Consider the following 144,179-nt stretch of genomic DNA (forward strand, 5'->3'; position numbering starts at 1 on the left):
CACCAGAAAAACAGGGATGGTGCTGTGGCTCAAGCAGTAGGGCGGTAGCCTCGAGCTAAAGAGCTCAAGTACAGTGTCAAGGACCAGAGTTCAAGTCCTATGACCAACAAAAAAAAAAAGTTCATGTGGTATTTTTGGCTAAATGCAGAAACAAATCCACAAAATATGACATCTGGCACCCAGTGTGAAAGGGATCTTTTGAGGATTAAACCATCCTGTGTATCAAGATATATATTATATTCATAAACTGCTTTGTACAACTATTTAAAAATAACAATCATTTTTAAAAGAAAGAAAATAAGTAATCCTGTGTGTGAAGCACATGCTCCTGAGTCATTATAAAAAGATAATTTTACATGGAAGCTGTTATTCTTGTTTGTTAGTATTTTGATTTTTATTATTATTAGTTCTGTAGCCACTAAAGTGTACGCTCCATATGTGCAGGGACCATGTCTGACTTGTTTGCTCCACTGTCTGGAACAGTGCTGAATACACAGTAGCCATCCATACCTCTATATTTGTTAAGTGAATGAGTCTGTAAATGTTAGCTGACCAGGCCTGTGTGTGTTAGGGGTAAAATAGACAGGGTTAAGCCACACTAGCAGAGGTTCCCTTAGAATCCTTTCTGGCAAGTCTGATCACCCATGACTTCTTTCAGACTTTGCTTTGACCACCTGCTGATGAATGACCCATAGGTGAAAAGTCTGCTTCAGTTCCTTCCTGTGCCAAGGATGTCTCTATCTGCCAGTGGGCGGGGCCAGCCTATACTTCCAGGTGCTACACCTGCATTTGGGCTGGTCTGACTCAGCACAGGACTCTCTCTCCTTCCCAGAGAATGCAGACAGTGTGCAGCCCAAATAAAAGACCCATCCTTGAGTATGCCCACTTGCAACAGGAGGGAAACTGAGGCCTGGGAGGTGACACTACGTGCCTGAAGTGACCTAAATAGACTTCAAATGCTCCTATTGCCTATTGTATACAGACCACAGACAGCTCTTATGCACTCTGTAAGATAGTTATTAATGCTATCACATACTGCCAAAGGACTAAGGCTCAGGGAGGGTTAGTATCTCACCTGAAGCCACACAGCTAGTACAGTCATCTTATATTGTATGTGGCTATTGAATTCTGAAATTGCTGCCTCAGACAAAAATTCGTAGAGTTCAAGTTAAATCTACTACCCTTAAATTGAATATCTCATTTTCTTATGCTTCCCAACAAGTTATTTTTGTCTAATGCAGGTCTGGAGGGAAGTGCAGAAGATGAAACTGTTGAGCCCTTTAGCCCCATAGGAGCTAAGTTCCCACCCACCCCCCAACCCCATGTCCCTGGGCCCAAATGAGGCAGGTCTACTGACTTACAATTTTTTGATAGTGCTTTCTGGTCTTACCATAGGTGAGTAGATTCATGAATGAGTAACATATTTAAAAGCACCTGCACAGTGATTGGCATACAATAGGAGCTAAATATATGTGTGCTATATTTGAACCTAAATGAACTAATCTACTCCTTAAATAGATATTGCATTGCCATGAGGTATAGGCCATGCCAGGCATCAGAGCAGAGAGGCTCCCAGACCTGTGACCTCAGCAGCCAGCATTCTGGTCACTGATCAAGGAGACACTCAACAAACGGGTAAGCAAATGGGTATATAAGAGTCAGGTAGTGCTAAGGCATGGGATTAAAAGTTCCAGAGAATCAGAGTGGGGAGGGGAAGGGCTTTTAAATAGGGCAAGGAAGGTCTCTCTCGGAGGAGGAGGAGGAGGCATTTTAGCAAAGAATGAGTCCACACACTAATGCCACCCCACCCATGGGGGCTGCTGATATCACTGCTCAGGCTAAATTTGGGGGTCTCTACTGTGAACACTGATTCAGGCTGAGACTTCAGCCCCCTGGATGTTTAGGCCCGTGATCTATGTGTCTCAACATGGCTCCTGGGCTAGGAAAAGAAGTAAATACATAGCTAAAGAGACAAAATACAGCCATGACTTGAACCAGAACACTCCATTCTCGAAGCTTCTTAACACTTCTGTGATACCAAGCTTCTGGAGCCAGGAAAGGTCTTCAAACACACCCAAGACTTCATATTCACCAAGTGAGATCATGAGACCCCCCCTCCCCGCCCGAGACCACAGGTTACCAGCAGTGTGTGAGATTAGAACTCACTTCTCCTGATTCTCCTGGTCTAATGCCCTTCCTACAAAACCTGCCTTGTAATTTGGGGCTACTCCAAAGCTTTGCTTTGGTCAGGGATCACCTGAAGAGCACATGAACTTGGCTCTGTGCTGGGTCTGGCTGTCTGGGGACTGCCATGGAGACTCAGGAGAGGATAAGGATGGTCAGGTGCTGGGGGCTGACCTGGGCTTGAGTGCTAGGGAGGGGTCTAGAGGGGAGGAGCTTCTTGTACAGCAAAGCTGGGCAAGATCTCAAGGCCTCTCTTATCTTCACCTAGCTTTGCATTTACTTCATGTTCTTCTGGGACCTGAGTTTTTCCCCATCCTTATCCCCAGCTCTGAAACTACCTAGGGAGGCAGGAGTGGGTACCTTTCATCTCTACATATGTCCTGTGCTGGGCATTCCTGGCCTCATGTCAGTGTCTTCATGTGTCTCCTATGTGGCCAGTGGCCAGTGAGTGCCAGGCCGGGCCATGTGGGTTGCTTGGACTGATGGCCAGTTCCCCACATCTCGTAAACCCCCTCCCACCTGCCTGGGTCCACCCTTTGGAGGCAGCCGGGAGTGAGTCTGGGCACTAATTTACACTTGTTTAAGTACAGCTGCCGCCCACCCGCCATGTGTCTATCCACCATTTATTGCGCTTTCCAAAGCCCTGCCCGGCACTCAGGGGCATTTCCTGCCTCCGCTAATGGAGGAGAATAGACGCATTATATGTGAATAATGGATTATGATGATACAATTTGGGTCTCTTAGCTCTCACCGAGCCTAGGCTGGCCTTGCATTATTGATAACTTACACACACCTTCCCAAGCGTGTTTATGTAAATATTTAATAGGGAAAGCAAGTTAACCCATTGGTTTCAGCCTTTTCCAGAGCACTGGAAGTAAAGGCTATAAGAGGTGATTGGGAGACCCCCTACCTCAGCCACCGGGCGAGGTTTAGTGATAAGTCAGCTTCCTCTAGATAAACTGGAAAGTTCCCATGATGTTCATATAGCTCCAAACAGGACTTTGTGGCCTGAAGATTCATAGCTTTCCAAGAACTAAGAGCAAAGGGCAATGCCTTAGAGACCACCCAGGCTCCATCACTTTTCTGATGGTTGGCAAGCGACGTTATCTCTCTGTACACTGGCTGTCTAAAATGGGGGACTGATGCATGCTGCTGGGTGCAAAGATTCTGTGAGGGCATGCAATCTAGGTTCACGAGATTTGTGGAGTGCCCAGCCCGTGGCCAGGGCTCAGGGATTCCCATGATTACATAGCAGCAGTGGTAAGGTGCCCGTATTTTCCCACGGTCTTCATGAAAACATTAACTGGCAGTGCTTCTTAGTAGTATGGAAAATTGTTGTGCCTCCTAGGCCGGATGAAAACCTTGTTATTTTCCTTATATTGTGTTCCTGGTAATGAAGCTACTTTGTCCACTTCAGGGAAGTCACAGGGTGGCCACGTACCCTATGTGTTTATGCTGAAGATGGAGGACCAGGGAAAACTGAGTGATCTGAAGTAGCGTCCCCGCCCTCCCCACCACTCACACCACCATCCGGGCACCTGTCTCGTCTCTGGTTTATGCAGTCCATGCCCCATCTCCTAGGCTGCTACTGACCACCTGCTCCTCTCAGAACACACATCTTCAAGCCACCAAGCCTTCTCGTCTGTGGGCTCCTCCACCCGAATGTCCTTCTCCCCCTCGTCTTCCTGGAAACTCTGACTGTTTCTGGATAGGGCTCTGTCATCTCCTCCCCCAAGCCCTCCCTGCCTCTCTCAGGTGATCTCATTTTTCAAATTGAAATGGTCCACTTGTTTTTCTGCCTGCCACCAGACCTCTGGGTCCACGGTCTCAGAGGCTGGCACTGTGTATGATGGACTTGCTGTCTACCCAGCCCTCCCCACCCTCGAATAGGCCCTGGGTAGGGTGCTGTGGGAAAACTGTAGCACACAAGGGCACAGTGACTTGTGTTTAGAAGGAATCACTCTGGTGAACACGGACTCCAGGAGGCAAGAGCAGAGATGCCAGTGAGGAGGCTGCCTCGAGAGCCCAGGTAGGATATGACCGTGGTGGTGTCTTGTCCTGGGTGTCAGTGAAAAGGTCAGGGGGAGGTGGTCAGGGAGGAAGTGGAAGATGGTCAGGTGAGGTGTGGAAGGTAGACAGAGGAGGTGGCTAGACATGCAGTTCTAGCAGGGCTTGAGGGTGGAACTGATCAGATTTCCTGGACCTTTAGGTATTTCCTGTAAACCAAAAGCAACTTCTAGGACACATCAGTCCTCCTTGAGTGTGGGCATGGAGTTGCCACTACCCACAGTGAGGAGGACTGGGGAGGAGAGGACGTGTAGGGGGAAGATGAGAGTCCTGTTTGGGTGTCGTATTGAATGGACATTCTGAGGCTTGTACTGGACACCCAGGGAGAAGATTTGAATGAGCAACTGCACCTAGGAATCGTGAGACACCGACACTGGTTATGAATGTGGTATCATCAGCACATAGATAGGAGAGATCCTAGGGGAGAGTGAGGCAGAAAGCGACAAGTATTTTGGCCATTCAATGTGGGAAGGGAGAGCAGCAAAGGATGCTGGGATGAGGTGACCAGTAGGATCAAAGGAAGACTTACTGGTTGTACTTCAGTGGTACAATAAGCAATTGTTGTAAGTATAATAGTTGTAATTAAATAGCTTCCTTAAGTATTTTGTTAGTTTGGATCCTGGGGTTTAGGTACTCTTCTTCCCATTGTACAGATAAGGAGACTAAGGCTCTGAAAGGTCACACTGTAGACCAGTGTCTCATGGTGAGTGAATCATTGCACAGTGGCAATGAGTCAAGCGTCAAATCCACCTGGGCAAGCCACTTAGTGAGGCACTAAGAGAACCCAGTTCTCCACAGAGGGGCAACCCTTGAAAGACACTGACTTCTGCTCCCAACACCCTTGCAGAAGAAATACCATTTCACAGAAGAGGAAACTGAGGCTCAGAATCTCATCCAGTGAGCTCTCAAAGTTGCCCAGACAGGGATTTGAATTCTTATCTCCTGCTTTCTTCTAGGCACTTGGGATTCTCCCAAGCGGGCACATGGAGGAGGGAAGAGGGTTGAGATTAACTGTGGCTTCTCAATTTGAAATTCTGGGTCTCTTCCAGATGCCACACGTCAGCGTGGCATCACACAACCCTCCACTCTCTTAGGCTGGGAACACGGAAGGAGAGGAGCCGCCCCCCCATACCAAAGCCAGGCTGGGTGCTCCCAGGGAGTCCCTTTCCTCCTGCCTGCCCGGCATCTGCCCTGCACCAGCTCCTGCCTGCCTGCCAGATGTGCCAGCTGCGGCTCCTCTCCACAGAGAGCTTCATTTATTAATTAACGTGGACGCCGAGGGGGCAACTTCTCACACCCAGCCTCAGAGCAGATCTTGGCACATTTTTCAGACTTTGTTTAATAATTTATCATCTTTTAATCATAAAAATAATTAGCACAAGAGCGATAATCTGTGGTCTGCCGAGAGCAGACCAGTGGAGGAGTTTTCAGACAGTGCCAGAGCCCAGAGAGTTTCATGTTGGCAGAGAAGAGAGAGAAGGCTGGCTGGAAGCCAGGTGTCCTCTCCGGGCTGGCTCAGTGAGTCAGGACTGTGAAGCATGCTGCCTGGCCCTGGAAGGGATTCTGAGGGGAACCTGAGGACCTACCACTTTCTTAGGAGTTGGAGGCTCCTGCTCTTTCTTGCCTGGCCTACCTCACTGGCTATCCTTCAGGAAGTTTCTTCCTTTAATATTCCCATCTGTCAAATGGGAGTTGTCATGATCAGAGAATGCCTGGAGACACTTGTGATCATGATGCCATGATCCAACAAGCTGACAAACACAGAAGCAGTGAGTGGAAGCAGGAGTATCCCCAAGATCTGAGAAAACTACCATGCCCCCCAAGACACCCCTTCTACCCACAGCCAACAAGGGCCTGCACTTCCTCCTGAGGATTCCCAGCTGCTCCTTACAGGACCCTGGGACAAGACAGTATGCCCCAAGCTGTATGGCTCAAAGCAAGTCTCTCTCCTTTCTGTGAGTCTCAGTTTACCCAGCCAGAGAGAGAGAAAGGAGAGAGAGAGGGGGGGGGGGAGAGAGATCATTGAAAGCTTGCAGGTCTCCATAGAAGCTCCAAGGGCTAGGATGCCAAGTTGAACCCTAGGAGACACTGATCCCACTCTGGCCTGGATTTAACTGTTACTTCCTGAGTAACAGCAAGGCAGGGATCGCAGCACGCTCCATGCTTATGTAGAGAAAGAAAGGCTAAAAAATCATATAGTTCTAAGGCTTCAGTCTAGAGGATGTCCAACCTCTACGAGCACATCAGGGGCTCTGGATAAGGCCACAGCAGTTAAGGATACGCTCGTGACCCTTCTTGAGGGGCCTCAATCTCTTCATGTGGATTTGAGGATAGCTGTCTGAGCTTGGAGACTTCCAGAAGCAGAGCTAAGACAAGCATTTGAGAATTAAATAGTTGTGACAGACACCATATGGCCATCAAAGCCAAAAATATTTACTATCTGGCTCTTTGTAGGAGAATGTTGGCTGGCCCCTGGTCTAGGACGTACAATAATACCCGCTCACAGTGGTCCTTCTGAAAGACAGGTTGCTGTGCTCTAGCTATAGCTCCCATCTACCATTGGCTACTTCCAGGTGCCAATTATCACACACGCACAGCACCAGGTTGGCATAGTCCAGTGACCAAAGGACCCACAATATAGCCTGACACAAGAACTCAGAAACCAGGATACTTAGGGTCTTTGCTCTGAGCAGCTCTAGATATATGCTGGTACAAGGACTTGAACTCGTACATCATGCTCTTATCCCCCCCCCACTCTTTCTCTCTTCTGGCATTCTACCACTTGAGCCACATCACCAACTACCATTTTGCAAGGCGATTGGAAACAGAGTCTCTTAGATTTTTCTGCTGAGACTGACTTTTGGAATGTGAACCTCCAGGTCTCGGCCTTTGCTGAAATTAGAAGCTTGAACCACCAGCACCCCATTAGTTCTTAAAGAACTCAGAATATGGGGTGCCTACCAATACTCAGCAGGGTCTCTGTGAGCCCCTCAACAAAGTTAATTTGGACTCATTCTGCGCTGCACCATCCTGGCCTCCTTGATCTCAGTCCACCTGTCTTTCTTGGAGTTTACTTATTACCAAGCCCCTAAGCAGTCTGTCATGGGAGGAAGCTTTCCTTCCCAGTCCAGCCCAATCTGCCTGGTCAAAACTGAAGTAGCATCAGCCTCTTGCTCGCTGCCTTTCCTGTGTTTTCTTTCCCAAGTGCTTTCTGCCAGGGCTCCCTTCCAGGCTCTGTCCTCAGGTTACCACCAAGGCAGGCAGCAATTCTCTCCACCGGTTGCTTATGCCATCCTTGACCCCCACGACTCCTGACTATTGTCATCTTGCTCTCCCATACCATCCACAGGCTGTCAGCGTGGCTGGCCCTCGCCATCACTTTTCACCCTCTGGGAGAATGGTCTGGAAGCTGGTTCGGGCTCTTTTCAGAGAGACATACATGAGGAGATTTGACTAGAAAGCATATTCCATATTCTGAGTTCTTCAAGAACTACTGGGGTGCTGGTGGTTCAAGCTTATAATCTCAGCAAAGGCTGAGTCCTGCAGGATCACAATCTAAAAGTCAGTCTCAGCAGAAAAGTCTAAGAGACTCTGTTTCCAATCAACTCGCAAAATGCTGGGCCAGTGATGTGATTCCAGTCGAGAGAGAGAGAGAGAGAGAGAGAGAGAGAGAGAGAGAGAGAGAGAGAGAGAGAGAAAATAAAAAGCAGAATAAGAACAAGATGCTCTGAGTCCAAGTCCTTATACAAGCATATATCTCAAGCTGCTCAGAGCTGCTCAGACCTCAGATTAGAGTCAGGTCACTCTAAGGCCAGAGTCAGGATGCTAGACTGGTAAGGCCAGAGTCAGGATGCTAGTCTGGGTTCCAGCCAGCTCAGGAGTCAGTCTGAGGCTAGATCTAGACAAAGCCTGAGGTCAAGGTCAAGGCTGTACTTTTCCAAGGTCAACTAATGGCCAATGCAACCCCAGGAACCTAATACAACCAATAGCTTGTCAAACAACTCAGCCCACACCACGGTGCCCCGATCCTCAGCCAGTCTGGGTTCCTGGCACCCCTGGGAACCTCCAGCCGGTCCTTTCCCATGGGGGCGCCTGCATTTTCATTCACGTGTACAACACCCTCCTGGCCAGGCGGCTCGCATTCCCAGGTCCATCTGTCTGCTGAGCTGTCGTGGGAACCGAGCTCCGAGAATGGGCCCAAGCCGGCTCCCTCCGGAGCCTGTCTCCAGACTGTTGGCGTTCACGGCTCTGCCTCGAGCTGGGCTCGAGCTGCTGAGCCCAAACACCGTCCACTGCTCAGTTCCAGCCAGCACCAAGCACTCCCCAGATGGGCAGGGATCGCGCTGAGCCTGCCTGCCTCCTGCCTCAGGCATTGCTCGCTCCCTGCCAGAGGCCCAGGGGGGTGCCCAGTCCTCAGGCTCACAGCCCAAGGACCAGGCAGGGCTGGGAGAGGGCAGAGAACTCATAATCACCAGCCCTAGGGGCAAGAGCATTCTCTAACCAGTAAATCCCAGCATCGGCCCCAGACCTGGCCTGAGGGAGGCCGACTCTCTCTCAACAGGTGTTTGTCACCCACTGCCCCCGACCAGCTACAGAACTACTCAAGAGAAAATGGGTGGGTTCTTGTCACTGTGATTCCCCTAGGACAACTGGCTGGAAAGCTCTGGGTAGCATTGAATTCTAAATGAGACAGCCCTGGATCTGAATCCCACCCATGCCACCTGGAGTTGTATGACCTACTACCAATTACTCCTGCCTCAGTTTCCTCATTTGTAAATGGGTCTAATCACCTGTAGCTTCTTGCTTGCAGAGAGAGTTAAATAAGTGGTGTAAAGCCCCCTTGCTGAGCATGCGTCTGTTGGAGTGTCTGCCCAGACGCAGCTCCCCCTGGCCCCCGCCCCCACGGTACTGCCTTCCTATGCCGTTCTGGCCCTGGAGCCACTGCACAGCACCAGTTGATCCTGGGACTTGGTCTCTGCGGCCATGGAGTGGGCACAAACTGCCTCACAGATGGGAGTTTCAGAACAGATCGAGGAAGAGAGAAGGCATGCAAACAAGCCTGGGGGACATGACTGAGAATCCCTGGAAGCAGACACCACTCGGAACATTCTAGACACTGAGCCAACACCTCCCTTTGAGCTGAAGCTATTGGGCATGGGCTTCTGTTTTGACCAGCTTCAGAAACAGAGTGACAGTGCATGCCGTGGGTGAGACCCATGGGTAGACCCCAAGCCCAGCTGATGGGGTCACAGCCCAGCTCTGCCACCTATTTAGCAGTGTCGCCTTCAGCAAGTGTCAGTTTCCCCGTCTGTAAAACGGGAACGACACTGGCACCCACCTCCTCTCCAGCGCGATGATGAGGATTTAGCTAATTAACTCAGCTAATTAGGATAATACTTGGCATACAACAACCCCTAATTAAGTATTTGCTAATACTTTTTACTGCTTCTTTTAAAAAATAATTTATCATCCCCTGTTCAGCAACTCACGGCTCCCATCTAGAAGACAGAATCAGTTACTCTATAGGTATTAATGGTCCCCACCTGGGGCCCTGCTCAGTGAAAGGCTGAGGTGGTTCTGTCACCTAGGGCCTCACTTCCAATGAGGAGATGGGGCCAGAGCCTGCTGCTCCAGGACAACTGAGGTAGAGCAGACGCATGGCAGCTAAAGTGAGGCTGAGGCATGGCAAACTGGCCTTGGCACCTCTCAGTGCCCACAGCAGGGTAAGCCTGCCCCAGAACCCTTTAGGTAACTGGGGTTTGAGGCAGGGCTCCAACAATAGTTGGATGTCTGATGCTGAAGAATGCAACCCACTCCACCCCCACAAGTTGTGGGAGGCTGGGAGCGTGAGAAGCCCACTTATGCTCTCCCACAGGCCCCAGAAGCCCTCCCTGCTCTCACACAGGCCCCAGAAGGTGTTCATGAACCTTAAAAGAAGGCACTGCAGATATCTGGGGAAGATTTAAAAGTGGTTGCAAGAAGCAGAGTGCAGTGACTCACGCCTGTAATCCTAGCTACTCAGGAGGCTGAGATCTGAAGATCATGGTTCAATACCACCTGGGACACTAAAGCCTGTGGGACTCTTATTTTCAATTAACCATTAGAAAACTGGAAGTGGCACATGGCTCAAGTGGTAGGGCAGTAGCCTTGGGCTGAAGAGCGCAGGGACAGCTTACAGGCCCAGAGTTCAAACCCCATGACTGGAAAAAAAAAGAAAAGAAAAGTAGTCGCAAGAGTCTTGCAAGGACACCAAATGAGCAAAAATAAATAAATAAATAAATAAATTGACCTTATAATCAAGATAGGAACAGGAAAAGGGAGGGGAACAGAAAGAAACCAAGTAAGGTTGTTTTTTATTTTGTTTTTTGTTTTATGGCATTAGGGTTTGAACTCAAGACCTTGAGCAAGCCAGCCAGGCCCTCCCCTAGCCGGTCTTTCTAATTCTTCTATATGCAGCTTCCCACTAAGCTGGGATCACAGACAGCTTAAATGAGTCACTGAGGTGAGGTCTTATTTTTTTTTTTTAATCAGTCTTCCTGATTTCTGTTTCCTGAGTAGCTGGCATTTAAAAAAAAAAAATAGGTGTGAGCTACAGTACAAGAACCCCAGCCCTGGCAACATTCAGGGGGAATGTTGTGCTCCAGTAGAGACAGGCAACATGAGCAGAAGACACAGGTCTGACAGCCAGTGGCTTCCTGGGGAGTGAGACACTCCCGCCTAAGCCATCAGGAGGCAAAAGGAGCCAAGCCAGCCAACAGTAGAAGCAGGCTGCGGAAGTGTCAAGGTTCTTCTGCCACTGACAACTGAGTATGGCACCAGGCCCAATCCAGGGTTAGCCAAACTTTGCAATGTAATTTTTGCAAAATTATATGATGATTTTATGAGCACAGTTACTAGTAGCTAGTGTGTGTGCACGCACACACATGTACACACACACATGCACAAGCATGCAATGCCCAACAGTTTCAGGGCTTAAGCTCAGGGTCTTGCAGTCTCACTTGGCTTTCTTGCTCATGGCTAGTGCTCTACTGCTTGAGCCATGCCTACAGTCTGTCATTTTGCTGGAGATGAAGTCTCTCACAAACTTTTCTGCCTGAGCTGGCTTTGAACCACAATCTCCCAGGTCTCAGCCTCCAGAGTAAGTAGGATTCCAGGATAAAGCCTTCAGCATTAATGTTTACATGTTACATAGCTCATATTTACAGCATAGTGAGAGAACACATGGCACCCACAATCAAGGCAAAAGATGTAGGGTTCAGACTGCTTGTGTCCAACTTACCTTGAATGAAGTATTTTGCCTCTCTGAACACGTTTCCTCATCTATAAATGGAATACTGGAACCCAGCTCACACAACACACAGAGATGTTAAGAGGAAAGTTTAGAAGAGCACTTAGCACCCAGGAAATTCTCAGTGAATATATGACACGCTGTTGAGCCTTACTGTGTATCAGGCACTGTGCAAGGCACGTTAGACACCATGCCACAGTCTTCACACATTCTTTGCATAGCCCCCATTTTCTTTTTTCTTTTGCTTTATTCTTTTGAAACAGAGCCTCACTGTATAACCCAGGCTGGCTTGCACGTGTTCCCCTCCTGACCCCATTGCTGAGATTACAGAGGTGAAACCACAATACTTAGCTTATAACCCTCATCTCCCTGATGAAAAAACCATGCCTCAGAATCAAGGATTTGTCAGAATCCTATAGTTCTTAAATGGCTGGGCTGAAGTTCAGGTTCGGGATTGTCTAACTCCAGAGTTCAAATCCCTAATCAGGTTCAAAACTACAAAGGGGGCCCACAGAGAACAAAGGATAGGGTGGACGTATACGGTGAGACAGAACTCCTTCCTGTCCTCTTCCTGTTTTACCACACTCCACACTGGCATTTTCCTATTGTACACACTCTTCCTTCCCCCCTCTTAGAGGAATTCTTCCTCACTCCCTTTCAAGGACATGGGTTTGAGTGACATTGCAGTTGACTCTTGGCTCTGCATGAGCCAATGTTGCTGTGGTGTGGCACAAGACTCCAAATCTCTGTGCTAAAGGCCTGATCCCCAGGGAGGCACTAGGGAGATGATAGGGCCTAGTGAAATCCTTAGGTCATTGCAGCTGGGTCCTGAACCCTTCAGTGGGATCCTACACTCCCCTCCCCACCCCACTGTACTGGGGCTCATACTAGGGCTTGAATTGGGTACGATCCCTTAGCTTTTATGCTCAAGGCTGGCACCACTCTACCAACTGAGCCACAGCTCCACTTCTGGCTTCTTGCTTGAGCCAGATAGCTTGGTTCTGTGATCTTCAGATCTCCGCTTCCTGAGTAACAAGGATGAAAGGTGTGAGTAGCCAGCCACATCCCACTGTCCTCTTTCTCATTTGCTTCCCAGCCATGAGGTGAGCAGTTTGCTCTGCTTACACCCTCTGGACTATTACCATCTGACAATGCCTACCAGAAACCCAAAGCAATTGATCTGCCCAGCTCTGGACTAAAACCTCCAAAACTGTGAGCCACAGTCACAGTGATCTGTCTTTCCTCCCCCTCCCTCTCCTCCTCTTTCCCCTTCTTTGCAAGTAAATTATCTCAAGGATTTTGTAATAGTAATGGAAATCTAGCCAACACTTCTCCAGTTATCTCCACCTGATGGCTGTCCTTAATCTCAGCTCAATATCTTACTCAATAATTGCACTTAGATTTCCCAACTGCCCTTGAAATTCAATACAACCATTCTTCCTTCCATCCCTACTCTCCCACCAAACAAAACTGGTACTCTCTCAGATCTGATGATCAGATGTCCCCAAATCTAGGAGCCATTCTTCTTCCCTCCCACTTCTTTGTCCCCTTCCATCATTCCTCGAGTGGATATTCCCTTCCAAACAGCCCTGGCCACCTCCACAGCCTCCACTCTAATCTAAGCCACTTTCCCGTGTGGTTCTCCATACTGGCCCCTTTTCTGATTCCAGCTTCTACCCCACACCCAAACTAATTTTTTCAAAAGGCAAGTCTAGTCTAGGCATCCGTGTAGGCGGTAGCAATCTGGCTACCACAGCCAGCTCCTAGTCTCACATCCTGTTCCTTCAAGTCTAAGTGCCTCTTGCAGAATTCACAGTGAAGTTCTATAGCCTGTCAGGAGTTCTGACCACACCACGTGCCTTCCCTCACACCAACCATGGTGGCCAAGGGAATGTGGAAATGTGAGTGGTTTAGCCTGGCTCTTGAGCTCACTTGTGGAGTTGAAGAAGAGTCTTGTGTCTGCCTGATTCCCATGGCTGTAACAAAATAGCTGACGGGTAATTTGTAAAGAGAGGTTGATTTAGCTCACATGTTCAGAGGCTAAAGCACCTGGCGCTGGGCTCCTCTGGCTCCATCCCAGCACCACTGGGAGCATCATGGTTGCACACGGAAAGGACGGTCATGGAGGCAATGGAAGCAAGAAGACTTTTTATAACAACCCCTCTCACAAGAGCTGCGTAGTGTCTCACCAGGACTACGTTATTCCTCCTGATAGTGCACTCTCAGGGATGATCCAGCCACTACCACTGGGCCCTGCACCTCAACCCTGTCCACTAGACACCAAGCTTCCAACAATGGAACCAATACCCAAACCACATCCAGACCACAACAATTTCCGGCTAAAACACAAGGAATGAAAAATCAAGAGCCTGTGGGCCTCTGAACGCATTTCCTGGGAAGAGAACAAAGCTACGGAGCCACACCAAAACACAGATGGCATCCACCGTGGCCTCTGGGGTGGGCATTGGTTGTAAATCAGCGCTTTCCTGTGTGTGTGCAGCTGAATGCCAAGCATGCAGAATCCTCCACGGTGAGAGAGAGGAGGAGAAGAGAAAGAAAACATTCATCAGTAAATAAGGTTGGGGAAAATTAAATTTTTTATTTCCTTGTCCTTAGAGAGTCACTGAAATGGACCACTGAAATGTGCAGCCGAGAACCTTGTCTGGCTGTCCTTACCCCAGTCTTTCTTACATCTATTTAACTGCACGCTCCTTCTCCATATTCCCTTGTAAAACTCTCCTGACTCGAGTTCATTCTGTCTTCCTTCCCTCTCGCCTGGGATTCCTGCTGCTCCCCTCTTGTGACAACTAGAAGCCACTTTCCACCTCTTTTATTTCTCCTCCTTCTATGTTTTGGGGCAGAGTTTCATGATATAATCCCAGGCTGGTCTTGAACGCACAGCCTCCTCAGTGTTGGGTTCGCTGACATGGACAACCAGGCCTGGATTCTTTTTCCTTCATTTAAATCCTCAGTAGGCCAGAAAAACCACCAAAGTGATTTGTAAAGTAGGAGAAAGGGGTCTGAGTGCGGTGCGTATGCGTCCTCCTGGGCAGATCCTGTGGTGCTGGGTTTCAGTGGTGCTGTGTCTCTATGGTGCACAGTACCTTGGTCTTGATCCTTGGTTGGAGAGGTGGAGGCTGTCAGAGAGCCAGTTCTAAATACAATGATGTGCTATTCTACACCAAGCCTTCTCTGTAACACAGTTCACAATTCCAGACAGCAGGAGGGTTCCGCAGGACAGGGACGGCAGGGCTTGTCTGTGTATCTCCAGGTGGTCCCTGCCACAGAACAGCCAGGTGGCCACCAGAAGGGTCCCAGCATAGCCTGGCAGACTGAGATTTAAGCATGGCAACGCATTTCCATATGAAGATCTCATCACTGCAGGACAAGTTTAATTGGAAGGGAACAGAGTCTCCAAACCTAAGAACAGAGCAGAATCGAGGAGAGAGTTCTAGAGGGATGTGTGTGTGCACGTGTGTGTGTATTTGTCTGTCTGTTTGCACGAACCTACAACACACTTATGTGAGTAAACAGAGCTGTAAGGGCGTCTTAAGGGAGGGTGGGGTTGTGTAGTGAGATAGCCAGGGCAGCCTGTTTGTATAAGAAAAAGGGGAAGAGACTGCGATCTGAGTGAGGAAAGGTGCTTAGGTAAGCTGAGGGATAGGCCTATTGTGAAGGCTTAATGAAGAGCTGTGGACATCGCTGTGGTCTGCTATGTGGGCTTCTTCCCTGTGCAGGACCTGATACATAATCTCACTCATGGACAAGCTTGTGGTCTGACCTGTGGTTTGCCCACACAATCTGTAACAGTTCCAGGAGAAGATCGGATGTCCGAAACCAGGCCAGGCACAGGCCAGGCAGGTTGCCTGGGTGGGGATGCAGAGCCCTTCTTGAGCCCCTTGGGGCGGGGGGGGGGCACGGAAGAGGAAGGCGTTGGCAGTCCCCGTGAGTTATGACTTTTATTATGCAGAAAACAGGCACATTAACTTCAGGTCCTTTGAAAAATGTGGTCCTGTAATCAGAGTCTGTGTCTGTCCTGATGCACGGTGGCACCAGGCCAGGGAAATGCAGGGATGAAATAAACATTTAGAAAGACAACTACATTTGCAGATCTAAGAATTGAGTTATATTCATTTCTGACAGCTTCCTGAATCACAGCCCACGTCTCCGCCCGGGCAAAACTGGGACCTGGCCCTTTAACTAGACTCCATTTCACATAATTAAAGACTCACAAAATTAAATGGCCTGCATGGAAAGTGGCTTTCAGTGGACTAAATGCCGGGAGCAATCTCCTCGCCAGAGTGGAGAAGTGACACTAGCTTGCAGATCAATATCATCTCTGTTATTAATATCAAAAGCACATTACTTTGTTTTTGCCTGGCTCCCCTCCAAGCCTCCGGCCCTGCCGTTGAGCAGCCATTTGCTGGGGCCATAATTTACTTTGGTGAGTTTTTAAGGTATTGTTTTGTCAGGACCAATCACCGTGACGTTATAAATGACTTGGGAGGACTTGCACTCTCCCTCACTGGCATATGCAGCGAAATTAATTTTTAAAAGTTTCACGTCAATTACTCCTGTCCTTGAGTTACGCAAAGGGACAAAGGAGCAGAGACGTAAGGACGTGAGTGATCTCAAACAGATGAGGTAACGACACCCAGAAATGGGAGCTGCAGACCAGAGCAGACATTACACTACCTTTAATTGATGCATTGAATTAAACAACGCTAAAGCCAAATAAATATTGACCACTTAGCCAAAGGACCATTGATTTTTATGATAGACAACAATGCCATCCTGCACTTGGCTGGTGACGGGTGAAGGAGGTGCTAAGCTAGAGCCCGGTGGGTTCTAGAACAGTCCTAGCGTTTTTATGAGACTTGAAAATGTAGTAGTAAATGTAGCTGGGCACTGGTAGCTCACACCTGTAATCCTAGCTACTTAGGAGATGAGATCTATGGATCACAGTTCAAAACCAGCTTGAGCAGGAAAGTCCATGGCACTCTTTTCTCCAATTAACCAGCTAAAGGTAGAGGTGTGACTCAAATGGTAGAGCACTAGCCTTGAGAGAGAGAGAGAGGGGCGGGGCGGGGGGGACCACATCCAGGCCTTGAGTTTAAGCCCCAGTACTGGTGAAAGAAAAGAAAAGGAGGAAGGAAGGAGAGGGGAGGGGAGGAAAAAGAGGGGAGGGGGAAAAGGGAAGAGTGATGCATGGAGAGGAGAGAGGGAGGGAGGGAGAAAGGAGGGAGGGAGGAAGAAAACATTTTGTCTCCCTGTCAGGCCTCATTATATTTAAGTCCACCTTCGGCTGGGCACGGATTTCCTATACGTCAGTAAGGGAGCCCTGAGCACCCTCCTGTGGGGCTCTCTTGTCTTCCTCCTACCCTTCCTCCCCCAGCAGGCTCTCCCCAAACCCAAAGAAAGTGGCTGACCTCATCCCCAGAGAACAGAAGGCAGTTCTCACTTTCTGTTCTTATCTGAAAACCATGGCAGAGAGGGAACACAAAAAGATCTGTGTCTAGAGAGAGAACAGACGATCCCAGACTTCTGAGCACCTAGCAACATGGGATATGATGTGAACATGGTCTCTGCTAATGCTTCTAGAAAATCCAAAGGCACACATGGCAGAGTCAGACTTCTAGACGGATGTGCACTTCTAAGAGACAGCATCTAGAGATTGCAGCCCTCAGGGTGGAGGTTGCCAGGCCTTGTAGCCCTCACCCAATCTATGCCACACATACTAGCTTGGATGTTAATGAGGCCAGATCACAGCACCATGCTCAAGGTAGGTAGTTATGAGCTGGTCACCGCCTCCAGAGCAGTCAGCAGGCCTCAGCTCAGACCAGTTTCTCTCATGGTGGGAACAGCAGCAGCTGAGTTAGGAGAGAAGTTCTGGTCTACACATGCAAAAGATTCACCTATTCCTCCATCACCAATCATTTGCTGGCACTTGTTCCACTGCAGGCAAAGGACCTGCAAGGAACACCTCAGAAGTAGGTCTCCCAAGCTGTGAGAGGACAGGGGGAAAGCTGTCTCTGACCACACTGCCCTGAACAGGAGAATGAACAGGCACATCGCTTCAAAAGTCTTTCATTTTTATTTACCTAAGTCTCCAGCAAAGGAAACCATCTTTAAACACATTTCTAGCCTAACAATATTTTTTTAAGATGCACAGTTCTTCTACATCGAAAGATTAATTAGAGGGGAAAAAAATCAGCCAGAATCCCATGATACACACACATACACACACACACACACACACACACACACACACACACACACAGGTTTACAGTTGTAAGCAAACAAACATGAGTATTTACATGAATCCAAGAAGTATTCTAACAAATGTATTCTTTTTCAACACTCACCGTCTCAAGGTAACACGGGAACAGCGTTGAGAGACAACTATTCAAATGTTGACTCTCCTAGGCAATTGCTTTCAGCAAGCACTAAGAAGCTCAACCCCCAGATGTCGAGGGCCTTCGTCAGGATGGGTTGAATGTGGCTGTTCCAGTGAGTAACACGTTCCCAGGCTTCTGATCTTGCTGTTTGCTTAAACAGAGGATGGCGTTCCTGTCAGTGTCTGAATTCTAGTGAAGAATTCATGCCAACCCTGAACACATTTGTCAGGCACCATCCCAGCTGGGCTGGGGAAGGCCTGGGCTCTCAGTGCCTTTGCACATCTTCAACACTGGATGTGGGCTATTGTCCTTCAGCTTCTCCTTCGACTGCCCCTTCTCATTTAAATCTCGGTTTAAGTGCCCCCTCTCTGGAGTGGTTTTCCGAAGCAGCGTCTCTCACATTGTCAGTCGCTCCCCATCATGCTAACTTGTTTGACTGACCTGGAGCTACACATCACTCTGCAACATTATCTTGTGTATCCATTTGATCACAGTGACCTCCGTCTGGAGACCAGCCTGCTCAGCGGTGGCCACGGCTGTGCTCTCAGCCCTGAAAACAGTGTCCTGAACATATCAGATACTCAGAAAATATTTATTCAATGAATAAATGAATGAATGAAGAGCCTGGAGAAGTTTGGAGCCTCTACCAAGCATTGGAAAGGGATGGAGGGAACCGAGCATTGTTGGAAAACAGTAGATGAAGCCCATCGAGGCTAATTCCTTCTTCCCAGGCCAGCAGCAGGCTGCTCTTTACTTCCTCACAATGGCAGCAAGCCCATGAGTCTGACACTTGGAGAAGGAGAAGGGAGCATGGGTACAGCTCGAGATCCCTGGCCTATCAGGCCTTCCCACCTTGAGCATCTTCTGAACCTCAGAGGCTGGAGGTCAAGACAAAGGCCAGAGGAGATCTGGGACTACCTTTGGCCAGGCTGAAGTGTTCATGGCCACTTAGAAGCCTGGCTCTTGCTTATCCCAAAATAAGATGCAGCTCAGTCAATTGATTGCTCTGCCATCTCTTTGAGCCTCAATTTCCACATGTGTAAAATGGGAGGAATAATTTATACCTTACAAGCAGATAGTGAGAATTGTCTCTTTTTCTCTAGCTGGGGAGTCACAGGTATGTAATAAATATTGGAGGTCATATGATGAACAAGAAAATTTCCACCTAACAGGTGGTCAGATAGGCTTTGTCAGGGAACAAAACAAAAACCAAACCAGGAAGGAGAATAGAAACTTCTGGCTCTCTCACCTGGCAGACATGTTTGCATTCAGCCATACCTACCCAGAGCCCCCTGTGTGCCAGCCTGAGAGAAAACCAGGTCAGACTCCTGCCCTAATCACCTCCCTAAGAGTAACTAATGTTCATGGACCATTTACGGCATAGCTTGGGTTTTAATTCTTTCAACCACCCCAAACACAAATATAGAAAACAGCCACCTCACGGGGTGGCAGCCAAGAGTCTATGAATTAATTCCCATGAACATGGACCAGAGGTTCTGGCACCTCCTAAGTGCTCAATAAATGAAAGCGCTGATTCTATTTATTAGCTTGCTAGGTAGCAGTCGTGTTTAGAGCTTTACGTGTTTTATCTCGTTTAATCATTTAATCCAGGGTGACAAGTACTAAGATACTACACATGAAATCACCTATAAACTTAAAAGCTTTGCACTCATGAGGGTGGGCCAAGAACCCAAGACGATGCCGGCATGGACAAGATCGACCAGAAAAGCATCTAGAAGTTGAGCCTGAGGTGGGGCAGGGAGCGGAAAGAGCAGCCTGTCTGCTAACCAGGGCTATTTCTGCTACCGCAGAAGGGCAGATTCAAACAGGGCAATTTAAAAACATGTAAAAGGCATAAAGCGAGAGCAGCTGCACACAGCTGCTGCCAGCCGCTCCATCGCGGGCTCACTGTGGACTCTAAATGACAATAAACCTTCCACCCCTTATAAATTAAGCAGACTTTCAAAAAAAAAAAAAAAACCATATCTCCTCCTGCAACTTTTTATGGCTGTTTGGCAACTTTAATCATTTTGCAAAATGCAATTCCTGGCCATAAATTCTCTCCCAAGTACAGATTTAGGGAGATCTAGAGGACTGCGGCGGGTTGATAGGTAAGTTTTAATCTGACAAGGCCAAAAAGTCTATTAGATTTATAGGGAGGCAGCAGATACCCTGTAATTACACCAGGCTCGACCTCCCCAGGAATCTCGAATATAGGGGAGGGGGAGGGGAGAGAGCGGGAAGGAAGAGTCAGGAGGGGGCAGCAGGGAGAAGAGGCCAGACCCCACCTTCTGTCAACCCCCCCCCCCACCTGGCCTTCTGGTCACAGGTCATGGTGACTTCCTGCACAAGTTCACACCTTGGGTTTCAGGTCACTGAAACCCGTGATGGATGCAGATTCTCATCCACCACACCTGTGGCTGGAGATGCTGCACTCTCGGAAGGAGGCCACGTTTTCCTGAGCAGGGCAAAAAGAAGGCATGGGATCTCACTCAATTACACAGTCAACAAACATCTCATCCACCACTGTGCTTTCTATCACACCAGAACAGAACCACAGACATTTCCAGGGTCATTTTCCTGCTCAGAGTATCTGGCTAAGGGGTACTGAACACCCCCCCCACACACACACACACATGCTTATCTGCGTCCCAGCTCCAGCTGCTTCCACCCACACGAGGAAGACCTAGACCTCTTCTTGCCCTGGGTGCCTGGCAGCTCGTCCCTGACTGTCCAATGTTAAGGTGCTCATCTCTCTGAATCTCCAGCTTTGAGTCCCAGGGTGCTCCAGGTGAGGGGAGCCCCAGGAGTAAACTGATAATCTGCAGGCCAGCACTGGGGTTTAATCATTAACCCTTTCCTTTCCACGTGCTACTATTTTAATAAATTTACATCCACTCCTGGAAGAAGGGCTAAGGGTAGCGAAGAGACAGGTAAGTGCCTCTGGACTCTAGGCACAGCATCCAGCCCAGACACTCTGTACAAGTGTGGTGGATGGAAAGATAGACTGTGAGATGTGCTGATATTAGGGTCAGAACTCGGGGCCTACCTACTGTTCCTCAACTTTTTCACTCAGGGCTGATGCTCTACCATTTGAGCCATACCTCCATGTCTGACATTTTGCTGGTTTTTTGGAGACTTGCCTACTGGAGCTGGCTTTGAACCATAGTCATTACCTTCCCAATTAGCTAGGATTACAGGCATGGGCCACTGACATGAGCTTGGCTTCAGTTTCCTAAGCAGCCAAGTTTAAAGCAGGGAGGTTATCCTGCATTTTCTGGGTGGGTCCAGTATCATCCCAAGGACTCTTAAAGTGGAATTAGAAGGCAGGACAGTGAGGGTCAGAGTGATGCCATGTGAGAAGGGCTGGACCAGCCAGCCATGGCAGACTCTGGAGATGGAGGAAGGGGTCAGAAGCCAAGGAATATGGCAAGAGAAAAAGATGTTTCCCTTTGACCTTCGAGAAGGAAATATAGCCCTAAATGTACCTTAATTCTAGCCCAGTGAGACTTACCTCTGACTTTTGACCCTCAGGACTAAAAGACAATGAATTTCTGTGGCTCAAAGCCACAAAGTGTGATGACATGTCACAACATCAATGGCCACTTGAGCTGAGTCCTGAGGGATCAGTAGATTTGGATCTGGGAAGTGTTGAGGGTGGAAATTATAGCAGATGTGATAGCATTTCTTCATGGCCCTCATCCTGCTCTTCAGAGCGATGGAGCTGGAGTGTGACTATCCTGCCACTGGATACAGACAGAGGCCACCAAAGATCTCATCCCACACAGGCCGACATTTATTAGACATCTTCCAGGACTTGAGGCCTCAGCTCCTATCATACCAAGAAGATGAAATCTGCTAAATCTCTGAGTGACCTTGAAATCAACACCTGCTCAGTCAGTCTTCCAAAGGGCTTACAACGCATATAGGTTCATACTGATTAGTTAGACTTCGGACAGAAATGGGCACTGAATACATCACTTAAGTACTATGATTTCTTTCTCCTTTTTGGGGGGGAAGGGTTGATTGTGGGGCTTGAACTCAGGACCTACGTGCTGTCCTTGAACGCTTTAGCTCAAGGCTAGTACTCTAACACTTTGAGCCACAGGGCTACTTCTGGTTTTCTGGTGGTTAATGAGTCCCATTAACTTTTCCTGCCCGGGCTGGCTCTGAATTGTGATCCTCATATCTCTGTCTCCTGAGTAGCTAGGGTTACAGGCATGAGCCATCAGCATCTGGCTCTTTCTCCTATTTTATATTTTATAGAAAACTGAGGGTTGGAAAAGGTAGATTCCCTATCCCAGGCTGCAAAGTCAATCAGAGGCAGAGTTAGAAACTGAGCCTTGGGCGGTCTGATTCCAGAACCTTCTCTCGTAACACCTTCTTTTGTTCATGCCTGACAGAAACAAGTAAGAGACACAGCTTTGGCCTACCTAGCTGGGACCTTGATACCCACATCCCTGTCCTCAGCAGAAAGTTTGAGTAGTTCTCTCTTGACACGCTGCCAGCTCTCCTGTGGCAGGGCTACAAGACTCAGGGCTAGCCCATCCTGAGCTGTGCCAGGTGTTCAGATGGCAGAACAGATAAGATGCGCTAACCCTGGCTACTCCAGCCCATCTTGCAGGCTCCTGGCCCCACCTCCCTTCCCATGAAAGAAAAAGGAGCTTCTTTAGAGATGGAACTGAATAAAATATAGATTAGCATTAGTCAAATGAAATTAATGCTTCCAATATTGTTTTAGGCTAGCTCGTATGCTTCAAGAGTCTATGAAGTTGTCGTTTATCACGTGGGGATATTGCACTTATATATTAGCTGACTGTCTGGTGGACACTCCAACAGCTCTCTCTGGACCCCAGGTCACCTTTCACAGACAAAGTCAGCCTGGCAGATATCCATCTCTTTCCTCCGCTGACTACATGTCCCCAGATGCTAATAAAAGGCCTTGCCCCAACAACATATGAATATTTAAATGACAGTTAATTATTCAGCGTATAATGCTATTATTAGCATCTACTTTATTGCTGGCTGTGGGCCCAACCAAGTCTTGCCCCGCACAGAAGGGTGCTGAGGAAATGCCAAAAACCAGGCAAGCCTGGTATTCCTTGCATCTCCCTGCCTGCTCTGTGTCATGCCAGGTGTGGGGTCTGCAGGACAGATTTGGCCAGTTTAGCCCCTGCTAAGAGGCTCCCAGAGGGGTCATAGTGGCAAGAGCTCACATCCACCCTGCCAAGCACTTTGTGGGAGCCTCGTTTAACTCTCCAAACAACCTCAAAAAATCAGAGCAATTATGATCCCCTTTTCTCAAAAAGTGAGGAAAAAATGAAGCAATACAGTAGAGATATGACATGTTCAAGGCCATATATTAGATGAGGCTTGGATTAGAACCCAGGCAACCTGACTCCAGAGCAATTACTCTACCAGCTCAGGGCAACACGTGTGTCCCAGAGAGCAGGAAGAAACTCTGTGACAGAGATGCCAGCCAAGACTCTATGACCTGGCAGTGAGCCGGGGTTTAGATGGAGCCAGGGGTCAAGCAGCTTCGCGGGACCCTGAAGGGGAGGACATTGGGACAAAAGTTTGAGGGAAGAAAGGAGCCTTGAAAAGAGTGAGACTACATAATAATTGCAGCACAGTACTGCATGGGGTACACAATGGGTAGGTGGCTTGGGGACAGATGGCAGAGGGCCTTGGTGAGAGCAGGCTAGAGTTAGGATTTTTACCTTGAGCATTCTGAGAAATCTTGGAAAGCTGTGATAAACCGCAAATTGAAGAGAAATTTCTGCTTTCCATAAAGACATGGAATTTTTCCGACTCCATTCTCCATACAACATCTAGTGTTGATCATGTGACTTGTTATAGCCAATGGGCTATTAGTAAATGATTTGAAAAGTGTTTATATATGGGTTTTGGGTTCTTGCTCTTTTCAGAGCCCAGAGCCCATGGAGGCTACAGGAAGACAATATTATCCCAACTGAGCTCAGCCTGAATTTTTGACAGCCTGCCAGCATTTACAAAGTCATCCTGCATCATCCAGCCACCAGTGGACCTGCCAGCAGACCCAAAAGAGATTGGCAGAGGGTGGTAAGCTGGCCAATAGAATCTAAAGCAGATAAAATCTTGGTTATTTTAAACTACTCCCTTGTTGAGTGTTTTGTTATGCATCAGCCACTGACCATTATACAGGCTTAAGGACTGACAGCCTGGCCAAGGTGTTTGACAAAGACCACTCTAACAAGTTAGTTTAGAAGTTAGTGAGGTGGACAGCTGAAAAGCCAAGGGGAGGCAGAGTCCCAAAGGGGTGGGGGAATGATAAAGAGCTAACCAAAGCAGCAAGGATGGATGGAATTAGAGTTCTCCTGTGCCTCCCTGAGAAGCCCTGTGGCACTGAGGCTAAATCTACAGCTACATATACTTTGCACTCCACACCTTGGCTACCTTGGGAAAGCATCCTGGGAGAGTCAGCATCTTCATGCATCTTCCCTTCTGCCCCTCCCTGCATCCATCCACATGCCTGACTCTTCCTGTCCTATCCCAGCCCTTCTCCACTCTGAGGTTTGCAAACAGACAGAGCCCCCTCCCCCCCAAAAAAATGGAAACTAGGAAGAATATGTAGAGTCCAGACTCTCAGCTGCATTCTGCCTCCAAGCTCTGTCTCCAAGTGACCGTGTGACTGCCCTTCTTCTGGCTTCACTTTTCCCAAATGTCTTTTGCTTCATGCCAGATATAGGCTGCAACCTTTTGGGTTCGCAACACTGGGAGGTTCTGTGGGCTCACTCACTGCTGCACCTATTCCACCTGCCTTGAATTCCACTCCACTTCCACCCCCCCACCACACACACACACACACACACACACACACCCCTACTTAGCCTGATGTCAGGGAAAGACAGAGATATATCCATTGACTGAAACCATCTGCCCCAAAGACCCATCAAGGCCCTCAGAGCTTCCATTCCAGACCTGAGTGCATGGAGCCCGCCCAACCCCATAGAGTGACTCCAGGCCTTTGACTCAGTGATGGGTGGAATCCGAGATGCACAAGATGGATGCTGGGGGGTCGGAGGGAGGAAACGCAGTGAACTCAGGTATAAAGAACTCAGGCCTGAGAGTGAACAGATCTAAGTGTGGAGTTGGCTCAGTCTCTCAACAGACTTAGGGACCTCAGGTCACTCATCTTGCTGGAATGCACCCCCAGTGAGAGGTCATCACAGCATGGAAGGAGTCCTTCCCAAGAGTTACTCCAAACTATTCGATTCTCTCACAACCTCTGGCACCTCTGAGGGGCAGCTCTTCATCTGGGAGACTGGCATGTCAGCATCCTCCCCAGTTGTGCTTTATGAATCCAGATAAAGAGTTCTATAAGGTCAGGAACCAGTAGCTTATGTCTATCACCCTAGCTACTTAGGTCACTGAGATCTAAGGATCACATTTCAAAGCCAGCATGGGCAGAAAGTCTGTGAGACTGTTCTCTCTAATTAACCACCAAAAAGCCAGGCATAGAGCTGTGGCTCAAGTAGTAGAGCACTGAATTCCAGCAAAAATGCAAAGAAACAGTGTCTAGGCCCTGAGTTCAAGCCCCAGTACACACACACACACACACACACACACACACACACACACACACACACACACATGATGTTCTGGAATCACTGTTAAGTTTCTTACCTGCAAGAATGGCATGCGGGATAAGAAGAATGTAACTAGTCCTGAGAGAAGCATTTGTAGAATTCACAAATTATGATCTAAAATTCATCTTCAAACACTATACTAGAGAGAAAGAGAAGCCACAAATGTGGAAAAATGTTTATAAATGTAGAAACCAGATGCAAGGTTTATGGGTAATAACTGGACAATTCTTACAACTTGTCTATAAATCTGAAAACCTCCAAAATTAAAAGTTTTGAGGATTGGAGTGGAAAAAAATAAATCAGGATCCCCAGTGGTGGAAGCAAACTTATCCAGCTGCAGAGGCCCCAGGCGGCCAGCCCAGCTGGACTGTCCAAGAACAAGTATTGAATCACCATTGGAAGTGGTCCTTCCGGAGTTGGCTCCAAGCTAGGGAGGGCAGGGGGTCGGGGGCCCAGCTGCAGCCCCACCTCCTTTCCAATCCCCTCTTAGAAAGGTCAGCTCCCTGGACCTCAAGGCGAGCCCTGTCCCTGGGGTGGCTGAGCAAGAAGGGTTCTATGGATATCACTGCTCCTTGGCCAGGAGATGACCATGTGGGCACTGGCCCCTTAGGACAAAAACACTTTTGTTTTTGCTTTGGGTCCCTGGTGCAAGAACTCTTACTATTTGATTCCATTTCCAAAGGCTCCCTGCAAACCTCTGCTGGACACTAGGACAACAGCTGCCTTGGCTGTGTGGAGCGCAGACCACGGGGACTTTCATGCTACATGGGCCAGGCTAAGTAGAGCTAACAATCTAGGGACTCAGCAGGAAAGGGATCCCCAGAAAATATAACTGGAGAATGGCTCAGCTTTCCCAGAGAGAAGACAATCTCTGAATAATCTTTATAGGATTTTTATCCCAGCCAAGAGGCCCTAGAGGAGGGCTCTTTCCCATAGGCTGGGGCCACCAGGCATTAGCCAGATCTCAGAATGCTTCAGTCACCACCATTCAGTTATGACTGACCATGCTAGTTGGTCTGGGCATTTGTCCTTGCCATCTTTCTCCTTCTCCTCCGTTCTCTTCTCCTTGTTCATCATCTCCTCTTCTTTCTTCTTTGTAGGACCACCAGGACTTTACACATATCAGGCAAATGCTCTACAGATTGAGCCATGCCTCCAGCCCTTCTGTTTATATTTTATTGTTTGAGATAGGGTCTGATCACCACCTTTTCCTACACTGACCTTGTACCTCCAATCCTCCTGCCTCCACCTCCCTAATAACTGAGACTACAGACATGTGACACTTCACCCAACCTAGGCTTGTTCTTGAATTCTATCAGTGGGTGTAAAACCAGCTTTCTCTTTCTATACTAGGTATAGACAAACCTTAGGGAGATAAGAAATGTATTCACCCATGGGGATGGTCACTCCTGTCCACCCAGAGGACATTATTTTTCTCTGAAAACAACTCTAGTCTCAACTCAGCACATAGTCAGTAAGCCATTAAAATCCCAAGTGTAAGGCATAAAGAAACATGTTCAGGGTAAGTCTTGCTAGACATGTTACCTGTGAAATATTCCAGGAGATTCTCACAGCGCATGAGCTAGGAACTAGCTAAGAATACAAAGGCCATTTGCACCTAGAGGCATCTGGGCATTCTGGAGCCCAGGAGGTTTTCGTACTGTCACCCCCTTCTTCTCAAGATGACTTGCCCCCAGCCTCTCTTCCTTACACAGTGCTTCTTAACAGCCCCAGCCACAGTGTGAGCGCACCTATAGCGAGTTCTGCTAGAGAGCTGTCCTTTTGCTGATGGAACAAAGATTCCCAGAAGACATAGAAAGGAAAAAGTCCTTCTGTCACTGGCTCCTGAGATGGCCAGAGAGGAGCTAAAGAGGACGGTCTGGGATGACTGTCAGTTCCGCAGGATTAGTCAATCACAACACCAATTGTTCTAGGGACAGAACTCAACAGATTGCCTTCTCCCTTTTAAAACTGAACTCCAAGTTAACTGGAACAACAGAAATTTCAGAGTCTAACCCAGGGGGGGAAAAAGAAAAGAAAACAAAACAAAACACACTGTGAATTTATAACAGACATCATTTAATGAAGGAATGGGTTACATAGCTGGTAATAAGTATGAAGTCCAAGCAGATGACAGTAAGGACCTGAAGGGAGCAGGACGCCCTTGTCACCGTAGGTTGGAGAGAAAAAGGCAGAGTGTCCCTAGAGCCCATGGGCTAGGGACCTGTAACAGAAGGAACCACAGAACACGAGAGAGTTGGGAGCACAGAGGGAATGCAGTCTCTGCAGGAGAAGCCATCAGTGAGAAAGAGAGGACGTGTCCTGGATCCTCCCTCTTCCTCCATCACCCAGGACTGCACCAATGCACTCCTTCCTGGCTAAGCCCAGACAGACAGAGCAGCCTGGAAACACAGTCTGAGGAGCCAGCTCCCCACACAGAGCCGGCATACATGGCCCTAAAGGATCTGTGGGCAAATAGTCTCAGGGTGGACACGGTTTTCATCGCCATTATAACTTACATTCTGCATAGGTGCTTGAGTTTATCACATAGGACACTGTCATTCTTCCTCCAGAGCAATCGCGCCGGTCTCTGAGTAGTCCTTGTACACAGGAGATGCTTCCTTTCCCACATTATTTATGGTCTCTGGCGTCGAGTGGGAAGAGTCATTAAAAGCCCTGATCAGGAACAGGACCTGAGCCAGGGCACCTCCTGTCCCATGGTCCTCTTCATTATTCCTGCTGGGAGATGTGCGTGGATTTGGACAGAGGCATGCCTACAGGCCTGTAAGAGACACGGAAGACAGTGTGAAGTCTTTACATGCCTCACTGCCGGTACCTGTGTGCATACATGTCATCATGCCATGCCCTAGCACATACCTAGCCCTAGCGAAGATATGGATGTTTCTTGTTCTTCAAGGAGGGGGTGAAGGGGAGCCCCTCATTTCCCTGGGTTGGCAGTTTCGTGGCTCGATGCCTCTGGGAGTCAGGCTCTCACTGCACGTCCTGCTCCTTACAGCCGTTTTGCCTGCAGCAGTCACACAGTTGAAAAATCTGGGTCCTGTGACTGCTCTGAGACTCTGCGAAGGCAAACAAGTAGGACTCGTGGCCATTTTGCAATTCCTGCTCATTAGACATGTCTGGGGCCTTGCGAGTGAGCTCTGAGGATAAATAAGTATAAATATTATATTTGCCTCCAGGTTATCTTTAAAAATGTATTTCCCTCTCCCTCTACCTGCTCTCCCCCCAGCCCCACCAGCAGCTGTCACAGCTTCCTGAAAACTCCTGGGTATAAGAAGCACAATCCAGAGAGTCCAGGGTCCTTAGCAAGTGGCCTCCTTCCCCTGGGCTGGCCCCGTGGACTAGTCCATGGGTAGCCAGGAACAGCAGGGTGTCCCCCAGGAGGTAGAGAGAAGGGACACAAATGCCCCCTAGTGCTGAGAGTCTAGTGCCAAGCAACGCCACCCACAGGAGACAAGGGACTTTGTCTTGTCCAGATGGGCTAGAGAGGCTTTAAGAGTCAAAGGCTAAGCTCACCCTCAGCTAGCATGCTGCCACCATGAAAAAGAAACCCAGGTCCCCACAACAGGGCAGAAGAGGTCTGGACCATCTAAGAGTTTTCAGCCATTTTCTTTCTAAGAAAGTAAAATGGAGTCCAAACTGAGTAGTCCATGAGGAAGTGGGCTTGGTTGGAAGTGAGCTCCTGGGCATGCCTTGGAAGGTCTGTCTCCATCCTGCCCCTCCTGTCTCTTTCTCTCTGCTTCCTGGCTGTCATGGGGTGGGCAGCTTTGCTCTGCCATGCCCTTCCACCATGATTTTACCGCCCCAGAAATGATGGAACCTGCCAGCCACCCATGGGCAGAAACCTCTGAAACCAGGAGCCAGAATAAAGCCTTTTCATTTTTCATCCTTAAGTTCTCTCCAGCATCTGCTCATCATTACCTCCAATGCGAAGCTACCCAGCCAGTCTTGCTACCAAGAGCATTCCTTAAGGGCCACACCTTCAAGGCCGCTATTCCTGACTACATTCATAAATGGGAAAAGGAAGGCTCTGGCTTAGCTGTTAGCCAAAGTTGGCTGTGCTTGGCTGAGTAATATCCCCAAAGATATTCATATTCCAGTCTCTGTGTCCTCCCAAAAAAGTATATATTAAGAACTCGCCCCTTAGTGCCATGATACTGGAAGACAGTATCACCTGGTGGCAGGTAATCAGACTGTGTGGGAACTGCATTCATAGACAACTATTGTCATCCTTGAGGGACAGGGTGTGTTTGGAAAGGGCCAGTTCAGCCTCCTCTTCTCTTGCTCTCTGTAGCCCTCTCTGCCTTTGTGCTACAGGCTGACGTAACAAGGGCGACCTTGAAGAATGCAGTCCCTTCCATCCTGGACTGGTCAGCTTCCAACACCATGAAGCTAGCCAGGAACGGGCTGTTTACACTTACAATCCTAGTTACTCAGGAAGCTGAGGTCGGAGGCCTGACAGAAAATTCTGTGAAACTCTTTTTTTTTTTTTTTGCCAGTCCTGTGCTTGAGCTCAGGGTCTGAGCAGTGTCCTTGGACTTTCTCAAGGCTAGAGCTCTACCACTTGAGCCTCAGCACCACTTCCGGCTTTTTTCTATGTATGTGGTACCGAGGAATCGAACCCGGGTCTTCATGCATGCTAGGCAAGCACTTTAACCCCTAGGCCAAACGCCCGGCCCCATCTGTGAAACTCTTATCTCCAATTAACCACCAGAAAACTGGGAGTAATGCTGTGGATCCAATGGGCAGAGCACCAGCCTTAAGCTGAAGAGCTCAGGGACAGCGTCAAGGTCCCAGGTTCATGCTGCATGACCAAAAAATTAAAAAAAAAAAAAAAAAGGCTAAATGAGAGTGCAAAGCTCTCCTTGAGTTCAAGTCACAGCACTAGCAAAAGAAAAATGAAAGCAAAACCAGACACATGAACAAGTGAATTTCTGCTGATGATGAGAGAAGGAAAAAAAGAAAGAAAGTAAAATCTACACCAAGGAAAAGAAAAAGAAATGTGGGATCTATGTACTCTCTCCCCAACCAACTTGGCAGCGGTTTCCTGGGAGGGATTGGGGAATTGGTCTTTTTAGACAGCTGCCCTGACCTTCTCGTGAGAGGAGTACAGTGAGTCACAGAACTGTGGGTGCTTCATGGCTCTGTGATGCCTCTGTGAGTCTCCCTCTCTTCTCTCCAGGACCCCCACAAAGCAGCCTTCTGTGATCCACCGGAAAATAAGGTTCCCTGCCCCATCTTGTCCAGATTGGCCTGGATTCCCTCACTGGACCCGGCTCCCAGCACTGGCCTTCCAACAACCCCCACCTGCTACCATCGTTTAAATTATGACACACAGTAGAATTGAGCGAGTCCAGCCAAAATTGCAGGTCATAGGCTGCCCCCGTCATCGTAAGAGACACTGTCTTCCCTCTCTCTAGCCTATGCTGGACTCTGGCCAAGAGACCCTCTGAGAGTTTCTATAGAAGAGAAGAGATTCCACAGCAACAAGAATCAAATCCCCTAACAGTAACAGCTACCATTGTTTCAGGGTTCCTGTGTTGATTGCTTGCCACCCATAATATTAAGGAAAAAAGCATCCCCATATTACAGATGAGGAAGTTGAGGTCCAAGGAGCCTGAATAACCTTCCTAAAGTCTGAAGCAGCTATAGGCCTTGATGCCTTATCACATCTCCGACTAATGATAGTCAACAGCAATGACATCTCTCAAAATCCACAGCATCCAATCAGGTTCCGCCTGAGATGAGATGGGTCTGAGTCCCATCTTCCCTTAGCCTGGCTATTTCCCCTTCCCTCAGCATCCGATTTCTGTTCACTTTTCTATCTAGAACCACCCTCCAGGAGGCCAAAGGAAAGGCTGGCCTCCATGGACTGGTAACTACAGTTGTGTAACATGATTAGACATTTTTAGCCTGAGGATGACCCTGTGTTGTTGATTTTTCTGTCTTTTTTTTTTCTTTTTATGTTTCCAGAGAGAAGCAGCCACTTTGGAGGGGGTAAGGAGAAAGGAGCTTCCAAAACCCCGAATTCCAAGCTCTGCCTCACAGTCATTCATCAGGGGCTGATATGCCTGGCTCAAGGCCAGGGGAGTGAGTGGCTTATTTCTGTTGCATTATAGCTTAAGTCCATATGCAAACCAGAGGACTGTGTCTATAAATAAGATATTATAGTTAAATCAATATTGATTATTAGGAGTTACTGTTCTATTTAAAACCATAAAAACTGAGTAAATATTATGGTGAAAGAGTCCTAAATCTCTGGGGCACAATCACTGTTGCAAGATCAAGACACAGGCCTTAGATTGATGGAGTTGGGACTCTTACGTTCCACCCACTAAGAGGACTTGTCGGGCAGATGTCTGTCACCAGTAGGGACAAAAAGAGGGAATGATAACTTGAGGACCATATAGATGTTCATCAACCCATTTCTCAGCCACATTCTTGGTTTTGTTCCAGTCTAATATTACTCATAGCTCAGAAAGGTTTTTCTAAGTAGTCATGATTTTCCTGGCTACTATTAAAATCTAGTTTATTCAGATGGTAATGACAAGAGTAATCACCAAATTCATTTTTCCAATACTATTTTGCTTTTTTTTAAAAAAAATAACAGTTTATATTGGCAGAAACCTCAAAAGATAAGAGAAGAAAATTCACACAGAATCCTTTACAGAATCCTGATAACCATAGCCTTTTGTTGATAATTATATTTGTCAGGGTCACAGAGAGTCTATCTTCTGTCATCTGCAAGTGGAAAATCCAGAAAACCTGGAGGTAAAAATTCCAGTCTGGGTCCCAAGGCCTGAGAACCAGGTGCTTGGACACAAGACCCAGGACAAGCACTGCTCAGAGACCAAGCAGTCGCTCAGACAGCCAGCTCCTCTTTCCTCCACAACAGATTCTCTGAGGCCCCACCTACATGGGGAAGGGCCCTCTGCTCTGCTTAGTCCAACAACAGAAATGCTAGTCTCCTCCAGAAAGTCTCTCACTGACATTCCCAAAGCAATGTTCAACCAGAAATCTGGGTATCCTGTAGCCAAATTGGCCACATTACCAATATTATGCTGTTACTTCACTACTTGTAGACAAGAGTCCTAATTGATGTTTACTTCCTCCCCGCTCCATTCATGCAATGTTCAAGGCTCAGGTAAAATGTCACCTCTCCTCTGAAGCCTTCTGCAGAGATAATTGATACCATGTTCCATCTCACTTTTATACCCTTTGCTTATTCACTCTTACAGCACTTATCTTAATCCTCTCTGGTATGACAAGTAATGTCTAAGGATAACACAAAATCAAAATTGTGATTTAGCCTATAAACGTAAGAGTTTGTTGGTGAGTGAATAAATGAACACGCATACACATGGCAAGAGGTATAACATACTTCTTTGTTCCACCATTATTTGATTAGTCAGTGTTAACTGGGGCATGGGATCTTGTTCAGTGTCTAGAGTAGAAATGAAAAGATACAAACACCTGTATCTTCTACAGGGGTGAATGAGGAATTCTGGGTCGGAGCAGTGAGAGCATTCACTAGATGTTTTTTTAGGTCTTTCTATTGGCATTCCACCTTGGTGAGTGCGCCTGGCTATTGTTAGATCCCAACTATTCTGGGGTCCCTCTATGATTCTATATCAGGCACCACACTAGCCACCCTCGGGCCAAATGAATCCTACAGCTTTGTTTAGCTTACACTGGTATTTTTGTTTTAATTGACTTTAGTTGCCAACATGCAAAATTCAGGAGATATCACATAAAAAAATCCACATTTCAGGCTTCTCTTGGAAATTCAGAAGATCTGGCAACACCATGCTTAATTTCTTACAGGTTAACCACAGATAGAGCTGAAAAGTGGCTACACACACACACACACACACATACACACACACACACACACACACACACACACACACACACACACTCCCTTCATTTGGAGCGTGGGTATGGGACCCCAGGAGGCTCATTACCTGGTCCCTAAGAACATCATTTCCTCTGGTCTACACTAAGGTTGGTCATTAGGGTGGAAGGGTGGCTGCATAGGAACGAGGAGATAATGTATTATTGTTGGGCCATAGGTTTCCAGAATATCTTAGTTGGGAAAAGACATATGAATACAGACAAGCACCCTTCTCACTCCACTCCCACCTTCCCCATGGAGACTCACCTGTTTCTGCAATGTTGAAACCAAGTTCCTTTTCTGCCCTTTGACCTCCAAAAGCTCACTTCCATCCTTCCTAACAGACTCAAAGCGGAGATTCTGACACCAAAGTTGGAGCCAGGAGTCAAGGACAGACCTCTCTGTCCTTCCCTGTTGTGATGGAATGCACAGTTCAGCAGGATGGAACTCATTTGCCTCCATTTACAATGAAGAAGTGAAGGCCCCAAAAGGTAACATGAGTTATCCAGGGTCCCACAGCTTAAAATAGCCCATATACGAGTCATGCCCAGAGGATTTGCATCCAAGCCCATCGTCCAAGCCACATCAGTGACATCTGATGCTGGGCTACACAGGTAGCTTTACAGGCTACCTGCCTGACCAAGAAGGGTCAACAGGGGTGAGAGGAGGGCTTTCAGTGGTTGAGAATAGAAAGCTGATTCAGTCTCTCTCAGATGGCCTAGTTCACAGGGGGCCACCTAGAGGCTTGTTCCAGGCCTGCCTCTTAAAGAGCTTAGCCTCCCCCCACCCGGCCCACCTCCACCTCTGTGTCATGCTGTCCGAGAAGGTGGGAATGAGATGGAGTTCTTCCACTTAGGAAGACCCTGGGAGAAAGGAGGGGGGAAGTCTTAATGGGACCTCCTTGTTCCCCCCTTTCTTCCCTCTCACCCAAGTCAGTACCTGTTCAACTCATCAGCACACCTGATGGCTCAGCCTCACCACACCCCTTCCTGTTTCTACTGCCTTCGTTCAAGTCACAGCCTCCCCATCTCTGCATGTCATCGCCTGCCTCTCCATCTCGACACCACAGCCACAGTGAACGTTCTAGACTACACACCAGAACTCATCTGTCTTGAGCTATCCCAAAGGGCCTCTTGTCACGCTTAGAACAAAATCTGAATGCTCTCCCCTTGCCTAGAAGATCTAGCACACCGCAGCCAACAATAACTCTTGAAATGTACTGTTTCTCCATCTCCTCCTATGTAACCTAGGAATCTGAGACCAAGCTTGTTCACTCCCCATTAGTGAGTCCTTGACTAATGAAAAACTCCTCTTTAGTTGATCCCTCTGCCTGGAACATCAAGCCGCTGGAAGTAGCCTGCTTCTATGAATGCTCCTGTCATCTGGTCCCAGCTCCAATGTCACCTCCCCAGAGCCCTTTCTGTCTCTGGGCTGTTTCACTCGTATCATCTTGTTCTATTTTCCTCATAGAATTAAAATGATCTTTTTTTTTTTGCCAGTCCTGGCCTTTAGCTCAGGGCCTGAGTTTTGTCCTTGGACTTTCCTCAAGGCTAGAGCTCTACCACTTGAGCCTCAGCACCACTTCTGGCTTTTTTCAATGTATGTGGTACTAAGGAATCGAACCCAGGTCTTTGTGCATGCTAGGCAAGCACTCTACCACTAGGCCAAATTCCTGGCCCATGATCTGCTTTCTTATCTGCTAGAGGTCTCCCCTAACCAAAAAACCTGAGCATATGAAGGCTGAGAGTCTTGTCTTGTTCAACATTGTTTTCCCCAGTGAGTAGTTCATAGTAATAGGCAATAAATAGCTGTTAAATTAATTAACTGATTAACTACCCAAGTGAGAGATCGCAGGGATATATACTAAGGCATTTGCATCAACAGTGAAATGGATAGAATAAATGTGAGAGGGATTTAAGGACTAGATCAGTGGGGCAACTGTAAAGAGAAGAGTTCGCAGTGGAAGTGTGGGGTTTGAACGGCTCAGTGGCAGTGAAGTTATCATGGGAACTGGTGGGGAGAGAACACTAATGAGTGTGATTTTGCCCTGCTGATTGAATTTCCAGAAAGACTTTCAGACGCCATCCCAGTGGAGTTCAGGAGGGAGACTTGGCTGGTAGAGACTTGGGGAAATGATGGGGAAACAAAACCAGGGGCATTTGAAGATGGAGGCTTCCACTGAGTGTTATAAAAGGAAGGCCTAGGATGTCATCCCCAGGTTTACCTGCCCAGACAAGGCCGACACAGAAAAGGATCCTGGGGAGACATGTCTGGAGAGATGAGAGTTACTGGGGAGACCCATTTCAAGAAGAAGGCAGTGATGGACAGTTTCAAAGGCCGGTGAGATCAGGAGGTAGACTTGAAGGTATGTCTCTTGCAACGTGCTGGTCACCAGGAGCCTCTTACGAGCAATCTTGCAGTGAGTTCTGTATGGACACCAGATCAGAGTGGACTGATGAGTGAACAAGAGGGGAAAATATAAGGCTGGGCTCAGTGGCTCATGCCTATAATCTAGCTACCCTGGAGGCTGAGATCTGAGGATCTCCCATCAAAGCCAGGCCCAGGCACTAAAGTCCGTGAGACTCCAATTAACCACTAGAAAGCCACTAGAGTGGCGCTATGACTCAAGGGATAGGGTGGTAGCCTTGAAGGGAAGAGGTCAGGGGCAGTACACGTGAAGAAACAGGGATGGAGAATTTCATGCACTCAGTCTGGCAGTGATGGAAGGTGGACAATACAGTTCATAAACAGAAAGAAAAGACAAGGGGATCAAAGGATGATCTTTTTTTTTTTTAAACTTGGCAAAGACAGGCATTCTGTAAGCCAGTCTAGAACATGGTTTTTAGGTTCTTTCCCAAGGGAAAACATGTTAATAACAATGCAAACCACCAAAGGCAATTCATTCTAGGTGCTGAGCCACATTCACAGCAGGAAGGAATGTAGAAACGAGCCAAGAAAGAAGCCCTGAGCCACGTTCCAATTTTCTCCACAGGCTGGGGAGAGTAAAAGTGCGAAGAAGAGGAAGAATGGCACAGATGATGGCAGAACTCTCAAAGTCTCGTCAGAATGAGGAAAGAGTGGTATAGGACTCTAGTAGTCTCTAAATCCCACTGCCTGGCTCCAATAGAGAGATGAGTAGAACAATGTAACAATAATGGAAGAAAGACACAGCTGGAACTGGTATCTTAACTCTACTTCCAGCTTTACCACCAACTCTTGTCATGGCTCAGACTCCCCATATTCTTTGGATACATTGATCTAGACCTTTTCCGAGAACCCACCATCTGCAACAATATCTCCAAAGCTTCTTCCTGAATTTCTACCCTATCTCAGCTCTCTCCACATCATCAACCCCTCTCCTCATCTCCTCCCTTCTCTCCCTCCCCCTTCCTTCTTCTTTTTTTTCCTCCTCCTCACCCTTCTTCTTTCTTCTTAAAGTACTAAGGTTTTGAACTCAGAGCCTCATGCTTGATAAATACATGCTCTATCACTTGAGGCACATCTCCAGCTTTTCTTGCATTAGTTATTTTTCCAATTGGGACTTATGTTTTTGCCTAGGTTTAACTCGGACCACAACCTACTTTACCTCCACTTTCTTTATAATTGGGTGATTTTGAGGTAGAGTCTCACTGACTTCCTTTGTCCAGGCTGACCTTGAACCACTGTTCCCTTATCACTACCTCTCAAATAACAGATTGCAGGTATGAGCCACTGTGCCTGGCCCAGCTCTACTTTTCTTCTACCTGCATGACCTTGGGTGAGTTACTTTTCTGTGTCTCAGTTTCCTTTTTTGCCAACCCTAAGGCTTGAAAATGAGAGCCGTGGCACTGTCCCTGAGCTTTCTTTTGCTTGTGGGTTGTGAGTACCTTGTCACCTGAGCACAGCTCCACTTCCAGCTTTTTCTGGTGATTAATTGGAGATAAGAGTCTCATGGTCTTACCTTCTTGGTCTGACTTCAAACTGCAGTCTTCAGATCTCAGCTTCCTGAGTAGCTAGGATTCTAAACATGAGCCACCAGCAGCTGGCTAGTTTTCTTATTTTTAAAATAGTACTAATCTCGCCTACTTCAGATTTGTTCTAAACATGAAATAATAAATACATATAAAAATATATACACCTATGTATATATACATATAGGCATATGTGTAATACATACATATATATATATACATACATATGTGGCATCTCGTGAATTGTGCCAGGTACCTAGAAGCATTAAACAGATATAACTTGAATGATTATTATGATGGCCACTTGGTCCTAGTAGAGCCCCAGGTGACACATACTGGCTTCATTTAGAAGAGCAAGACAGGAAACTCCAAAACAGTTTTTCCACAAAGGACCAGATAGGAGATGTTTTGTATTTTGCAGGCCATATGGTTTCTGTTTCAGTTACTCACCTCTGCCAATGTCGTAGAACGTAGTCACAGACATATAAAACAAATGTACATGGCTGTGTGTCAATAAAACTTTATTTTCAAAAACAGGCAGTGGGCCAGATTTAGCAAAGATCTCTGGGAAAAGAGATGAGAGTTGTTCCTCTTGACAGGTAAGAAAGGACAGATCCATGCTTCCGGATCCAGTCCAGAGGCCTGACCACTGTGGCTGCAAATTCACTAAAACAGGAAAGCTTCCAACTCATAGAACAAGCAAATAATAAACGAGTTTTTAAAAAATAATTAAAATTGAAAATTGATTGTCTGGGCCAGAGCAGATTTATGCAAAGGGCTCCTGCTCCACTGGGAGTGGAAGAAGGGTTTCTAAGCTCTATGTTGAACAAGCTAAGCATTTTTTCAGATTATTCCCAGTATAATATGCCAAAGGGAATAGGCTCCATTTATTATTTCCTTAAAAAAATCAATGAGCTGAAACATTCCCTCTAGACCTATAATATTTATTTCAATGTTCTGTCAATAAATATAACAAGGTTAGCTTTCTATCAGTTTAGTTGGAAGAATCATTTGAGGGAAGTTCTATTTGTTAAGCTCGATTACAGAAAGCAATCAATAAGGGAAAATTCCCTGGTCACTATAGGAAAGAAATATAGAGCTCAGAGGAGCCATCCAGGAAGGAAATTGATATTGTTGCCCTCTAATCCTCCCCACCTTCCCCCCAAAGATAGGAGATGTGGGTGCAATCTTGAGTCGTGACGTGTCAGGCCAGAGTACTCCCCATCTGATGTGACAAGGAAATGAAGAATGAGAGAGAAGGAAAGAGAGAGAGAGAGAGAGAGACAGACAGACAGACAGACAGACAGACAGACAGACAGACAGAGACAGAGAGACAGAGACAGAGAAACAGAACTAAACTCTGAAACCAAAACTATTCTGTTCTAAGATTTTTGTCCAGATCTTGATCTGTTCTGTTGACTCAGGTTGGAAAGTGGACTACAAGGACTCAGAAGAAAAGGAATGTTCGAATTTTATGCATTGGTTTATTTTTTTCACTCTCAGTTGAGTTTAGCGTTTTAAAAGTTGGATCGAGGAAGGCTGGCCTAAAAAGGGCATTGACATGACATGGGAAAATATGTCCTGTGTGAGTTGGATGTTCCTGGATCCTTGGAGATTTAAGAAAGATAATTCACAATTTTCCCCTTACCCTCCAACCCTCATATACACACACTGCCCATGGCTGAGGTGGCAGAAATGCCTTCTTTCCTAGAACTTGAGTCTCACTTTTGGCATTGCTCCTACCCTGGACTAGATGAACTCACTCAACTATCCCTGAGCCTTTCATGATATGAGTCATAGGAAATACAAGATTTAGAGTGAGAAGATTGGACCAGTTGGCTCAGTTCCACCATCTACTTGGCTGGATAAAGTAATTCTCACCTCTCCGAGCTTTGTTTTTCCCATCTATAAAATAGTAATTAATAATGGTACCTTATTCATAGGCAAATGAATATTAAAAATGTATGGTTTATTGGGAAGATTAAAAATAATTACTAGTCTTATTGATTGAATTACCATTACTAATGATGTTTATGGACTTTTTCGTATCGTCAAACATTGAAGTAAGCCTGTTTCATGTTTTGTCATACTTAATTCTCACAACAACACACAGGTAGTAGATGAAATAAACATCCCTATCTTTCAAATATTAAAAATAAAGCTTAGAAATAAGAAACTTGCCCAAAAGCACAACACTAGAAATGGTAAAGATTTGAACTCAAGTTATCAAACTCCAAAACTTGTCCTTACAATCTGTATAGTCAGAAAAATCCAATAGCATCCTGATCTGAAATTGGCAAAGCGGGGGCCAGCATGGAGGGATGTCTTCCTCACCCACACCCCATCACCCAATTACCACCTCACTCAGAAAATTAGGGTCCCAGTGCATTTGGGAGCCCTCCCCTCCCACCACAGAGTCCTTGATGGTCCTGAATCCAAAACAGTCTTCAATGAGTCAAGTGCTTTTTGGAGACTTTCCAAAGACATGCTTCATCAGTAAGAGGGCTTAAGCGTTAGCTAACTTAATCCCTCACCTAGAGACTAAATTATTCCAAATAGAATACAGCAATAACTCTCCCAAGCTGTCACTGAGGTTGGGTATGGCTAGAAGAATTTGGAGAATGAGTTTAACTAATATAGTTGAACAATTATTTACTGAGCCTACCATGACGGGGATTATTCAGATACTGTAAATATATTCAACAGCCTCTGCTCACTACTCCCTCAGTGTCTCCAACTATAACAATACAAAACCAACACCCCCACCAGCCACTCACACAAACCAGAGTCCTGGGAATCAATAGGCTCAGCCCTCCTCTCACGTGGTCCAAGACCCCTATACTGAGTGCCTACTAAGGCCCAAGTCATACACCACTAGTCATGCACCAGGTTATTCTGAAACACCACTGTTGCCATCTCTAAACATCATCACAGTTTGTAGGGCCACGGCAAACTCGAGCTATAGGGAAAATGTCTAGGTAGTCAACAAGAAGATCATAATCCAAATATACTGGGCCTGATCATTTCTCACATTACTTTGATAACTTGGAGCCCTTAGGAGACAACAGAAAATCCAATCTTCATTCATTTGTGGTGGAGATCAAACCTAGGGTCTCATGCTGTGCTAGGCTATATCCAGTCATGAAAGTCCAGTTTTGAAGAGTTATCTTCTACTGTACTTTCCTTTATCCCACTACCATGTTTCCACAAAAAAAAAAAAAACTAGCCCAGACCCAGCTCAGCTTATTACAGTGACATCCACTACAGTGTTGGGACCTATGAGTTTGTAGAGGTGTTGTTTTGAGTGGTTCAAACAGAACTTGAGGTCAGTGTCTTTGCTCTACTGAATAAAGTCTTTCTCTATACAGGCTAGAGACATCTTCACACAGGGGTCTTCATCATTAGCTGGCTTCACTATTCAGTGATACTCAAAGCACTTTGAGTCACACATATAGAAGACAGGAGGAGGTGGTGGTGATGTAGCTGGTGGTGGTAGGGACAGAGAGAAGCAGATGGACTGGAGATATTTAGGGAATAGACTCAGTAAGACAAGAGTTCCCTTTATCAACTCCAGATCTATTTGTCCAGAAATTTTCCTGGTGCCTGAACACATGTTTCTGTATGCACTCATTGTCTTCTCTAAGGCTGCCTCCTAACTAGACTTCCAAAATCTATTCTGGCCTTTCCAGTGACACCAGACTCAGTTATTGAAAATGAAGATGTGGATGGATCACTCCCTCTCTGAAAAACCCTCCAATGGTTCCACTGCACAGAACCGGACAGAATTCAGAGTCCCATTGCCTCACTGTATTCTCTTAAAAGCAATTCCAGAGCCAAGTACAGGAGAATACAACTGGAATCCCAATGCGTGGGAGGCTGAGGCAGGAGAATTGTCAGTTCAAGTCCAGCCTGGGCTACCTAATGAGACTCTGCATTCAAAAAATGTAAAGATAAAGCAAGCCTTAAGCCATGGAAGTGGACGCAAGAAAGAGTCCCAACGAGCACATGGAAAGTAGACAATCCAAACAAGTCACAGGAAAGGTAAAAATAAGTTCTTGGACATGTTCCTCATTGCCACATTGGGTAGCAGCATGCTTCCCTCTTCTCTGGGCATGCTGGTCTACCAACACAAGAAACTCAAAACAAATGAGTGGAAATCTTGAAGGTTCAATGGAATGCTTATGATTTCCCTTGGTGGTTGGACCTTGTGGGGCTCTCACCCCCCAAAGCCTTACAATCCTGGACAGGAAGCTTCCCCCAATTTGTCCCCGTGGAAGGGATGGTAAAGGAGCTGATCCCACTTTTACCCATTGTTCCCACATATGTGTATTCTCACTGTTGTGACACAACACTACTTAATGGCCATTAGCGTAATGTATGTACTACATCTTGGAGCAGAGAGTACCAGCTCTTGCCAGGTACCATTCTTCAAGCTACCACTTTAATCAGATAAAGGATCTTAACTCAGTTAAGGGGCCATTACAGCATTCTACCCAGCCAGCAGCTTCAAGATAAAATGGCACATAACAGGACCGGTGAATCCCACTGCCAGGTGTCCGTTGTTGAGACTATATACTCTGTATTCTATAAACCCTTGGACAGTGGTCCTGACATAGGCACTATGCGCAGGAAAGACAAATGTATTCAGTAATTTGTCGATCTCAGTAAGAATGAATTGCTGCCCCTGGGTGCAGTTGCCACCAAATGGCTTGGTCATCTTCTACAAGCATTGATATCATACTAATGGGTTCAGTGCTGGTCCCTGCTGCTGACAGATCATACATTTAACATCTATTCTAGCTAGATGGCCTTGGTGAGAGGGAATACAGGTTGTTGGGCCTGTAGAAGACTTCTTCCTCTATCATTATTATGTATTCCTTACACGAGCCATTATGCCTGCTTAGGATGGCTAAGGATAGAGGCCCAAGGATATGCACTGTCCATTTCTGAGCCCTAGTTGCTTAAAGTCTTTTCTATACTGGATATTCTCTTGATCATTAAAGTGACATGAAAAAAGTGTGAAAACTTTGTGATCATTTCCATAGGTCCCACACCCTCTGTTACCAGTCTTCCTGTCTCTAATCATTCAGTCTTGTTCTTTCCAGACTCCTGACCCATTACCAAAGCAATTCACCTCTGCCCAATGATCTGTGTAGAAATTCATCCCTAAAAGGTTGGCCACAGAACTGTACAACTTGAAGTTCTACCTAGTCAAAGACTTTCTTTCAATATCCGTTCCCTGCCATCACCAATAAATTAAACTGACCCATCTATGAACCAGTTACCATCTGGCCATGAGAATCTCCTAGCAAAGAAACCAAACTGCTTCATCCTCCCTGTTGATTAGCAACAGTGTGCAGTCAGCCAACGAAGAAACTGACAGGAACTGAGAGAGAAAGGTGTTGGCTTCAACAAGCAAAATGTGTGCCTGTGTGTGCATTCCCTTGAGTCTCTGACTCCAGTGTGCCATTCCCACCACATGGTGGATTAATCATGCATCCACCCAACCTTATGATATAGGTATGATGATACTTTAGCTCTTATAAGAAGTTCTGACCACACAGTCTTTTGGTAATCCATGATGTGGTGCTCAGATGTGCTAGGGCCCAGTGACACTCTAAGAACTGGCTTTTGGCACTAAGTGGTTCTCTACTACCAGAGGCACTCCATAATTCTAGGTGTCTTTCCATTTCCCTGTGATTGTCCTAAGAGAGCTTAACCGACTCTCTCATCGCTACCTCCAACACTTATCAGGTCACATGGCAAGTCAGGCAACTCAGACCTACAACTGTACCCTCTTCTAACCTATAACCCACTCAAAGCTGACAACTTCCTTCAGTACATGGGGTAAATATTCCCAAGGGGGTATCCATTGCTTCAAAACTCAGGTCACTATTTGTCTTCCTCGGTGGATGGAGTGTCAGGAGAAGAATCTCTAAAAGCTTCACCCAATGTGTCGAATGCTCCTCATCTTTGCAGGTTTTTTTTCTACCTTTTGACTTACCTGTCACATACTAGAGTATCCAAGTATTTGCCAATTCCTGTTCCTTAGGTTCAAGGAGAATGATGTCATCCATATAGGAGAACAATCTAATATTTTGGAATGTCAAGGCAATCAAAGACCCTTTAGACTAGATTATGACAGAAAGGGAGGGGGAAAAAAAAACACTTGCCTGAGGGCAAGACAGTGAATTATATTGCTGTCTTTCCCGTGCGAATACAAACTGCTTCTAATCCTTTTTCTTGATGTGAATTGAAAAGATCAAATGCTTCCTATTGAGTGCTAGAGGCTATGTTGACTCACTCTAGTTAAGATACCATATCCAGTGACGTACAGTAGCTGCCAATGGGCTCACCACTGGGTAGTTTACCCTCATTACCTAGGAATAATTTGGATTTTCAGGAGTCTAACTGATGACTTGCATGGAAGTGTGATGGGGAAATAACTCTACAACCTTTGTATTTGCATGGTGTCACTAATTTCTACACTGTAACTTAAGACATGGAACTGGATTTAATATTTTAATCAAGCAGATAAAACTCTTAAAGGCCTCAACTTGGGCTTCTTACCATAATGCTCAAGGAATTTGTGTAAAAGTTTTGATATCTACCAAGTATTATATTCATTTTGATTATATACTCAGAAACCAGGACATAGATCACAAGTTAGTGGGTGGATTCACTGGACAGTAATAATCTAAGCTGTCAGATCAACTAATTTTAATAGGTCCTATTTCTAATATGGGAATTATTGTGGCATCTGAGTTCCATTCAGCCTATGTCCAACAGCTCTCCAAGTTCTTATACTTCTTTTTCCTTAATGTACTATTACTCTGATAAATAATGATAGGCACTTTTGGAGGAAGATTGGAGAAATAATTATTTTATCTACTGAAATGGCACTGCCAAGTCTTTCCTTGAGGAAACTTGACTCCCTCAGTCAATAAACAGACTCAGTCTTGAAAGTAGGTACAGGTTTGTCATGTCCAATCACACAGGCTGCCATAAGCCTCCATCTTTTTGTCACCTGTTGGTGATCTTTTTGGCTATGGAAGTTAAGCAACATTCTTGTTGACTGTCCCATTTATCAACACAGGACCCTTTGGACAAAGTTCCCTAGCTGCCACTTGGCGCTACTATTTGACGTGGTTAAGAAAACAAGTTCACCTTTCCTCTTCCAGTTGCCTGCTAGCACCTGGCCTCTGCTCTCCTGAACTCTCATCAGTGCACCACTGTCATTGTCCTCAGGGTTCCCTGGTGGCCTCTTCTTAATCAGTTCTTGTTTACAGAAGACAGTCACTCTTGAGCTCACTGGTACTGAATACCCTTGACTGGTGTTGCTTTAGTTGTGAAAATGTCCTCTAGAGCCTTCTAGAAAACATAAAGAGTTGGTGTCATAGTCTCATGCCACAGCCCTAAATCCTCTGATCCCTTCCTCAATATTCTCCCTAGGCAGTTCGAGCCTGGTCCCCTAATTTACTGCAGGCCAAAGCTCCCTACAGACAGCCCAGCAGCATATCAGCATGACCCCCAAGCGCCCCTGCCAGACTTTAAATTTAGACTCCTAGGAAAGTATTCTTGGATCAGTCGAGACTTATGTTCCCACTGTCACCCCCAAACCTAAAACCTTCAGGACTGACCCAATTCTAACTTCTGCATATTGGAAATACACAAAGATCTTTTAGTGAATAAGGTATTTCTTCCTGTTGTAAGAAGTAGGCTGCCCTGCTCACACTAGCTACTCTGCTAACTCTTCCTATATACTATCTACACTGGAGGCCTCAAGGGACATCTGAGTTGACACTTGATCCAACGTGGATTCTCCATTTCTATGACCTAAAAAGAAATCACATGTTAGCTGGATGTAGTGGTACACACCTGTAATTCCTGCACTTTGAAGTCTGGGGCAAGAGAATCTTGAGTTTAAAGCTAGCCTGATCTATACTGTGAGACCCTCTGACAAAAGGAGCTCAGATCCCTAATTGTCACTTAGAAGACAGCCACCGCTGTATTTATTTTGGAAGCAAGAAATAAATTTTTGTTCTGTTATACTATAATACTGACTTCTTTTTGTTAATGCAGCTTAGCTAATGTTATGTTCTAGTTACCTTCATGTCTTAAAATCTAGAACTAAAATCTAAAGCTAAATTCTACATTACACCTCTTGATTTTCTGGTCCAGGATGAACCTCCCCCTAGGATGATGGAAAGTGGGAGACCTGTTCATTTCTATGTAACATCTCACCCCTAACCACAGAGGGATGATCAGACTTTAAAGCTATAGCAAGACATACAATCGTGTGATCCTGATACATGTTCCCCAGTCTGATTCCTTCACCCACTCTACAAACTGAGTTAAGCTATATAGGGGCCAGTTTCTTTTCATCCTCTCAGCAAGATTTCCCCAGTAAAATGTGACTTAAAAAAAAATAGGGTTCTTTTCATCCAGAAAAAGGAAAAGGAAAAGAAAGCTAAAAATGAAGAATAAGGACGAGAGCTAAAGGGCTGTCTATGGAAAATGGCACCATCCATCTTCCCAGAAATTATCTATACTGGAGACCCTGGCATTATCGCTATATCAGGGGCCCAGGCCAGAAGTAGCATGGTGACCAAGAAAGAACCCTGCACCTAGAACCTGGCAAACAGGCTCTGGACCAGACTCAACCACTCACTGGCCCTGAATCTTGTCCACTCCCTGGGTCATGGTTTAAACACTTGGAGATAGCTCCAAGTCAATCCCAGTCTTCAGAAGCCCCAGGTAAGAATGATAATAAACAACAAATAGCTCCAAAGAGACAAAAGTAAATTTACCATGGCTGATCTCAGTAGTGTATCACTACCACCACCTCCACCAAGCCACTGACTGATAAAATAAGGCTGCTGCTAAGATAAGAATCACAAGGAAGTCCAGCCCCTGCTCTACTAGAGCTTACAATCTAATGGGGGCAGGGAGAGGCAGAGAGGAGTATTCATCAGATACACAAATGAGTGTATAATTACAAACTGGCATCAATATTCTGAAAGAAAGCAACAGTTCTCTAAGAGCTGGCTTCCAAGCTTTTCTGAAGACTTAATGTTGGAACTGCCATCTAAAGCATGGGTAGGAGTTAACCAGGCACAAAGGGGAGTGGGGGAAGAGTGCTTGCTCCTGGCAGATGGTATAACAAGTGCAGGGGCTAGTAATGAGGGAGAGGGCATGAACAAAGTGGTGATGTGGTGTGGGGGACCACACAGACCACAGGGGCCAAGGAGATTCCACTGTGCTCTTATGGGATTTCTTTTCCGTTTTGTTTTGGTTTGGGGGATTCGAACTCTTATGCCTTCACTCATTAGCTAGCAGTCTACCAGTTGAGCTACTCCATTCCTCTGACAACACCCTTCCCTCTCCCAGTCCTATATTTTTATTTTATTTTTTTGCCAGTCCTGGGCTTGAGCTCAGGGCCTGAGCACTGTCCTTGGACTTTCTCAAGGCTAGAACCCTACCACTTGAGCCTCAGCACCACTTCCAGCTTTTTTCTATGTATGCGGTACTGAGGAATTGAACCCGGGTCTTCCTGCATGCTAGGCAAGTACTCTACCACTAAGCCAAACTCCCGGCCCCCAGTCCTGTATTTTTTATTTGTTTGTTTTGTCAGTCCTGGGGCTTGAACTCAGGGGCTGGGCACTGTCCTTGCACACTTTTTGTTCAAGGCTAGCGCTCTGCCACTTGAACCACAGCACCACTTCTGGCTTTTTCTATGTATGTGGTACCTAGGAATCAAACCCATCTTCAGGTCTTCGTGCATGCTAGGCAAGCACTCTACCACTAGGCTACGCTCCCAGCCCCAGTCCTGTGTTCTTTTTTTTTTTTTGCCAGTCCTGGGCTTGAGCTCAGGGCCTGAGCACTGTCCTTGGACTTTCTCAAGGCTAGAGCTCTACCACTTGAGCCTCAGCACCACTTCCGGCTTTTTTCTATGTATGTGATACCAAGGAATTGAACCCGGGTCTTCGTGCATGCTAGGCAAGCACTTTAACCACTAGGCCAAACTCCCGGCCCCAGTCCTGTGTTCTTAAAGACACAATATTCAAGATGCTCATCCTCCCTCTGAGAGCCAGTGAAGAGATTTACACAGGGAAAGCAATGTGACCAAATTGGTCTGTTTGGAGCTACTTTGCTTTGTGGACAGTGGATTGGAGAGAGTGAAAATAGAGGCAAATAAACTGGGCATTGGTAGTTAACACTTGTAATCCTTGCTGCTCCTGAGCCTGAGCTCTGAGGATTGTATTACAAAGCCAGCCCAGAAAGGAAAGTCCAAGAGATTCTCATCTCCACTTAACCACCAAAGTCAGAAGTGGAGCTGTGTGGCTCAATGATACAGCCTTGATCAACAATGCTAAGAGACAGTACATATGCCTTGCATTCAAGCCCCAGCACTGCACCAGGGAGAGGAAGAGGGAAAGGGGAGAGGGAGAGGGGGAAGGAGAGGGGGGGAGGAGAGACAGACACAGAGAGAGAGAGACAGAGACAGAGAGAAGAAAACAGAGGTAAGTTGATACCTTCAGAGCCCTTCACAGGAATCCAAGATGATGATGGAGGCTTAGATGGTAGATGTAAAATCAACAGGACCTGGGTGACAGTTAGATAATGGGCTAAGAGCAGCTGTTGCTGACACTTTGTGCTCTCTGAATCTCATGAAAAAATTGCAAGGTTCTTTTAGTTTTGAACAATGGAATCTCTTCTTATGCAGGGGTTAGATTTGGAAATCTGTGCATACGACAAGAATTGCACATAGTCAAAAGGACCCTTGAAAAACTCTTTAAACCACTCTTCAAGTACAGTATGCATGGATTTGTTTATACAGCCATCAACAGAAATTTTTAGGCACACTAAAGTTAGAGAGCCACTGAACTAGAATAAAGAAAGCAACAGAAGGAAAGCCCATATGCAAATGTCTGGGCATTTAAATCATATGCCTTTAAGACAAGGACTCAGATTCCTACAAGTGAATGGGGAAATTTTCAGGAAGAGACAATGTACACAGAGGAGGAAGGGGTGAAATTTTTCCTGACGTTTCCATTTTCCTTGATATTTATTCCCTTCAATTTTGATAACTCAGCTTTTATAACTCCAAAACCTATTGGTTCTCTAATGGATTGCATTAGATGGCCTAGGGGTAGGATTTTCACCTTGGCCTCTACTCCATCCAGCTTCTAGTCCTTCTCCAAAACCCCATGCCCACCTCAGCCCAGAACTACCTGAATACTATGATGAGCTCAGCATAGGTCAAGCCAGGATCACTGTATCAGACAGGAAAGGCAAGGTCATGCTACAGTAATTAGTTGCCCATTAATCTCTGTGGCTTAAAATAACAAAGAGCAACCCTACCTATATCACTGAACATCATGGGTTGGACAGGACGCTGATTCTTATGTCCTGAATGAGCTGATGGGGCACACGGCATCTCAAACATCAGAAGCACCAAAGCAAAGCGAAAGAGAGAGGCTTCACAACGTGATTAAATGCCCCTGCATGGCACAAGCCGTCACTTCCATTCACAACTCATTGGCCAGCATTCATCACAAGGCTTCACCCAACCACAAGAGGGCCAAGAAGTGCAATCCCTCCATGTGTTCAGCAGGTGCACAGCCAGAAATATTTGACAAACAACACTAATGACTTCCACATGCTCTAAATGTACAATGACAAGAGAGAGAAGAGACGAGCTTTAATTATTAAATCTGTGTTTGATCCAGGGCTCTGGGTAACCATGTGGCTGAATAAAATGTGCCCATTCATGCCCCAGGGGGCATAGACTGTGCCCAGAAAAAAAAACCCTCCCAGACAGCATTTGGATGTACTATCTGGGAATTAGAGAAAGAGGTACCAACAGAGGCAGATGACAGCCTGGCTCTACCCTCTCCCAGCCCAATATTCCAGCATGAGGAATAGAGCAACATACTCTGTCATTAGAAATATCTGACTGCTCCTGGCAGTGCCCTGCTGGGGACAAGGCTTTGCCCTCTATGAACTCCCAGCATCATGACCACCCTAGGCCATGTAAGACCAGTCGCAGAGGGCATCAGCCTCTCCCTCTCGCCAGTGATGTTCCTCCTCTTATCGGCAGGTGGGGTCCAGTCCCCTCCTCTTGAATCAGCCTGTGATTTGCTTGGGCCAAAAGTTAAAGCCATAAGAAAGATGTCCACATTCACTTCATTCATTTTTAAGGCTTGCTGCTGCAGCACAAGGAAGCCAAAGCTTCTGATTCTGAGCCATATGGAGGGTAGAGGACCAAGCTCAAGCATCCTGGTGGCAGGGAGCTCCCAAGGTGTAGTCACACGAGTCACCTAAACTCTTCTGGAGGGTACAGAACTATCCAGCAGAGGCCAATCAGCCTGTAAAAGACAGAGGGGATGGGGGAAGGAAAACAATTGTTATTGTAAATCACTGTGCTCAGGGACTGTTGGTTACACAACAACAGATAACAGACAGTACATTGCTGGTTCTAAAGAAGCCTAAGGAGAGAACGTTTTCCAAGATGTTTTGGGATCGACTTTGAAATAAAGTTGCATGAAGTTTATTGAGGACAGAAGAGGTGCTCTCAAGAAATAGAATTAAAGAAGTGCTGGATGCTGGAGGCTTAATCTGTCATGCTAGGTATTCAGGAGCCTAAGATCTGAAAGATCACAATTCAATGCCAGCCTAGAAGGAAATGTCCTAGAGATTCCATATCCAAAATAACTATCAAAAAGCAAGGCTGCAGGTATAGCTCAGTGTCAGATCACCTGTGGAGTACGAAAGCCAAGCAAACACACTGCTCAGAATTCCAACCCCAGTACCAGAAACAAGAAGGAGGAGGAGGAGGAGAAGGAGGAAGAGGGGGAATGAAGAACTAAAAGCCTTTATCTGGATGTAGAGCATTGATATAGAAGGTTGAGAAAAGCAGAGAGGAGAGAGAAGAGAGGGAGGATGGATGATGGGTAGCAAAACACAGCTAGCTAGAAAGAATGTGTTCTACAGTTCCTTACAGCACAGTGGGGGAGATTTTGTGAAGAACTGATAGGATGGAGCTTAAAGCCTCCTAACATAATGAAAGAAGGACAGGGAAATTCTAATTACCTTAATTTGATCAGTACACATTACATAAGGAAGCAAAACGTCATACAGAACCCCCAAAATATATACAACTATTAACTTAATCAAAATACCCATGGACTGATTTCTTTCTTTCTTCTTTCTTCCTTTTTTTTCCTTTTTTTTTTTTTTTTGCCAGTTGTGGGGCTTGAACTCAGGGCCTGAGCACTGTCCTTGAGCTTTCTTAAGGCTAGCACTCTACCACTTGTACCAAAGCAACATTTCCAGCCTTTTCTGTGTATATGGTACCAAGGAATTGAATCTGGAGCTTTATACATGCTAGGCAAGCACTCTACTGATAGGCCACACTCCCAGCCCTGCAGTGATTGCTTTTTTTTTTTTTAATTTTATTTTTTATTATCAAGGTAATGTATAGAGGGGTTACAGTTAAATTCACCAGATAGTGGGTGCATTACTTCTCACACATTGATACCCATTCTTAAGTTTTTGTCCCCATTTCCCTCCCCCCACTCCCTACCAATCATCTTGTTTTCTCCCCTTCCCTTTTCAATTTCAAATAAACAAATAAATGTATATACAATATACCAGGTAACAAAGTCAGATCCTGCTCTGATTTCTTATCAATCTTATCCTAGCTGCAGCCTCAGAAAGCTGAGATCTGAGGATCATTCAAGGCAGGAAAGTCCATGAGACTATTAGCTCCAATGAACTTCCAAAAAAAAAAAATACAGTTCGGAGACAGTATCTAGGCTCTGAATTCAAGCCCTAGAACCAGCACAAAAATAAATAAGTAAATAAAAATGAAAGAATTGACGGATCTCAAATTGGCCCATCAATATAGCCACTGCTAGGGCCCAACGATAACCCTTTGAGAAGCGGTGCACCTGGGAAGGAAATCCAAGGTTGTCCCAAACTGAGCCACAAGAGTCCCTGAATCCTGTCCTTAGCTAGCATTTAGTGTATACTGTCCCAGTGAGGGAGTGACGGCAGGGAAGGCAGCTTCCTGTGGCTACAGACAATCTGTGGAGGGATGCGACTCTGAGTGGCCCAGGGCATAAGTGCTGGCCCTGCAGAGAATAAGCAGGAGAACAAGATGGGATCCCAGGTCAGAGGTGGCCTCCCCTCCCCCAGCACTTGAACTGGCATAGAGAAGTTCCCGGAAAAGTGAGAAACTGAAGAGAGCTTCCAGACAAAGAAAGCAGCAAAGGCAAAGGCACGGAGTTGAGAACAAGCCCAGCAAGTAGCAGAAAGAATACACAGAGATGAAGCAACACTTGTCAAAGAAATGTAGTTTTCTCTGAGACAACAGGAGCTACAAGAGAGCTCTGAGCAGGGCAGAGATTGGTGCAATACGACTTTGAAAAGATTGCTCTGACAGCAACAAGGAAGGTGGGCCAGAAAAATAAGATGAGAGGCAGAGTCTGCCAGTGATGCAAGGGAGAACTTAACTCCCAGCTCCTGATGGTGCATGGCTCAGCCCTAGGGCAACTTCCTCCCTGGGCAGTATATTATGTTGCAACTGAGCCCAAGCCCCATTGGCCTGGTGGCTGGAGAAGGAGGTGGGTGTGTCGTAGGAGGGTACAAGGGTGCCTGGTATCTTGCAAAGCAAACAATCTCTGTCAGCTTTGAGCATGAGGAAGGCAGAGGATACTTTGCTACCTCAGAGGTCATGGAGATATAGCATTGACTGCAAGATATTCAAGGGATTCGATCTAGATGTATGTGTCTACGTCTACGTATCAGGGCACCAACCAACCTCTGACCAATTGAAACCTAACTGACTTGCTATGTTGAGAAGTCAATTCTCTTTGGACATCAGCTAGCCTTTTCTTTCCTTCCTGGGCTAAATCTCTGGGGGGTTTTGTGTTCTGCCCTCCCGCTGCAGGCAGTGGTCTTCATTCCATGGCAAAGAGACCATCCAGCATCCACACTGCACTCTGCATTGCTGAACAGTTGCTCTCTGTCTTTCAAAGTCCTTTCCCAATGCATTGATTGCACCTAGCAACAAGAAAATAATTCCATTGGCTTTATAATTACTATTTCCTCTGAGCCTCTCAACAATCTGGGAAATTGCACCCACTGGAACACTTCCTTCTACCAGTACCCCATGTCACTTTACTATTACTAAACGTTGGAACCATTTCAATGCTAGAGCAAATCCGCAGCCATTAGTACCTCTACCCAGCACCATTGACAGGCTCTTATTACCAACAGACCGGTGCATAGTCCAGCTCCACATTCCCATTTTAGAGTCTGTTTCCTAGGAACCACTTCCACCAACTGCAGTAGTAGGTCAGGTTCCCTAGAAATAGATCAAAGATAGCGATTTGCATGCAGATGACTTATTGGAGAATAAGCTTGGGAACAGTCATGAAAGAGAAAGGAAGCAGGTCTGGGCAGAGGATCAGCTGAGGCCTTGATCCCATGGAAAGCTCTAGAGCACATATGGTCCTTTAGAGATGTCTCAAAACGAGGCAGGAATGATCACTTAAGTCAATGAGTTAGAACTGCTACCAAGGAGGGGTGAAAAAAATCTAGGAAGGGCCCTTGGCAATTAATTGCCTTTAGCAATTCTTTGGGAGGCACTCTGCAGAATGTTGAGAGCAATGATCTCATTGAGAATCTCTGGGAGAATGAAATGCTGCAATGAGTTCTATTGCAGGGAATCCAGAGACGCAACAACAGCACCCCTGAGCTCCAATATTAGAGAGTTCAGGATGGAGAATGGTGGTCAATATCACTGGATCTGACCACAAGGAAGACACTAGAGATTGGGGCGGGAGTAAGTTCATTCCAGGAGAGCAATGAGGGAGAAGCTCCTACAGGCAGCAGAAAAGAAACAGAAGGAGGAAAGGAAGATGACCCTCTTGACCTCTTTGGGCCTCTCTAGGCTTCCTAGGTAGACATAATGCCTAAGGCAAGCTGCCCTATACAGATATACAGCATTTGGCGTAGCTTGCATTTTCTCAGTGCAACCATGCATACAGACTTGTACACACATGTTTAGTTGCCCCACAGCAAGAAGTCTACATGAACACAGGCTGGTGTTCATTAGCTAGCAATTGACCCTCTGCACACCTAGAAGGTTAACAGACTCCAGCTGGAGTCTTGACTTTGTCTTTAAGTCTGCTCAAAACCCTGCGAGCAATCTTAAACAAGGGAGGCCCAAGACAGCAATGACACTGCCACACATCTAGTCTTCACTGAGTTCCAGATTTGTTTCAGGCACCTACTATGAGCTTTGTGAGTGCTGGCTTATTTCATCTTCCCCAAGCCCTGTGAGTCGGGGCCTCTATTACCCCATTTGTAGATGAAGCAGCAGAAGTCCCAACGTGCCCCAGGTTGTACAACTGGTTGGTGGCAGAACTTGGCCCAAGGTTAATGACAGAGACAATCAAGACATTGAGAAATGGACTGGCTTACTCATTTCATCCAGACATTTATGGGCCATCTACTGTTCCAGGCACTTGGGAAACTTCAGGGAGCCGTATCCTCAGAGGTACCCTTCCTTCACGGTCCTCCATGTCCAACAGAAGAGATGAATAACAAGCTGTAGACAGAACACATTGACAGGACTTCTTTTTGTATACTTAAGGCTGTGGTCACTGTTGTGATATGCCACCCAGTTCCTCACTCCTGAATGGCACCAACTCCCTGCCCACTGGAAATACTGATGATCAGGTCACCCAGCCAAGTCCCTCTCCAGCTCTGTACTTGGAGAAATCAGGCTGCCTCCTCTAAGGTCACCCTCCTTTCCCCAGGAGCAGCTCATAGCCAAAGTCAAGTCAGAAAGGCCTCAGCCCCCTCGCTTAATGCAGAGCAGCTCTGGAAGTCTTCCCAACTCACACAGCCCGCAGCTCCCCTTAGAGTGGAATGAACTATACTTCAACTCACAACATTTTTTTTTTCGGTTGTGGAGTTTGAACTCACAGCCCAGGTGCTGTCCCTGAGCCTATTTGTGCACAAAGCTAACACTCTACCACTTAAGCTGTAGCATCTCTTTTTGTTCTTGAGTGGCTAATAGGAGATACAAGTCAAAATAGGAGATACAAGTCACATGGGGACTTTTCCCTTGGCTGGCTTTGAACCTCGATCCTCAGATCTCAGCCTCCTGAGTACCTAGGATTACAGGCGTGAGCCACGAGCACCTAGCTCACAACAAATTTTGTGGTGACTGAACCACACTCCAAATCCTTTCATCTGCTCCATTCGGCTTCCTCCACTCCCTTCCTTCCCCCCTCCCTCTTCTCTACCCCCAAGACTTGACCTAAAAGCCTTCTGGATAAACTCCCCGCAGAATCACAGTCTGTTTCCCAACATACCCAACTGGTGATGGAAAGCAAATATCCACAGAGGAAGGGGAGCCAAAGGAAAAAAGAGTAAAAAGAGCTCGACAGAGTTGGGCCTGAAAAGGTTTCTAGAAGGTTATGGAATCAGACAGAATATTTATGCTGATCTCATTAAGAAGTGAAAGAAAAAGCCTTAAAGGAAAAGGTGAGAGATATCCAAGGACAATCTGGTGGACCGCATCTCAGCAGGAGGAACAACATGGAAGCCAGTGTGGCTGAAATGGGGATGCAGGGGAGGAGAAATTAGCAGTGTGATGGGGTAAAAGGATATGGATCTTGTGGAGAACTTGCAGGGAAGCTGGGCACCAGTGGCTCATGCCTGTAATCCTAGATACGCAGGAGGCTGAGATCTGAGGATCAAGGTTCAAGGCCATCAACCACTCAAAAACTGAAAGGAGAGCTGTGGCTCAAAGTGGTAGAGTTCTAGCCTTGAACAAAAGAGTTCAGGGACAGTACTCAGCCCTGAGTTCAAGCCCCATACCAGGAAGGAAGGAAGGAAGAAAGGAAGGAAGGAAGGAAGGAAGGAAGGAAGGAAGGAAGGAAGGAAGGAATTCAGTTGTAAACTACCATGAGATTCCCAACTTTCTCTGAAAGGGGAAAAGGACATGACTTTAAACCCCTTCTTGATGCTGTGCTGATGGGAAGGACAGATTGAGGGTACCTATTTGGAGGTCCGTACAGTAAGCCAGGTAGAGATCATCAGTGAGGTCAACCATGATGGTGGCCACTAGGAGGTAAGAGGTGATTAGATGAATGACATGGGGTTTTTTGTTTTGTGTGTGTGTGTTTTGTTTTGTTTTGATTTTTTTGCCAGTCCTGGGCTTGAGCTCAGGGCCTGAGCACTGTCCTTGGACTTTCTCAAGGCTAGAGCTCTACCACTTTGAACCACAGTACACTTCCAGCTTTTACTATGTATGTGGTACCAAGGAATCAAACCCGGGTCTTCCTGCATGCTAGGCAAGCACTCTACCACTAGGCCAAACTCTCAGCCCATGTGTTTTCTTAAGTATGACTGACTGATGGACTGAACAAGAGAATAAAGCCAAAAGCTGGTGCCTCATGCCTGTAATCCTAGCTATTCTGGAGACTGAAATCTGAGGATAGCCAGCCCACACAGAGAAATTCTGTGAGACTCTTATCTCTAATTAACCAACAAATATCCAGAACTGGGGCTATGGTTCAGGTGGGGTAGAGTGCCAGTCTTGAGTGAAAGAAAGCTAGGGGAGTGCGGCTAGGTCCTGAGTTCAAGCTACAGTACTGGCACACAGAAAAGGGAAAGAAAAGAACTGAGGGGGCTGGGCGCAGTGGCTCACACTTGTAATCCTAGCTACTCAAAAGGCTGAGATCTGAGGATCGAGGTTCAAAGACACTAAAAGCCATCAGACTCTTCTCTCCAATTAACCTCTAGAAAACAGGAAGTGGGGCTGTGGCTCAAAGGTAGGGAGGGTGGTAGCCTTGAGCTGAAGAGCTCAGAGACAATGCCCAGGCCCAGAGTTCAAGCCCAATGACCCTCAAAAAAAAGAAAAGAAAAGAAAAAAGAACAGGGGGGGGGGCAGAGTTTGAGCTAGTGGTAGAATGCTTGCCTAACATGTACAAAGACCAGGGTTTAATTTCTCGGTACCAAATGCATGGAAAAAGGGCCAGAAGTGGTGGTATGGCTCAAGTGGTAGAGCTCTAGCCTTGAGGAAAGCCCAAGGACAGTGCTCAGGCCCTGAGTTCAAGCCCCAGGACTGGCAAAAAAAAAAAAAGAATGGGGGGGAAAGACTGGGAAAGAGAGAGAACCAAGAAGATCTCAAGATCTTTTGTCCTGAGGACTCTAAGACTTGAGGCAGGAGAGACTGCAGGTGAATGAGGTTGAGAAGGACCTGCTTTGGACACATGCTTGAGACTTAACAATGAATGACTAACATTCACAGGACTGAATAATCTGCCTGGTTTTGTGCCGAGTGTAGGCAAATGCTGGTTGGGAGATGTCCAGAAGTGTGTGTCTGTGTATGTGTGTTCCTACAAGGTGAGCAAGGAAACAATGCCAGCCCAAGGCCTGGCACATAGTAGCCTCCCACAGTTGTAGAGTGTGGGTAAAATAAAGATCAGTGTTTGAAGCCAAGCCCCTGAGTCTCCTACAGGGTAGAAGTAGAATGACCTCTTCACCGCCCAGCACCCCCTCAATGCTTAGCACAAACAACTCCAGGACATGAAGGTCCCTGCAGCTGCCCCTGGCCATGCCCTCCTGCCCCCATCCCTGGCCTGCTTTCTGGCCACTCTGGGAAATCTGCAAGCACAGCTCTGGCAGGAGGAGGAGGAGGAGGGAAAGGAGAGTTAACTCTCCCTTTGCCATTAAACATCATCAGGGAGGGAGAAGTGTGTGTGGAGCATACTGCTCTGACCGATAAGTGATTCCCTAGAACAACAGATAAAAGCCCGGCACTAAAGTGCAGCCAGAAACGATGTGTAATTGGGATGAAAGAATCCTTAAGTCTGCACGCTGCTTTTAACTTGGGAGGCTTAAATTACAATTAATAGTTCTCTTGAAGAAAGCAGAGGGAATAGAGGGATTCCAAGGCCTTGAGCTCAGAGCCCTGGGCTCCATCTCAGCTCTTCAGTATTATGGAGTAGAAGAGCTGAGGAGCACACAAGAAAGAGAAAACTGGGGGTGAGAACTTCTCAGGGTCTCAGGTGCCAGGTTGGGGTGCATTCATAATAAGCTCCAACTCCACTGGCTTCTAAATATGCCCCTGGGTACTCCTGGACTTTTTTGCTGCAGCATCTCTGGCAGGTTGCCAACAGTCAGAAACCATCACTCCCATTCTGCAGATAGGGAAACTGAGGCACACCTGCCTGGACCCTAACATGGCTGTAACCAGCCCATCTCTAGTTCCAAACCTAGAAGAGGACTGAATGCTAGTCCCTCCTGGTGATTCACTGGGGCTAAGAGACCAGAGATAGCAGAGTGTCCCATCCAACTTTACACAAAGGCAACAGTACAGACTCACAGGCCAGGCTTCCCCCTGCCCTTCCCTTTGGAGGATTGGCCAATGAGCAGATTTCTCCAGTGTGAGTCATGAGATCCCTTTCTTTCCTCCCCACCCTACTCCCAGAGGCCTAACTGCATCTCCCCCCACACCCCACCCCAGGGGAAGTGTCTCAGTCCTGCCCTCTTAGCCTGGATATGCCCCCCCATCTTTGTTTAGCTCTGCTGGGTACCCCTCTCCAGTGAGCCTCTTCCCCCACTCTCTTCTTCACCACATCACCACATAGACCACAAGACCCAAGACCTGCTTCCTGCCCTAAGGTCCTGCCCTAAGGACAAAACCATTGGTCCCAGAATCATGCAGCCACCTGGTGGCTGTCTATCCTCCAGTGACAAAGCATCTGCCCCTCAGATGACACCAACAGAGAGCCATCAGGAACCTGGGGAGCAGCCTCCACTTCCCCAGGACTGGCAGAGGGGCTGCCCCAGCCACCCTGGCCACCCCATCCAGTGCTCAGACTCCTATGCTGGCGGGAATTCTGAAGCTCCCCAACTATGAGCTCATGGGTGGCTGTGAACCCAGTCCTTCAGCTCATGGCTTTGGAATGTGTTCTCTGGGCTGCTGGCTTCACTCCCCCATCTCCCCCATCACAGCCAGTGCTGCTGTCTGTCCTCAGCCTTTCAAAGCCAGGCAAATTCCAGAAGGGCCTTTTCCCTTCACTGCCAAAATTGTGTGTGTGTGTGTGTGTGTGTGTCTGTGTGTCTGTGTGTGTTTGTGTGTCTCTGTGTGCAAGCACTGTGTATACACGCACCCTGTGTGCATGGGTGAGCTGGCGCGCACCTGTCTCTAGGCATGCGTGGGCATATGTGTGCATATTTGTGTGTATTTGTGTATGTTGTGCATGTGGATTCTGTGCGTGAGTAGTTTTAAAAGAACGCAGTGGGATCCGCTCGGGGCCCTGTGTAGCTGAACCTTATTTATAGCTCTCCTCTGTCTGGTTCGTTTCCTCTAACTTCCCTGCAGAATGATATGAATGAAAATGACACTATTGACTATCTTGGTAACCATAAAAGACCTTATAGAAATAAGATTTTTATAGTTTGTGGACTGGGAGAATCAAAAGACTAAGAGTTATGGACTCGGAGGATAGGAGAGAATCAAGCCAAGGCAGTCAGAGAGGTCCCTGGGTGGGTCGTCTGTGGGTTCTTTTTTAAAACAAACTCATATAAATAAAGTGATTGTCTTGAAAGAGTTATGAGAGGCCTGAAGCTGGTGGGCAATATCTTTGTGGCCTCTGCAAAGGCAGAGGGCGGGGGTGCTCCCTGCCTGAGAGAGGAAGCCTTGGCTTTGTCTGAGTCCCTGCTCCCAGCCTCCCAAGAGAGGCTGAAGAGACAGCCGCAGGACAGCCTCTGTTCTTTTGTCTCCTGGAGATCTACAACATTTGGTACCTCGGAGCAGAGCCCCCCACCCCCACCCCCACACCACATCCCTACCCTCCACCCCCTGCCTGCCAGCTTGCATACTGGAGATCTGTTCACCATACATTGCATGTCAGACCTCAAGTGGAGCCTGCAGATTCCAGTCCTATTCCATAAAGCGGGACATAGGGATCCTTACTAAGAAGCTACAAGAACCATGCAGACAGGGCCCCTGTGGCTCCAGACTGAGCATGCTCAGTCCACTATGGCAAAATCCAAACTCATTTCCACTGACCTTAAGCAGCACCCAATTTGCATTTGTACTTCCAAACAGGAAGCAGAGTCTGTCCTGCACTCCAGCAGCTCCCTATCTGGTGAGTTTGGGGAGGAGAAGGGGAAATGTGGGCAGGCACATGGAAACCAAGGGACATGCTCCCACTCAGGGAAGCACCTACAGACAGAAAGTTGAAACTTGGTGATGAAACTTCAAGTCTTTTTGATCCAAGCAAGGTGTTGGGTCCTGGATGCAGGTACCTGATTCAGCTCAGTCTCAGCCTTAGAGATAAAACATCTGCCCAGAGAGAAGGACACTGGCATACATCTGCACAATACAGGATTTTAGTGATTGGATAGTGTGATGACTCAAAGAACACAGAAAAGCTCCTTGGGCAAGAAGACCTTTTTGCTGGGCCTTGAAGTACAGGTAGGAGCTCACTAGCACAATGTGAAGGAAGAAGCATGGCTTGGCCGAGAGAATGGCAAACCCAGATGCATGGGGGAGGCGGAGGGAGACACACACTATATGCTTGGGAAATTGCTTGGGTACCCAGTGGCTTTCTGGCTGGAAAGAAAAAATATATTTTGAAAGGAATATTGAGTCAAGCTGACCCTGAGTTAGAGAAGAGAAATGGTCTGAACCAAGATTCCCAGCAGTAGTAGTGATGTTGAGCAGAAAGGCACATAAGAAGCAAGAAACCGAGGAAAGAGAGACAGGTCCCTTCCTAACTTCGCCTCTAAAGATGGTTTTAGCCCCACTGATGGCTCTCCAGACAAAGAACAAGAATAATGACAAACATGGCAAAGCAGCCGGCAGCCAGCTTCCCTGGTGCTTCACCCTCCCCTCTCCTCCTAGTCTCCCCTACTTCCCAGCCTGTCTTCACCCTCTTCCACTTCGACAGAGACAATTCTGAAAACCAGAGAGAAGTCATCCATCTGGTTGGGCAGCGCAGTAGAAATAACCAATAACCTGGAAAGGCCATGCTGACTCCTCTCTCCTCTCCCTGGAGACCTGGGGACATGCAATGGGGAGCCAAGAGGTGCCATGGCACGTGTCAATGCCCTGTCTCCTTGTCTCTGTAAGCATCGATTTCTCTCCTTCTGACCTTTTCGAAGAAGCGTCCTGAATTCCATCCCAGGTCATTATGGAGCTGGTGGTGGAGACACCAGGAGACTCAGCCCCCACCCCCTGCTCCAGCCCCTTCCAGTGCATTCCTGATCACAGTCCATGCACTTGCTGTTAGCTGGCCGGCCAGCATACAGTGTGCCTGAATTGAGGCCGGCTGAGTAGGGCTCAATTCACACCGACTCTGCAGCAAGGAGAGTTTATGGTTCTTGATTACACCCAGCAGGGAGGCCTTCTTAGTGATGAGAGAGAAAATATTCAACAACCTGTCTTTGCAATGTGCTGATCTCTTAGGGGGGGAGGGGGACTGAGAGAGTGATTTATGATTTATGAGCAAAAGAAAGGAGACTTTTCTTTCCAAGGCTTCCCCAAAGTGTCTCAATGTGTCCTCTTTCCCATTTATTTTTGCTTTAGTCTACACTGGAGGCAAATGCTCCCAAGCCTGTGACCTCTACAAGTGATGGCATCAAAGGGACACAGACTTGGAAGTGAGCAATTGTAGCTATCAAGATTGGCTCAGAGCTGGGCAATGTAGGGACCTAGGCACTGTCCCTGGGCCTCTCTGTGCCCAAGGCTAGCACTCTACCACTTGAGCCTCTGCACCACTTCTGGCGTTTTCTGTTTATGTGGTGCTGAGGAATCGAACCCAGGGATTCCTGCATGCTATACAAGCACTCTACCACTAAGCCATACTCCCAGCCCTTATATACTCTTTTCATGTTCAGCTTTATATTCAAATTGAATCTGCTCACATTGAATGCTAAACACTGTGCTTGGCCCATAGCGCTAATAAATAAACCAATGGGTGGATGTGGTGGTACCTTTTCTGTTCCCTAGGTGGGACCTCTCTGTGACTTCCACAGCCCAGTAGCTTGCACAAGGTTGGCACTGAGGATCTTTTTAGCCAACCAAGTGAGAGTTGCTCATCTCACATTGCACATCCTGCAAATTTGTTTCTGAAGGTCATTCTAGTTTGAAAGGAGACATTGTATGCTCACCAGAAATTGGATGCTAGAAAAGAGGGGTATCTTTGAAGGTGACACTTTCAGTTGCTTCTTAAAATTGAAGAAAATTGTAAATCCAGAGATCTGAAAGCACCCAAGTGAATGATCATTGTGTACAGGGGGAAGCCAGGAAAGAGGGGTCCCAAGTTCCTGCAAAAACCCTGAGAATTCTGCAAAAATCTCTCCTAAGCATCAGGAATTATTTAGGGGAACCAGGAACCTGTGGCTTGCATCCTACTACTCAGGAAAAAGGTAAGGTACAATACCCAGGCTCTGAGTTCAAACCCCAGCACAGGCGTGTCTGTGTGTGCACATGCACACACACACACACACACACACACACACACACACACACACACACACACACGACATTTTTCCTCTCTCTCCCTTCCTCTCTCCTCAATTCCCCCAGGGCTCTTCCATAACGAAACCAAGTCTCATCATTCCCTCCTGCCTCAGTCTCCCCCTCTTAGGGATGGAGAGAGGCTCCTTAAGAAGAAGACAGCCTTGTTTTTATATAAAAAGAATACCAACCTCCAGGATGTGTTCTGGGTTCTGTCTCTGTGTGCCATCGACCATTTCCTCCCCCCCACCACCGAGTATCCACCTCACCACGCCCTTTCTACCCCCAACCCCCTCATGACTACAAGATTTTTCAAAGCCAGTAAGCTCAAGATCTAGCTGGTGACCAGAGGCTCATCTTGAGGCAGGCTAAGTCAGCAAGCTAGGTATCTCTCCAAGTTGCCAGAGGCCAGTGGGGGGGGGGTGGCCGGCATGCCCTGCACCCCTGCACCCCTGCACCCCACCCCCACCCCCAGGTGTCTGAAAAGCCCTGCCAGCCATCTCTACTTGCCTCTCGGTCTGTTCTGCTTCATACACACACACACACACACACACACACACACACACACACACACACACACACACACGGAGTAGGGCCCCAGGGACACTGCCCAGATCTGAAACTTTACACTGAAAAGTTAATCCACTGAAACATAAGCCCAAAAATAAGCGCACTGCCTAATGTGCCGGGAACTGGCGGTCGCAAGGCCAGACTGCGAGCGGATGTCTGCGCATCCCAGCCCGCCCTCCCGAAGCCTGCATTTAGCGCCAGCGAGGGAGTCTGGGCTGGAGCGCTGCTTTCACACCGACTCGAGCCGCGAGTTTATGGATCTTGATTGCACCCAGCAGGGAATCCTTTTTAGTGATGAGAGAAAAAATATTCAACAACCTGTCTTTGCATTGGGTGTGTTGGACACACTTCCCTGCTTCGGAATCAGACATATGTGAGTTGTGGGAGTAGAGCTGCTGTCAGCAGGCCAGAACGCTCCTCTCCTCTCCTCTCCTCTCCTCTCCACTCCTCTCCTCTCCTTCTCTCCTTTCCTCTCCTCTTTTCTCTCCTCTCCTCTCCCCTTCCCCCCTCCCCTCCCCTCCCCTCCCCTCCTCTCCTGTCCTCTCCTCTAGTGTCCCCATGCAGGGGGCGGGAATCGAGTGCTCCCCCTCCCCGGCATTAGGGAAAGGACATCCCACTGTCCCCCAACTCATCGAGGCCAGGGTCCCACCCCATCCTCTGACTCTGCTGCAGGCCCCGGCCTCTGCCTCTCTGCCTCCCGGCTGCGCCTGTGGTGCACACAGCTGGGCGTCCCTTGGGGAGCCGGCGCCCGCGTGGGGCCCGCTGACAGTGCGCCCAGTAGAATATTGTATTAGTTGGTTGTGAGCTGTGTTCTCGTCAGGGTATCTGAGTTTCACAGAACAGACGGGGTGAGAGTTTTTGTGCTATATCCAGATTGGCTTAAAATAATGTCGGTTTTGTAGCTTATTAAACCACAGAAACTACACCAAAGTCATCTAAGCTGCTGCCAGCAAACTCTCTTGAGTTGAGGTTGGGGTAAGCTCCAGCTTAGCCCAAGGGTCAGGCCCTTTCCACCTGAGAGTCAGAAGAGAGATGGACATACACACACACTCCCCCCACAGGAGGAGGCCTGAGCCACAACACTGGGCCCCACTCTGGCCCCAGAACCCCAACCAGGACATGGTAGAGCTCCAGGAGTCTCTGCCCTGGGTTGAGATGGGGCAGTTTGTGGAGCTGAGGCTGTCCTGCAGCCAGAGGCAGAGATGGGCATGGCCTGTGGGAGGAGAAGCAGGCTGAGAAACAGCAGGTCCAGAACCCCAGCTAGAGGAGGCCCCAGTCTGGGGTCTCATCCTCTGAGGATGAGAACTTTGCTGTCTGCTCCAGGACTTCATGTCTGACAGCCCCAGACTCAAGGAATAGCTGTGCTCCCTGCCTGCAGAGAAGCAGCAAGTGTCCCCCAAGAGGGACAAGGAGACACTTCTCCCTGTCATCCTGCACTGATTTGAACAGCATCACCAGAGCTGCCCTGTAGAGGCTGACCTATCTATATACTTCACAAACTTTGGAGGTATGTGTTAGACTGATCCCTAATTGTCAGCTGAGGAAACTAAAGCTCAAAGAGGTGGCATAATGTACCTGAGAAGGCAAGCCACAAAGTGGCTATGTGGGAATTTGAACCCCTGCTAGAGCTAGCTGCTGTGCCCCAGGGCCTCTCTCCGCACAGCAGAATGAAGAATGAGCCATAGGTTTATGGCTCAGATTCTCTTGCAAACCTGAGTCTTTGAGAAATGAGGGAGCCTAAGGGGGGGGAAAAAAAACTGAAAGGAAATCTGTCTCCTACCCTTGTGCACTGGCTTGACCAGTGCTGTACCTCCAGCCTTCTTTCTCCCCACCTCAGTGTCTATCAGGAAAGAATTTCTTCAGACCCAATCCTAGCCTATTCAGGGCCACAGGCAATTCCCTGGCCTACTAGAAAATGGCCTCATCACTTCTGGGCCCTTCTGAAAAAAACCATCAAGACTGCAAATTTCCTTGCTCTCTGAAAAACCCACAGGTACAGCAGACTGTCTCCATTACTCTCATCCACTCAGGTACCCCAAAAGCCTAGGGATCATCTTTAGTGGCTCCTTCCTCCCCACCTCACCACACCCCCCCACCCCCCGCAACCCATCAAGTACATTCTGTCACTGAATACTGAAGCTCTTGCCTCTCAAACTACATCCTGCTCTCAACCCCTAGCGGCCTAGCACAGCTGTGTCAGCTTTTGGGTCTTTCTGCTCACTGGTTTGCTGGCCTCCAGCCTTCTCTTCCAACCCATGGGCAGCCAGAGGGACTCTGGTAGGATCATGCCACACTCCTGAGGAAGAGCCCTTTCTGGGGCTCTGCACTGTGCTACAAGACAGAGGCACCATCACTTAGCCTGACCTATAAAGTTCCTTCACATGCCACCCCTGCATATCACTCTGCCTCACCCTCTGTGAACCCCTCATACCAACTACCAGTAAAACCAGTCTCCTCTGAACCCCCAAATTCTTTCAGCTTCTTCTTGGCTTTGACTTACGTCAGACTACCTGTTTGACACATAGGTTTTGGGGAATCCATTTCATATCCCAACAAACACTACAAAGAGCAGGAGATAGGTAGCAGGCATCAAAGTTGGGGGACCAGTCGTCTCCCAGCCTGAGTCAGAGACCAGGACAACACCTCTCCAGGTCTAAAAGACAACACCTCTCAGTGGTTAAGATTTGGAGCTTGCCCCCAAACCTATCTCCAGTGTTTGGACTTGTCCCTAAGCCTCTCTGGGCCTCAATTTCCTCATTTATAAAATAAGGTCATAATAATCTGGCTGCTACTTTGGGGACATGGATTGAGCTAGTTTATATGTATATAAACATATATTTCAGAACAGGCTTGGGATATAGTGCTATATAAATGTTAGTTGCATTTGTTATCATTGTTATCATAAATTTGCATAACCCATCAAAGCTCCACCTCCATTGACTTTGACCTTTCAGTCCCTGATAACCCTAACAGTCCTTTCCTCTTTGACATATTCATACACAGACAGACAGACAGACAGACAGACAGACACACACACACACACACACACACACACACACATGCACAAACTCATCCATTCAGGTGGACACATATTCACATGTTCCCACACCTCCCTCTATCCTTAGGACTCTCCTCCTTGCATTCTGGTCCTTGCACTGCAGCTTTTAGACCTTGAGTCTCTAACTCTCTAAACCTTTGTCAGATCAGCAATCAAAGGCAGGAGCTCCCCCAGAACCCCTCAGCCAGCCAGACTATACTGCCCACTTAGGCAGATGGGAGCTGATTCTTGCTGGAGAGAGGAAGACTGGAGCAGGGTCACCCTCACGCACATGGGCAAATGGAGGTGGGAGGAAACAATCCTTCCAGAATGACCCCAATCCCCCATGATGCCCTCTCTTCAGACCCTGCTCCAGCAGCTGCCCAGCCTTCCCTCCACAGCAGGCCCAAGCCCAGTACAGGTGGTCCCACCAGAATTAGTAGGTTTGCCACCTGGGGAAGTTGGCTATGCTCTGCTTGATGAAGTGGGGAGGGCATCCAAATAGGAGAAACACACAGGCTTCTTCACAGCCTCACAGAAGCTTCCAGACAGGGCCCAGACACAGCAGGAATCTTTAACACACAGCTCAGGACAGCATTTTTTATCATCCGAGACTTTATTTCAGAAGGAAAGGGTCAAGAATTGGAGGTGAAACTGAATGGTATTGAAATCTGTCACCTCCTCGCTGTGTGATTTCAAGGATATCACTTGGCCTCTCTGAGCTTGCTTCTTCCTGAAATAAAGCCCACACTGGGCAGGGGACGGAGGGACACAGGGTGTTGTAGGAATGGCCAGGTTAATGAAGGAGAATGAGACAGATATATCACCTTGAGTCATTCAGGCTGTTCTACACTTCTGCACTTGTTCTTTTTTTTTTTTTTTTGCCAGTCCTGGGCTTGAGCTCAGGGCCTGAGCACTGTCCTTGGACTTTCTCAAGGCTAGAGCTCTACCACTTGAGCCTCGGCACCACTTCTGGCTTTTTTCTGTGTATGTGGTACGGAGGAATCGAACTCAGGTCTTCATGCATGCTAGGCATGCACTTTAACCACTAGGCCAAACTCCCGGCCCCAAACTTCTGCACTTGTTCTATCCCCACATTCCTTCTCTTCCCTGTTCTGTGTTCCCCAGTCCCACCAGGAGCTTTAGAAAGTCTGTCTCCCAGGCCGCACTGCTCACTATCTTCTAGCCCAGACCTCAATGAGCAATAGCAGCCAGAGATGGAGAGCAGGAAGAGAGAGAGGGGTTGGGGATGCAGGCTCCACTGCCTCTGATTTACAGCATCTAACACAGGCTGTGCAGTTTACAGCTCCATCCAGCAGCTCCTCCTCTGTTCTTCTTTCCTTTGACCTTTCAGACCCCAAGGTAGTCTATGTGCTATATCCAAATGCCCCACACATCCTTCCTTGTTCTCTGAACCCTTCATCATCCTCTCCATAGTCTTCACATAAAGCTTTTCCAATGTGCCAACTTCCCTGAGCTCATCCCAGTATAGACGCTAATCCGACCCTAGCATCTCCCCTCCAGATCTCCCTGGTTAGCCCATGTCTTAAAGATGCCCTTGCCTCTCAGCTCTGCCTGCTCTGCTCACTACAACTGTATGGATTTGGGTCACCAGCAGGATGGCATGAAAAAGATGGGCATGATTCTAGGATGGTTGCCTGACCAAGGGGCTCCCATCCCATGCCCTCTTGCTGCCAACATCCCTGCAGGCAGAACAGCAGCCTGTCCAGTAGAAATGGAGGGAGCCACTAGAAGGCTCAGACCAGGATTGGCCTTTGCTCCCCACACCTGGAGTTCAGAGACTGCCTTGCCCGCGAGGGGGAAGCTCTGGTTTAATTAAGGATCCTAGGAGAGAATTCTCTCTTGTTATTTTCTGAATAAATTAAGGAAGTAACTTTGATGCAATATCATTTTCATCTAATCAGGAACATTCTGAAATTACCATATTGTTTTCCATTAGAAACCCCATCAGCCCCCAAATCAGATAACTGGGGGCTGGAGGCTGCCAAGGAGGCCCCTCTGTCCTGGGGCTAGTACGTCCTGTGGGGACATAAAGGGACTCACTGCTCCTGCCACGAGGCCTTGTTGAGTTCCCCAGATTGTTTGTGGCTGTGAGCAGGGCTCTCTGCCTTATCTAGAATGTGCTGAGGTCACCCAGGCAAGGGGAAAAGGAGGAGCCCAAGTACACGCACAGGTAAGGTTGGATTGGATCAGAACCTGAGGCATTTTCACTGAGCAGGAAGAGTTAGAAGGGTCTTCATTTGGAGGCCCCACTTGCACCCCCACCTATGCAGCCTACAAAGATCATCAGGTCCCTAGCTAGCATGGGGAGAGGAGGGGGGGTGGCAAAGGAAGCCCAGGGAACTAGCATTTGAGAAGAGCCTGAAGGCCACCCACACAAGGTAGGGACAGAAATTGCCAAAAATAAAGCTGGTTTGCCATTCCTTACAAAGTTCCCTGGAGGATGGAGTGGAAGGGCTGTCAAGCCTGTACCAAGTCTGGGGCCTAGGGAGGGGAAGATGGGAGAATCCCAAAGCTAGAATGCCCTCAAAGAAACATCACTACCACTGCCCAAGGTTACCTTGAAGGCCACTCCAGCCCTTAACTGCAGTAGAGAGATGCTGAGGCCAGCTCAAGCGTCCAGGGCACATCCAGGACCCTTGTGAGACCCATTCCATTCTAGGGCTGGTGACATATGTGTTATGCCATGCACTAATTAGACCTACAGCGTGTTTAAGAAAAGACCTGGTTCAGAAGTACCAGGTGGGACTGGGAATGTGGCTTAGTGGTAGAGTGCTTGCCTAGCATGCATGAAGCCCTGGGTTCGATTCCTCGGTACCACATACACAGAAAAAGCCAGAAGTGGTGCTGTGGCTCAAGTAGTAGAGCACTAGTGTTGAGCACAGAGAGGCTCAGAGACAGAGCCCAAGCCCTGAGTTCAAGCCCTAGGATTAGCCTGGTGATCAATTCAGGATCAGTTGGTCTGTCATCCCTTTCCACAGGGACATGTCCTAAAACCCCCAGAGGATACTTGAAATCCAAACAGCAGCCTCCTGCTCCAATGTTAAATGACAATGGGAGGGTGGCTTATACATTTTGTATGCTCTGAACAAAGGGGTAACTGACCAACCCGGAGAGATGCAGTCAGATAGTTTGAGACTTCACCACACTACTCAGAATGGCATGTGATTTAAAACTTAGGAATGGTTCATCTGGGGAACTCTCCAGTTAACATTTTGGAACCATGTTTTACCAAGGGTAAATGAAACAGAAGAGAGTAAAATGGAGCACACGTGAGAACTACTGTCCTGTGAGTCTCTGTGACTGTAACTCATTTTTATCCTCCAGGCTCTCCTTTCTTATTCCACTTGCCTCTCCCTCCACCTCTTCTCACTTGCTCGCTCTCCATTTCCCATCATGCCTCAGGACATCAAGAAGCCAGAACCCAGTGGGTGCTACCCACATTCACACACAGGTTCCACCTAGCTCTGCTTCTCCCAGTGCCAACGTAGGCAACAGAGTGTGAGCTGCCAGGGAGCATTCTGAGATTCTCACCAATGCTCCTGATGCTGCTGCAGAACCAAGAGGACGTGACCAGGAGCTGGCATCCACCCAAAGCCAGTGTGAAGAAAAAAAAATGGAGGGGTGGGAGAGTAGAAGAACATGACAAAGAGACAGAGACATGTCATATGACAGAAAAAACTGTGTAAGAGGGGGACACAGGTGTGAACAAGTAGAAAAGGGCCTCAGGACACTGTGACAGCCTGGAGTCTAAACCCCAGAGTCCCTGGTACTCCGTCAAAGTGTAAGTCTTCTTTGTCCTGAGCCCCAGAGTTCAGCAGAAAGCTAGGCACACAGAAAGCCCAGGGGCATTCACTGGACTGAGTGAATGACATAGGGAGTAATGCAGAGATAGAGCTAGGGTCTGGGTAAACAGCCACCAGGAGCTTGGGTTTGTGGCCTTTGACCCTATGGGAAATGCTGTCTAGCCCTACTCGCTGCTTGGGTTTGGGAGCAGAGCCAGAAGCAAGGCCTGAAAAGACCATTGACTCGCAAGGTGGACCCACTTATTCACCATGCAAAGCTTCTGAGCAAGGTCTGCTCTGCCCACTGTCTATGGGTGCGGGTGTGGGGTGTGCATGGGTGGGGTACAGACATGCTAGAGGACAGGTAGACACAATTGTGGGGTGAGTGGGATGGGCGCAGGTGGGAGTGTGTGAGAAGAACCTGAGTGCCTTTGCTGAAGGTAAACAGGAACAGTGGTAACTCTTACCAGGGAAGTATTTATCACGCCTAGCATATAACACCTCTTGGTAAACAAGTTTCTGATTGATCCAGAGCTTTCCATGGGGACCACTTCCAGGATCTACCACCATGGAAAGCTCTGGATCAATCAGCAAAGTGCTAAGCGTGATTAATACTTCCCACAGTCTCTTCTGGCTTTTCTGGCTATGATGTCCAACTTGGCATCTTGCTACCATGCTTCCACAGGCCCAAAAGGGCTTCTTCTGACCAGTGCAGCTGGACCTACTTGGCATTTTTACCTCCTGTCCCACACTAAGACCAACTTCCAAGTTCCCTTGGTTGTTTGAAAGAATACCGACTTCTGTTTTCTGAACCATCAGAACGTCACTCCTAAATTGTCCTTCCTAGCCCCAGCACTACCTCCTTGCTGCTCCCCCAAATCCCAGCACCCAGCTACCCAAAAAGGGGTCTGAATCCCCCATAGGAATCCCAGGTTTTGCTGGAAGTATCCAGTTCCTCCCTGGGCCTAGCTGGGACCCAGCCAGCGCGTTGGGACGCCCCTGCCATGGCTGGCAGAAGCTTGTTGTCTAACCCGGCCTGAGGGTGCCTGGGAGCGGGCAGGGAGGGTGGCCTGGCAGGGCTCAGAGAGCAGGCACACCCTGGGTGAGGTCATGCCTGCCTCACACCTCTGGTATTCCGGCTGATCACTATCTGCTCCTCAGCCCTCGGGTTCTGCAGGCGGAGATGTAGGCAAAGGAGATGCTGATACTGCAGTCTGGCCTCAGGCAGGACGGGGGCTGTGGCTGGGCTTTGGCTGAGCCCTGGCCTGCCTGTCTGCTGCTCCCATCACTCCCTACCTCTCCACCAGATGGACAGACAGACAGATAGACAGACAGGGCTGGCTATCCGATGGGAGAGATGTCTGTTCTCAATGTGCTCTCCCCTCACCAGGTGGTTTCACAGCTGGGTGTCCTGCTAAGCATACTCCTGAAGCCAGGTTGGGAAGGGAGGGGGGAGTTACAGGACAGGGTCCCAGTGGACTTGCCCTAAGGTACACACTGTATTTGTCCTGTGCACCCACCCTCTTGGCCTCCTCCCCTCCACTTCTACTGAACTTTGATCATACTGGCAACCATACCCAGGAAAGCCTGAGATTGCCTGCAAGCTTTGGAGAATGAAAGGATGACCCTCTTCAACTGGGGCTCCAGCTATGCCAGTGGCTCTCCTGGTATTATTCACCAGGAAACTAACTCACTGGCTAGACTAGCAAGGTTTTGTGAGCTTTCCCAGATTTCCGGGATCAGAGGCTGCAGAGGCACACCCCAAAGTGTGCCAGTGATATTGTATGCACTGAGAAGCCCAGCTTCACTCGTCTCAAACTGAAATGGTCAAACACACACGAGGGAGCGCAAAATCAAGGAGTGATTTGAGGATGAGGAGGTTCAACCCCAGGGCTGATAGTCCATATTTCTTAGCTCTAAGGTAAGGCTAGTCCTACTATGTCCTTGGATCTCATTTGGAATAAATAGCAAGGTTCAGTACATCTTTGTTTCTTTACCCTGGCTGCCCTTTTGAATCACCCAGGGAGTCTTAAAAAAAAAAAAAAAAAAACTTAAAACACTAGTGCCTGAGTTCTGACTCCAGAGATCCAGATTCATTGATCAGAGGTGAACTGGAGCATGGCTGTGTTTTACAATCTCCCCAGGCAAGTCTCAAACACACCATTTTCAGTCATGGGTGAAGTGGGGGCATGCTTGATACACACACCCACCTACCCGCTCATCCTCTGGCATCCTTCTCTCTTCAGTCCTTCCGAACACAGTCATGCGCACAAGGTCATGGACAGAGGATCTAGGGACAGACAGACGTACCAAGCTGCAGGCAAGCAGTGTACACATAGGTCAAGCCAGATATGGACAGACTCATTTGTAGACATGTTGAGAATTCTACCAGCCATGGAGAGACGGGGAAGCACACACAAGCCAAACACAGAGAACACGCAGAGCACATGTCTGCCATGGAGGAGTCAGAGCCCCCTTCCATGGGCCCCCAGTGCTGTGTCTCTCATCATACCAAACCATGAGGCCCAGAGCCCCAGAAGTCTGGCCCTGGCATCAGCCTCCCTGCCAGGACAAGTCTGCCAGCCCTCCTCCATCAGAAAGACTGAGCACAGGTCTCTTCTGTCCTTCAGAATCACCAAGGTCCTGTAAGCTGGACACTGACCTTCTCAAGGGGGGTGTGAGTGCCCAGTGACCTCAAGATCATGGGGTGGGAGTCGGGGGAGAGGCCAGGCACTGGTGGCTCACACCTGCAATCCTAGCTACTCAGAAGGCTGAGAACTGAGGATCACACTTTGAAGCCAGCCTGGGCAGGAAGTCAGGGAGACTTATGTGCAATTAACCACAAGAAAACCAAAAGTGGGGCTGTAGCTCAAAGTGGTAGAGAGACTTAAGCGAAAGGGCTCAGGGACAGCAACCAGGCCCTAGAGTTCAACCCCACACCTGACAAGAGAGAGAGACAGAGACAGACAGACAGAGATAGAGAGACAGAGAGACAGAGTGGGGGCTCTGGGGGATCTCAGACTCCATGCTTTCCCCTTATGCCCAGGTGGGCCATGGAGAATTACTGCCCTTAGTAGGGCATCTAGTTCCTCAGCATATCACAGTCCTGCTGTGTTGGGGCTTGCTTTGAGTTTAAATTCCTGCGCCCCTCACCCCGTGAGCTGGGACCCTCTGCAGACATGCCTGATTGATGACTCGGGGGGGACGGTGGCTGCCACAGGCCTATTTTATGATGTCATTAGACAGCTCTGGCAGCAGGAAGGAATCCCTCCTGACATCATAAAGGACTTGATATTTCGCTAATGTTATCTTGGCGGCGTGTCGCCCTGACATTTTCTCTCCGCTGTGTTCCCCCCCAGGACCAGGAGTTGTCTAACTACAGCCTGGAAAAAATGCAAAACAGACAAATGCACCCTCGGGGGACAGCAGGAAAAAGCTAATAGACCAGTCCCTGGCTCCCCACCCACAGAGGTGGTTTAGGTGGAAAGCATGATATGTTTGTCAAAGGGGACCCAAAGCTGCCGGCTCTTCTTCTTTCCTTACCAAAGAAAGAAAGCTTGTTCTAGGAGCCAGATAAAAATCATGTCCAGCCATGACTGGTTCTGGTTTAGGGGGATTGTCCTAGCCTAGATGCATCTCCGATCCTTGGAAGAAGTGACTTCAAAGATTAGAAGCGGCAGCCAGGTGCCAGTGGCTCGTGCCTGTAATGCTGGCAACTCAGGAGGCTGAGATCTGAGGATTGTGGTTTGAAGCCAGCCCAGGGAAGGAAAGTCCATGTGATTCTTATCTCCAAAAAAACACTCAAAAAAAGCTGTGAGTGGGAAGCTAGTGGCTCAAGGGATAGAGCACTAGACATGCAAAAGAAGCTCAGGGACAGTGGCCAGATCCTGAGTTCAAGACCCAGGACTGAGGGGTGGGGTGGGGGGAGGAAAATAACATTAATACTAGTCATTGTGGAGGACTCTTGCAGACTTTTCCTGCCCGAGCTGGCTTTGAACTGCCATCCTCTGGATCTCAGTCTCTTGGGTAGCTAGGATTCTAGGTGCAAGCCGCACCAGCACCCGACTCCCTACCACTGGTTCAGAGGTGGGTTTAGGAGACACCCAGGGCCACAAGGATCCTTCTCCTCTATCCAGCCTTGAGTCATTCAAGTCACCAGGGGATGAGAAATGACCACTCCCTGCTAGCTATGTCTGTACAAAGAACCTGTACCAATGCACCCCTGCCACTCTAATCCCTGCTCCGAGGCCCAGCCTGAGCCACTATGTTTCTTCTTCAGTGGGGCAGATCCCCTACTTTGATTCCAGGTGTTGGTAGACCTACTGAGAACCAGGCCCTGTTTGGAGCACTAGCAGGGCAGGAAAAGGTTGACCAGCCCAGCCCTAGCTAGAATACAAGTGTGGTAGCCAGGCTACACCCTGTGGCTTGTCCTTTCCTCACACCTGATGTGTGGGTCTGTAATCCTGTTCCCCTTCCTTCTGGAGAAAGTTCCCTGCCTCACCTCTCTGAATTCTGACCTCGGTCTGGATCTGTTCCGGATTCTTCCGTCAACAGGCCTGGCACCTGTTTGCCCTTGGAGGCACAGGCAGGAGTTAAGAGAAGCTTCCAGAGTATGCAGTCCTGAGCCCTAACTGGCCTGGGAATGCAGTATTGACCCTAGGCTGGGTCTGGAGTCCGCATGTGGGGTACTTCCTCTGGAGCCGGCTCAGGAGTTCGGGGTCACCCCAAACACCCTGCTGCTGACCTGACCCCCTTTGGAGATGCAGGACAACAACTCAGGAGAACCATTACCGCTGACTACCCAAGGTGGGAGGCAATCAGTCCCGGGCACTGATCCCTTCTGAAATGATGAGCAAATCATTCATTCAGTGAGATGTTCACCATTTGCCAGGCACTGAACCAGATACAAAGACAAAAATCCCTGCCCTCAAGGAGCTTCCATTTGCTAAAGTACAAATACGCAACAGAGAAAATAAGTCAAATGTAGGGTGGGCTAGAGGATGATCAGTGCTAGAGATACATAGATGATAAACCAGAGAGGAAGACTGCCTTATGTAAAGACTTGAAAGGATTTTGTGATAGATCCATGATATTATCTAAGGGAAGAGCATTCCAGCAAAGAGTACCACACATGCAAAAGTACTGGGGTAGAAATATGTCTGGCATATGAAAGTGTGCTTGAAGGGAAATGAGACAGGGGAGAACAACAGAGACAGTGACACATGGAAGGGTCTTGGGGTCACTGTGATGACCTTGGCTTTTACTCCAGAGGAGGCAACTCATTAGAGGGTTTTCAACAGACACGTGTTATGATCTGATTCCCAGGTTAAAAGGGCCATGTTCAGAGAACAGACCCTTGGGAGTAGGGAAAAGATGGTAATATTGGTTTGCTGTCAAGGGAATGGAAGTGGAGGGGAGGGGTACGTTCTGGGTCTATCCCCCTCCCCCCCCAAGCAGTACCCTGGCTCTGCACACCATCCTAGGAGGCAGAGCATCTTTGCCCATTCATTGTACAGTAGATAAAACTCAGAAAGCTTACATACACGAAGGATTCAACACAGGCTGGTCCAAGCCAAAGCCCACGTTCTTCATCCTCTGCTTCATTTCCTACTGGCCAGGATTCCTGCAAGGGGACTTCCAGTGACTGGCAGTGTGCAGAACAGGACCATGGCCCTTAACAGCCAGAAACCCGATACCAACTTGGAACTGTCCAGAAAATGCCATCTGAACATGCTGGTTTTCTTTCTATGAAAGCTCAGATATTTATTGCTAGTAAGCTTTTCCTCCTTTACTTCTCTACTTCCCAACTTTTAACCAATGCATTTAATTCCTCCAAAATGGTCAGTGGAAGGAGAATACTACTAAGAGAAGGGGAGATGAGAGAGGTTTTGCTTAGCAATCTATGAGCTCGGGCCCTCACTTTCTCACCAGAATCCCCCTGACAGCACTCTTGCTCCACATGATACAGTGATGCTGTGAGCCAGGCCTGGGCTAGGGAGCTGTGGGATGGATGAGTGAGCCTGACGTGGTCCCTTCCCAGAAGATCACTCCGTGGTGAAAGCAGATGAGACCTTTAGAGGCAGGACTCAAGGGACAGATCTGAACAGAGAGACCCTACCAGGACCAGCATCTGGACCTGGGACATGGGTCCCGAGAAAAGCCCAGAAATAAGTGACAGTAGAATCTGGGGGCTGAAAGACCAAGCAGTGGAAGTGGGAACAGAGGAGCTCGGATCCAATTGGTTGATCTTCTGACAGGTGTGGAGTTACCAGAAATCTGCCAGCCCTGTGGGAAGGAAGTCTGGCAAAATATCCTCCCCAAGAAGGGAAGTCAGGGGTCTCAGCCTGAGCTACCACTGAGGACCATCATTAAAATTATTCAGCACAGAGCTAGGTGCTGCTGGCTCACACCTATAATCCTATTTACTCAGAAGGCTGAAATCTGATGATCGTGGCTTGAGGCCAGCCCAGGCAATTAACCAGCAAAAAGTCAGAAGTGGAGGCATGGTTCAAGTGGTAGAGTGCTAGCCTTGAGCAAAAAGAAAAAAAAATAAAAATCTCTGGAACCCAGTCCCTGAATTCAAGTCCCAGGACCAGCACAAAATATTAATAAAACAAATAATAATAATAGCAATAACTCAGCACAGCAAAAAAGATCCCAGGTCTCTGGCCTCAACGCAGGGCAAAGACAGGGCTGGGAGTTTGGCCTACTGGTAGAGTGCTTGCCTAGCATGCATGAAGCCTGGGTTCAATTCCTTGGTACCACATACACAGAAAAAGTCGGAAGTCATGCTGTGGCTCAAGTGCTAGAGCTAGTCTTGAGAAAACCCAAGGACAGTCCCCAAGCCCTGAGTTCAAGCCCCAGAACTGGTAAAAAGGAAAAAAAAGCAATTCAAAGATAGAATCAGTCCTTGCAATGGCCACAGAAGCATAGAATAGTCCATCCCATGAGCCCTGATACACTTGCCCTAGCCTGGCACACACGCAGAAATGCAGCAGACACAGAGACACTGACTGATACACAGAGGGGCAGATTGCAGACCCAGATGAGATAGAGACCCAGAACACAGTAACTAACACACATATACCTGCCAACCAAATAGCATGCGCCCGTGTCCACAGACACCAACAGAGATGTCTATGGGGCAGCCATGTGGACAAACACACACGCACAGACATATGCACACAAGTAATGCGCAGGTTCACACTGACACACAGACACACCTTGATAGAACTGCTGCGTGCCCACATCGTAAGAACACATGTACCCTGACATGTCCTCCAACACACACACACACACACACACACACACACACACACACACACACACAGGCATGTTCAGAGGCACTGCCAGCAGTCAGGCAGACACAGCTGCTGCTAGACTCTGTTCTGGGGTTCAGCTCTGGCTCTCAGAATCCCTTCACAGATTGTCCTCAAGCCAGGTCCTCTCCTGCCCCTCTTCTGCCAACTGCTAGCTTTGGCCAGCTCTCTGGTGCTCAGCCCGCCCACCAGTCCTTCATCTGCCCACTGGCCCTGGCCCAGGCCCCGGGCTCCAGGAGAGCAATTGCTCCATTCTCCCAGGTGCCAACTCAGCCAAATTTCACACCCAGAAGTGGAGCAAGGCCAGCAGGGCCTGTTGTAGCGCGCTAGGGGCATCGGCGCGGGGGTGGCAAGAGGGAGCCAGGATCCTGTAGCGGCAGACAGGCCACTGTGCAGGCCTGCCTGAAAGGCCTGCTGCTCCTTCTCCCAGCCCTCCACCCTCTCCAGGCCTCAGGCTCTTCGACTCTGAAATGGGACAACGTGCTAGCTCCGGATGTGCCAATCACATGGACATGTGATGACAAAGAGACTTTACCTAACATCCTCAGTGATGGCTCTACAATAAACCTGAGCCACAGGTTTCCATTTCCCTGCTTACTCTTACGAAAAAAGGTAAGGGGCAGGCAGGACTAGAACCAGGTTCTCACTCCACATTTTCTCTCTCTGTCAATAAATATGTAGCTCAAGGCCTACCAGAGTCCAGACACATGGGCGAAACCAGCACAAACTCTTGTTTGTTAAGTCCAGATTTGGCCTTAGAATCTTTCCCAGCACAACAGTCCAGTCAGCCATTCATGATTGGCTAAAGTAGCAAAGTAAAGTTAGTGTCAGAGACATGTAAGTATAGCTTTCAATCCTGAGTGCATGCAAGTCCTCCCCAGCTTCCCAGGAGACTGAGACAAGACCCTCACATCCTCACTCCATTCACAGATGGAGAGAGAGCCTGAGCCTCAGCCGGTGAAGGAGTCCCTAGCCACACGGCTAAGAATTAAGATGGAACCAAGATCCAGAAGCCAGTGCCTCACACCTGCAATACTTGCTACTCAGGAAGCTGAGATCTGAGGATCCCCGTTCTAATCCAGCCCAAATAGAAAAGAACATAGAGATTCATATCTCCAATTAGCTACCTAAAAGCCAGAAGTAGAGCTGTGGCTCAAGTGGTAGAACACCAGCCTTGAGCCAAAAAAATGAAGTGACGGCCCTGGCCCTGAATTCAATCTCCCAGATCCAGCACAAAAGGAACGAAGATGGGGCTGGGACCCCAGCAACAATTTCATTTCAGTCTCTTTTGCCTCTATGAACCTAAGCCCAACAAGCCAGGCCCTAGTGAGTAGGCTTATGGGATTCAGGCCTGGGCCAGGAGCAGGAAGGCCCATATCCTCCCAACAGAAACCCTACAACTAATTGGTTCAGAGTGCTTCTTTTGACCCTAATTAGCTATTTGTCATGTCTCCATTTGCATAGCAGAAAAGAGGCAAATTTGCATATTTGTAAATGAGACGGGGCCTGGATGTGGATTCTGGAAGAGCCTGGCAGTTGCTGGCAGGCAGGGAGGCAGCTGGCTCTTGCCACTGAAGCCTGGGCCGCTATGGAAAGAGATTTGGAAGACAGCTCCTTGGCTCAGGGCTATAAGGTGCTTTCAAAGGAGGTCAGAAGAGGCAGCCGCCTGGCTCCCCCGCCACCCCCCGCACAGGGGCTGAGGGGTGGGCAGGGAGAAGGGGTGCGTCTCGTTCTGCTATTTTGATTAGCTGAACCAAGCGGGGAGGGGGGATAGAAAGTAATTTCAGGACGCTCTGTGCTAAGAAACCTTCTGTTCAAGTCCTTGGATAGAATCTGTACCACTTGCAAAGTGGGGGAGACATCCCCTCCCCCAGCCCCCTCTGTGGAGAGCAAAAGGGTTGGGAAGGGATGGAGGTTGTAGGAGCACCCCCTAAACCCCCTCCTCACTCCTCTCTCTCTCTCTCTTTCTCTCTTTCCTCCTCTCACACACACACCTATGTACACACGCATACACATGCATGTCCACATGAACATACGCGCATGCATGTGCACATCTTCCCCCGAGCATCCTTGCACACGACGCCTCCAGGCCCATAGAGGTACATGCGCGCCTGTAACTGGAGAGGCACATTCGCACATGCAAACATTCCCAGACTTTCCTCGACATCCACATTCACGCCCTTACACATACAGACACACACTCAAACACTTGAACATAGATGTAGGCATACAGACTCACTTAAGCTGTGCGTAAATATTTACACACAAGACCTACTCACACGAGCACATCCTTGCTAAGACCAAATTTCCCAGCAATCTCAGCAAATTCTGACCCCTCTGCCAAAGTGTCTGGTGCCTCTGTGGGCATCAGACACAAAGGAAGCTATGGAACTGTCCTGAGGATGGCAAATAGTATGTCCCCACAAGATACAGAACCCCTTCCTTCCAACTAGCAAATGCTCTGATGCCTTCTGAGCTTTGACCTAGGGCTTGGAGTAGGGTGGGGGAGGTGTCAGAGAAGCTGGGGAACCAGGATGGAAAGCCAAACATCCTAGAATTTCCATGTTGACTTCAGAAGCCAATGGGAACTGGGTGACACAAACTGCCACACCTTCAGGCACAAGGACGTTGAGACACGCAGCTCTAAAGAAGCCCGGACCCGTTGCTTCCCAGGCTCTGGGCCCAGGTGCTGGACACTGGAGCCTGGAGATGCAGGGTCAACCGCAGCCACTGTCCCTCCCTTCCCCACCCCGCCCCCGCCCTCCAGCATCTCCTCCCAGCATCTCAAAAGGCAAGCTAAATAGTTCTGTATTTGTAAATTAAATATAGCTGCACTTCATCTTTCCAAAGAGCTGGGAAGGAGAGAAGGAGAAAGAGAAAGAGAGAGAGGAAGAGACGGAAAGCTGCCGCCCTCAGGAAAGTCTGGCCGGTACAGATTGCCTGAGTCATGAATATTCATCTGGCGAATGAGGAGAGCGGGAGTTTGCATAACAGCTCCACCCACCCAACTGAAAGAAATGTCACCGCCTTTGCCAATAAAGTGCCAAAGGAAGCCGGTAGAGGCTGCCAGCCAGACGGTGCCAAACTGCTGACTTCCACTCTAAGGCGTGGAGAAAGCACATTGTTTCCGGCCCAAGGAGCCGCCACTTGGGGCTCGGGGAATGGAGCTGGCTGCTGGAGAAGAAGCAGGAAGTAAAGTTTCACTTGCCACCCACGGGAAGCCCAGTGGGCACAGGGCCTGGGCTGTAACCCCACCCCACCCTCCAGCCTCTCAAAAGAGAGGCCGATACCCACCTGCCCCAGGCACTACCAAGACCTAAAGCACACATCCCACCCGAGATGGTAGCCCTGTGCTTGGAACTGCCTCATACCAACTTCCGGAGGGTCCTCATGAGTCCCCTCCACAGTGAACAGAGAGACCAGATTGCACAGGGACAAGCCAGGTATCTCTCTGAGACCTACAAGTCTATAGAAAACTTGTAGTTACTGTGTCCCCAATTACAGGTCCTTCTCTGGTCACTGCCACTTCCAGGGATTAATGCCACTGCCTCTCATTCTAACAAGTCTCCTCTTACTCCTGTCCCCAACTCGGTCTGCTGTTGGCAATACTCCATCTAGAAAGGTAACTGGACCCGGTGTGTGTGCGTTTTTGAGGGTCAGGCGTGGGGGTCACTGGCTCAGTGACAGAAGAGACATCTCCAACCAACTGAACTGTGTCATTTCTTCTGCCCATTCCAGACCCACCATGCACCGAGCCTTGGGTTTCACCTACTGCTCTGACTGGCACTTGTCGAGTCCTTGGGTGAAGGAGTGTCAGTCTTGAACTCATTGGCATCAGAAATAGAGGGGCTGGTATCTAGTCACAGGGCCCTCTCTGAGCAGGACAGAAGACTAGTTCCCACTCTGCTAGGTGTCCAGCCTCTGGTGATACCCATTAGATGGTGTCACAAACACACTACCTGCCAGCCACTCAACTGATAATTGCCTAAGTGAATGGGAGAAGCAGAGCCAGTGAGAGGCACAGAAAAGCAATTCGGACTGTGGGCATCTCCAGCTGCTGCTCCTGCGCTGGACTTTGGGAGTTAATGAGGATATTGAGGTTTACACATCTCATCTTCGTAGACTGTTCATTTCAAGCATGGAGCACTTCTGGGCAGAGCACATGGCAGGACAAGAGAAACTGCAGGGTCTGAAGGAATAGTGTCACGTCTAGACAGCCAGAGAGCCCCCACCCAGGACTTACAAAACCCCAGCCTCTATGATGACGGCCACCTACCACCTCGCCCACTCTCCCAGGCAGCGTCCCTAAGGGAACCCACATTCTGCCTGACACCCAGGAGCTAAGATTTCCTTTGCTGTCTCTGTCTCCATCCAGACTCACACCTGAAGTTCTTCCTAAAGCTGACCAGGATCTGCTATTTGTCCACATGATCCCAGGCCCCATCCCTTGAATCACACGGGATGTGTTTTGTTCTCGGTCCCCTCCCTGGTCAGCCACTCTTCCTGCAGGAAGGAACTGGGTGTTAAATTGAGAAGGAAGATTCTATATTGAACAAGTTTCCTTGCCTCAGGACTTCTCAGGGACTTCACTGTGCTCACATGCACTGAGCTACAGGTGCTACAGTGGATGCATGTATGTGCTCACAGAAGCCTCTTCTGTGGAGCAAGTTCAAGAAACGAAGGTGCCGGAGTTTTGGGAAATACTGCTTTGTCACACTCAACACGAACACAGAAATCCTTGCCCCGGATTTCTTAAACATTTGCAAATGGGGTCTCCCCAACCTGGTCCTTTTCTGACGCTGAGCTCTGCTCATGTATCTAACTCCATTCCTCCCCTGCACCAGACGAGCTCCGACCCCTGACAGTCCAAACCAGCCTCTACCTCCTCTTGTCCACGCCCTCACTGGTGCAACCAAAATGCCGTCCTCAGCACAGCACCCGATTCCGTTTTCCCTAAAAGTCTCCCCAAAAAGTCTTTGAGCTCCTTGTAATGCTGTCAGGTCCAACTTCCGGGACCCCACGCTACCCCCACCTCCACCCCTGACAGATGTCTGTTGCAGACAGTGAGATGCCTTCCCTGGGCTGCCGGATAGTGGGGACACCATGAACCCCCAAATATGTATCTGCACACTGACTGGTTGTTCACACACAGCCAGGGTTGTTCACAGCCGGTTCCAAACGCATAAGCTTGTTCTAGCATCAAGTCAGTTCACATTCAAGTCAGTGCTCCTCCCCATCTTCCAGCTGCCCCCATTCCCAGCTGCACTGTCACCCCAGTTGAGCCTGTAGTTCACGCCTGCCGTCCATGCCCACATGGACCTGAGAAAGGCTCCACGGGTCTTCTTTGTCCTGCTGCTCTGATTGCTCCTTCCGGGCACCACACCTGGTCACCATCAGGGATGTGTCAAGCTCTGGCACCGAAATAAGGTTCATCTGACCTCCCTGGAAAGTTCACTGATGGGTAGGTAGTGACCCTCAGGACTAGCTGTTGGGCTAAGCAGTAGAACAATTAGTGAAGCCTGCCAGAGTTGGCCAGGGAGCATTCATGCAAGATCCTGCCTGCTCTGCTCCCACAAGCTGAACCCTCTTCTCTTACTCCACAAACTCCATTCTCCTGCCCATGATAGTAGAAAGAGCTACTCCTCCACCACCAGTTGCTCAAAGAGCCCCTGTGTCCTCTGCCAGGTCTTGGTGGCTTTGCATTATTAGATATAGCTGACTTTTCTCAGGAAATTCACCCCCATGCCGGTGGACCTCTGTGTACGCCCTTGGGGGCCTCACTCTTCTGACCAAGGCAACTTGTCACATGGCTGTTTCCAGCCCTGGCCTGCTCCCCACCACCTCCTTCTTTCTTCCCTCCTTCTCTCCCTCCCTCAGAGGTCTCCTGTGCAGCTTTGTCCCTGAGGAAGGGTCCAAGGACAAAGTGGCTGTCCCATGGCTGGCCAGCCAAAACTCAGACAGCCCAACCCATCTCATGCCTGTTGCATAATGCAGAATCCTTTAGGCACCACAGCTCAGATCCTTGGCTTCCAGCTCCTTATCTACATCCATTAAAGGACCACGTGCTCATGCCCCTCTATTTAATATTTATCATGGCTCCTGAATGAAAATCACTTTATTATTTGTCCTTACTGAAAAACAGGATCTGTCCTCATTATAAAAACAAAAATCAAACCAATACTTAAAAGTAGAAAAAAGAAAGAAAAAAAATCCCTACAACGCTGATATAACTTCTTGTAGCATTTTGGTGAACAGCCTTCCAGACATATCTCTATGCATATATACACATGGAGCCCCATGTATATAATTTTATAGACGAAGACTTGTATTATACATACTGTTCTCGCTGACACCTGCTTTTCTCACTCAACAATATGTCACAGACATCTTTCTATGTCAATAAATAGAGCTCTGCAAATTTATTTTAATTACTTCATAGTATTCCATTGTATGTATGTATCATCGTTTTATGTTACTGGGTCTCCAGTGATGATCATTTAGGATGTTGTTAAGCTCTTGCTCTCATAAACAATGTAGTGATAAATATCCTGATGCCTATCTCTTTGCTCATTTTTGGTAGTTACTTATCGCTTCTTAGAATTAAAAAAAAACTGAGGCTGCTGTGATAAAAGGTATACGATTGCTAACTGGCCACACTACCCTCCAGAAAGCACATACCAATGCCTGGGACAGTAATGCCTGCCTGTTGGTGCCATACCCTTGGCCAGTCCCAGATTTTCCTCATCTCCATGTCTAACCAAAGGGACAAAGGCCAAGGGCAGTGAGTGGGCTTTTCTGGGTGCTGCTAAGATTACCTATGAGGATGGATTGTGCTTCTAATGGAAGATTTCTCTTTGTCTTAATGATTTGTAAAAGTTCTTTGTATATTAGAGGTAAGATTAAATTTGGGTGGAGCTGGGAGCATGGCCTAGTGGTAGAGTGCTTGCCTAGCATGGGTTCAATTCCTTGGTACTACATACATAGAAAAAAAAAGATTAAATTTTGTTCTATTATATATCTTTACATTCTGTGTGTGCACACACGTGCACACAGTACTAGAAACTGAACTTGGAACCGCATGCTATTGCTTAGCTTTTTCACCCAAAGCTGGCACTCCACAACCTGAGTCACAGCCCTACTTTCAGCATTTTTCCTGTTAACTGGAGATAAGAATCTCTTGGACTTGTCTACCTGGGATGGCTTCAAACCTCAATCCTCAGATCTCAAGTCTCATGAGTAGCTAGGATTACAGTTTTTGAGCCACTTGGTACCCAGCGCTCTCTTTCTGATAATGTTTTTTGTTTGTTTGGGGGTGGTATTGAGGTTTGAACTTAGGGCCTTGCAATTACTAAGCACTCTATCACTTGAGCTATCCCCTTTCCAACCTTTTAGCTTTAGTTTGTGTTTCAGGTAGGGTCTTACTTTTTCCCCGGCTATCCTTGGGTCATAATTTCTCCTGTCTTTGTCTCCCACATACCTGTAATTACAGGCATACACCACCACACCAAGCTGCTGGTTCTTTAATGTATTTAGGTTTTAGTTTTTTGTACACTCCAATTTTTTTTGTGTGTCATTTCTAGATATCATGACAATAGATAAGTACCTTCCCTGCCCTAAGATGAGCAAGACATTCACACAGAAGTCTTCATGGCTTAATATCACTGGAATAAAGAGGAAAAGAAGCTTGTGTTATAATGACTTGCCCTAATCCCAGCTCGATTGTTATATACAGAATAGTCCATACTTTCCCAAATCATTTGAAATGTCATTTGCTCCTGTAAAAAAATTCCCTTAAATACTTGGATCCATTTCTGGACTCTCTATTCTGTCCCAATGACAGAATGTGTCTATTCTTAACATAAGAATTTTAATTATTGTCCCTCATAAACATGTTAATATCTGATAAATATTCATCATTTTTCTTTTTTGGAATTTTTCTGACTACTCATTTTTTTCTCCTTTCCAGATTCACTTATAATTATTTTTTCCAATTAAAAAAAGTGTTGGAATCTTGATTGAATTATCTTAATTTTGTACATTCAATTAAGAATTGGCGTCCTTATAGTATTATGTCTTTCTACCCAAGAACTACGTAGGCATTATATTTATTCCTCTTTCATGTTCTCCTTTATATTCTGATTTTCTTCATGTAATGAGACACACTTCTTGTGAAGTTTATTTCCAGGTATTTCGTGGCATTTGTTGTCTTCTTTGTACCATAGAGGACAACCTCTTAAGACTGTTGTTTTATAAAGTGAAAAGCTACTAAGCTATTCTGAATATATCGAGTACATCATTTCATTACTGACCATATTACTAAGCTCCACTCTTTCTGATCACCTCATCTTTAATCTGTGATTATTTGCCCCTCCCTACTCCAGTATTTTATACTTTCTACTTAATTGTCTTGTCTAATTGCAATGTCTAGCACTTTTGGACGTGTCTTCAATAATACTGATAAGGAGACTGGTGGCACAGCTCAAGTAGTCTCAAGAGAATGGACAGATCTGACTCCTTCCACTATTCATTTCCAAACCTGTCTCATTTCCTGTAGTCCCCATTCACCCCACCCCCACCCCGATCCCTATGACACACTCCCATCATGCTTTACTCCACCCTGGATATTCACCCTCTCTACCAGTACCCAGTACCAAGCAAGTTCTGTCCTCCCCACAAAGTTCCTTCCATCAGCTTCCATGTCTGCTTTGGGGTTTTTTTGTTGTTTTTTTTTTTTTTTTTTTTTGGCCAGTGCTAGGCTTTGAACTCAGGGCCTGGGCACTGTCCTTGGGCTTTCTCAAGGACTTGAGCCACAGCACCACTTCCAGCTTTTTTTCTATGTATGTGGTACCCAGGAATTAAACCCGGTTCTTTGTGTATGCTAGGCAAGCGCTCTACCACCAGGCCAAACTCCCAGCCCCCCACATCTGTTTTTATGCTTTAAAAAAAAAAAAAAGCTAACCAGGTTAAACAAAGCACATTTAATAGTTCACTTACTAAGTACTTTAGATAGTACAGGTTTCAGCTTGATCAAGCTAGGACTTCATTTTCCTGTCATCTTCTGGGCTCTTCATACCTCTATATATTGGGTTATATTTTCAGATCAATATCTCTAGTCAGCAGATGCCTATCAGAAATTAGAGACACATTTCCTCTTTCAAATCCAGTTAGAAAGAGATTGGATATGTTTCCTCAGCCATCAAACAAAAATCCCCAGATTCTGATTGGGCACCAATCCCTATGACCAGAGGACTGTGCCTATGATTGGTTTAGAAACAACTGAGGTGAGGTAAGCATTCTCCTCATTGGCTGAACTCAGCAGGACCCACCTCTGGAGCTGCACATGCTATTCAAGATGGGCTTGTACCAACACAGCCTCTTCTACTTCAGCAGACCCTTGGTGGTGCATTTCTTCCTTTTACTCCAAAGCTACCACTTTGCTCAACTCAGCCTAAACACAGCTTGTTTATTTTTCTTGTATTTTGATATTTTTGTGGGTCATGGGGCTTGAACTCAGGGCCTTGGCACTCTTTCTGAGCATTTCTGCTCAAAGCTAGCACTCTACCACTTTGAGCCACAGCACTACTTCCAGTTTGCTGGAGATTTACCGGAGTCTCACAGAATTTCTTATCTAGGTTGGCTTCAAACCACAATCCTCAGATCTCAGCCTCCTGAATAGCTAGGATTATAGGTGTGAGGCACCAGCACCAGCTCATGTTATTTATTGATACGGTTGTTCAACCCATCTTCCAAGTGAATAATCAGAACTGACAGAAGTCTACAGGGCAGTTTATATAAACCAGTCTCACAATCCTGTGAAACTCAAAGAAGTTCAGTGACCTGCCCCATGTCACACAGCCAAAACCAACATTGCCTCAGAGGCTGGCAGTCTGTCTCTTTCTCTGTCTCTTTCTGTCTCTGTTTTTCTGTCTCCCTATGTGTCTCTGTCTCTGTCTCTATGACTCTCTCTCAGTCTCTTTCTGTCTGTCTCAGTCCGTCTGTCTTTCTCTCTCTCTGTCTATCTCTCTCTGTCTCTGTCTCTCCCTCTCCTTCTCTCTCTCATTCACACACAACAAACACATATATCACCCTGGCCTTACCTGGAGATACACACATCCCTGGAAACCACCTCCTTTTTCCTATTTCACCTCAATTTCTAGAGCTCTTAGTCTTCCTCCAAAAAGTACAGAGAAAGTTTTCTTGCCAGACAGCAGTTTTTAAGATTTGTGTGACAAGGCTGGGTAAAATTCAAATGACTCTGGGTGATTTAATCTGCTTGGGGCTGGGGTGGTAAATCAGGGCGGCCCAGGCTGCGGCAGCCGCCCCAGAAACCCACAAGGCAGGCGGGCGGGCGGGCAGGCAGGCAGGCAGGCAGGCAGGCACTTATCAGCAAATCTGCAGGTGAGAGCCTGGAAGCATGAACTGTGGCTAGGAGAGTTCCCCTCCGTTGCACTCAGAATCCATTTGGAGGGTCCCACAGCCCACGGTGCTCCTGACCTACATGTTCCACCACGACCCTTCCTTGCCAGGCTGCAGCGCCCCACCTCTCGCTCCTGTCCCAGTCCCCAGCCATGCTGGACCCTCCTGGAAGCCCAAGCCAGCCTGGTCAGCCTCCACATAGAAACTGTACCACCACCCATGACCTCATTTTATCTTCACAACAACTTCATGAGCAAGACACAGCCATCCCCAGCTTACAGATGGCTTAACTGAGGCCTGCAGAACAATTAAATAACTGGCCCAGGGTCCTTCCACAGCTAGGAAGAGGCAGAGCCAAGATTCAAACTTAAGGCACACCAGGCCAAGGGAAAAAGAGAAGGCTGCTGTGGATCACATGACCTGTCATGGATCACACGAGCTAACGTGAACTGAAGGGAAGCTGCTACTCTGAGCAAATGAAACAATCCTTTCCCTCACAAAGGAAAAGTCAGCAGAGACAGCATCACACTTTCTAAGTACCTACTGTACGCCAAGCATGTGTGTACGTTTTTGTTTTTGTTTTTGTCAGTTGTGGGGCTTGGACTCTGGGCCTGGGTGCTGTCCCTGAGCGCCTCAGCTCAAGGCTAGCACTCCACCACTTGCGCCACAGCGCCACTTCTATGTGTGTACTTTTGATACATCTTGCCCCCCGTCCATGGCGTGATCCATCATCCTGACCATACTCTATAAGCACTAACCAATGCTTGTGCAATCAGAAACAACAAAGAGCCCCTATCTGTAGCAACGACCAACAGCTGTGGTATAAATACTCCCTGGACTGTCCATCTCAAGGGAACATCACTGAACGCAATTGGGAACAGACGTTCCTGGCCCTACCCCAGCACCCCACAGCCTGGGAGAAGTTTTGTTAAGCCCACTTCACACATGAGATCACACACACACTCACACACACTCACACACACGTGCATTCTTTCTTGACAGTTTTCTAATGTCCACATTCTCTCCCCAGCTCTGTGTCCCCCGGGGGCATAGAGGAAGCTGGTAGCCATAGTCACAGATTGTGTGTCCCTGGAGGGGGAAGATGTTGAAAGGTGGAAGATAAGAACGTTCTGAACACCCTTCTAGGCTGACAGCTACCGGAAAAGGTAGCCACATCCCCAGCAAATGCTCCTGATGGAGCAAGTGGACATGCCAATGAGCTGGCACACACGTGGTCCACGGATGCCACGGCCTCCCCAACACACTGCCCTCTCCTCCCGTTGTTTCCTGACTCTTCCCTCCTCCCCCTCCCCACCCTCCACCAACCAACAGACCCCAGCCATTCCACACACTACACACCTGAAGGCCAGGTGCTGTCTCATAACCATGAGCACATGTGCAAGCAGAGTTCAGCCTTGGCTTTCTCTCATTGTGCAGCCCCTGCTTCCAACTCTTACCCTCAGCTCATAGCTACTCCAAGCCCCTGTGAAACCTTATCAACAAAGTGCCTTGGTCCTCTGAGATCTGGCCCTATCTTTCTCTCCAGCTTGATCACTGTCCTCCCCCTCTTCCTCCTCCACCTTCTCTTTCTCCACCACTATCACCACCATGCTAGTCTTTGTTCTTCAACAGTACTAACCTGTCCAGTAACATGCATATAAATGCATACACACACACACACACGTACTCCTACCTCTTGCCTCCATCCAAGCCTTTGGTCACACTGAGCCAGGTACCAGGGTACACTTTTCCATTGCTTCCATGGCTCCTCTTCATCCTTTAAGATACAAATAAGAGAACTGAAAGATTCATTCTGACTCCTTGGCATTCTATGGATAGCAATGTCCCTCCTGATTCCAGAGTCACTTTCTTTAGGAGGCCCTGAAAGGGTCCTTATGGGTCCTTTGGTCCAGTTGTACCATTTTACAGAGGGGAGATTTTAGGCCCAGAGGAGATTCAGCTTAGATCACACAGCAAGCCAATGGCAGGGCCAGGGCAAGAGCCCCTTGGCTTGCTTCCTAGCCCAGGGCTCTTGCTTTGCCTTACACTCTCCAAGCCAATTCTCCATGCAGGACCCATCCCCTTCCCCTCTGCTTCTCTCCTCTATTCCTTTCCCTCCATTGGCTTCCACTTCCAGGGCCTTAAGAATCCAGGAAACCTATCTCGGTTATCAAGCCAAACCCATCCACACCCTCCACCGCACCCACTCCCACACCCACACCCTTCCCTAAGCCAGCCGTCTCACAAAGAACCCAGCACCCAGGCCTTGACTCACTCACATGGGTGGAAGTCTCAAGTAGTGTTCACTCCCACTAGGCAGGATACCCCCTCTTCAATATTTCCTCATCTTCCTCCTCTTCATTCCCCTCCTCCTGCCCCTACTTCTCTTCCTCCTCTTCCACCCCTTCCTCCTTGTCTTCCTCGTCCTTCTATATCCCCTAGCTCAAAACACAAGGTAGAGCCCAAACAGAAAAAGTCAGATAGAAAAATGCAAACCCGAGCTCTGTATAAGCCTGAGGCTGGACTTGAACCACCAAGAGCCTTGACTTTCCCAATCTGTACAGTAGGTCCGCCCACCTAGGGCAGTTACCAGGACTGTCTGAGCATATCCATGGGTACAGGCCTAGCACTTAGTAGGCTCTTTAAAAATGACAGGCCCATTTCCTATGGCCTTTCCCAGAGAATACCAAGACATTGGAGCAGCAGGCTCCCAGGGGTGGGGGGTGGCAGGCTCTGCATCCCTCCCCTGCCTCTGTCCTCAACAGGCTTGAGCAGCCTGTGTGCAGAAACATGGGGCGTCTCCAAACCCCCTTCCCCACCCCCAACAATCTGCTTGAACCTTCCCATCACAAATGCCTTGTTTATCTCAGTATCATCCGTTTTACTTTTCCGTTCTTGAACCAAAAAAAAAAAAAAAAAGGCACAAAAACAGATTTAAGAGAAAAAGAAGTATTTAATGAGTAAAGCTGCCTGCAGCCCTGTTTCTTTCTCGGGAAAAAGTGGCTGTGATCCTGGCAGGAGAGAGGGAAGCTCAACAGCTTCACTGGGGTGCAGCTGCCAGGAGAAGTACATTCCAGAGCGGAGCACAGCCTCCAAATTCAACAGCGCGTCTCCCCGCCAGGCGCTTCCTGTGCCCAACTCAACTTGGCAGGTGACACAAGCTCAAGTTGGAGATACAGGGCCCCCACATGATTAAAGTCAAACTTCCTGCTCCTGCTTGGTGGCCTCCAGTAGATCAGAGCCAGCCTGACCACTTGGGATGGCTGAAAAGGGGGCAGACAAGCTTGGCCAGGGACTGAGAGGACCAGGATCCATCCCAGTGTTAGAACTTCCAGAAACCAGCATTTTCCCCTCCCTCAAATGAAGAGCTGCGTTAAACCCAGAAGGCCAGTGACTCAAGACTGTAATCCTAGCTACTCAAGAGTAAAGAGCACGAGGATCGTAATTCAAAGCCAGCACTGGCAATCAATCAATCAATAAAGAGAACCTGTCTCAATCAATGAGCTGGGCCTGGTGGCATGAAACTATAATCCCAGCCATACAGGAAGCTGTAGATGGAGGACTGAACTCTAAGCCTGCCACCAGACAAAAATATGAGACCCTACTTGAAAAATAAAGCCTAAAAAGTCTAGGGGCATGGCTTGAGGGGTAGAGCATCTAGATTCCTAGCAAGTTCAAGGCTCTGAGTTTAATAAAAAAAAAAAAAAAAAAAAAGATCAAACCCAAGAATTGCTGCTCAAACAAAAGCTCCATAAATCTCTTCTTTCTCCAGCTTTAAAGGTATCATTTGGTGGCCGATCTGTGTAGAATCCAAAGATCAGACTCCAGAAAGGTTCTGTCTCGCCTAAGAACCCACAAAAAAGAGAAGGAACTTGGAAAATAGAAAACAGCAATTGACCTGAAAATATGCTCAAAGAAACTACAGCAAGGCAGAGCTCAGGCTGAGGCAGGATGACGGTCCCCTCCTCTCCTCTCCCCTCCCCTCCTCTCCCCCCTCCACTCCCCCCTCCCCTCCTCTCGCCCAAACCTCACACCTCTATCAGTGTAGCCTACTGACCCACACTGAATCCACTGATCTTCAGCTCCCAAGTCCCTTCCTTTCTCACGGGCTGTCGTCACCTCTGCAATGTTTCCCCTATAGTCAGGATGGACCCCAACATTTATTCCCATGATACTTTATCATGCCAAGTTCACCTTGCCCATCCTCCCTTGGCTTACGGGGCTCTTTCTATCAGGTTATATGCGACTTTCTACCACCTTCTCTGGTTAAAGCTCTGCCCCTGGCATCTTCTTGCTGGTCCCAGCCTAGACTGGTGAGAACCCACAACCATCTCTGAAGATGGACCAGGCCCTACCACACAAGCATCCAGCAGCTGTCACTCAGCCACATGGCAGCCCTCACAGCCTCTTGTCCTCACTGCACAGTCCTGCTGTCCAATGTCTCCAGCGCCATGTAGCAGAGCAGGACAGCTCAGATAGAGCCCGGTTTGAATCCCAACACCACTGGCCTTGGTCAGGTCACTCCCCTTCCCAGAGACAGGGGTGAAGTACATAGGCACAAAAGTGTGTGAGCATCTGGTACAACCTGGCATAGGGCTTGAACTCAAGCCCTGGGCATTGTCCCCTAAGTTTTTCTGCTCAAAGCTAACATTCTACCACTTTGAGCCCTGGCTCCACGTTTGGGTTTCTGGTGATTAAGTGGAGATAAGAGTCTTACAGACTTTCCTGCTTGGGCTGGCTTTGAACCACCATCCTCAGATCTCAGCCTCCTGAGTAGCTAGGATTACAGGCATAAGCCACCAGCACCAGCTCACCATCTCCTTTCTTCACCCACCACTCACAAGGCTTAAACAGTCTTTGTGAAGCCAGGCTGAGCCCAGAGACCACTGTCTTCTTTCCCAAGGATCACAGACACCACTGTCCATGCCTTACCCTCACGCTGGTCTTCTGGTCTTCTGTTACTAATGTCCTAACAAATCTGTCTTCCCTTCCTAGATCTTGGCAGTTTGGGGTTGTTCAGTTTTTTTTTTTTAATAAAAATAATAATCGTAGGCCTGGCATTGGTGGCTCACACCTGTAATCCTAGCTGCTCCGAAGGCTGACAATCTGAGAATCAAGGTGTAAAGCCAGCCTGGGGAGGAAAATCCATGAGATTATAATCTCCACTTAATCACCTGGAAACTGGAAGTGGTGCTGTGCCTCAAAGTGGTAGTGCTCACCTTGTGCAAAAACGCTCGGAAGAGTGCTTTAGAGTTCAAAGTCCACGACCAACAAAAATAGTAGTAGTAATAGTAGCTGTAGTAGTAGTAATAATAGTAACAGTAGTAATGACAGTTTGATTCCTCCAACACATATGAGAATAAAAGAAAGAAAGAAAGAAAGAAAGAAAGAAAGAAAGAAAGAAAGAAAGAAAGAAAAAGAAGGACTTGTGTTTTTGCCACGGATGAAGCTCAGGTCTGGAAAAGTTAAGTAAACCTTCCCACATCTCACAGCTGGTCAGCATGCAAGCCAAGCACAGCTCCGTCTGCCCCTGAACCTGGTACTCTTGCACTGAGTAAATGGTGGCCAAGGGGCATGGGAGGCACTGGGTCTCTGAATCTGCTACATGTCTTTAAAGCCCAGGCCCAAAGCTCCACTGGGCTGAGCGTCATTGGGTCCTGGTTCAGGCCCCCCACACAGGGGGCTGCATCCCATCCTTCTTCCAGCCTCTCTGCCCACCGCCCTCAAGTAGAAGGGACTGGAAACAGGCAAAGACCCCATCACCCCTTGCAGAGGGGATCCAGGGCTTTGGTCCCAAAGGCAGATCTTCCCCCTGGTATCCTAGATTCCCTTATGCAGTGAGCAAGACCTTCTTCCCTAGCCCTTGATCAGGACTCAGCCATATACCCAATGCCTCTGAACAAACCCTACCACCTAAATGAACTCTAGAAGGCTAGGATCTCATCAACCAAGTGCCCCCAACACCCCTCTTTCCAGTCACATGCCAGGCCATCCAGATACTAGGACCTATGCCCTGCATAACCACTGCCAGCACCCACCATCAGCCTTCACACCCCCTCCTCCTGCATCCCAGCCCAGTGGTACGTGCCAGCTCCACACGTGGAAGGAATTCTCTGAGCTCAGGAGCACATGTGGGGAGAGGAAGGTGGCTTTGGGCTGGCACTGAGGCTTAGGACCACCACAGGGACTGCCAGAAGCAGAAACAATTCCCAGGGGAGCCACTGGGTACAAGTGGGACACCCAGACCTGATCCTCCTCCCCAGAGGAGCCTCTCGGAGAGGGCTGAGGAACAGCCCTTCTGCTTCACATCCCAGATGCCCACTGCCACACTGCCACAACACCATGTGGCCACTCTGTCCCTTGTGCCACACAGAAAGCCACACACTTCTTCAAGAAATGTAGCCACCTGGGCACAGTGGCTCATGACTGTAATCCTAGCTACCCAGGAGGCTAAGATCTGAGAATCGTGGCTCCAAGCCAACCGGAGCATGAAAGTCCGTGAGACTCTTTTTTTTTTTCTGTGAGACTCTATCTCCAGTGAACCACCAGAAACCCAGAGGTGGGGCTGTGGCTAAAAGTGGTAGAGCACTAGCCTTGAGCTGAAGAACTCAGGAACAGCACCCAGGCCTAGAGTTTAAGCCCCACTGGAGGGCTGAAAAGGGGCAGGTAGTGTTTTAAGGAGAGGGGCCAAGACTGGATGATGGGTGGTCTTTGTGGGACCCCAAGAAGGAGGTGTTGAAGTCAAGCACTTATTCAACAGATGTGCATTGGCAGATGTTCAGGGATGCTTTTAACGGTGGGGACACACATGTGAACCAAACTGCTAAGATGCTACTTGCTACTCAGAAGACTCAGAGCAGAGGATCTCAGCTAGAGGCCAACCGGAGCAGGAAAGTCTATGAGGCTCTTATGTCCAAGTGACCACCAAAAAGCCAGAAGTAGAGCTGTGGCTTACGTGGTAGATCTCCAGCCTTGAGCAAAAGAGGAAAGAAAAAGAAAGAAGGGGAAAAAAGGGACAGCCCCAAGCCCCAACACACTCTCTCTCTCTCGCGCTCTCTCTCTCTCTCTCTCTCTCTCTCTCTCTCACACACACACACACAGAGAGAGACAGAAAGAGAGAGAGAAAGAGAGAGAGAGAGAGAGAGAGAGAGAGAGAGAGAGAGAGAGAGAGAGAGAGAGAGAATCTAAACCTTGCTCCCTCTTCCATATAGAAAAGTGAGAAGAGAGAGTTTGAAATGGGTGAGTACCTTTGTGTGTACGTGCTTGCCCATGCACACAGGCACCCAGGCACACGTGAGTGTGTGCATACAGGCTCCCAGGAAGACATGGAAATGTGTCATTCTAAATCTTGCTTCTCCTGGGGATGAAAGAAAGTGAAGCAAAGTTCAGGTTTAAATCACGCCGCCACAGACAGGGGTTCCCTTGGCTGGAGTGATTATCTGCCAGTGTGTGGAGGACCTGGCTGCCAGAGAGACGCCCTCTAGCAGGGAGTCATTTGTTGTCTCCAGGCCCCTGGGACCTGTCCTCTGTGATGCAGTGCACAGATGACGACAAAACCACATGCATCCCAGCTCTGGCCCCTGCTGCTCCAGAGCCAGTCACGGCAGCCAGAGAAAAACCCAGACACTTACTTCTTAGACAGACTAAAGGTAACACACCCCCAGAGCAGGCCCTGCCCAGCCCAGCCTCTTCCCTGACCTGATCCAGCCAGAGCCCAAAGCAGCTGGAGCCACCCTGTCTCCTCCATCTCTGTTCTGTGTACATGCCTCGTCTCTCCCGATCTCTACATCTCTTAAGATTCTTTGACCTCTGTGACTTTGTCCACAGTCATCTCATCTTCTGCCCTGCACTCTCGAGTCCTTCTATGCATACAACTTCAACACTGTAGACTCCTTAGCATGGCTTGTCACATTCCTCAAGCCTCCCCTTGGAGCCTCTCACATTCTGCTAAGGAAGGATAGAGGGGTAGAGATTAGAAACCCCATTTCACAGATGAGGCCATTGAACCCTCAAAGCTTGCCCAAAGCTATACAGACAACATGGAATTTCAAATCCAGGTCTCAACCAGGGCTGGTGGCTCATGCCTATAATCCTAGCTTATTCAGGAGGCTGAGATCTGAGGATTGTGGCTTAGAGCCAACCAGACAGAAAAGTCCAGGAGAGTCATTACCAATTAACCACCAACAGGCAGGAAACAGAGGTGGGGCTCAACTTGAGACACATAAAAAGAAGAAAAAAACAAACTATGTAAGTATGAGAAACCCTGAGTCCAAGCTGTAGTCTAAGCACACACACACACACACACACACACACACACACACACACACACACACAGGCCTTATGTGACTCCTTCCTCATAACCACACTTCACCTGCAAACCTGAGCAAGTCTCCCTGATTCTCCACATCCCCAAATAAAGAAAATCCAATGTCCCCACATAGCGCATCCTACCACATCCTGACCATTAAAACTGACCTAGATCAACTCAAACTCCTGGAAAACAGAAGGGGGGCATGGTAGAAAGGGTTATCATCCTGAGCTCTTTAACCCGGATGAACTCACTACCTGCCTCTTGGACAGGGGCTCCTGCCTGCCTCCGTTTTTCCATCTCTACAATGGGGATGAGGAGTGTTTGCTCAGGCATCTGGACCCTGCTCCATCAAATACAGCAGCTTCAACACACATCCCCTTTCTAGGACCCTGACTCCTAAAACCCTTGGGCTTCAGCCACCTGGAACCCTGAGACCCTTCTGGAAAATTGCCAGAGTCCAACCAAGGCCCTGTTAGTTGAGGGCACTGGTATCTGAGCAGCAATCAGGAAGCCAGGGGCCCAGAGGCAGAGCCCTCATCTACAGCAGGGTCCCCACAGGTTCCCGAAGCTTCCACGGCTGCCTCCAGCCCCCACCCGAGAGGCGTGAGCACCAACGACCCGCCAGGGCCTGCCCATTTTCCTTTCTTTTCATTGCCGGCTCCGCTCACAGTTACAGAGCCAGGTCTCCACAGAGTAATTTACTGGTAGAATCTCTCCCAGAATCCAGCTTGAAACCAAGCTGTAAAAACAGCTTCGAGTGTAAATAATTCATGCAGACAATATGACTTTTTTATGTAAATTCGGTGCATTAACCCTCTGTTATAATGATGGACGACAGATAGGGGCGACGTTGCCTTGGTAAGAGCTAATGGATGGCCGCCATAAATTCACTGCACATTTTATTGTGTTGCTGGAAATTGTGCCTTCAGGCAATGCTGTTTACTTTTATGTAAAACTCTAGGTTCCCTAAATATTACAAATATTTTACATCCAGCTCCTCAGCATTTGGGCTCTGCCCACAAATCAAGCTTTCTCCATGTGAGTTGTAATTAAAGGTTTGTTGTTTCTTTTCTCTCTTTTTTTTTCCCTGGGACAATTATCTCTCAACTATAAAGAGAAATATTTTTCCCCTTTAGATGTTCCGTCATTGACTTATTAACAAATCCTTTGAAGGAGGAGGTTGTAAGTGACTCGCTGTGGTACTTGGCAGGAGGTGGGCCTGCAGGAGAAGGGGCGCTGTGGGCACAAGAGCTTGGTGGCTGGTTGGCTTTTATGTCTGCCCGCCACTCCGGTTTATTTACACATATGATATTCTGGGCTTTCCTCCCTCTCTTCCTTTCTATAATTCATGACCACTTTAGCAGGGTAATTCCTCTCGCCACCTTTGTGAGGGATTGGCCCCTTGCAAGCCCCCTGGCTCACACTCCTCTGGGAACACAGATCATGGGACCCTGTGCCTGGAAGGGTCAAAGGTAGAGTCACCCCAGTTGGCTGTCCACACACCAGCCTCTTAGCTGTTCTTGTCTCCACCAGTGCACGTCGCCCAGACGTGGGATGGAAGTCCAAGATTTCCTCGCATTCAGTCACCTTCTATCCCAAGGGTTCAAAATGTCCTTTGGACTGGGCGATGCCCTGGCAGAAGTGGTAAGGATGCCACAGAGCCCTCCCGAAGTCTGGGGGAGAGGAAGGCCAAGACCTTGGAGGCTTCCTAATGAACAGAGGCAACAGCTGGAGCAGCAGCCTTCTTTAAAAATAATCCTCACACTTGTTTATTATTGTCATTAATATTAATGATGTACCATTAATATTCATATAGCTGCATTAATATCATCCAGGAGCACCTGGGATCTCTAAGCACTCCTAATGGCATGTGGATTCTGCCTTCCAAGCTCCCCAACCCCTGCCTGGCCCACCCCACCCCACAGGTCAATGCCCACTGGTTCTGTACAGGTTCCAACCAATCCTCCTAGCCCATGGGAAACCCGGCCACATGGGGCTCCATCTCCACGATGGAGGGACTCTGCTCTGAACATGGGACCTGGTGCACACTGAGAAAGAAGCCCGGATGTTTCCCACCTTCCCATGGGGCACTGGAAAGCTCTGACAAGGCTGGCTTAAGAAAAAAATGTGGTTTATCTTCTCCACAAGGATTATTTTCCTGAAGAAGGGAAGGGAAGGGAAGGCAGAAGGAAGGAGAGAGAGAAAGAAAGAGAAAAAGAAAAGACATGGGTTAAAAACGGAGATGTGGTGCAGCCCTGTGCTTTAGCCCAGCAAGTGAGCCAAGCGCAGTATCTTCACAGAACACTCTTCCTGGGATTGTAAATTCAAGCACCCTTCATTGAGAGCAATTTACAGCATGGGACAAAATGCAAGTTCTGTGTACTCTCTGACCCCCCACAGTTCCACGTGTAGGAATCCCCCCAGATATTGATCCTTGAAAATACCACTCCCTGCTTTTTGCTAGTTCAACTTTTAATTCTTGCTCCTTTCTGGTCATTTCTGTGATGTGATGCAGCCAATCCAGCACCTGGCACATGCTAGGCAAATGCTACATCCCCAAGCCCCCGACCTCCTCTGGGGGCCTTCTTTCACTCCCAAGTCTAACTAGTCTTTCTTATTTAATTGTCTCATGGCCAGGACGCTTTGTCATTGGATCTGCTTCAACAGTGCTGGTTGAATAATTGTTTAACACACATGTTCACTGAAAGGAAAAAAAAAACGTTGGCATCTTCCTGCTAACAGGGGCCAATGCCCTGACTCTCCATTACATCATAAACTCCATACAAGCAAAGACTGACCACGTCTGTTCTGTGCCCTGTTTCCATGTCCCACACTTGGCAATGGGCTGGTACATAGAACATAGCCAATGAACAAATGAATGAATGAGTGAGTAAATGAATGAATGAAATGAGCAGTGATGTAAGCACACAGATGTTCACGGCAGAGACTCTGGTAAGAGCAAAACAATGGAAATGCATGTCTCTTCATCTGCTGCAGACAGACCAGTGAGATACAGCGGCATGATCCATGCACACAACTCAGACAAGGCAGACATGGAGTGGATGTATCTGAACTGACACAAAGGATGCCCATGACATATTGCTGAGTTTGGGGGAGGGAAACAGGTGACAGAACAGCATGTGTCATCTGATCTCATTCGGGGCAGAATTGCATACGTGGAGTCTATTTGTGTATATTTATGCATACAGAGAAGTCTGGAAGGACGTTCACCAAAATGTTATGTGGTTATCTCTGGCTGGTAAAATCTGAGGTGGTTTTCACATTTTTCTTTGAACTTTTCCATATTGTCTGATTTTTTTTTGCAATGAGCATATGTATCTTTTTTTTCCAAAATGATAAAGCTGCTTTCAAATGGGGGGAAAAAGTCTAGGTGCATGGGGAAAGGATAGAGAGAGGACTTTCCATGAGGATACATCCAAGGAGACCATAATGACAGGACAAGAGCAGGGGGGCCACAAGGGCCCGGGACTGTCTCCCCTTCTGGCATAGGTAAGCATGTTCCCAGCCTGCCTTGGCCGGCACCCCTGCCCCTTCCCTCCTCTGTAAGCGCCATCCGTCCACACTGGACTTTCTAAATAGGGATTTCCACATTTGTGTCTTCTGACATGCTTTATCGCCTCAGAGCCGTTTTGCAAAATTCATAGCGATTTTCGAAGGCTCCAAGCTTCCTGGGACCAATTCCATTTTGAACAATAGCACAGTGCCTGCTTGCAGGAGGGGTTGGTACACCCTAGAGCAGCCCCCAGCCGCTGTGAGCTGGGACTGTGAGAATGAGGGCTGCAACCATGGCATGAAAATACATGAGCTCATCCTTGTCCTCATCTTCCCCTCCCTCCTCCTCTCTCCCTATTGAGAAAAGTAGATGAGGGCTGCCCCCCCACACACACCTGCAGACCTCCTGTGCCCTGAGGGGACCCCTGGACTCTACGAGGCAAAATAAAGCCTTTCTCAAGGAGCAATGATCTGACCACCAAACAAGAATGGCAGGGAGTAGAGTAAAAGTGGGGTGGCTGCTACCTGGTCTTGCAATCAGAGCTGGGCATGGTGGCTCACACCTGTAATCCTAGCTACTCAGGAGGCTGAGATCTGAGGATCAAGGTTCAAAGCCAGCCAGGGCACAAAAGGACCTGAGACTCTTATCTCCAATTAACCTCTAGAAAACGGGAAGGAGGTCTTGACTCAAGGGTAGGGCAATAGCCTTGAACTGAAGAGCTCAGGGACAGCACCAGGCCAAGTTCAAGCCCCAAGACCCACCAAAAAAAAAAAAAAATCAGTAGTCAGGTGCTATAATCCTAGCTACTCAAGAGGCTGAAATCTGAAGATCACAGTTCAAAGCCAGACAGGGGAAGGAAAGTCTGTAAGATTTTTATCTCCAATGAACTACCAAAAAAAAAAAAAAAAAACAAAAAAAAACCCCACAGAAATAGAACTGTGGATCAACTAGCCTTGAGGTGAAGGACAATGTCCAGGCCCAGAGTTTAAGCCCCACAATCCACCCCCCGCCAAAAAAAAGCACAGAGATAGCACTCAGGCTCTCAGTTCAAGCCGCAGGACTAGATTACCTGAAACTGCCACAGTGACACCATTTCTGGCTCACCTGCCTTTCATCTGCATCCAGGACCAAGAGGTTCCTCTAAAAGTTAAAAGGCAACCAGCAGTGCCTCTACTTTAAAGCCTTCTATGGCTCCATCTTCCCTGTGGAAGGTCTTTTGTGATATGGCCTCTTTCTACCCTCCCCCTCCCCTCTACACCCCACCATTGCACACATGGTGGAACAGCTACCATTATCACTTAAAACTCTCCCAGCCCCACACTCTCACCTTGACACACCTGTGTCCATGCTGGCCCGGGCCCTTCTGCTTGGCAGATTCTTAGATATCCCAGCGTCTCTGAGCCTTCCTTCATCCCATACCCAAGAAAGAGTCAGCTGCCTTCTTCAGCTCCTGCAGACCCCAGTGCCAGTTTCATTCCAATCAGCAATTTGCTCATCAAACATTCATTGAGCACCTATTACCTGCTGGCCTCTGTCATGGCCTCCAGTGCACACAGAGTAGGGCTTGTCTCCAGGCCTATTAGACAGCAAGTCCCTAAGGGCAGGAAATTACCTCCAAGACCCAAATTCAGTCCCTTCACAACTATGAACACAAAGCAGTCCCACTTCATAGACTACAAGACCAAGGATCCCTCAACTGTAGGGCATGGGCAAGAAGAGGAGGAAAAATAATTCCTAAAATACAAACCCACTCTCTGTTTCCACAGTTCCCATTTGTCTTCTCTATGCCTGTTTCCTACTTTGCAGGCCACTGTGGGCAGGGCCTCTGCTCTCTTCTATCTACAACACTCCCATCTTCCTGAGCTTTTCAGATTCCTTCCAAGAATCCCCGGTGTCTCTTGTCTCTGAACCTTTGCCCCTGATTCTAATTCTTCCCATCACCATCTCCCATCTTATTCATCTTTATTCTTTCAATGCTTAATGCATAGGTGTGGGAATGAATGAATGATGGATACTTGAATGAATGACAACTCACAGGTATCTCAAATTCAAGTTATCTAAAACTAATCACTCACCTCCTTGAAAAGAAGCCTCACATCTCCTGTGAACATTCTCATTCACTTCCCACCCATCAGGACACAAACTGGGTGTAGCTGCTGGCTGTCCCCCCAGGACACCCTAAGCCACTCATCCCTATTCCTGCCCACCAAATGGGGCAGGCAGTGCCACCACTCCATGACTGAGTTCTGTCCACTCTTCCTGAAGTCTTTGGTGAAATTCTGATCCACTTCCTAGACACCACTCAACAGCCATCAGCTCTGAGAAATGCCCTCTAACCACAGCTCACCCTATGCCACCTCCCACTCAGGGCTAAATGCCACTCCTAGAGCACCCTGGGCTGGCCTGGGCCATCAGCCTCATTGACCGGGTTGTCACTGCTTAGTTCTTGGTTCCTGTTGTCCACTGCACTGTGCCCTCCTTGGCTGTAGGTCCCCTGGCCTGAGAGCATATATTCTTGTTGTCATGGAAGCCTAGGTTCCTCGGTCTTGTTTTACAGATGAGGAAAACCAGCTTAGAGAGGTGGAATGACTTTCCCAAGGTCACAGGGCTATAAGAGGCGCAGTCAGGGTTTAGCTGCAGCCTTGCAACTTTATTCCACAAACACTCTTGCAAGCCTCCAGACACATGCACACACACACACACACACACACACACACACACACACACACACAAACACACAAATGTCGATGTGCACAGGAATCTGCCCATGCACACACAAAGGCACACAATCATACTGACACACAGATTCACAAATGATCCACACCGAGGCATTTACATGTCAGTATCCATGACATGTGTGTATAGACACATGTATGCACAGATACACGCAGACATGCAGACACATAATCACATACACATGGCTAATGAGATTGCACAGACCCACAGGCATGCACCTAGGCACACAGAGATACACACACACACACACACACACACACATCAGAGACCCACTCATATAAAACCACAGAAACCTATGTTGTACTCTTGCTCAAACCAACACGGAGACATGCACAGACACAAAGACATTCTCACATGCTACACACGCATGCAGGCACACAAGGACACATGCAGGCTACAGACCCACATAGGAAGCGGCACACTGGCTGGTGTGCACAGATGTGTGCACATACCCAGGCTCCCCCAGACATGCCAGCAAACAGTGTGGGTCAAACGGAGCTGTCTGCTAAGGGCGGAGGCCTGTCTGAGGTACCTCGGGGCGCTCACATTTTTGCAGCTCAGGAAGGCAGCTGACATACCAGCCTGGCTGTGATGGTATTTTGCATAAATGCTAATGTATTAATTACCATGTACAGTACACAGAGCTGCCATTTAAAAGAAAAAGTTAAGACTTTTTAATTCAAAAGCCCCATGCGGCAAGGGGGTGGGGACCTGCCCTGCAGAGGGGGTGGAAACAGGCAGGGCCACCCTACCCATGCTCCACTGATCCTGAACCCCAGTCCAGGCCCAAGGACTCACGGCTGGCCATCTGCCTCTAAGTCCTCAATGCTATCTGGTACCCAGCCTGGAAGAAGGGTAGGGAGAACGTCGAGGCCTGAGATGATCTAAGGAAACGGAAGTTTGCTCTTCTCCTCGGTAGGCCTGGATGGAAATAGGAGTCAGAGGTCCAGCATGCAAGTCCTTCCTTCAATCCCCATCCACTAGATAGCCACAGTACCTCGCTATGTCCTTCCCAGGCTGAAAACCTTTCTAAAGGTTCCCATCATTCTTAGACAAGTTTATACTGACTGGAATGGTATAAGCCCAGCCCTTGGGAGACTGAAGCAGAAGGATCACTTGAGCTCAAGAGTTTGAGACTAGCCTAGGCTACATAACTATATCCAGAAGAAAAAGAAGAAGAGGAAGAGGAGGAGGACAACGACGATGACGACCAGTGATAGTGGCTCTTTGCTTATAACCCTAGCTCTTCAGGAGGCTGAGATCTGAGGATCACTGTTTAAAGTCAGATCAGGCAAGAAAGTCCATGAGACTCTTATCTCTAATTAACCACCACCAGAAGTGGAGCTGTAGCTCAAGTGGTAGAATACCAGCCTGAAGCAAAAAAGCTAAGGGACAAGTACACAGGCCCTGAGTTCAAGTATTAGTACACGTACACACACACACACACACACACACACACACACACACACACACACAAACTAAAATTCATACTCCTGAGGATCTACAAAGCCCCACCTGACCTGGCTTCTCTCCTGCCTCCATCCACTCCCAACAAGGCCCTCCTTGCACCCTAGTACCTCCACTTGCCTGCTCTTCTCTAAGCACCTCAAGCTGGCTTCACCTCGGCATGCCTCCACTCACCTGGCGCCGTCTCAGGAGACCCCAGCCTCCTGGTTACCAAATCTGAAGAAGCTTCTCACCTTCATCACCATCATCACAGGGTTGCTTCTGGCTCATTCAGCACTGTGGAACATACTGTTGCTTTTGTCTTCTATTGATTTTTTTCTTCTTTGACTTGTCACTATCTGTCACCCCCACTGTTCTGGGAAGCCAGGATTTTGTTGACCTTGGTTTCACCACTTTATTGCCACCTCAAGACCATGGTCTGGCACTTTCTTTTTCAGTAGTTATTAGAGATAAGTGTCTCACACAGATGTTCCTATCTGGGCTGGCTTAGAACCACAATCCTCAGATCTCAGCTTCCTGAGTAGCTAGGATGACAGGTTTGAGTCACCAGTGCCCAGAGGGCCTGACACTAAGTGTTCAGTCAAACATTTATTGAATGAGTGAACAAATTTGGAATAAACAAGAAGTACTCTTTGTGGCCAGTTCCATTTCAGGTGCTAAACATGAATAGCTCTGGTCTCTCCACCTGCCAGCCATGGCCACCCTGACTCTGCTTCCCGGTCAGATGACTGAGGTCTAGAGTGACATGGGCATATTCAACATCACAGCACACCCTAGAGACTAGAGTCCAGATCTCCTGAGCCTCCACCCATCAACCTTGCTGAATGATATATAAATCAGTGAAGTCTAGCTCCCGGTCCTTTGCCACACCACTGTCCCCACACAGCCTGGAGGGAGGCTTTGCTTCCCAAGGTGGGGTGGGGAGTTTGGCCTAGTGGTAGAGTGCTTGCCTAGCATGCACGAAGACCCAGATTCACTTCCTCGGTACCACACACATAGAAAAAAAGCTAGAAATGGTGCTGTGGCTCAAGTGGTAGAGCTCTAGCCTTGAGAAAGCCCAAGGACAGTGCCAAAGCACTGAGTTCTAGCCCCAGGACTGGCACCAAAAAGAAAGAAAGCAAGAAAGAAAGAACGAAAGAAAGAACGAAAGGAAGAACGAAAGGAAGGAAGGAAGGAAGGAAGGAAGGAAGGAAGGAAGGAAGGAAGAAAGAAAAAGAAAGAAAGAAAGAAAGAAAGAAGGAAAGAAAGGTCAACCATGAGTTGCTATCTTACAGCTCAAACCAGGAGTCAGGCTTAATTAAAATCAGGATCTGATGCCCAGATAGGAACTTCTCTGCTCACCCCACACCCCACCCTCCCTCCCGCCCCAGGCCATGAGGATGCTTCTGGCATCTGGAGCCCAGCAATGACAGAAGCCCCATACACACCCCTCCTCTCCAGGAGGCAGGGAGGCCAAGGTGAGCCTGGGACAAAGCTGGCTGGTTTCTTCCTCAGGCAAAGAATGGGAACCCCAACTCCACCCTCACTCCCATGCTCAGCCAGCTGACCAATTACAGTCATTCTATGTTCTCCAAAACCTGCCCTGCCCTGGTCCAGGCTGCATGGTGGCTGGCTTCCACCTACATTTTTATGACTGCTTCACCCTGAGGCCCAGCCAACCTCCCTAAGCTGCAGCCTCACTTCCCTCCCCAGCAGCCAGTCTCATTACTGCCAGTGGCAGTTTGTAAAGGTACATCACTGAGAAGAACACACTCTAAGCTGGGCACTGGTGGCTCACACCTGTATCCTAACTACTCAGGAGGCTGACATCTAAGGACTGGGATACAAATCAAACCTGGGTCTTCGTGCATGCTAGGCAAGCACTTTACTACTAGGCCAAACTCCCAGCCCTATGAGATTCTTATTTCCAATTAATTACCCAAAAACCAGAAGTGAAACTGTAGCTCAAAGTGGTAAAGCATTAGCCTTGAGCAAAAAAGCTAAGGGAGCCAGTGCCATGGCTCATACCTGTAATCCTAGCTACTGGGGAGGCTGAGATCTAAGGATCTCATTTCAAAGCCAATCTAGGCATTAAAGTCTGTGAGATTCTTATCTCCATTTAACCACCAGAAAATCAGAAGTAGCTCAGTGGCTCAAAGGGGCTGAAGAGCTCAGGGATAGTGCCCAGGCTCAAAGTTCAAATCCCACACCCAACCAAAAACAACCTAAGGGACACAACCCAGGTCCTGATTTCAAATCCCACAACCAACAACAAAAACAAAAAAATTCTGAGTTCAAATCCTCTCAGCTACTTACTAGCCGTGAGTCCTCCAACAAAGTCACCTAAGCTCTTGGGGCTTCGATTGCCGAATTTACAAATAGGGAATAACAATAACAACCCCCTTTCTAGTTGTTGAGGGGATGAAGTGAGTAAAACACCCAGAACAGAGCCTGGAGTCTAAAGAACACTGGGTAAGGAATAGTTGATATTTGCCATTGCCTTTTTCTACTGATTAGAGTCTTTCTTCTCCACAAAATTACAAGCTCCATAAACTTGGGGTTAGACAGGCTGGCTGCTCAGATACTACATAGGTCACAGCCCCTCTCTGCCTGTAGGCTTGGTTGTATCTTTCTCAGTAAGGCCTGGAGCTGGGGGGACAAGACCATACCTCCTCAGGAAGTGGTGTCACAGACAGAAGAGAATGAACGTGAGAACACGGGTCCCCATGGAGAGCTAAGGCTGTATAACCCCCCCAGAGCCCCAAGTTCCTGGAGCCCCCACAGGGCCAAAGCTCTCTTTGTCCAGAAGGTCAGACTCAGCTGGCCAGCTGTAGGGAAGTTCCGCTGCCCTATCCTGCCAGCAGCCCAGATGTGTGTGTTTGTGCAGCCCAGTCCAAGCTCTGAAGGAGCCTTGTTGATTACTCATGAAAGAGAGCTTGTGCTGAGATCCAGGGCCTCCTCTCCTCAGTCTGCCCGCCTCCACGGCAGCACCCAGGAATGCAGCCTGCAGGAAGCTCTCCCTCCCAGGCCTGCCAAGCACCCTTCTTCCCTGAAAAGTCAGGGCCCCTGGCATGAACGGGCTGAACTTGCTAAGGCAAACCACAAGCCAGGGCTCTGATCCATGGCCATTTTCCCTTTTCTGTGAGAGAGAAAAAGACCTCAGTCTCAATTCCGACTATTACATGGTCATCTTAAGAGTTCTAGAAGCAGAAAGGGGGCAAGGTATAGGGGTATATGCCTGTGCTCCCCACAGAGAAGCAGAGGTACAGGATCAGCCTGGGCAAAAAGTGAGAATCTATCTCCAAGAGCAAGATGAACATAGTAGGTCATACCTGTAAGCCTAGCTACTCAGGAGGCAGAGGTAGGTGGATGACAGTTTGAAGTCACACTGAGTGAAACTGGTGAGAGACTCTATCTGGCAAAACAAACTAAAACCAAAAGGATTGGAGGTATAACTTAAGTGCACACAACTTTGAACTCAAGGAATATAAAACCCTGAGTCCAATCCCAGATACTGCCTCCAATAAAAAGATGAGAAAAATCTTCATCTCTGTGAACCACAGTCTTTCCACCTGTTAAGTGGGGATGATAACTCCTCCTGAGCCTGTCTTGGAGGTGGCAGGTGCTCACCAGTTCTGTATGCCAGTCCCTGGGTTCATCCACTTTACCAGGTACAGCTGTCCCAGGCACAACTGACCATTGGGAAGGCTCATCTCTAGGTACAGGAGGCCCCTGGAAACAGTCTCTGGGCACAGCCAGACCCTGGGTACAGTGAGTTCCTGGCGACAGACACTCACTGAGTGCCATCAGACCACAAGCAGACTCAGTCAGCATCCCAAGAGGGCGTCAGCCTTGGGGACAGATGGGCCCCAACACAATGATCTTTTAAAGGGGCTCTGGCACAGTAATCCAAAAGCACAGGTAGTCCCTGATCACAGCTGGTTCCTGAATAGTCAATCCTCCAGAGCCCAGACAGTAGCCAGACCCTGTGCCTGGCTGGCTTCAAAGACCCTTGGTCCCAAAGCAACCAGACCCTGGTGAAGAGCCAATTCCTGGGCAAAGCCGGTAAGGCCACCCCTGTGGATTAACAAATAGAAAACCCTTCCCTCTGCAGCTTCATGGCCCTAACCCCCCAGAGAAACTAGAGCTAGGGCCACACAAGGGACAGGAAATAGGAAGTGGCCCCTGGGTCCTGAATGAACTGATTCATGCCAAGCGGAGGTATCAGGACAAGAGACTGGTCCCAAGAGTTGGGCGTGGGCCTCACCACCCCACCTGGCATGGGCTAGGTGTTAGAAAACAAGGAGTCCCTCCCCCCTCCACAGAACAGATCCACAGGTGTGAAGAAGAGATTAGGCTGTCTGCTGCTCAAGCTCCCCACATCTGGGTAGTGCATTAAGCAAATGTCTTCCTGTTGTGAGGGAGGCTAGACATCCACATCTGGCTGCTCCTGTCCTACATCCTCACTACCACAGGCATGGCACTAACAGGAAGGAAGCGGGGGTGGGGGGGGCATCCCAATGGGTTCTTCAGCTGATAAGAGACTGCTGATGGGTGTCTGACAGGTTTAGGCCCATCATCCAGTAGCTCCATCACACCCCAGTCCCACTGGGGACAGAGTAGCCCTTCGGCCATCAGGGTCCAGCAGCATGGAGGCCCCATATCCACCCAGGCCTGTTTGATGTGAATTCCCTCTGACCAATGTGGCGTCGCATCAGCCAGCACCTGCCCTGTGCCTACCTTCCTGCCTTCAACCCCACATACAGCTGAACTGCCAGGGTGGTGGTACAATCGGTTTCAGAATCCAGGAGTGAAGTGAGGAACATGCACGAAAATGTGCGGCAGGGGTCACCACTCACTCACCTGTCTCTGACTACTCTCATTCCTCAGGAGACAGCTCTAGTCTGCCCATTCAGATTTCCTATGATGGCATCTTCAGAAAGGAAGAGAGCCAGCTGCTGGTGACTCACACCTGTAATCCTACCCACTCCAGAGGCTAAAATCTGAGGATTCTGGTTCAAAGCTAACCCAAATAGAAAAGTCTGTAAGATTTTTATTTCCAATAAACTACCAAAAAGCCAGAAGAGGAGCTGTAGCTTGAGGAGCTGTAGCTCAAATAGCAGAGCATCAGCCTTGAGCCAAAATAAAAGCTTAGGGGCCCAGAAGGACTTCCTCCAAGAGTAGTGAACTCTAACACTGAGAGGCAAGTCAACTTGGAGATTGGCAAGGACTTAGACTGGGCCAATCCATTGTAGGCTTGTGCTGGTCGGTAGCAACCAGATCTGATTCAAGCTAGCTCAAATCAAACCAGACCTGTTGGGACCGGCTCAAGCTGAACCAAACTGGCTGTGACCCGCTCAAGTTACCTGGAGCCATTGGCATGCTGGCAATTTACACCCCTTCTTTTGTGTTATTATTCTTGGCTTGGTGTTTATCCCTTCCTCTGAAAAACTTCCTGAATCTATCTGTTTTGTGTATGTATTTTGTAAAGAATTTTAAATTGGCATCACATGGTATAAAAAGGATACATAGTATATGTATATGTATATGTATCCCTTTACTGGGGGAAGGCATGGGCTATGAAAGATGGGAAGTTTCCTAGCTGCAAGTTCTTTGGATTTTGTTGTCAGTTTGTGCTAATACCAGAGCCTGAACTCAGCTTTTTTGCTCATAACTGGCACTCTACCACTCGAACCACACTTCCAGTCCAATATTTTGTCCTTTCCTTGGATATAAGTCTCTCAAATTTTTCTTTTTTTTCTTTTTTTATTGTAATTAATAAAAGGGTTACATGATATTTGCCAGATAGAAGGTGCATTAATTCACATACATTGATACCCTTTCACATGTCTTGGTACCCATTACCCTCCCCCCACCCCCCAAGTCTCTCAAATTTTTCTACCAAGGGTAGCTTCCTCCTCAGTCCCTAGCTATAAGATCTCAATTAAGTTGTGTTTTTCTTAGACTCGTGCTGAAAAAATAAATGGTAATAATTAACCAACTCTATTTCCTTCCTTATAGACCACAGAGATACAGCTTACAAATACAGGTGTATAACTATGGACATAGATATAAATGCAGAAACATTGTGTTTATTTAGTATGGGTTTACCGCTGTTCTGTTATTATTAGTCAATGGCTCTGGTCATACCCAGCAAACCTACACAGTCAGAAGACCAGAATTCAAAGTCCTCAAAATCCTACACTACACCTCTTCTTTGCTGTATGATCTTGGGTATTTTATGCTAATGTCTCCCCAACTTTAAAAAAGAGGGGAGGACTGGGAATGTACAGTACAGTGCTTGCCTAGCAGGCACAAAGCCCTGGGTTTAATCCCTCAGTACTACATACACAGAAAAGGTGGGAAGTGATGCTGTGGCTCAAGTGGTAGAGCACTAGCCTTGAGAAAGCTCAAGGACAGTGCCCGCCCCCCTGAGTTCAAGTCCCAAGATTGGCAAAAAATAAAATAATAACCCTACCCATTGGCTACTGTGCTATTCATAATGAGCTCAGCTAATTCTGCATCAGGCAGGCTACTAAAGATGCCTATGCACACCAGGTCAAAGTGATTTTTATATGACAGCCCTGAGAGGAAGGAATGTTGCTCCCATTTCACAAGAGGAAACTGAGGTTTGACTATATCACAGAGCTCAGCACATTTCCAAGGTACTAGAGAGGAAAGGAAATTGTACCCTCACCCAGGTGGAGAGCAGAGAAAGGTAGAGCCAGAGGAAGAATCCCATGAGGAAGGAAGCATTGAAAAGAAGGCAGCTGTACAGGTGAGCACATTTGGGCTAGAGTCCCCAACTCCAACCATTTCTCATCTCTCAAATGGGAATAAAAAGCTTTTCTCTATGGAAATGTGAAAATGCGATATCACTTTAGCACTCAGAAAATGCCAGCTACCTCTCTTCTCTTTGGGACTTAGGACCCAAAATAATATGGTTTGTACAGGGACATTTGTCGGGAGGTAGGGGGTGGAAGTAGGAATCTTAAGCCTTTAGATGCCATTAGGTGTGTGCTGTCCACATCTCATGTGGCATCTGCCCTCCCCTGCACACACACAGACATGAATCCCAACTACCCTCATCCACTTGCTCCCAGTTTCTGCCAGAACCACACAGAAGATATAGTGGAAGAACTGGCCAGGCAGATGTGACCAGCTGAAGGCCTACATGTTGCAATAAAGTCCAGAAAGAGAGGAAAGTTGACCTGGGTACCCAGGTGTCCTCTGAGGGACACTGCTGCAGGAAGGAATTAGATATCTGGCCCTGAACTAGAAAGGACACTCCTGACCTGAATCTGCTACCCTCCCACCTTCCCTTACCCCCAATTGGTGACTGTCTTGAGTCTGGGACCCTTCCTGAATGACCTCCTCTGCTCCCTACCTGGATGAAGGGGTAACTGCTGATCCTCTGTGACAGCGTTAATAGACAGGGCAGCATGTATTTAATGCAATGTGCTATAAACTTTTTTTATTGCCAGTCCTGGGGTTGAGCTCAGGGCCTGAGCACTGTCCTTGGACTTTCTCAAAGCTAGAGCTCTACCACTTGAGCCTCAGCACCATTTCCAGCTTTTTTCAATGTATGTGGTACCGAGGAATCGAACCCAGGTCTTCGTGCATGCTAGGCAAGCACTCTACCATTAGGCCAAACTCCCGGCCCAACTTTCTGACACTTCTCTCCTAAAGCTCTGGGCACTGCCAATTCTCAAGAGACCATGACTATTACCTCATCTGACAGAAACTCAGAAGCTGGTCACCTGTAATCCTGTAATCCTAACTACTCAGGATGCTGAGATCTGAAGATTGAGGTTCAGAGCCAGCCTGGGCACTAAAGAACGTGAGACTCTTATCTCCAATTAATCACTAGAAAATGGGAAGTGAGGCTGTGGCTCCAGGGGTAAGGCAGTAGCCTTGAGCTGAAGAGCTCAGGGACAACACCCAGGCCCAAAGTTCAAGCCCCATGACCCACCAAAAAAAAAAAAAAAAAAGAAATTCAGAAGCTGTGCACCAGTGGCTCACGCCTATACTTCTAGCTGTGCTTAGAAGGCTGAGATCTGAGAATCAAGGTTTGAAGCCAACACAAGCAGACAAATCCAAGAGAGTCTTCTCTTCAATCCAGCAAAAATAAAGATGGACATGGAGGTATGGCTCAAGTGGTAAGAGCCTGGAGTGGAAAAGGTTAAGGGAAAAGTTCCCTGGCCCCTAAGTTCAATCTCCTTGCTACAGTGACAAGAGAGAGAAAGAAACACAGACAAAGATGCAAAGAGGGACAGAAAGAGAAAGAGATTAAGAGAGACAGAGTCAGTGCACATAACTAGCCATGGGATACAGTGCTGCTCAGAAAAAATGGAGATCTGACTTCATATTGCCTCCTTCCAGGGCAAGAGCTAAGGAGTTATGTTCCACCTTCATCTGGATGCTCCTGGAAGTTCCCTTCTGTATCTGCCTTCGACTGCCACAGTTAACATGCCCTGTGCAGACACTAAGCAATGGGAGAGAATAAAGGAGGATAAAGCATAGCCACTGGCCTTCAGCTGATGAAGATGAAGAATGTCTGCAGGTCTAGCTGGGAAGTGGAGGAGGTTTGGCTTAGCATGAGCTGCTGCCTGGGTGATGAAGCAGACTTGGAGTCCAGCCCCAGGAGGCTGAGCAACAGTAGTAGCAGCAGTGGTAGGGTGGCCTGTCAGTCAAGTCTGGTGAGGCAGGACCATAGGAGCTACAAGGACTCCTACAACTTCAGTGATTCTGCACACAAACACTTGTTTCTGCTTAAAGTCCCTGTGGTCCAGCCATTTTCCAGACCAGTTCTTTGCCAGCACTGACTGGGGCCCAGGCTGCCTGTGTCCCTACAGTGAAGCCATGGTGACCACATGGCTCACAGACCTGAATGTCACTTGAATGTCACTTTCCCAGCTCTTAAACATCTCATCTCCCATCCTTGCAGCTCACAGGCCACTGGCCCAGCTCACAGAGTCACATGGCTCTGCAAGAACTACTGTGAACACATGAAGTCAAGGAGCAGTGTCTTTCTGCAGAGAAGGAAGATGTTTCTCTGGGTCTGTCTGGATCATGAAAGGTCTACTATCCAGTTAGAAGAAGGGGATGCTTCTGGTTGGCCAATATGGCTATCACATCTCAGTGTTGTACTTTAGAGGCTCCCAGGTTTGCTGCATCCATTCCCATGAACGCATGAAAGGAAACAACCTGGGGAGGAGACTGAAGTAGAATCTAGTGAGGAAGAACTGGAGAGACGTTCAAACAATCCCTTGCAAAGTCTATCTCGGGAGAGAGAGGAATTCCGGCAGGAAGACAGACACTTACTGTCACATCGCTGAAGAGCTGACAAAGAAAAGCAAGCACTCCATGGAGACAGTGCTCAAACCAGGACAGACCCAAGGGGAACAGCTGAGCACACCTCAAGACTGTCTCAGGAAAGCATGAACTCTTGGTCCCCAGCCTATGTGAGCGGAATCCACGATGCCATTTTGTTTGGATGCTTTGGAAGTATGCAGGCATTGAGAGATGTCCCAAATTGAATGCAGTGCTCCTGACAGATGGGGTATGAGTGGTGGTATAGGGAGAACAGGTGCCTCTGCACTCTCAAACCTGACATCACCAAGTGCCGGGAATGACCCACACTCACAGGCCCTGCTAGCACATTAAGATTTGCTACAGGGACAAAAGCAAAGTCATCAGTCAGGTGTGGTGACCCATACCTATAATCCCTGCTGGGTGAGAGGTATAGGTAGGAGGGTTGTGGTCTGAGGGAGGTTTCTATGGAAAAACTTGACACTGTACCTGAAAAATAACTGAAGTTAGGGCCGGGAGTTTGGCCTAGTGGTAGAGTGCTTGCCTAGCATGCACGAAGACCGGGTTCAATTCCTCGGTACCACATACATAGAAAAAAAGCTAGAAGTGGTGCTGAGGCTCAAGTGGTAGAGCTCTAGCCTTGAGAAAGTCCAAGGACAGTGCTCAGGCCTGAGCTCAAGCCCAGGACTGGCAAAAAAAAAAAAAAAAACTAAAGTTAAAGCAGACTGTGGGTGTAGCTCAAGTGGTAGAGCATTTGGCTTAACAAGTGCAAAGCCCTGAGTTCAAACCTCTAAGAGAAGAGGGGGGAGGGGAAGGGAAGGAAAGAAAAGGAGAAGGGGGTGGGAAGGACAAAGGGAGAGGAGGGACAAGGGGAGGGAAAGGAGAAGAGGATGGGAGGAGAGGGGAAGGAGAAGGGAGGGAAGAAAGCAAAAGCTGTACAGTTAAACAAGCTACAGGTTTCTTTCTCTATGTCAGGATGGTCCATCTGGGCCTGTTGTCCCTGAACCTGGCTTTGGCCTTCTCGCCGCTGCCCTGCAGTATGAAGCGCTATGCTTATGCCTCCCTCTCAGGGACACTTATGAAGGACACCCAACGTGAAAACAAATAAAAGGAAATCACCCCATCAGAGCTATAAGTAATAATCAATAATTCAAAACCTTGATAAAGTCTTGCTGGAGCGCTTCAGAGAGAAGGCACGGGCTGAGTTTCATGGTTAATTCAATGTCAATTAGCTGATTGCTAACTTCCCTCTAGCGAAATCGCATGCAGTGCAGGGGAGAGAAATCAAACGTGCTCTCGCTTTAACAAGCCTGGTGTTTCAATCATTCATCTCTGGCCGCAGGCTCAGAATCAATGTCAACAGACATTCCCTCACAGTTCCATCAACCATTTCTGCATGCCACTGTTTTCTCAGCTGCCCTGAATTGTCCCAGGACCAGCTCTGGGTACCAGGGCTATTTGAAACCCAAACTCAAAAGAACAGCCTCCAGCTTCCTAGAAGATATGAGGAACCACAGCTACTTAGACTCGGTCCCCCCCCCCCCACCATGACCTCCTCTTCCTTCCAGTCACAGGCTGTGATCGGCCAACACATCTGAAGTGAACCACGATCATGGTCCTTAATACGTGCTTAGTGAGAGTGATTTTTCTCCACCCTCATAGGTCCCTGGGGGATGCAGATTCTCATCTCGGTCTCCAAGCCCCTGCACAGGTCACAGCCACCTTCAGCACCATGGCCAGAGCCTCTGTCCAAGAGCTGGAGATAGGGTGGGAGGTGCTCTATGATGAGATGCTTCAGGGCTCTGAGCTGGGGGGTGTGCGAGAAAGCCACAAATCAGAGGCTGCCTCTTCTTCCTGCATGGAAGCAAACAGGCCCAGAGAGACAAGGCACTTGCCTCAAATCACCAAGTCGGTACTGGGTCTGTAGCTCCTAAGCATCTTCGTAGCTCATGTTGGTCTACAAAAGGAGCAGCCAGGATTCTGAATCCCCTGCTCTTTCCTGGGACCCTCTAGAGATGGGGGGAAATAGGATAGTTGTTGATGGACAGAATGAGGTGGCTTGATAGAACAGATGGTGGCAACATCCCTGTCCAGACTCCCTGCAAAGTCTCCTTGCCTAGCTCTTCTCCTCACAGTTCTGAGCGGAGTGTTCAATCTTTCACACTTCTAGCCCTGCGCCCATGCCCTTGACATTCATCTTCCTTTGGCAGGCAGGCAGCCATCTCTCGCAGTGAGTAGCATGCCCATGTGTGTAACGGGTATGAATGTGCTACCCCATGCAAGGCACAATATTCCTTGCACAATTCCTTCTCCCATCTCCTCTCCTTCTCTTGGGGCATGTAAAGAAAGCAACCCTTCCAGCTTTCTCTCCCAAGGCTCAGGCCAAGGTTGGAAGGCCTGGATCCTGCAAGAAGACCTGTGCCCATTCCTATTTAGGGATCTGTAGAGCATCTGTTTTCAGAAGAGGAAAAAACTACAATATCTGAACTTCTTAAGCAGAATAGTCCTGGCTCCAATACATGCTAGCTGTGCAATATTGGGAAGGTTACTGAGCCTCTCAGAAACTCTCTACTTTTAAAATGAGGGAACAGAGGTGGGGTAAAGGAGAGTTGGGTGAGAACGTTGAAAGAAATGACATTAAGATATAGTATATTTGGGCTGGGAGTTTGGCCTAGTGGTAGAGTGCTTGCCTAGCATGCACAAAGACCCAGGTTCTAATTCCTTGGTACACATACATAGAAAAAAGCCGGAAGTGATACTGAGGCTCAAGTGGTAGAGCTCTAGCGTGAGAAAGTCCAAGGACAGTGCTCAGGCTCTGAGCTCAAGCCCAGGACTGGCAAAAAAAAAGATATAGTGTATTCAGGGGGCCAGGAGTGTGGCCTAATGAGAGTGCTTGCCTAGCATGCATGAAGTCTTGGGTTCAATTCCTTAGTACCACATATATACAGAAAAAGCCAGAAGTCAGGCCAGGAGGTTTGGCCTTGAGATAGAGTGCTAGCCTAGCATGCATGCAGACCCAGGTTTGATTCCTCAGTACCACATATATAGAAAATTCAGAAGTCATGCTGTGGCTCAAGAGGTAAAGCTCTCACCTTGAGGAAAGCTCAGCCTAAGGACAATGCTCAGGCCCTGAGTTCAAGCCCCAGAACTGAGGGGGGGGGGAAATATATATATATATATATATATATATATATATATATAGTATTCATAAACAGCTTTGTTAAATAGCAAGTCCTTTACATAACTACTTAAAGATAACAATAATTTTTAACTGAAGATAATGCAGGGAATGGTTGCACAAGCCTATAATCCTAACTACACAGGAGGCTGGGATCTGAGAATTGCATTTCAAAGCAGGTCAGGATAGGAAATTTTATGAAACTCTTATCTCCAATTAACAGCCAACAAAGTAGGAAATGGAGCTACAGATCCAGTGGTCGAGTACCAGAGTTGAGCAAAATAGTTCAGGGACAGCAGCCAATCCCTTAGTTCAAACTCCAGAACCAGGAAGGGGGGGAGGGGGATATTAATGATGGTACCTAACTTGGAAATTATTGAGGTGATTCATGCAATATGCTCAGCATGGTGCCCAGAAAAAAAACACAGATTTCATAAATAGTAATGATCTACCAGCCAGCTGACGGCTCACGCCTATAATCCTAACTACTTAGGAGGCTGAGATCTGAGGATCAAGGTTCAAAGCCAGTCTGAGATGCTTATCTCCAAGTAACCACCAAAAGGCCAGAAGTATGGGGCTGTGACTCAAGTGGTAGAGCACTAGCCTTGAGTGGAAAAAGCTAAAGGACAGCACTTAGATCCTGAGTTCAAATCCCAGTACAAGAGCATGCACACATGTATGTACAGACACACACACACATACCACAAAGGTAGTAGAAGAGGCACAGAGAAGTCAGCTGCAACCTAGGAAGCAAGGAGGGCTTAGCTAGAGGTAGTCACATGGTATTCAACTCTTCTCAGCCTCCTCTAATCAGGATACAGGCAGCTGTAGTGGATTTGGTGTTAGAAACCCCAGAGCTCGAAGCCAGACTATGCTAGGAGCAAAGCACAAGCTGTGCACCTCTGGGAAGGTGGTATGCCCTTGCTAAGATGGTAATAGTAGTTCAAGCCAGAGTAAGCAGACAAAGCCATCAGACTCTTATCTCCAATTAACTAGCAAAAACTTGGATGTAAAGCTGTGGTTCAAATGGTAGAACACCAGCCTGGAGCAGAAAAAGCTCAAAGATAACACCCAGGCCTTGACTTCAACTCCTAATACTGGCATACATATATGCGTGTGCGCGCGCGCGCGCACACACACACACACACACAAAGTAATAGTGATCTTTCTATAATAAACCTCTGGGGTATTCCCGTGTGGCACCATTCTCAAGCTGGGTCAGGGCTCAGAGTGAGGTTAGGTTCAAGTTCAAAGCTCTACAACTAATTCACAGCATGGCCTCAGAAACATGACTCACCAATGAGCCTCAGTTTCCTCACCTCTAAAACTCAAACAGGTGTCTTTAGGCAACTTGCCTCCCAGACATAACCATGAGTAACCATGCCAGGCTATGCAAACCTCAGGGAATAACTCCATTGGACCTCAGGGCTGCTGGGCTGGGTGAGAAACTCTTGCCTGGTAGAAACCATACAAGGTGAGAGCAGACGGGGCACCAAGATGGGATGGGGAAGGCCGCCCTGAGGCTCTGCTGCTTCTCCCTGGAGCTGGGAACAGAAGGCTTGGAATTCACTGCTCCCATATTTGCTGACTTCTCTGCACTCTGCCAGCTTCAGGCATTCACTTCCCAGAAGTTTATTCAGGAGACAGAGACTAGCCGGATTTGGGGATTTGTGCTCTACAGACACACCCAGACAAATGGCCTGAGCCCTTTCTCACTCCCCAGCTCACACACTCAGCACCTCCCTCTGTTTCTCTTTGTCTGTCCATCCCCATGCTCTCTTTTTCCTTGAGCTGTTTACGCTCCATGGGATTCCTCTGCTCAGACTCATCCCTGCCCTTCTCAGCCCTGCCCTGTGCCCCAGGACACTGACCTCAGATGCCTACAGATGTCTACAGTGGCCCTGGTGAAGTCTAGCTGGTGGGAGACACAGAGTGGAGGAGAGAGATGGAGGTCAGGATCCCCCCACCCACTCCTCCTTCTGGGATATTTTCAGAAGGGGCTGTGTTTCTCCATGGTGACAGCTTGCACTGGGCTGGCACCACATGCTGCACAGCGCCAGCCCTCCTGGGGACCCTACAACACCATCTCCACTTCCTATGCCACACATCCCCCATGCCTCTGCAAGCAGCCCCTCCCTTCATTACAGCGAAGCATTTGGCTCCTGCCAGGTCCCTGGCCTGACACTCAGCCTCACTCATGCTCTTCCCTGCATTCCATGTCTCTCCCTCACAAGTGAACTCTGCTTCTGCGCCATCAATTACTGTGGACTACCCAAGGATGCTGAGGGACGGATGGGAGGTCTGCTATTACAACCCAAACTCACCCCCGGCACTCGGAACCCCTCTCATCTTCCCCTTGGTGGGGGAAACATGACTAGGGACCAGCTGGAATGAAGTTAGAAAAGCACAACTCCATTTCCACATGTGACTCAGACAGCCAGGCCTTCTCAGACCTTGAGCTGAGGGTTCAGGCGTGGTTTGTATAGTGGACAAATGCCCAGGCAGGGAGTTATCACTGAGCTCTCAGGGAAGCAGCAAGGTACCCCCTCTTAGAGTGAAGGCAGAGTGGGAAGGGTGACAAGTGTCATGGCTGCCAGTGGGTGAGAAGTGCTGCTGCTCCACAGAGGACAGACTGGTGACAATGACTGGGGTGATGGGGGGTGGGGGGGACAATCTCCAGAAGGAGGTTGGGACTGGGGCTGAGATGAAGCTGGGGGATACTAATAAAGTAGGGGCTGAGGCTGGGGTTGGGGCTGCAATGAGGCTGAGGCTCTGTGTTTAAAGCTGATTTGGGGGTCAAAGAGCATCCAGGCTAAGATGAAAGGTGTGGTGGCTGTGGATGAGGTGAGGGCTATGGTTAGAGCAGAGCTATCTGGAGTGGAGGCCAAGAGTTAGGGCTGGGTATGGGGCTGGGGCTGAGGTATAAGTAGGTGGATGAGTGGCTGGGGCTAAGATTAGAAGCTGCAGTGAACCATAGGCTAGAAGTGGATGGGGACTGAGGTTAGACTTGGGATAGGTCTGCAGTTGGGGCTATAGTAGATCCAATTAAGGGATCAAGTATGTGGTCATCATAAAAGCTGGGGCTAATGTTGACATGAGGGTAAAAGCTAAGCTGGCCACTGAGTGGAGGCCAGGGCATGAGGCTCCAGGATGATCCCAGCCTGACCAGCACAGAGAGATGTGGGCACACTGGCATCACCTGCACCCCCTCCACATCTACCCCATTCCTTCATTTGTTATTTCACTCATCCAGACAAGAAAAGTTGACCCATCCTCTATGGGGTCCCGAATACCATCCTACATCCTGGAATAGACTTAAGCCAATCAGACCTAACCACAGCCCTCGGGGAGCTTCTCACTTAGAAGAGAAGGCTGCTCAATACTGGATGCCTAATCCAAGGCACACCAAGGGCTGTAAGTGAAAAGCCAAGGAGCTATGTGTCAGAAAGCACAGTGGGTGACAAGTAGGGAAGGCCCCCTGCCTCTTAGGTAGTTCAAAGACAGTGGCAGCCAGGTACCAGGGGCTCCCGCCTATAATCCTAACTACTCAGAAGGCTGAGGTCTGAGGATCAAGGTTCAAAGCCAGTCTGAGATGCTTAGCTCCAAGTAACTACCAAAAGGCCAGAAGTGTGGGGCTGTGACTCAAGTGGTAGAGCACTAGCCTTAAGTGGAAAAAGCTAAAGGACAGCACTTAGATCCTGAGTTCAAATCCCAGTACAAGAGCATGCACACATGTATGTGTATACACACACACACACACACACACACACACACACACACAACCACAAAGGTAGTGGAAGAGGCACAGAGAAGTCAGCTGCAACCTAGGAAGCAAGGAGGGCTTAGCTAGAGGTAGTCACAGGTATTCAACTCTTCTCAGCCTCCTCTAACCAGGATACAGGCAGCTGGTGTAGTGGATCTGGTGTTAGAAACCCCAGCGCTCGAAGCCAGACTGTGCTAGGAGCAAAGCACAAGCTGTGCACCTCTGGGAAGGTGGTATGCCCTTGCTAAGATGGTAATAGTAGTTCCTACTCTGTGGGGCTTTGAAGGAATATTCACAACAAAGTGCATGAGGCTCCTGAGAAAATCAGGCACTGCTAATGAAGTCTCTCTTCCCTGTGCAGGGCAGGGACTGCAGGAAAGCAGCTGATGCCCCAAAGGTGACCACTCAGGGTCCAGCTCAAGCTGGCACCTCCCTCTCCCCTATCCTGCCCTGACTCAAGCACTGCTTCTCCCCAGAGCTCACCCTCCCCAGGACAGAGGCATGATTTACACAGTCATCGGGACAACTCCAAATTGGACTAAAATCTAATGACTGGAAACGAGACGAGTAATGAAATTCTACGCAGAAAATTTACAGGGGAGATTTATTAGGTGAGTTTTATTTATGATGCCAGGCGCTTAAGGTTCTGGGGTGGGGGGTGGCATCAGACAAATCCAGTCCACACACTCCCTGCCCCAGATATCACCGGCCTGGACATCACTTCCGGACAGTAGTCTAGACTCTTGTCAGAGAGGAAATCTTTGTATCTTCCCCCGTGCCCACTGGATCAACCCCTCAACGCCGGGCTCTTCCCTCCTGCATCACCTCTTGCCAGCCCACTGTGTAGCCTCCCCAAGCCCTGGTCATCTTAGTCAGGTTATGCTAGACCCAGGCAGGGCCAAGGCTGCCCCTAGGACAGGGTGTGTTGAGGAAGGGAGTAGCTTGCTGGAGTCTACCTGGGGAACAGGGGAATTCCCATGCTGCACCAGGGTCTATGAAAGGCCAAAGAGGCTTTTTAGGTGTCAGTACTGGCCTTGAATTCAAGAGCCAGAGTACCATACCTGAGCTTTTTTGCTAAAAGTTGGGAGTTTACCACTTGAACCATAGCTCCACTTCTAGCTTTTTGGAGGCTAATTGGAAATAAGAATCTTGTGGACTTTTCTTGCCAGGGCTGGCTTCAAACCAGCTGAGATCTCCAGATCTCAGCTCCTGAATGGCTAGGATTCCAGGTGTAAGCCACCACCAGTACCCAGCTCTAAAGAGACTCTTTGGGCTACTGGGAACAGAGCCTCCCCCTGATTCTCATAGCTGACCCTCCCTAAGACATAGGAAAAACTCTGCCACATTTTACAACCTTCTCCATGCTTCTCCGCCTGTGTCTCTCAATTCCAATAACCCTTCCACCTATTTTCTCCTCCATGCACCTCCTTTAAGCACCCTAGCCTGCTTGTTGCTGTTCACACAAATCCACAAGTCCCTATAACAGGTCCTTGGCACTGCCTAATATCTTCCTTTCCCTTCCCCCAGTACACGACAGTTTTCTCCCTCACTTGATAACTGTTACCTTCTCGGTGAAGTCTGGCAGGCTCTGGACCAATCTATTCAGGTGTCAACCTCTTTGGGAGAATTCTTTCTTTATTTATTTATTTTGTTGGTTGTGGGACTGAAATCTGGACCTGGGTGTTATCGCTGAGCTCTTCAGCTCAAGGCTACCACCTTACTCCTTGAGCCACAGTGCCACTTCTGGTTTTCTGGTGGTTAATTAGAGATAAGAATCTCAGGAACTTTAGTGCCTGGGCTCAGCCTCCTGAGTAGCTAGGATTACAGGCGTGAGCCACGGCACCTGGCATCTTTGGGAGAATTCTTATCCCTTCTCCTGCTTTATGTTTCTCTTTGAACACGTATCACTAAAGACTTCATCTTTCACTTCCTTCATTAGTCTGTTGTATGTCTCCCTGACTAGAACATAAGCTTTGTCTAAGAGAACAAAGTTGGTTTCTCTGCCATTAGAACTCTTAGCCTTGAATCAGGGCTGGTATATGGAAAGCAGTAACAAAATGCACTGGGCATTAGAGCTGGTATCTAACAAGTCCAGTGGCTCCACATCAGGCAGCATCACAGGTTCAGGCGCCAGAGAGGTTCCCCTCATCTATTCTGGCCCCTGCACCAGACAACGTGGAATAAGCCAGACCAGGACTACATCTGAGGAAGTAGGGAAGGGAGTCAAGAGAGGCCCAGGCAGCTAGCTTTGTGCAGACCACGGGAGGCCACGGATCTGAGGGTGAGACTCTGGAGGCCTACAGTGGTCCTTACAGAGAGGCAGAGCCAAGCTGGGGGTCCCAGCACTATTCTGTCCACCATATGTCCTTAACCTCTCTGTGCCTCAGTGACCTCATCTGTAAAATGGCAATGGTACGATGTCTGCTCACTGGAGGGCTGTGCACAGGATATGAACCTTCAGAAAATCCAGGCCATAACTAATAAGTACACCAGAGAGGTTTAGCATTATCATTATGGCTTTTAATGTTGTTATTCGAGTTTTAACAGGTGAAAGGAAGGAAGACGAAGAAGTAATTGAAAGGAAAGAGAAGCACCGAGGTCCAAGACCTGCCCAAGGGAAGATACAGCAAACTCTCCCTGCTGGACCTAGGGCCAGGCTACGACCCGGGGACATGGGGTATCACAATTTGCTTGGGGTTGCCCACTGACCCCTGTGGCCAATTTCAAAATACCAGTGTGACACCAGTCAACAAGAAAATGCAAAGAGGCACACACTTATGTGGCAGGCCCATACCACTGGCCTCCAGCAGGCAGGTGATCTAAGGGAAGTCCACCACCCTTCCCTCTAGAGGAAACAAGATCCGTGACGGGCAGGGGTCAGACAGAGGCCAGCTCAGGTACAGCCTGAAGTCCAGGCATGGTTGGGCCTACCTGAGGACACTGACCTGGGGATCTCAGGGTCCTCAAGCTGGCACTCACCCACACACGTGCACGCATACACATGCACAGCCTTGCATGGGATGGATCAGAGCGAGATGAGCTCTACACCCTGAATGGATGGAGAGAAGCCCCTTGGGACACTCCTAAGACACACACACCCACCACCACCACCACCACCACCAGACCTTTAGAGGGGCCTGGCTCCCTCCCATGGGCTCCCTCAGAGCAGATCCAGGAGGCTCCAAGGCCAACTTCAGAGACTTGGGGCCACGCCAGCCCCCTCAGAGCCGCTGCACTGCAGGGACAGCCCAGCCGCTCCAGGGTTTGCTACCTTGCTCCTGCCTCCCCCACAGCCCTCCGCAGCAGGTTATCAGCGTGAAAACAGGAAGGCTGGCAGGGCTATTAATAATACATGAAGCCGGCTCTGCCCTGAGATCAGGCAGGCAGAGGCAGAGAGGCAACTCTAGTTCCCACAGAGGGATGAGGGATGAGCTGCTGGGTGCCTGCCCGTCTGCCTGCCTGCTTGCCTGTCTGGGCCTCAGGTCTGGGTGGGGGCTTCCTGTTCTTCCTTCTTCACTGGCTTTGTGTACCCCCATGCTGAGGCCAGACCGCAATGCACCTTCTATTTTGGTTGGTCGAGGGACTTGAACTCTGGGCCTGGACACTGCCCCTAAGCTCTTCAGCTGAAATCTACCGCCCTACCCCTCGAGCCACAGTGCTACTTCCACACCTTCCATTTTGATAACTAATCTCCCACCTTAGCCACCTGCACAGGCCTCAGTCAGGACCCCAAAGCTCTGGTCTAGGATGCAGAAACCCAGGGTCCCCGAGTTTGGGTAGCCATGGGAAAGCAAGCCAAATTTTGGTGTCAGATGTATCTGAGTCCCTACCTAGATACAGCTACTGTGTGACTTTAGACAAATCACTTTACTTCTCTGAACATCTGGTTTTTCATGCAAAAAAAAATGAAGATTACTAAGTGGGAGCAGACAGAACAGATGTCTAACTTCTGGTACAGAGCAGGTGCTCAGTTAATGGTCACTGCCTATTACTTTTATATCTATGAATCTGAGCAATGCCTTTCCCTTCTTAGGCCTCAAGTTTCCTGTCTATAAACTGCAGAGGTGGAACCAGGTGACCTTGAAAAGTCCTTCCTGTGCCAATGGAGGGAGAAACCCCAAGCCATGTGTGAAATATTACATGAGAATTAATGTTCAACCTAAGGGATTAGAGAAGAGTAGGGAAGCATCTCTTTGTGCCATAGTAGACAGAAAAGGAAAGGGACATTGCAGCAGAAATCTGAATCAGGTTAAGGAGTGAGATGGAGGAAACTGAGAAATCATTTCTGGCAAAGGAACATCCAGTGCAAAGACCCTGGGATGAAAATGAAGTAAGTCAGCATCATTTAACACTACCCATAAGCCAGGCAGCAGGCTGGGCCTGCCCCTCCGAGCTTACCCACTGGGCACCAAGATCCCTGTGGATTTTCTCCTGCTCAGGGCGGGTTGACTGGGTGGACATTCCCTCCTCCTACTTCTCCCAGAGACATACAGAAATCCACGTGCAAAACCCAGGCCTGTCTGATAGCCAGAAGGATTAGAAAGACAACAGGCATGAGGAATTGAGTCCGGGCTGGGATCCAATGGTCAGGGTTAGCATCCAGGGACTTTAAGTGAAACCATGAGTGTGGCATGAAGTAAGCTTGTGGAGGAAGATACTGGAGAGACTGTCAGGAACACCCAGGAGAGAGAAGGGGAAGGAGACTGAGCAAAGAGAGGGAGAAAGTGGTCAATACTACAGTCCTTCAAAGGCTCCAGCCAATCCCACAAGGAGCTGGGGAGTAGGGATGGCTCTTGCAGGATGTCCTAGGTAGAAAGCAAGGGAGAGGGCCTGTGCTCCCACCCCCATCCCGACTGCTCAGCATTGAATGCAGGAAGCACAGGAAGCAGGTGTAACCCTGAGTAAGATGCTCCCAACCTCAGCACCACCGGCAGCATCCTGAGGCCCTGAGCCCCCACAGAAGAGAGGAACATGAGTGCCACACTGCAGTCACACAGCAGGAGACAAGAGTGAGGGGACAAGACAGAGGCCTCCAGGGCTGGTGATTTCCTCTGGGAAGAGGAACAACAATGTCTGGGCAGCAGGATCTGCAAACACAAGACAGCCATGTCCCCCCAGGCTCTGAGAGTTCAGACTACTCACACCCCAGGGGGACCTACCTCACATCTGTCCTTCCACTGTCCCTTCCAGGGAAGCTATGGAGCCTCCCTGCCCCCATCCTGCCAGGCCCAGACCCATGCTCAGCTCAGCCAGGCCACTGGAGGGGGTTTTGCCCACAGTAGGCTGCTGCATTCATGGCAGGTGCCTGGTGAGGCCTCCATGCCCATCTGTCTGCCACTTCCTCTTCATTCTGCCCTTGCCCTGGACTCCCTACCCCAGCTTCCCAGGAATCCTCCCTCTCCCCAACCCTCAGTCTCCTCTCTGCATCTCTGTCTCCATCCTAATGTAAGTTACTCTCTCTGTTTCTTCTGTAGCTCCACCACCAAAAGGCAGCTGTGAGACCATCATTTGCTTGCTGCCTACATCTGCTGCCAAGCCAGTCCTGGCGTGGACAGGGAGAAGGATAAAGCAGGAAGGAAGAGGAGATTGGCCTAAATTCTCAGGCTCACAGCACCAGCTTGGTCCAAACCATACTCACCCCCCCCCCACACACACACACACACCTCCCACTGGTTACCTGTTTTGACAAAATGGAAGCTCCCCTAATTCTTCCTGGACTAGGAGTCTCTGAGTGCTTACTACAGGAACATAGAGAAGATCCACAGAAATACAACTTGATCATACCAAAAGTTTGGTGTTCACCAGGGATTGGCAGCTCCTACAGCAGAGTGGCAGCCAGATAGCAAGGCTCTTGCTCCACCCACCTGGTGACTGTGCTGGCATCCTCCACAACTCAGCAGAGATGGGAGGATCATGTGAGACTCGCCACTCCCATGACCCTCCAGAGTGCCCATACGGGGCACCTGCCGCCAGAAAGTCCACCGTAAGACACAGCTCTTCCTCCTACCGCTACAGAGTGGAGGGGCTCCCCTTGCACAAGGAGCTTGCCCACAAAACAAGTGGGAAAGGGAAATACATCAATAGATGGGTCACAAATGTAAACAATGACTGGGTTCCCAGCACACTAACTCAATAAGTGTAGCTGAGCAAGTGGCTGAATTAGGCATCAGTCAGTGGGTGGATGGATGGATAGGTAGGTGTGGGTGTGAATGGATGGATGGATGGATGGATATATGAATAGATATACAGATGGATGGGTGAATGAATAAGATAGATAAATGTATATATGGATTACTATATGGATGAGTAGGTGGATGGGTGGATGGGTGGATGGATGGATGGATGGATGGATGGATGGATGGATGGATGGATAGGCAGGCAGATGGAGCCACAGTTTCCAGATTGGTACAGCCCACCATATACAATTTATTTTTCCTTTACCTTGCCCCAAAGCCTCTCCTCTCAGGTCTACTTATTCACTGAAGACAGTCGGAAGTGTCTTCCCGTTCTCCTCTAGAAGTTGAGGGGCATGGAATGGGGGAAGGTACCCAAAAAGTGGTGAACACTCAGGAACAAATGGCCACTCTGGCTAAGGGTCTGCGCAATGACCATACTGAAGAAAGGACAGAGGAAGCCAAGCAAGACACGCACTGCCCCTGCTGTGTCCAAGGGAGCATGCAAAGCCACAGGGAGTTACTTGGGATGGTACTAACAGAAAGCAGGTATGGACCTTTCTTCTTCCCCTGCCAAAAGCCTCAGCCCCCAGGGCTGGGAATGTGGCTTAGTGGTAGAGTGCACGCCTATCATGCATGAAGCCCTGGGTTCTATTCCTTAATATCACATAAACAGAAATGGCCAAAAGTGGCACTGTGGCTCAAATGGTAGAGCACTAGTCTTGAGCACAGTAAAGCCCAAGCCCTGAGTTCAATCCCCATGACCCACCAAAAAAAAAAAAAAAACCACATGAGCCTCAGCCCCATGATAGAATCTGCCTCTCTGAGCAGAATCAGACGACAGCACTTGAGCTATATAGAAGGCTTGAGGGGTCAGGAGATGAGCTGCAGAGATATGACAGGGAATATAAGAAGTTCTGAGGTGCAGCATGCTGAGTACCCCCCTTTCCCGGAAGCTTCCAAGGCAAGGAAATCCAACAGCAGACCTACTCCACCTATTGCGGGGGTCCTGATTGCCAGGAGGAGCCTGCAGAAATATGAGGGAGACCAGCTGTCCCTAGACTGCCCCAACTCATTGTGGGGTGGGAGTAAATGAATTAATTTGGTCAAGTGCTGATTGTTAAGACTTAGAATGGGGCCTGGCACAAAGCAAGTACTAAATATTTGTTGACCGAGTAAATCCTGCTGAACTCACTGGTGATGGACAGGCATCCATCTTGTCTCTATAAATACTACAGAAGATGCTCACAAGAAATTCTTTCCCACCCCAGAGCCTTTGCACTGACTGGTCCCTCTTCCAGGAATGATTTACCACATTCCTTCACCAGATTCAGATCTCTGCAGCTGGACATAAGAAAGGATCCTGACTATTGGCTACTGGCAGAACTTTCTAGTTACCTCTCCTTCCTCAGACAAGCATTGTCACCAAATACACAGATATGTGCGTGCGTGCCTGAGCACACACACACACACACACACACACACACACACACACACACACATTCAGGCAACCCTCTACATGGCTACACATAGTCCCCTTCCCACTCAGGTTAGTAGTTGAGGCAAGAATGGCTCTGGTCTAGCAAGCATCCCAGTCATGTGCTGATGGCCAGCAGTGTCCAGGCATGATAAGGTTCCACCTGATCCACATGCTCTGCCCCCAACCACCCGTCCTCCCAAGTAGCCCTGGAAAGAGCCGTGGCTCCATGAGGACAGCTGAGTCCCACAGGTCAGGGTTGGAGAACCCTGGCTCCACCACTTAAGAAGAGAAGGCGCTGGTAGCTCCCACCTGAGCTCTGAGATCTGAGGTCTGAGGGTCACAATTCAAAGCCAATCTGGGTAGGAAGGTCTGCAAAACTCTTATCTCCAGGCCAGAAGCATGGCCTAGTGGCAGAGTGCTCGCCTAGCATGCACGAAGCCCTGGGTTCGATTCTCCCAGAACCACATCCACAGAAAAGGATGGAAGTGGCACTGTGGCTTAAGTGGCAGAGCACTAGTCTTGGGCAAAAACTGTTCAAAGATAGTGCCCAGGCCCTGTGTTCAGTCCCCGGGACTGGCAGGGGATGGGGGGGGACCTTACCTCCAACAAACACCACCAAAAAGCTGAAAGTGGAGCTGTGGTTCAAGTGGTAGAGTGCCAATTTTGACACAAAAGCCAAGCAAGAACAAAAGGCCCTAAATGCACACACACATGCACACACACACACACACACACACACACACACACACACACACATTTATCGAGCACTTACTGTACGCCAGCCACCTGGGCAAGCTCTCGGCACACTTGAGTTTATTTCTCCCACACGAGTGAAATGATGGTTACTCTTCTCTGATCCCCAGCTGAGCCACAATAAATGGACTACACGCCTAGATTCTGGAAAAACATGGAGTTGGGATCCAATCTTGGCACCTCCACTCATTTGCTATGTGGCATTGGGTACACTACTTCAGCTCTCTGTGTCTCTTCTTTCCCTCCATCCTGAGGAGTTAAGCGAGCTGCAGCCGCTCTGGGCCTGCCCAAGTGAAGACTACAGCCCACAAAGGAGGCAAGTAGCACAGGGCTAGGCTCTGCCAGCACATACAGAAGGTTCGTGCTGGTTGGCAGATCTTCCCAGCTTCTGGCCTAGACCCTATCTGCATGAGTATCCCTGCTCCCAGAACACCTAAGCATCCCTGGGGGCGAGAAGCCCTGGAGGGAGGAGCCTCCTGTCCCTGGAGGAAGCTTTCCCCCCATCTCCATGGCACTGCCCTGAACCCCAGATGCTGTCCTGGATTTCCAGCTCTGAGCTCCTACCTATATAGCCTGGCTGGCAACATGGCTGTGACAAGACCCTGATCACCTGCAGAACCCTGGACCTACAGCCTTGACCAGCCCAGCTGCTCCCACATCATCCACCCACAGGTTCCCATCATCCCGAACTGCCAACATAACCTATTCTCATCCTGCCCAACAGCCACACCACACATCACACACACACACACACACACACGCTGTGCCCACATCCACACTAGCCACAGCATCTGAAGCCTGGCAGAAAAATCATTAAGATACTCATAAATAAACATGTGTAAATCATATGCAAACCAGGTAGGAATTTGCATCTTTCATTGCCAGGTCAGCATATCCAGATACCCAGGAGGCTGCCTGCCACTCAGGAGTGTTGGGACAAAGAGCCCTCAGCAGCTGGGGGCCACTGAACAATCTCAGATTCAACTTCTAAGACACAGACCCTTCAAATTGTCACAGCCACCATTTATTGATTGCCTACTGCATGCAAGGCATTCTCCTACACACGTTGCTACCTGGATTAAATGAGATAATAGGTGAAAAACTTAAAATGGAATTGGTAGTAAGCAATCTATGTGCATTAATGTTTTGCTTCAATTGGTCATGATGAAGATTGAATTTAGGGCTTCACCTGCCTAGCAGGTGACTCTACCATATGAACTACACCTCTAGTCTTTTTTTATGTTGGTTATCTTTTTTAATATAAGTTTAAGCCAGGAGCTGGTGGCTCACACCTGTAACCTCAGAAGGCTGAGATATGAGGATTGTGATTCAAAGCCAGCTGAGGCTGGTAAGTCTGTAAGTACTCAAAAAAAAAAAAAGTAGCACTATGGCTTAGTGGTAGAGTACTTACCTTAAGCAAAAGAAGCTCAGGGACAGCACCCAGCCCCAGAGTTCAAGCCCCAGGATCAACAATCTAGATATAATTTTATTGTTTTTATTAAGGTGTCATACCATTTTACATGTTAGATAATGAATACATTTCTTTCTTTGGTCAACATCACTCCCTTCTTTGCTCTGTGCTGGTTATTTTTTTTTTCTTTGCCAGTCCTGGGCTTGAACTCAGGGCATGAGCACTGTCCTTGGACTTTCTCAAGGTTAGAGCTCTACCACTTGAGCCATAGCACCACTTCCAGCTTTTTTTTTTCCATGTATGTGGTAACAGAGGAATCGAACCCGGCTCTTTGTGCTAGGCAAGTGCATGCTAGGCAAGCACTCTAAAACTAGGCCAAACTCCGGGCCCTGTGCTGGTTATCTTTGAGGGAGGATCTCCCTTTATGCTCTGACAGGCCTGAACGGCAATCTTCCTACGTATGCTTCCCCTTAACACTGACACGACACATGCCGAGGTGCCTGGTCACTGACTCAATCTCAGTCTCCAGGCTGACCTTGAATCTTGATTCCTCAGTCTTTGCTTCCCAAGTAGCTAGGACTTACAGGCTAAAGCCACCACATCCAGCTACATTATTTACTTTTAATAACATGCAACTTTATTCTCACAATAATAACAGTAGGGAGCATTGCTATCATTTTATCAGGTCCTGCCAATACCACAGAGACTGACTTCCAACTAACCACTTGCAGTAGCAGCTTTGCTTTGGGTCTTCTGATATCGGGGAAGCGGCCAGACCTCCCAAAACAGCCCTGAGTCCTGGAGAAGGGACCCCCAACCTTAACATGACTGCTGTGTGAGGATATAACAGTGCAAGAACTTTCAGGTTGTATTCAGCGCTGGTGTCCCCCATGAAGCAGAGGCCTCCATGCTCACTCACAATCCTTACCCTTCCCATCCCACACATCCTTTCCCCACCAGCGTTTCCTGATGTACTTCCAGTACATGCTCATATCCTCATCTCAGGGATTGCTTCTGGGGAAATCTGAACTTCGACACCACACACACCTCGTGCAATCTTTAGGACAACCCTCGGAAGTAGGAATTTGCAGCCAACTGCTGGTGGCTCATTCCAATCCTCTTAGCTACTCAGGAAGCTTAGATCTGAGGATCAAGGGTCAAAGCCAAGGGTTGGAGGTGCCGTCACAATTGGCAGAGCACCAGCCAATGAGCAAATGTGTCAGGTACAAAGTTCAAATCCCGGTCTCAGACCAAGAAAGAAAAAGAGTTCAAAGTCAGCCTGGTCCAAGGCCCTACTAGATCAAGGCTCTCTCCTCCTGGCTCTCCACTCCAGCTCATCTCCGCTCCGTCCCTGTCGACAGCAACACGGCTCTTCCGTTCCTTGAATATATCAGGGGCCCTTGCCGACGTCTGATCAGAACCTCTTTCCAAGGCTCACTGGATGGCTGGCCTCCCAACGCTTCTCCCCTCCAGCTACTCCATCTCCCCAGCTCATCCCTGCACAATCCCTGCTATAGCCCAAGGTCATCTTGAGCCAGGTATAGTGGTGCACACCTGTAATTCTAGCACCTGAGAGGCAGAGGGAGTTTAAAACCAGCCTGGACTACCTTTTAAGACTCTTATATCCAAACAAAAACAAAAACAAAAAAATTGTAACTGCACCTGCCCAAATGTCTACATATGACATCTGTGGATGTACATGTATATCACACCTACAGAACTCTGACAAGTTGGTCCCACATGCTGAGCCTTAGTTTATCAACTGGTAAAATGGGAGTAATGCTTTCATCTATAATGTTCTTGTGAGGACATAATGTGTACCCTACCACAGAGGCATTTAGCCCAGCACCTATGCCCTCAATAAATCCTACCGCTTTTTAAATAGTGTGAATCCATGCAAAAAGGTCTGGAAAGATGAATTCAATGGGATTCGTTAGGACAGGGGAGGCGGGGAGGCCCGTGGAGGGATTTTACTTTCTATTCCAGATACTTCTGGGGTAAAGGATCTATACAAATGAATTTATATTGCTTTCATCAGTCACAAAAGCAATAAAGACATTCCCAATTGACAGTAAAAGCCACAAAGGCTGAGATGTAATAAAGTCCTCAGGGTAGCTGGGCCCTGGCGGCTTATACTAGTAAACTAGTAATCCTAGCTACTCAGGAGACTAAGATCTAAGGAATATGGTTCAAAGCCAGCTCAGTCAGTGAAAGTCCATGAGACTCTTTTTCTTCTTCTTTTGTGCTGCCCTGAAGCTTGAACTCGAGGACTAAGGCACTGTCCTTGGGCTTTTCTCAAGGCTAGAACTCTACCACTTGAGCCACAGCACCATTTCCGGCTTTTTCTCTGTATGTGGTACCAAAGAATCGAATCTAGGTCTTACATGAATGCTGAGCAAGCACTCTACCACTAGGCCAAACTCCCGGCCTTCCATGAGACTCTTATCTCCAATTAACCACAAAATGCTAAAAGTGGAACTGTGGCTCAAGTGACCACTAGCCTTGGGCAAAAGAGTTCAGGAGCAGTGCTCAGGCCTTTTGTACAAGCCCCAGGACTGGAACGAAGAAGAAGAAGAAGAAGAAGAAGAAGAAGAAGAAGAAGGAGGAGGAGGAGGAGGAGGAGGAGGAGGAGGAGGAGGAGGAGGAGGAGGAGAAGAAGAAGAAGAAGAAGAAGAAGAAGAAGAAGAAGAAGAAGAAGAAGAAGAAGAAGTAGTGTTCTCAGAGCCCCCACTTCTCAGTCACCTACCTCCCTCTCTCTCTGGGACCCTCTCCTGGGACTTGGCATCCCTCTGACCCTGGCCTGACCAAGGAAGTCATTTTGCTCTGGATACACTGTGTTTATTGACAAAACCTCCTGCCAGCACCAGCAAACCTCAAAACCCTGTAGCGTTTCCATTTGAACCAAGCAGGACTGTTCCCTGCCCACCTCAGATAAAGGTTCTGACATTCTCCTCAACTCTAATCCATCCTCACAGCTTCCAGACAGGCTACTATGTCTGGACTCCAGCCTCCCACCTCTTCTATTCTGCTCCTAAAGGCAACAAGCATCCACTTTTATTATCCTCTACATCTTCATCTTGCTCATGTATAAAAAACACTGGATAAGGACTGAGCTCTAGAGGCCCTTGGCCTGGGTACTTTAGGCATGCTAAACAGCCCCATTTAGCTACTGGAACCAAGCAGGTATCAAGAATATCTGCTCCATCCTCTGAGACTGAAAGACAGTGTCCTCTTTATCTCTTTTTAAAATGTAGGAACTAAGTCACGCATCATTCAACAGGCATTCTTTTTGTACTGGTGGCCCAGACCTGTGATCCTAGTACTGGGGAGGTTAAGCCAAGAGGATCAAGATTTTGAGGTCAGCCTGGGTTTCAAAGCAAAATAAAAGAAAGAGAAGGGGAGGGGAGGGGAGGAGGAGGGAGGAGAGGGGTAGAAGGAGGAGAGGGCAGGAGTGAGGAGAAAGGAAGGGAAGGGGAGGGGAGGGGAGGGGAGGGGAGAGAAGGGAAGGGAAGGGAAGGGGGAAGGGGGAAGGGGAAGGGAAGGAGGAAGGGGAAGGGGAAGGGGGAGGGAAGGGAAAGGAAGGGAAGGGGGAAGGGGAAGGGGAAGGGAAGAGAAGGGAAGGGAAGGGGGAAGGGGAAGGGGAAGGGAGAGGGAAGGGAAGGGAAGGGAAGGGAAGGGGAAGGGGGAGGGGAAGGGGGAGGGAAGGGAAGGGAAGGGGGAGGGAAGGGAAGGGAGGGAAAGGGAAGGGAAGGGAAAGGAAGGGGGAAGGGGAAGGGGAAGGGAAGGGAAGGGAAAGGAAGGGAAGGAAAGGGAGGCAGGCCACCTTCCCATGGGAAAGAGAGATACACAGAACCCATCACAGAAACCTGTAAGCCCTGTAAATGCTACCACAGAGATGGGCTTTGGAAGTGGGACTGAGGCTGTGGCTTGAACTACAGAGGGAGATTTCCCAGAGCCAGTGACCCTTGAGCTGAGGCTTGAAGGATCTGAAGCATGGAAGAGGGGGGCTGTGTGTACAAAAGGTAGGAGTCCAGGAAGGGCCTGGTATCTTTGAGGGAACAGAGCTTGGCACTGCTGAATTCAAAGAGATGTAGACATGGAACCATCTGAGGCTATGGGTCTGAGGGTATAAATAACAAGAGAGCGGGAAGATGTTTCAGGAGCCCAGGAGACATGCCTGTGTTGTGTCTCAGTGGGAGCATCCTCACTTGAGTCAGCTCCCCAGATAAAGGGCTAAGAGGAAAGCAAGAATCATCCCAGACCAGCCACTAGATCTTATAAACTGCCATTCCCCCTTATCTCCCCCTTTATCTTCGATGTCCATGAGCCACCAGTCCTTCAGAACTCCAAACCAGGATAATAGGCCCATCATTAAGGGTAAACTGAGGCATGCCACCTATGGGTCCTTCCCTGACAGAAAGGAGAACAGAGATGAGAGCCCTTCTCCCACTCTATGTTCTCAGCCACAAAGCAAAGTTGAGACTTGGGGGTGATTTTATCTGCAATGGCAAGGACATCCCCAGGCTCAGACAGGTATTTATGCCAGACCCAGGAGACAGCCCCACGTCAGACACATGTCCAGAGCTCAAACAGACATTGCCCCCAGGCCAAGAGCATGCTGCACCAGGCCCAGACAGATGTGACACTAGGCTCAAACACATGTCCTGTGCCCAGACAGAAGCTGTCCCGGGGCCAGATCATGTGCTGGGCTCAGCCAGGTGTCCCAGCCTCCAACAGATGTTGTCTCCAACCAGGCAGATGCTACTCTAAGCTCAGACAGATGTCTGCCACCAGACATATATAAAGATGCCGAGAAGTCCCTGGGAAAATATAATTCCTAAAACCTCCTTTGCCACTTCCATCCTCCACCTGCTACCCCCCAAGAAGTCTGGGCAAGGGCAGCACTGAGCCCAAGACAACTCATAAAGCCAAACAGCTGTATCATTCTCTTCCACTGCCTCCAGGCAGCTTACGATAAGGAGGGAGAGACACACAAGAGTAGCCAAGAGCAAGGCCCAGGTACTGAGTGGAGGGCACCTGGACCACATCATGTACAGTGGCAGGCAGCAATGCCCAGGCCACCAGAGCTGGGTATATAGGAAGGAGGCACTGAACAAGGAGCAAGTTTATAGAAGACCCACGGACTCCCACCTCACAACCCTCAACTGGGAACGAGGATCAGGGGAAATCCTGTGATCTCATCCACGACACCCACTGCCCACCTGCATACTCGGAAAATATCGTTCCTGAGTCATCTGAAGGGATTTACCACTTGGGGAGATACAGAGCAGCGACAAACATCAGTTTGGTGGTTTGGTGGTAGTTGAAAAGACCATCTTCTTTCTCCAACAGCCCTCACGAGACATCAAGGTCTGGGTGGAAGGATGATCTCCTAAGCTCCCCTGTGCTAAGGCTGTGTGATAGTGGGGTTTCTCAAAGCTTAGAGTGGTGGCTGTCCCTGGGTAAAAAAGGCAGCTGCTATATCAAGGATGGGAAAGAGAGATGCCTAGAGTGAGAGTCTGACCTACTCAGCTGCCCTGAGAAGCCTCCATTGGTGGCTGGCTCTTGCATATGCAAATCAATCCTGAGCCACACCCCCTAGTCAGCACTGATTAGGCATTTCCCTCCAGTTCTGCCCTCTTGCTCTCAAAACCAACTCTGATGCTAAAGGTGAGGTGGCCTCTTGCACAGGAGAAAAGGGCATTCCCCTAACATAAAACATTACAATCCCTCCCAAATGCACACAGTCACAAACACTGGTGCACACATGGTAAGACAAACCAAGCCCAAGCACCTTAACAAGAATACCCAAATATTCACTGGCTTCCATAAACTACAAACACAAGAGTGCATGCAAGCACGCTAACATACAGTCACCAAATACACAAGCACACCATGCCACCAACTCACAATTGCAATCAGTGTTAATGCAAGGGAACTCCCTTCTTTCCTCCTTTTGCTCCTCCAAGCTGCCAGCTAACTCCCAACCCCCAAGTGGGCCATAAAGTCAACCCCAGGCCCAGGAAGGCATGTCAACTCTTCTAAAGATAGTGACAAGGACTTAAACGATCACTCCCTGCCCCATCCCACCCCCATCACAGCTAATTAGATAAAAGTGCAAAAGAAAGACGGAAAAGGAGAGAGACAGAGACAAAAAGCACAAGAAAGAAACTAAAACCCAGCCCCAGCCTTTCAGAGTGATTAATCCCCCACTAATGATTTACCGATTTGCAGAGAGCGTGCTTTGCCTTACGGGACTGTGGGCATTAACACCAGCTCAGAGGCTCCCGAGCTGCTTAAAATGAAAGTGTAAGTTTGAAGAACCATTGACCGCTCCTAATTTGAATATTCCACTGATCCTTTCAGTATGGGTGGGAGAGAAGCCCACTCTCACCCACAGACCTAGAGTTTAAGAGACAGAGGGGGAAGTACAGGGAAAGATCGGCCCCTATTTCGCCTCGCTTGCATCCCCGCTTCCCTTCATCAGCACTATGACAGGAGGGTGAGATGAAGTTAAGGAGACTGCTTGTTTCTCCATCAAAAGCAGCCATGCCCCACTCCTTGCCCTCTTCTGCCCTAGGTTCTAGAGGCCCAAGAAGGAAGGTGAACTGGAAACCTGGAGTTTCAGAGGGAAGAAAGCTGTGGGCGAGGATCACTACACTTCAGTCCAGCTGATACCATCTGTGTTAAGCAGATCCCCCAACTTATGCCTCCCAAGACTAGGAATCTGTGACAGCCAGGACCCCTCCGCTCTTCTACGCTGCACCCCAGGACACTGAGATCTGAGGATCCCAATTCAAAGCCAGCCCAGACAGAAAAGTCCTTGTGAGTCTTATCTCGAATTAATCTCCTAAAAAACCTGAAGTGGAGATGTGACTCAAGTAATAGAGCGCTAGCCTAGAAGGAAAAAAATAGCTTAGAGACAGCACCTAGCCCTGAGTTCAAAACCCCAGGACTGGCACTGAAACAGAAAGTTAAAAAAATCGATTTTTTAAAACCTACATTCCATCTCCAAACAAGCAGGGCAGCAGCCCCTAATGGGCATGATCCCAAAACCCTTCGAATGCCTATAATCCCAGCTTCTAAGGAGGCAGAGATCAGAAGGACCAAGGTTCAAGTCTACCTCACACAAAAAAAATAAATTTAAAAAAAAAATATCAGCAAGATCCTGTCCACTAATAAATTGTAACTAGGGCAGAAAAGCACAGCTCAAATGGCAGAAGACTACCTAACAAACACAAGGCCCTACATCCAAATGCCAGTACTGTTGAAAAGAAAGAAAAGAAGGAGGGAAGGATGGAAGGAAGGGAGGGGAAGGGAAGGGGAGAAGGAAGAGGAGGAAGAAGATGGGGAAGAGAAGGGGGAGGAGGAAGAAGGGGAAGAAGAACTGGATAAGGAAGCCAGATATAGTCAAGTTCTGCTTCTAGCTACTGACCCCAGAAGGTGGACCAGAGAAAAAACAAGTTGTATGTTTCCTTTCTAAGCCTCCCTTTGGGTACTGACTGCAGTTCACCTTCCCAAACAGCCCAACAGGAACCACCCTGACAGGCTCACAGATGAAGGGTCACATCCTTAGGGCCACAAAGATTAGGAGACCAAGAATGATCCGAGGTGATCCAACAAACCCGAGTGAGGACCCAAATGAAACCCAGGATGGTGATTCCCAAGTCAGGCCCCCTGGAAATGCACAATCTAGGGCTTGAGAAGGGAAAGGAAGTAGGTGGCAAATGCCATCCCTGCACAAACCAGCCTCGAAGACTCAAAGGTCACAGATGGAAAAGTGTATCTAAAACACAGCTCCTCCAGCAGCCCTCCCCTCCTCTCTCTACCTCTCCCCACCATTCTTGACTTGCAAGAACACCCAGTGGCAGATGCTGGAGGAGCTCAGAGATTAGGACACTGCAATGATCCAAAGTGGTCCTTGGGCCTGAATCAGGGCCCGCAGCATTGCAAAGGTCTTGGGTCTGCAGCTACACCTACCCTCCTTGCTTCCTGGATTCCTGATAGATTGGCAGGAGAAAGCTAGAGAGGAGGGGTGACAGGGTTAAAAGGAAAAGGAAAGTCGCCAGATCCAGCTGCTGGGTTCAAGACTGAGTCAAACTGCCCCTGGTTCTCCACCCCACCCCCAATCCTGGGCTCCTTGGGCCATTGTGCAGGCTGCCCAGTCTGGGATGTGGGGCAGTGCCTGCGTGGCCTCCAGGGTGCTGATGGCAACTGCCTGAGCACGGTTGCGTTCTGGAGGCTGGCCCAGTCTGCTGCATCTCCAGGGAGCAGGTCTGTGTCTGTGACCCAAGGCTCTGCACACAGCCCTGCAGAGCTGGAGCTTGCTGAAGCTCCTGCTCCTCCCCGCAGGGCCTCCCTCACCCCACCCCCACTGCCCCTCTGGCTTGGAGACCCCCCACAGCGAGGGCCCCATCTGCTGGAGGCTCGGTGACCTGTGTCAAATGAGCAGGCGCTCGGTCACACTCCAGAGCCTGGAGGAGGCGGCCCTGCTCTGGGAAAACCAGGGAGCTCCCGCCTGGGGCTGGGCTGGGTAGCCTTCCCCCCCTTTCCCCCCCCCTGCCGCCCTTCCCCACTGGAGAGGGAGGCCCTGGAGCCAATGGAGGCTAGCAGCCCCCTGGCTGAGACCTCCCCTCCACAGACAAGGAGAATGGGAGACAGATTATGAAAAGCAAGAGTTCCCCTGGCTCTTTGGGCCTAGCGTTATTACCAAACTGCACAGACCACCAAACTCTGGGCAGGACACAATGCTTTTATTTTTTTTTCCTGAATTCTGGTCCCTTATGAGTGTGAGTGTGGATGTCTGTCAATAGGCAAGATGGAGGCAGGGCTCTTTGTATCTGTGCATTTGACAGTGTGCATGACCATAGCGTGTGTTAACAAAAATGAAGGTGTGCCTATTTGTGTCAATAATGGCACATGTCAGCTGAGAGAGTCCCTGTCTGTGATTCCCCACAGCCTATAGGTCTCAAGTGTCTGTCTGTGGATCTAGTTCAACCAATATGTGGCTTCCCTGTTTGTCCCCATTTAGACAGATGCCTGTATTTGTCGTCAAGTGTAGCTTTATATCACTCTGAATATTTGGCCTAATGACATAGGTCTGCAGGTCTATATTGAATCAGTAATTTTTGTCTGATATTAAACTACCTGATGTGGGTGTATGTGCATGGATGTGTGCATGTGTGTCCCACACAGAATCCAAGAACAAGAGGAAGAAGGATGTTAAGACTTTCTGGGGGAAAACTTAACTCCCAAGAAAACTGGGACGCAAGACAAACCTAGATCATTATACAAAGTCTAAAATTTCCAAAGCATTTTTACCTTCCCTAGTTCACACTGCTAATCACCCCCAGGGCAGTGTCTACTATGTAAAGAACACTTCAATCACATGTTTTATTATATCCTTGGAGTCTCAGAGCAATCCTGAGATTGTAAGCATTTCTGTCCCCATTTTAAGATGGAGATGCTGAGGCTCCAGGAGCTTCCAAAGTAATTTCACACAAAGTCACATGCTGCTAATGGAGGATGAAGGGTTGGGACAGAGATTTGCTGGGAAACAAGCTGGTAAAGTACCATCGAGCTGGCCACTGCAGACAACTCTCAATTCAGCACTAAACTGGGGGCACAGATTCCAGAGGGCCAGCTGTCCCTGGCCTGCTTCTGAGAGCTGCCAGAGATAGGACTTTAATTTCTCCTTACCCTGACAGCCACAGCTGCCGCCCCCATTCCACAGGAATGAGGAGAAGGACAGATAGGAATGCACCAGCAAGTCTCATGCTTTTTACCTACACACTGAGGGTGACAGCAAAAGGATGAACATGAAAGTACTTTGTGGAGCACCTTGCCTATTGGTTTCTACTCACTAAGCCTCAATGGCAACCTCAAAACCTGGACATCAACACACTCATCCAGTCCGGACATTCCCCATTATCCAAGAGGAATGGGCACAAATATACAGAATCAGACAGTTACATGAAATCGCAGACCATCACAGCTAGAAGTGTGTTTCAAACCTCCACAAGCCTCCTCTAGGGAGGAGAAACTATGATTTTGCTAAAGAAAGGGAGTGCCTTGCCTGCCCACCCACTACACCAGAGTAAAAGCCTTTTCTCTCTCTTTTTTAGTTTGATTTTATGATGTACAGAAGGATTACATCTACATAGGTAAGGGAATGAGTACATTTTCTTGTTGAACATTGTTTTTCTCCCACTTTCCCTCTCCCCTTACCACCCCCCTCCAGTAAAAGCCCTTTCTGAGGGATTTTCCTTCCTGTCCTTTCATTCCACCCTAGTGAGCCAAAAGAGCTACTTCTAATACTAAGGGGTTTTTTTTGTTCATTTGGGGTTTGTGGTTGTTGTTATTGCTTTTTTTGTTTTTATTTTTGTTTCAATTTACACAGAGGAAAATCAAGGGCCAGAGAGGATGGAGCAGAGTTACTCTTACCCAGAAAGACAGTGGCAGCTCCAGGTTAAAAGGGAGCCCAAGTTTCAGTGTCACACAGGCCTGGTTAGGGTTGGAGTGAAATAAGACTTCACTGCAGGACTCCCAGCCTTGATCTTACTTCCTGGTTTTAGGAGAGAAACCAGAGAAGTAAGTGGACCAGGAGACCCTGGGTTGCCTCTGACCACTGCCCAGGCCAGAGTCCAGAAAGCCCAATATCCTAAGCTGGGATCAAGCACTGGGATCTATTTCAGCTTCTGTTGCTAAAATAGGACCTAAAGGAGCCACTAGCCCGACAAGGACTGTGTCCTATCCTAATCCTTCCCTCCACGGAATAGTCAAGAGACTGGACTTGGAGCACTCAGGGCTCAGATGAGCATCATCTTTATCCAGGATAATACTTGTCACTGTTGATTCATGGCAGCTGCCTCTAAGGCAAACCCCCAATCACCTATCTTGACACCCTCAGGCTTTATTCCACAGTACTGACTTACCTCGTCGGCCCTAGCTAAGCCCTAGATGAACCTTCTCCCCGCCCTAGGATGAGCTACCCCAGGCCCTGGAATCTTAAAGAAACATTGGAAGCAAGACCAAGAACCGAATTTCAGAAGGACAGCAATGGAAGACTCTGCAAACGATGTGGGGATCCGAAGGAGGCGAGGGCTAGGTGGGGCAAGGAGGTACGGAGGACCTGCAGCTAGGGTCCTTCTCCACTGGGGATTCTTCAGGGAGCTCTCAGAGCTGCGGAAATGAGGAGGAGGCGGAATGCCACCGCCCCCAACCTTTGACACAAGAACTCAACCTCAGCTCCCTTCTGAACAGCCCTAGGCAAGTCCAGGTAAACTCCAGCCCAGGGCTCCACACCAGGCTGGACAGCTCCCAGTCTGCAGGAGAGATTTCTGAAGTGCCAGCTTCCCTTTTCTTTCCCGGAGTCCACGCCACTCCTCCCTTATAGCAAGATTCCCGGGGCGTGACCCCCCCCCAACCAGCAGCAACGGACCATTCAAACTGGGGCGTGAGGGCTACAGCCGCGCAGGACTGGGTCGAGTGTCCATCACGCCCCCCACCCCGCCAACCAACCCTGACACTCATCTCTCCCCCAAGCCCTCCGAGCTAGTGGTGTTTTCCCCAGAGCCACAGTCTCCACCTCGAGGTCGTCCGGGAACCAGGCAGGGTTACAGAAGCTCTGGCCTCATTGCAAAACGCCTGCCGCCTGCTACCCCGGCGCGGAGCTGCCCGCGCGGTACTCACCTGGCCTCGGAGCCCGGAAGAAGAAGGGGGTGTCGGCCCGAAGCGGCTTCCCCTCGGACGCTGGCGGCACCCGAGGTGCTGGCAAGGCTGTAGAGGTCCGCGCAGAAGAGCGGGAAACGGAGACGGGCCAAGCTGGCCCGCGGAGGAGCGCTCAGTGCACCTGGAAGCCGCAGGAGGCGAGGCAGGAGAGGGGAATGGCCGCGCCGGAACCGAGCCGGGAACCCGAGCAGCCGCCTGGAGCTCGAGCTCGCCGCAGCCGAGACCCGCGGGAATCCTGGCCCGCAGGAAGCGGCACTGCGGAGAAGAGGAGCCAGAGGCTGAGTCGCTTCTCGGAGCCCGAGCGCCTCCCGGAGCCCGTAATCCACGCCGCCCAGGTGCGATGCAGGCGGGAATTCAGCCCGCGTGAATGTGGGACCGGCCGAGCACTGAGTCTCCAACGTTGGGGAAAAGCGGGGGCCCACGCAGCCAGGACGAGAGGGGGTGCGGTCCCAGGGCCACCCCCGCGCCACTCCCCACGTGGCGACCGCGCCCCCGGGGCGTGAATGTGTACGCGGAGGGCTGGGGGGGGCGTGAATGAAGCCCCAGTGGCCAATGAGCATGGCCGGCGCGCGGGACCCCCGTAGCGAGACCCAATGGCGAGCTCGGGGCTGCCGGGCCAGGAGGCTGGCGGGCGTGGGGGGCGGGGGCCGGGGCCGGGGGGCGGGAGGCGGCTCCGCGGGCAGCCAATGGGCGCCCGGCGGGGTGGGGCTCCAGAGCGCTGAGCCGGTCCGGGCTTTAAGCCGGCGGAGCGCGGCGGCGGGGCCCGCAGACGGAGCGAAGCGGCGGCGGCGGCGGCGCGGCGCGGCGCGGCGCAGGGCGCGGGGCGACATGGCCACCACCGCGCAGTACCTGCCGCGGGGCCCCGGCGGCGGAGCTGGGGGCACGGGGCCGCTCATGCATCCGGATGCGGCGGCGGCGGCGGCGGCGGCGGCGGCCGCTGAGCGGCTACACGCGGGGGCCGCGTACCGCGAAGTGCAGAAGCTTATGCACCACGAGTGGCTGGGCGCGGGCGCGGGCCACCCCGTGGGCCTAGCGCACCCCCAGTGGCTTCCCACCGGAGGAGGCGGCGGCGGCGACTGGGCCGGTGGCCCTCACCTGGAACACGGCAAGGCGGGTGGCGGCACTGGCCGAGCTGACGACGGCGGCGGCGGTGGAGGTTTCCACGCGCGCCTGGTGCACCAGGGGGCGGCCCACGCGGGTGCGGCATGGGCACAGGGAAGCACGGCGCACCACTTGGGCCCAGCCATGTCGCCGTCGCCTGGGGCCGGCGGGGGCCACCAGCCACAGCCGCTCGGGCTGTACGCTCAGGCGGCCTACCCAGGGGGCGGCGGCGGAGGCCTGGCCGGGATGCTGGCGGCGGGCGGTGGTGGCGCGGGGCCGGGCCTGCACCACGCGCTGCACGAGGACGGCCACGAGGCGCAGCTGGAGCCGTCGCCGCCGCCGCACCTGGGCGCCCACGGACACGCACACGGACACGCACACGCGGGCGGCCTGCACGCGGCGGCGGCACACCTGCACCCGGGCGCGGGCGGTGGTGGCTCGTCAGTGGGCGAGCACTCCGACGAGGATGCGCCCAGCTCGGACGACCTGGAGCAGTTCGCCAAGCAGTTCAAGCAGCGGCGCATCAAGCTGGGCTTCACGCAGGCCGACGTGGGGCTGGCGCTGGGCACGCTGTACGGGAACGTGTTCTCGCAGACCACCATCTGCCGCTTCGAAGCCCTGCAGCTGAGCTTCAAGAACATGTGCAAGCTCAAGCCGCTGCTCAACAAGTGGCTGGAGGAGACCGACTCGTCCAGCGGCAGCCCCACCAACCTGGACAAGATCGCGGCGCAGGGCCGCAAGCGCAAGAAGCGCACGTCCATTGAGGTCGGGGTGAAAGGCGCGCTCGAGAGCCACTTCCTCAAGTGCCCCAAGCCCTCGGCGCACGAGATCACCGGCCTGGCTGACAGCCTGCAGCTGGAGAAGGAGGTGGTGCGCGTGTGGTTCTGCAACCGGCGGCAGAAGGAGAAGCGCATGACCCCCGCGGCCGGCGCGGGCCACCCGCCCATGGACGACGTTTACGCGCCCGGGGAGCTGGGGCCGGGCGGGGGCGGCGCGTCGCCGCCCTCGGCGCCCCCGCCCCCGCCTCCAGCCGCGCTGCACCACCACCACCACCACACACTGCCCGGCTCTGTGCAGTGACCCCGCGGGCTGGGTTCCCCCCCTCTTCCAGCGGGCGGCTCGGCGCGGCGAGTCGCGGGCGCGCAGACCTCCCGCGCGGACTGGACTCTTTTTGTTCGGTTGCTTTGGATTTTACAAAAAAAAAAAAAAAACACACAAAAAAAAACAAAAACAACAAAAAAAAAACAAAAAGCCCAGAAACTTTCAAACAAAAAAAAAAAAAAAACAAACAAAAAAAATCACGAAAAAAAAAACCAACCATCACCGCCGCCGGGACGACCCTCTCCGGCGAGTGGCGAAGACAGTCCATCGAGGCTGTGTCGCCCGAGCCTCGAAAGAGAAAGAAGCGAAGATCCGGGACGCGCCAGCTCACCCCGGGCATCCAGCCCGCTGCCTGCTCCTTGTCCCCCCCCCCATCCCCTCGACGGCCCCGACCCCACCCCACCCCACCCCACCCCGGGCTGTTCGGGGCCGGATCCCGGCAGCGGCCTCCCCACAGCGACAGGTAACGCGGCGCGGGGTCTAGGGATATCCCGGGGAGAGGGGCGGGGAGGAGAGATTCCCCCAACCCTCTCCCCTCTGCCCGCGGGGCGGGGGTGGGGGCCGTCGCGTTCTCCGCTCCGCGCCTCCCTCTCGCAGAAGGATGCGCCCCATCCTCCCTTTCCCTTTCTCCAGGCTTGGGGTTTTTGTTTTCTGTTGGGGTTTTCCTCTCTATCTCTTTTCTTTTTTTTTACAGTTTTTATTTATTCCTGGAGCCCCTCTGCTCCTGGGGTCCTTCTAACTCCGCCCGCGCCCTTAATTTAAATCGCTGTATACTGTATTTATCGGGGCCCCGAGGGGAGGCCGCGAGAGCCGCGTCTGTGTATAGAAAGCAGGAAATAGCCAAAGCTTTAATCTAGCCTAATTTATTTTGTTCCTCCTTATTTTTCCCAACCCTTCCATCACCACCACCCCCCCCAAAAAAAACAAAACAAAAAAACTAACTAGAAATTCGAGTGTTCCTTTTTCGTTTCGTTTTATCCGAGCTTCGGCTCGGTTCCTGGCCTCGCCAGAGGGGTCTCCGCGGCCACACACACCG

At 48.9% G+C, this 144,179-nt stretch overlaps 1 protein-coding gene across 1 annotated transcript; it reads left to right on the forward strand.

Annotated features, from left to right (window-relative positions):
• The first annotated feature begins 141,769 nt into the window (after nucleotides 1-141,769).
• Pou3f1 (POU class 3 homeobox 1) lies at nucleotides 141,770-143,202 on the forward strand. The gene has a single exon (XM_090333797.1). It carries the CDS (start codon nucleotides 141,770-141,772, stop codon nucleotides 143,120-143,122), a length of 1,353 nt encoding a protein of 450 aa, XP_090189923.1. The 3' UTR covers nucleotides 143,123-143,202.
• The last annotated feature ends 977 nt before the right edge of the window (nucleotides 143,203-144,179 follow it).

This window comes from Megascapheus bottae, chromosome 6, assembly GCF_031878675.1.
Source record: "Megascapheus bottae isolate mThoBot1 chromosome 6, mThoBot2.hap1, whole genome shotgun sequence".
Classification (NCBI taxonomy): Eukaryota; Metazoa; Chordata; class Mammalia; order Rodentia; family Geomyidae; genus Megascapheus; species Megascapheus bottae.

Excerpts from the sequence above, each read along its gene's own strand:
- Pou3f1 (XM_090333797.1), top strand. The coding sequence starts at position 141,770 with ATGGCCACCACCGCGCAGTACCTGCCGCGGGGCCCCGGCGGCGGAGCT.